At 48.3% G+C, this 134,883-nt stretch overlaps 3 protein-coding genes across 10 annotated transcripts; 2 read left to right on the top strand and 1 right to left on the bottom strand.

The window, feature by feature from the left end:
• The first annotated feature begins 30,432 nt into the window (after positions 1-30,432).
• On the top strand, positions 30,433-34,134 carry LOC132235342 (transcriptional coactivator YAP1-like). The gene is given in 4 exon segments (XM_059697562.1): positions 30,433-30,549; positions 30,551-30,602; positions 30,604-30,891; positions 30,893-34,134. Coding segments are annotated over 4 exon segments (1,473 nt in total). The 5' UTR covers positions 30,433-30,454; the 3' UTR covers positions 31,931-34,134.
• Positions 34,135-40,496: 6,362 nt separating this feature from the next.
• Positions 40,497-85,423, top strand: ZNF395 (zinc finger protein 395). Of its 7 annotated transcripts, none has more exons than XM_059697556.1 (11): positions 40,617-40,756; positions 55,392-55,465; positions 69,123-69,393; positions 71,287-71,519; positions 73,683-73,792; positions 77,558-77,793; positions 78,215-78,315; positions 79,308-79,587; positions 80,899-80,991; positions 81,796-81,899; positions 82,130-85,423. In XM_059697556.1, the coding sequence occupies exons 3-11, from the start codon at positions 69,136-69,138 to the stop codon at positions 82,239-82,241; spliced, it is 1,527 nt and encodes a 508-aa protein (XP_059553539.1). In that variant the 5' UTR covers positions 40,617-40,756; positions 55,392-55,465; positions 69,123-69,135; the 3' UTR covers positions 82,242-85,423. The 7 variants fall into 7 exon arrangements, with proteins under 7 accessions (XP_059553543.1, XP_059553544.1, XP_059553541.1 ...); XM_059697559.1 differs by having other exon boundaries at positions 40,623-40,756; positions 55,392-55,482; positions 69,123-69,369; XM_059697555.1 differs by having other exon boundaries at positions 40,623-40,756; positions 55,392-55,482.
• Positions 85,424-87,374: 1,951 nt separating this feature from the next.
• PNOC (prepronociceptin) lies at positions 87,375-114,613 on the bottom strand. 2 transcript variants are annotated; one of them, XM_059695273.1, is made up of 4 exons: positions 114,518-114,613; positions 103,064-103,213; positions 90,889-91,334; positions 87,375-87,815 (listed from the first exon to the last, which is right to left on the bottom strand). In XM_059695273.1, the coding sequence occupies exons 2-3, from the start codon at positions 103,187-103,189 to the stop codon at positions 90,936-90,938; spliced, it is 525 nt and encodes a 174-aa protein (XP_059551256.1). In that variant the 5' UTR covers positions 103,190-103,213; positions 114,518-114,613; the 3' UTR covers positions 87,375-87,815; positions 90,889-90,935. The 2 variants fall into 2 exon arrangements, with proteins under 2 accessions (XP_059551256.1, XP_059551255.1); XM_059695272.1 differs by having other exon boundaries at positions 90,947-91,334.
• Between the last annotated feature and the right edge of the window lie 20,270 nt (positions 114,614-134,883).

Here is a 134,883-nt window from a genome sequence, read left to right as displayed (position 1 = left end):
CAACGAAAATAATTTTATGGTTGGGTCACAACATGAGGAACTGTATTTAAAGGGCCAGAAGGTTGAGAACCACTGATCTATAATAATGAAAGCCTAAAATGCTAATTAGACCTGATGTCCTTCCAGACGAAGTCATGGTGGGCAGGGGCCAAGGCATAGCGGCTGCGGCAGTGGCTGGGTCCGAGCCCCTCGCACGAATTTCATACATAAGGCCTCTACTCCTATCTAATGAAAGCTAATATGCTAAGTGTCTGACAGTTTGTTCTATTCGACCAGTTGCTATGACATGCACTGACCACCAGGGGGCAGATGCTCTGACTGAAGGTTAGCTTGCTGCTGGGGTCCAGCAGGTCGGGACTGGTCGAGACAGGCCAGACACACCCTAGAGCCCTTCCAAGGTCCCTCCCTGGCCCCAATCGTGCACCAGTGGAGTCCCTTGGCCTGGCTTGCGCCCTCTTGCAATTCGAGACCCCTCAGGGGATGTTGGAGAGCCACAGGCCAGGCCGAGGGACCCCACCAGTGCATGAATCCGTGCACCGGGCCTCTCGTATACTATAATATGGTTTTAAAAGGTGGCCTGAAATAAAAACAAACAAACAAACAAAAAACAAACAGTGGCCTGACATGATGGTAGAGAATGGTGGTTTGGATGCCCAGATGATCAGTGGAGGACATAACATGACTAATTCATGATTGATTCGTTTGTACCACCAGAGGGGAGTTCACACGCACCCCGGGGGTAGAGAAGAAAGCAAACACACCCAGGTGAGACCTTGGGATCGTCCGTTGGGCAAAGCAGGTGCTGTGATTTAGGGTTTCCTCTTCCTGGATCCTGAGCCCTCATTGTTGGCTCCTAGAGACCAGGGGCAGCTGTGTAAGTGGGGGAGAGCTGTAGCTCCAGGATTCTGCACACTAAACCGCTATGGTTGCCTGGCTGGTGTTGTTCAATGGTTGAATGTCAACTTCTGAACCAGGAGGTCATGATTCCATTCCAGGTCAGGGCACATGCCCAGGTTGCGAGCTCGATCCCAGTAGGGGGCATGCAGGAGCAGCTGATCAACGGTTCTCTCTCACCATTGATGTTTCTACATGTCTCTCCCTCTCCCTTCCTCTCTGAAATCAATAAAAAGATATTTTTTAAAAAGTCAATAACCTGCTGTGGTTATTGCAGGAGCCAGTCATGCTGTGGGCAAATGTTTGAACAGGCCAGTCTGGAATAGATGGGTTCTTCTGGAACAAGGACATATCAAGAGAAAGACAGACCTGCCCAGTATACGTGGCTACCTCCTGTCTTAAGCTGTATTTGGATTATCTATTTCTGTGAAGTGACTCCCAAACTTTGTTGCTATGACAACAGTCTGTTCTGCTGGTGAATCTGCAGCTTGGGAGGGCTCTCGGGGAGAGCCTGTCTCCAACCCACACAGCATCCTGTCTCCTCCCCACCGAGGCTGGAAGATCCACTCCAAGACGGGGCAGGGACAGGCCTGGAGAGTTGGTGCTAACGGTCCACGGGGGCTCAGCCAGGGCTGAGGCCAGGCCTCTGCTTCTCCCTCTCTGGGCGGGAATTCTCACAGCAGGGGCGAGGTTCTAAGGGTGAGCAGCTCAAGAGACAACCAGCGGGAATCTGAACCACCTGTTTTGTCCTGGCCTTGGAAGTCTCACCGTGTCACTCGTCATCCCCTGCTGACCACAGAGGCTTGTCCAATTCCAGCAGAGGGGCATCCACTCGGGGGAGTTACAGGTTTTGGTGTGTCTTCTTATAAGAACATGAATCCTATCAGAGTGGGGTTCAGGGCGCCAACCTTATGACCTCATTTAACCTTGATTACTTCCTTAGAGGCTCCGTCTCCAAATAGAGCCACTCTAGGGGTTAAGACTGCAACATAAAAATTAAAGACTTCAACCTATGAATTGTGGCGGGGGAGGGGAGTGTAGACACATAAATATTCAGTCCATGACATCCCTATGGTGATGTGAATTAGACAACAAAGATAAATTTATATTGATATTAATTCAAGAAAACTTTATTGAACATCTACTGTGTGTCAGACTCTCTGCTAGGCTCTGGGGGTATAGGTAGGAGAAAAAACTGTTCCTGCCTTTAATGAGTTTATGAGTATGAGGGAGAGAGAGCAGCCAGGAGATACAGTGACAGCTCCCGGAGGGACAAATCAACCAGCCACTTCACGGGGAGGTGCACAAGCGATGTCCAAGCAGACACCAACACCGAGTGGTATGGAGTAGGGAATAGGAGGTGGAGAGACAAGGGGAGGCATTCTGGGGAGAAGAATAAGATTTGCAAAGACCCAAGGCAAAACTAGGGTGACCATCTAGGGTGACAATGGTTTCCCAGGACTACCCTGGTTTAGCATTCCAAGCCCACATCCAGGAGATGCCTTAGTTAAGTACTGGCATCTGGAGCATAAAGGAGTTGGGCTTGCAGCAGGGTTGGTGCCACAGAAAACTGGGAAAGTAGGCAGGAACCCCAGGAGCCAAGCCAGGCTAAGAGGTGAAGACTTTATCTTGGAGATAGTTGGGCAATCAGTAGGATCTTACATAGGGAAGTGAGTCACTGAGAATTGAATTTAGAAAGATCTCTATCAGCTGGATAATTAAGAAGAGACAGCTAGGAAGCCATTGCAGGTTTTTAGGGAAGAGATGATGGTGACTTTAAGTAAAATCATGGAGGGGGATGGAGCGAACTAGAGGGTTTAGGATATCTTAAGGAGAAGTAACAGAACTTAGAAACAGAGAGGTGGGAGGTGAGAGACAAGGGGAAGTCAAGGTTGACTCCCAGGTTATTATTGGTTTGAGCCACTAGAAAAAAGTCTTGTGAAGCCCCAAATCTCTTCCCCACACCACTCTACATGAGAATGCAGACAAGCAGCTACCGTGCTCCCCATGAAGCTCGTGTTGACCCAAAAATCAGAGTGACTGTGCCCCTGACCCGAAGTCTCAGACATAGCCACGAGACTTAGAGAAACTTCAGGCAAGACGGGAGGCTTGGGGCAAGAAGGGGAGGAAAGTGGGCATTTATTATACTAGATACTCCCTAGACAATTTATGGACTCTCTTATTGGACCTTCCCAAGAATCTTAGGAGGTGGGCAGGTGGGCATTGTCCCCATTTCATAGCTGCAGAATGGGGGGTGACGTCCTGTTCCATAGGTGGCCACGGCTACGAAGCAGCAGAGCTCGACGTGCCTGACGCTAAAGAACTGCTCTTTCCACCATGCTGCTTCCCTACGGAGCATTCGTTTCCACCTGACCGGCTATTTCGTCGCATCCATTGCCCTGCCTGGATTCAGTCTTGCTTCAGTATTTGAGAAGGATGCAGACCCAGGGCAGGACTCGGCCCCTGCAGGGCTCTTAGAGGCCAGCTGAAGGCTGTTTCCAGGAGCAAGGGTTGCAAGAGAGCTTCTTACTCCTTTGTCACTGGCCCCCACACTGATTCTACCTGCAGAAACCCTAGAGCCAGAGACCTTTGTGAGCACCAAGGCCGGGGGACGCTGAGGAGACAGACAGTGTCCCAGTCAACAGCCAGTTTAGGGGAGGAGGGAGTGCTGGGAAAGGAAACTCTGGAGATAGGCAGCTGTGGGAACGATATCCAAGGAAGAAAGGAACGCAGGGTGAGTTCCCAGGGCCTCCCTCCGAAAGAGAGAGGGTGCACATGTGAGCTGGTTGAAACCTTAGAAGGGGCAATGGAGCCCTGACAACTAGACCTGTGTGGTGCCCACATGGAGGCTGCCCAGTGCCAACTCGAGCTTCTTTTTAACCAGCCAGGTTTACAATTTAATGTAAATTTTGACATATCTCCTGTGAAGTCTTAATCCTCTGTATTCACATAGTAATCTACCTATCCAACCATCCACCCATCCATCCACCCATCCACCCATCCACCCATCCATTCATTCATTGTTAACCTCACTGGAGGATATTTTTTTCATTGATTTTTAGAGAGAGTGGGCGGGAGGGAGAGGAGGGGGAGAGAGCGACACTGATGTGAGAGAGACACATGGATTAGCTGCCTCCCACACAGGCCCTGACCAGGGTCAGGGATTGGTACCTGCCCATGACAGGGAATCAAACCTGCGACCCTTCGGTGCACTGGCCAACTCTAAGCACTGAACCACACGGGCAAGGGCATAATCTACCCATTTTACCTAGTGTCTTTTACAATGATTATTTCTTATTCCACCACTCCTTCTAGATTTGGAATTCTTCAACGGGTACCACTTTCACTCTCTTCATATTTTCACATTTTCTTTTATGCCGTAGGCGCATGACTGAAGTTTGACTGTTGTCATTGGCTGGCTTCTTTATTCACTGACACTGGCAGAGGACGGACACAAGAGGGCGCTCCTTTCCTTCTAATCTGAGCTTGGAGAGCTGACCCTTTTCTGCCCATTTTAGGTCTCGCTTAAAAATTCAGGCATGACTGGTGTCGGTGAAAACATTTTTCACTACTATTAGGGAGAGGCTTTGGGGAATTCTGAATATTTATACCTGTGCCCTTAGGGAAATATTTATTCAGCTCGGGTCTTTGGTTCCATTTGAATCAATAAAACAAATATTTGTATAGTCAGTTTTTGACTAACTCAGTCTAAGGAAGAAACGTATTTTTAAAAGTAGCCAACCCCTTTACATCCACTAGGATGACTATGATTGAAAACACAAAGTAGCAAGTGTGGGCAAGGGTGTGGAGAATTGGAACGTTTGTGTATTGCTGGTGGGAATGTGAGATGGCAGCTGCTATAGAAAACTACCATTTCTCAAAAAATTAAACATAGAATTACCATACTCCGGCAATTCCACTTCTGAGTACATACCTAAAATGGTTGAAAGCAAGGACTCAGAGATATCTGTGCAGCATTATTCAAAGTAGCCAGAAGTTGGAAGCAACCCAAACATCCATTGACACAGGGATGAGTAAACAAAATGCAGTAATATGTGTAATGGAATGGTATTCAGCCTCAAAAAGGAAAGGGTTTCTGACACACGGTACAACGTGAAAATGCAGGGTCAATTCCTACATAATACATATGTTATCTATATAATATGTACTAGAGGCCCGATGCACGAAATTCATGCCCCGGCCGGCCCTTGCAGGCCCTCGCAGCCCAGCATCATCCGGAAGGTCATCCAGAGGGTCATTCTGCTGTTCAGTCTAATTAGCATATTAGTGTTTTTTATATCAGAAGATATATATGTACATATCATATGTATATTTCAGAGAGAGAGACATCAATGATGAGAGAGAATCATTGATCGGCTGCCTCCTGCACGTCCTACATTGGGGATCAAGCATGCAACCCGGGCATATGCCCTGACCAGGAATCGAACAGTAACCTCCTGGTTCATAGGTCAACGCTCAACCACCAAGCCATGCCGGCCGGGCAACCACAAAGAGATTTTACCTGACACCTGCTAGAATGGCTACCATCAAAAAGACAATTGAGAACAAGAGTTGGTGAGAATCTGGAGAAAAGCCAACCCTTACACATTGTTGGTGGGAATGTAAATTGGTGCCGCCACTAAGGAAAACACTATGGAGTATCCTCAAAAAATTAAAAGTAGAACTACCACATGATCCAGCAATTCCACTTGTGAGTGTATGTCCAAAAGAAATGAGGAAGGATATAGAAGAGGTAACATACATGCCCATGTTCATTGAAGTATTATTTACAATAGCCAAGATATAGAAACAAATGAAGTGTTTGTTTCAACAGATGGAGGGTAAAGAAGATGTGGTTTCTATATACATGGAGTACCATTCAGCCATGCAAATGAAGGAAATCCTTACATTTGCAACCACATGGCTCTCCCTTGAGGGCTTTATGCTAAGTGATATAAGGCAAAGAAAGACAAATATTGCATGGTATCCCTTATATGTGTGGAATCTTTTTTTGTTTTGTTTTGTTTTAGTCAAACTCATAGAAACAGAGAGTTGAAAAGTGGTTGCCAAGGGCTGGGGTTGGGGGAAATGGGGAGAAGTCGGAAAAAGGGTACAAACTCCCGGCTGTAAAATGGAAAAGGTCTGCGGATCTAATGCATAACATCGCGACTTTCGTTAAACACTGTATGGTTTAATTGAGATTCGCAAAGAGAGTAGAACTGAAATGTTCTCACCAAAACTAAATAAATAAGGAAAGAGTTCTGCACAGAAGATTCCAGGTGTTTCTCGTGCCCTTTGATGTCTGAAGAACACTGCTGTTGAACAACCTGCTCTTTCTTTCCCATGCACTCGCCACTGGACGGGGAGAGGCCATGGCTTTAGGAGTGTTCAGCACGTCCCAGGGAGGGGATTTGGCCCTTTAAGGCTGGGTGGGCTTTGTATGGACAGGCATAAGCCAGGACAAAGTTCCAGAGAGATAGAATGGTTTATGCAAAGAAAAAAAAATGTGAACAGAGATTAGACAACTTTGAAGTCAAGGATTCATGAAGGGGAGTAGAAGAGATAAGGTTGGAAAAACCCTGAATAAGAGGCCAAAGTATTTACTCGGGAGTGCAGTGTTTTCTCTCACTTGCTCATGTTGAAACCCTGATATATTTCACTCCACCGACCAAAAGAGACTTCATTTTTTTAAGAAAGAAAATAGACGATGCAACTGACATGCATGATACACATCACAACTAGCAGCACCCGCCCCGTGAGAAAACCACGCTGCTGAGGTGAATGCGACCTGGCTTTTACCGAATCTCCGTCATTGTTTACTTGCTGCTTGTTCGTGCAGTTGGTCATCTGCTGATGCTAGCAGGTGGAAGTCTGGAGCCTTACCACCGGGGAAAAACAAGTTTGGGGTGGGGGGAACCTTACACGTTGAGGAAATTCTATCCGTTAGCTTTTCTTCTCTCTCCGACTGGGGAAAAGGCCATGGTTATTTGATAGGAGGACAGACCACCTTGGTTCAGCTCATTGAACATCAGACTTCCCAGGCACTATGGATTGAGCCCTGCTTCGGACCGTGGGAAGCAGGGCCCAGAAGGATAACTGTGAGCTCTTCAGCAGATGACTCTGGTAACTGTATACAGGATGGGTTGTGGAAGGCGGCAACCAGAAGACAGGGAGGCCAATTAGTAGATGAAAGCGACCAACAGCAGTCATCCAGACTTCAAATGGAGTAACAGGACCTTACGTTTACACAGTATTTTGTGCTATACAAATCCTTTTCACAGACACTCCTTAAAGCGATTACGTGAGGGAGAAAGTCATAAGAAACACACCACCACGGTGGAAGTTTAATTTGGAAGGTGGCTATGTGGGAGATATTTTAAAAACTAAGCACTGCCGAAACCGGTTTGGCTCGGTGGATGGAGCGTCGGCCTGCGGACTGAGAGGTCCCGGGTTCGATTCCGGTCGGGGGCATGTGCCTGGGTTGCGGGCACATCCCCAGTGGGAGATGTGCAGGGGGCGGCTGATCGATGTTTCTCTCTCATCGATGTTTCTGACTCTCTATCTCTCTCCCTTTCTCTCTGTAAAAAAATCAATAAAATATATTTTAAAAAAAAACTAAGCACTGATAGGACTGTGTGAGTGATCTGGTAGTGGGGAGGCAGGGGTGGAAGGGAAGAGAGAGGAGCCAAAGATGATCCTAATGGTTTTGAACTTGGGTAATTGTGAGGATGCTGCTGTGACTAACACAAACCTAGAGGAGAAGCTCATTTGAATGGGGGGTTGATCATGGTAAATTTTGAAGTAATGTCAAACTGATAGAAAAGTTATACCGAAAGAACAGCACAGAATACCTTCGTACTATTCCCTTTGCCCAGAGACTCATTCAACCGACGCCTGTTATCTCAGTCACATCCTTTAGAGCCGAAGGCTCCACAGGAGATCTCACAACACACCCAGTCCTCACAACTTTCAAATCTTCTTCGATCCAGAGACATTCCTCGATTTCCCTTTCCTCACATGGCCTTGACTTTTTAAAAATTATTATTATTACTACCACTATAGGCTATTTTGTAAACTGTCCCTCAACTTGGGTTTGTCCAATGTTTTTTCATAATTAGACCCAGATTATGCATCTTTTAACTGGACTATCACAGAAGTGACCATGTTCTCATCGTGTCATCCATCCGATGGCACACCTGTCAATTTATGTCATTATCTTGTGTCAATTTATCTCATTACTTTGGTGTTAACTTCCACGATTTGATTAAAATGGTATCTGCCAGCTTTCCCCACGGTAGAGTTACTCCCCTCCCCTCTCTCATGACTAAAATATTTGGAGAGTATATGGAAAGGGTGTTGGCGAGACTGGCTTCACGACAATGTCGCCCGTGTAGGTGTACTGTACTGAGTCCCATGCTTAGAAGGGCCCCAGGTTGCTTTTTGTTTGTTTGTTTTTAACTTCACCCTTTTCCTTTTCAATTTTTTTTTAAAAATATATTTTATTGATTTTTCACAGAGAGGAAGGGAGAGAGATAGAGAGTTAGAAACATCGATGAGAGAGAAACATCGATCAGCTGCCTCCTGCACATCTCCCACCAGGGATGTGCCCGCAACCCAGGTACATGCCCCCGACCGGAATCGAACCTGGGACCCCTCAGTCCGCAGGCTGACGCTCTATCCACTGAGCCAAACCGGTTTTGGCTCCTTTTCAATTTTTATTTTTTTTTATTTGTGAAGAAAGTGTAAGAGAGAGAGAAAGATAGAGGTGAGAGCAACACATCGATTGATTGCCTGCTGCACGAGCACCAATCAGGGCCCAGGCCCGGGAGGAGCCTGCAACAGAAGTACGTGCCCTTGACAGGAATCAAACCCGGGACGCTTTGGTCCGCAGCCTGACACTTCATCCACTGAGCCAAACTGGCTAGGGCAGAAGGGTGCCAGGTTTGGTTTGCTTTTTGCTTAACTCCCACAATGAAGGAAGGAAGAGGGGCAGGAAGGCAGGAAAGAGGGAAAGGACAAGCAGGCAGACATTCCACGCTTGACTTGGCACCTTTGAGTTGCCAGGACGCCTAAGAGTTAGAAAAGCAAAGCCAGGGTTTGGGAGGAAAATCTGGGCTGGGGGTAAAGGCTGGGGTGTGATGTGCACAAAGGGGGTGACTGAAGTGGGGAGGACAATTTCTCCAAGAAAATGAGAAGGGACATGAGAAAGCGGGGACCCTTGGGAAGACACACACATGCGGAGCAGAAAGAGAAAGGGAAGCCGGAGGACTTCAGTGCATCAGAGAGTGAGGGAAATCCGATGGTGCAATGTTACAGAAATCAAAGGAAAAGAGTCAGCCATGTCCATGCGCAAACACCTTAAAAGGAGACGGCTGACCAAGGAAAGATCCCTGGTTCTAACAACTAGCCACTTGAAGAGATTGTTTGTTTGTTCTTTTAGGCATTCAACAAACACGGGGGGGGGGGGGGGCGCAGGAGTTAGGCCCCAGGTTTGAGGATAGAGAAGGGGGCTGGCAAGGTGGGTTTCCTGGGTGTACCACCTAGGTAGGCACACAGGGTCCTGAGCTTAGAAGAGTCCCAGGCTTGGCCTCGTGCTGTCAGATTCTTACTATCTGAGCAAGAGGTCCTGCATTTTCATTCTGCACTGCACCCTGCCCATTCCGTAGCGGGTCCCGGGTGAGGGAGCAACCCTAGGCCAGTCTTTCCTTCGGGAATATGTGTTGGTGAACGTGAGAGGCCCGTATCTTGTCCCAGCGGCAAAGCAGAGTTAAAGTGTGACTTCGCTGTGGGTATGTGTGTTGGCAAACGGCAGAGGGTGGTGGGAGGAGATTACCGAAACCGGTGGAGATTTACAGGAGGGATTCACGAGTTCAAGGCCCCCGGTGAGTCACATTTAGCCTTGGCCTGGAGGAAGGCAGAGGCAGCACGCCAGCCCCAGCCGAGGCAAAGGTGGGGGGACAGGCTGAGGATGTGCACGCGCCAACGTAAAACCTGGTCCGGTGCCTGGAACTGAGCGTGCCTTCAGATCGAAAGGGGCCCCGGAGAGCCGCAGGACCGGGCTCCAGGGCGCGTACGGGGAGAAGCCGGCCACCCCCCCCCCCCCCCCCCCCGCCCACGGCGGCCCACACCGGGGCCAAAGCGCGCGCACAGCTGGGCAGCGTGGTTCCGAGCCTCCGGCCCAGCACGACTGCGGGACAAAGGGGCCGAACGAGCCGCGGGGGAGGCCGTGCGTCTCGGCCGCAGGGCAGGATCGGGTCCCCCTGGCCTCGGATCCGTCCCCTCTGCAGGGCAGGCGGCCCCAGGAGAGGGCCCCCCGCGATCCCCGCCCGCAGGCCGCGCCAGGGGTGGCGCAGGGAGGCCTCCGTGGGCCCGCGCACGTCCGCGCCGCCCTCCGGGCTCCCAGCGCCCGGAGACGGGGAGGAGCCTCGCTGCCTTTCCTCCGCTCCCGCGACTCCGCCGGCGGCATCCAGGCCGTAGGCGCGGGGCCGGTGGAGTGGACAGGGCCAGGGACGCCGGCCGGCCGTGGCGCGTGGCCTCCCGCTCCAGGGCAGGGCAGGGCCGGACCGGGCGGGGCGGGCAGCGCGCCAGGAGGAGGCCGCGAGCCCCAACGGGGCCTTTCCGTGAAGCGGCCGAGCGCTGCAAGGGGGCGTCCCCGGCACAGCTGCTGGGAGGGCGGGCGCCGCAGAACTGCCTCCTCTGCACTTGGCGGGGGTGCGGGGGTGCGGAGGTGGGGGGTGGGGAGGGAGGAGGGCGCAGAAACCAGTCCGAGCCGGACGCCGCCCTCCTCTGCTCGCCTAGGCCTCTCACATCTTCCTTCCAGCAACCTCGTGCTGGGCTACGTGCCTGAAGGCCCTGTGCAGCCTTCAAAACTTTTAAGAGCGGCGCCTGGAGGAAATTAACCCGGATTTGAAGCTTTGAGAAGGAGACTGAGGACGTTGGGGGTCGGTTTCAACCTTCGTCTGCCACCGTAGAATCAAAGTAATAGGTGCTTACTGCATAAACTGTGGCAAATGCAGAAAAGTGTAAATATTTAGACAAAAAGGCACCCCATTCCACTACCCACAAGCAAACACTTCTGCATATTGCAATATTTCTGTTGCTATGTATATTTTTCTTTACACAGGAAAATTCTGTGCACATTATTCAGTATCTTGCTTTTTATGCTTAATGTCTTACAAACATTTCCCGTTTCTTTGAACACATCAAACCTATTTGCAGTGGTTCTATACTAACATTGTATAGCTGGGCCAACGTGTAACCATTTTCATATTTAAAGGTCCAAAGGATACCAATATTGTTAAAGTTCTTAACTGTTCCTATTACAAATTGTTCTTCAGAAGCTCTGAACTGATTTATATGTTTTCAGTCGCGCTGGATAAATGGCCAGAATGTTGATCAGAGATTGACACCGGGCCTTGAATAGGTAACCCCTTCTCTCCTTCTGGACACCAGACCTCTGCTCTGCCTTCCAGGTTTGCAGCTTGATCCCTGGTGGGGGCATGCAGGAGGCAGCTGACCGATATTATGCCCTCGTATCGATGTTTCTCTTCCTCTCCCTTCCTCTCTAAAAACCAATACAAAAATCGTTCACAACCAGCCAACCACAACAAAACCAGTACCACCCAAGTAACTTAAAAATGGAAGAGGATTCAGCCAGAAGTCTCTCTTCTAGGACCTTGTCCTCCCCAGCCACCAGGTGACGCTGATCAGTATGTTCCCTTTGGAGCCTCAGCCTGTACAGATGCAATGGCTCCCATGGGGCCAGGTCAGTCAGACATCAAAGCTTAGGTGTTAAATAATTATTTCGGTTACGAATCCCCTGCAGGCCCTGACCAGACTGCTCAGCTGGTGAGAGCGTTGTCCCAATACTCCGAGGTTGCAGTGCGATCCTTGGTCAGGGTACACACAAGAATCAACCAATGAATGCATAACTAAGTGGAACTACAAATTGATGTTTCTTCCTTTCTCTCTCTCTTTCTAAAATCTATTTTTTAAAAGAATCCCCAGCAGTAACAATCTAAGTGCTCATCAACAGACGAATGGATAAAGAAGATGTGATGCACACATACATGATGGAATATGATCCAACCATGAGAAAGAAGGAAAACCTGCCATCGGTGAAAACATGGATGGACCTTGAGAACATTATGGTGAGTGAGATAAGTCAGAGAAAGATAGTACTGTGTGGTATCACTCATATGTGGAACCTAAGAAAAGCCAGACTCATGATAGCAGAACAGAATAGTGGTTAACAGGGATTTGGGGGGGGTGGGGGTGAGGGAATAGGAGAGATGTTGTTTAAGGGTACAGACTTGCAGCTAGTAGACAAATAAGTCCTGGAATTCTAATGCTTAGTATAGTGATTATAGACAACAATAGTATATTATAGACATCAAACTTGTTAAGAGACTAGATCTTAATTATTCCCACGTTAAAAACAAAGTGATAATTATATGTAGTGAAAGAGGTGCTGGTTAATGCTACAGCGGCAATCCTATTGTAATATACTATATAAATGTATCAAATCAACATGTTGTACACCTTAAATTTATAAGATGTTATATGTCCAATATATTTCAATCTAAGATCCCTTATAACTGGGATCTTAGAGAATAAAATAAATTAGAGAGAGACCAGCTGAGCGTGGCTCAGTGATTGAGCATCGACCTATGAACCAAGAGGTCACGGTTTGATTCCCAGTCAGGGCACATGCTGGGGTTGCGGGCTCGATTCTCAGTAGGGGGCGTGCAGGAGGCAGCTGATCAATGATTCTCTGTCATCATTGATGTTTCTCTCTCTCCCTCTCCCTTCCTCTCTGAAATCAATAAAAATATATTTAAAATAAATAAATAAATTAGAAAAGAAGCAACATTCTGCATACAAATAACCTCACTCTCAGCCCCACCCCACAAAACAATTGAAATCACATGGGCAAGTGCTATAATAAAGGACAATGCAAAATGCCAAGTGTGTGTTGGGGGGAAGCATCCCCTGGAAAACCCAGTGCCTCTGTCAGCCGCAGTCCTGGGAGAATTTACTCCCCAGATCTGAGTGGCTGAGGGGATTCTGAGGGACTTTCTGGGAGCTTGGGCGCTGCACTCTAAGAATAAATAATAGCAGGCACTGTGTTGAGCACTAGCTTGCATGCTCTGAGTGTTAGGTCATAACCACCGTCACTTTACAGATGAGGAAGCTGAAGCTGAGAGTGGTCTGATTCCTTGATATTCTGAAACTAGCAGCACGTGTTGCTTTCTTTCTCTCTTCCTCCTTTGCAACTGTGGCGAGAGTAGATCTGATCTTTTTCTTATATTTTAAACCCCTGTGTACTGTGTCAGTGCAATCATAGCGCAGCACTGATGGGATCAAAACATACGGCAACAGCAGCCACTTTTCATTTGCTTACTTGTTTGGCTGCAAGTTTGCTATCACGTGATTTTACCATATTCTATCCATTAAGGTGGCCTGCTTCCCTAGGCCCATAAATTCACCTCACTCTCGCTACTGCACCTGGAGCCTTCTGTTTTGCCCTTAAGGTTGAAGTCAGTATTCCCCCCTTACCTGGGGGGTGGGGTGGGGTGGATATGTTCCAAGACCCCCCGTGGATGCCAAAACCATGGATGGCACCAAACATTACATATACCGTCCCCTCCCCCCATACATACATAAAGTTTAACTTACAAATTAGGCACAGGAGGGGTTTAACAATAATAACTAATAATAAAACAGCTGTGAATGGCTTTGGGGCCATTATTAAATAAAATAAAGGTTACTTACACACAAGCACTGGGGTACGTCACAGTCAATCTGATAACCAGGACAGCTACTAAGTCACTATTGGGTGGATAGCATATACAGGGCAGATAACACAAAGGGATGATTCATGTCCCAGGTGGATGGAGCGGGACGGTGCGAGATTTCATCACACTACTCAGAGCAGTGCGCAGTTTAAAACTTATGAATTATTTATTTCTGAAACTTTCCATTTAATATTTACAGACGTGGTCGGCTGTGGGTAACTGAAACCACAGAAAGTGAAACCGCGGATAAGGGGGGATTATAGTATATTCACATGCTTTTCTTGCATCACCCATCTGGGGGGTCCCTCAGCCTGGCCTGGGCCCTCTTGCAGTCTGGGAGCCCTTGGGGGTGTCCAACTGCCGGCTTAGGGCCACTCCCCTTAGCTCTGCCGCAGACATCCTTAGTGCTGCCACGGAGCCAGCTGTGAGCCCCGCTTCTGGCTGAGCAGCACTCCCCTGTGGAATGCACTGACCACCAGGGGGTAGCTCCTGTGTTGAGTGTCTCCCCCCCTGGTGGTCAGTGTGCGTCATAGTGACCGGTCGTCCTGCTGTTCAGTTGATTTGCATATTAGCCTTTTATTATATAGGACTAGAGGCCTGGTGCACAAAATTCGTGCATGGGTAGGGTCCCTAGGCCTGGCCAGCGAGTAGGGCCGATTGGGGCCTTGTGGCTGCTGGCCGGGGCCTTCCTTGGTTCTACACCACCCCCTGGTGGTCAGCGCACATCATAGCAAGCTATAGAACTCCCAGTCTCCTGGTCAAACTCCCGCAGGGACGCTTTGCATATTAGCCTTTTATATATATAGATTGTTTGCTTTATATCTTTATGTAAGTTATATATTGTTTTGATTCTGCAATTTGCTTCCCTCCCTTTTAAAAAAGTATTAATGCATACAGAGAGATACAGATATCAAAAGTGTACCGTTTGATGAATTTTCCCAAACTGAACACACCCAGTGACTTGCATTCAAATCAAGAAAAAACATTTCCATCACTCCACAAGCCCCCTTGTATAGAGTTTTTTGTTGTTATTCTTTCTTTCCTCTTTTCATAAATTTGCCTAATGTGAAATGGATTTTTGTTTGATTTAAAGATGGCACATTCCCCAGCTTCCTGGCATGCAGAATGTGTAGAATAGAAAAAACATTATTTTTCTTCCCATTCTTATGAGGCCAATTTAAAATCAAGTGCATTAAAAACATGGGCTTGTTAGGAGAAAACCTGAGGGTAGATTCATATATATTTAAAGCTGGAAGAAGACTTTGGGAAGAGGAGACTATAGGCAAGGTGTATAACCTCTCCGGTAGCAGGTGTAGAACTGGAGCCCTCCCCATCACCCAGCATTCTTTCTTATTAATGTTACGTAAATAGCCACGACCGAGAATGGAGAGGTACCAGGAAGATTTCCCATGGAGAGCGGAGTAATAAAACTGTGAATGAGGGTACAAGTGGTTCCCCTTTTCTGGAGAGAACTCTGCTGCCCTCTGGCTGCTTCCTGAATAGTGTCTGACAGGTTCCTTAGTCCCCTGGTTCCCAAATTGTGTGCTGAGGCACCCCAGGTGCCACAGAAAATGCCCAGGGGCACCTCGGGAGATTTTTGAATTTTGAAGGAAACACAGTGATACTTGACATCTGTGCACACTGCCTGAGCTATTCATGAAAGGAAACCCACAGTTGCAGCATTAGATTGCATCACGTTCCTTTTGATGACATCCTTCCTATCTTCATGGAGTTGGCTTCTTGGTGGATGCTGTGTTAAAAAGAAATTGGTTGGGGAAAAGGAAATGAGTGAGTGTGCAATCTGATTCCGAGGGTTGAGAAGTTGTGCGGTGCCCCACACGTGCACAAATTGCATGAGAAAGTGATTGTAGTCATTTAAGAATAAAAAATATCAGTCTTTTTCAATTTAGGCGTATATTATTTTTGCAAGCAACCACTAAATTGTTAGGACATAAATACTAATTAAATTGTTTGGATCTGACTACTGGATAAATGGACTCTTTAGGTATTTCTTTGGGTCTAGGGTTTCTGTGAAACTTTGCCTTGAGCATAAGGTTAGAGCAGATCAGGTTCTTCAAGTTAATTCAGCATCTTTAGTACCATTTGTTCAACTGGAGGCTGCTGGTAGACCAGAATGACTTCTTTTGAAAATCAGTCTAGAATGATTTTATTTTTAATTTTAAAAAATCTATAATAATAAAAGGATAATATACTAATTAGACCAGACAGCTGAACAACCTTCCAGACATCATTTCAGATGTCCTTCCTGATGAAGCTGCCTTAGTGGGGGCCGAAGCATGGGCAGTTAGGGGTGATCAGGCAGGCAGGTGAATGGTTAGGGGTGATGAGGCAGGCAGTCAGAGTGGTTAGGGGTGATGAGGCAGGCAGGCAGTCAGGCGAGCGGTTAGGAGCCAGCAGTCCCAGGTTTCGAGAGTGATGTCCGACTAATCCTGCAGTCGGACATACCCCAAGGGGTCCTGGATTGTGAGAGGGTGCAGGCTGGGCTGAGGGACTCCCCCTCACCCCCGCCCCCCCGCATGAATTTCGTGTACTGGGCCTCTAGTTTCAAATAAAATCATTGATGTTAGAGAGGAGGAAAGAAGAGAGAGAAAAACATCAATTTGTTGTCCCACTTATTTATTCATTCATTGGGTGATTCTTGTGTATGCCCTGACTGGGGATAGAACCCACAACTGTACTATTGGGCTAATCTTAGAATGATTTTATTTAGATGAGGAAGCTAGTCCAGGGGTGGGCAACCCCTGGCACACATGCCAAACATGGCACCCCAGTAACTTTTGCTGGCACGCGAAACCCTCTCTTATAATCTTCCATTTACAATTTTTTTCTTAATATCGACTTTTTTATTTTTCAGATAAATTCAGTGTAGGTGCATCTTAGATAAATAATTTTACATAACAAGTTATCTTAAAGACCATAGACATGGATTGACGAGAGAGGGGAAGAGCAATTTCTATGCCTCTGCCTTAACTCTCCCTGCCTTCCTAGATCCGACCAGTGTTTTGGTTTCATCCACATATGCTTGTAAATCTTTGTTCTCAGTGATGAATTTTGTTAAGTCTCATAATAGGAGTAGCCTGACGGATGAAAGTGGTAGCTTGTGCATGTCTCTGAAGGTCACAAAATATAAACCTGATGTAAAATCTGTCATCAGTGATGCAGCAGCAAAAGTCCCACTGATAATATCAAACAGAGTCATAAAGTTTTCTGTCGGACTATCAGTGTACATGTATACATTAAAAAATAAATGTATTTTTCATCATCATATGCTGTGTTTTTGTCGCTCGAATGAATTTTATTATTTCTCCAAGGTTCTTCACATACGTACACCTTAAGATATATCAAGTAGGCGTAACATGTTCTCAAAAAATTAGGGTTGGCAAGCAGAATTTTGAATCAGAGATTTTGCTGGTTTTGGCACGCACTCACAAAAAGGTTGCCCACCCCTGAACTAGTCTTAGAAAGTAACTTGATGGAGATTATCCAGCCTGGGCAGATCCAGGTTTTATGGGAGCCTGAAGCTTCTGCAATTGTTGGAGCCCTCTTTAAGAACAATAATACACAATTAGAGATTCAAAACTGGGCTGAGGGCTTGCCAGGAGCCCATACAGGTGAGGGGTTGTGAAGCTTAAGGTTCATTCGCTTCAGGGAAATCCGCCCGCAGGGGCCACCAGCTAGTAAGAGGTGGAAATGGAATTCAGACACAGCTTTGTCTGCCTCTAAAGACACAAAATGGGAATCTCCTTTCCTAAGGACAAGAATAGAAAACCAGGGGTGTGAAAGCACTTCTAGAAATGTGAGCCTCGCTGGGTCATGGGTCCCTCCCTAAGAAGGAATCTGAGAGTGGGAACACAATGCCTGTATCTTCTCATTAGAGTTGTGACAGGTGACTGGAGGTTAGTGCTTTGGCAGCAAAGCTGAGTTTGAATTCTGGCGCCACCTCTGCCTAGCTCCCTGATCCGTGAAAGTTACTGACCATCTCTGGGTGTTACTGGAACAACAGTGTCCACACTCCACATGGCAGTGAGATTAAAAGAGAGATCACAGGTGCAAATGCCGGGTCTACAGCAGGCACAGGCCTCCCTCTCCTTCCTCTGCTCCCACACAGATATCATGGGCACTGAGTCCCACGCAGATATAGACGAACACTGGTAGAGGTTTCCTTCCTGTGGGGGTACGTTAATGAAATGCGCATCTATGGCAAGCAACTGTCTAAAAAAAAAAAATGCAAATCAGGCCAAGTTGGCAGATATTTGCCTGGGATCTTGTCTTGGTTCAGTGCCTAGCTCAGTGTCTGTTTTCAGGGGTTTCCCGTTATCCACAGACTAAGTTGAAAACTCCTTACCCTGGTATTTAAATTTCCCCCCAATCTGACCTCAAATTAACCTTCTAACATTTCCCCCCACGATGATCCAGCCCTACCTCTCTTCTGGCCCGACTGGTTTCCCCACTGACCTTTTAATGTTCGCCAAGGCTTTAGCAGAAAGCCGCGTCCCCTGCCAGGAATTCTTTCTCCATTTCCACAGTCCCTGAGTCCTACCCATCTTTCAGGACCAGTGCAAGCCCCTCTCTGGGCAGAGAGCATTTTCTCAGTGATCCCAGCCCTGGGGGGTTCCCCTGCTCTCAATTCCTACCACTAGTCCCACTTGTACCATGCATCCAGGTCTTACCACACACCGCCTCATTTTGTTTTATGGCTTTTAGGGAGTTTGCTTTTCCTTTCAATTGCATTGTAAGTTCAGTGCGGTGTCATGGAAATAACATCAGACCGTAGGCAGAGACTTGGCTTCTGTTTCTAACTCGCTGTACTACCCAGGCAAATAGTTTCCTTTAACTTAGAAGAGAGGGGCTTGGATATGGAAACTCTAAGATTCCTTTCCTTAAAATTAGGACCTTCTTTCCAAGGCCCAGCTCAGTGACATGCATATATCATTTCTTTTAAAGAACATTAAAAAAAACATTTGCTGATCTCTTATTCCCAAAGCACTGAGCTAGATGCTAATGGGCGCGTAAAGGTAAACAAAAACGCAGGGCTTACTCTCAAGGAACTTGCCAAGGGAAAACTAGATAGCTATACATAATCACTTGTGGGATCTATTGAATGGGGGCAGGAGGTGAGAGGTGAGGAGCTGGTGGAGTATCTCTCTGGCACGCTGTCTGGTGGATGCCCCTGTCACCCCACTCCACCGTTCGGCCCCGTGGCCGACTTCATCCTCTGAGTCCCACCCTTCCTCCTTTCCCAGCACCCCACCACCCACATCTTACAAGGGCAAAACTCAGAACCTCCCAGCCTCCGTCCTCACTACACCATACATCCTCTTCCCCTGGGCTGAGACTTCCGCCCTACTGCTCTCAACTTGGGGGCCCGACTGCTCTCAACTTGGGGACGACCCAGTCAACATGACTGCCCTGCCCTCTGCCCTTCCTTTCACTATCTGCGGGCACCTGAACGCCGTCCTCCAAAGCCCGGCCCGGCCTGGTAGATGAATCTGGCTGAATACATCGTGGGAGGCCTCAGGGAGGAGGGGCAGCACACGCAGTGGCCGGCCCAGAGCGACTGCGTGGAGGGCTTCATTAACATGTCAAGCGCTGCCCTGAACCCCACCCGTGTTCACGCATTTAGTCCTCCCAGCATCTCCAAGAGATGGTGACTATCACGACCCTCCATTTACAGATAAGGGACTGGAGGCAGGGAGCAATCGAAAGGCTCGCCCAAGACAGCCAGCGAGTGCAGATAGGCCTGGCATTCAGTCTGGCTCCACAGCCCCCGCTCCCAACCTCTAGCTGGAGCGGCCTCTTTTCTGTTTGGAAACTGGAAAGCGTTTCTGCCAGCTATGACCTTGAGACGGACGGCAGGTACCGGGCAGGTACCCGTTCCCCGGGGGAGAGGGGGATGTGCACGGCGGCGCGCACAGGACGAGCGAGACCGGAGGTCGGGGTGGCGCCTCTGGCCCCAAAGGCAGGCGCCGGTGCACAGAGAGAAGGGCCCGGCCACAGGAGGTCCGCGCTCCGCTCTTGGCTCTGAGCGAGGAGATCTTTCCACCTTTCTGAACCCCAAGTCTCCCCACCTCTAAAGGAGCAGGTTAGGGGAGCTGGGCCGCGGAGGTCCCCGGGGACCGCCAGCATTCCGGCAGCGGAGAGGTCAGGCAGAGGTGGGAGGGCCGGACAATATGGGTCTGTGTGCGCAGGACGCCCGGGGGCGGGGGCAGGAAGGGGTGTGTTTATGCAGCGGGGGCGGGGGGCCGTGCGGTTCCGTGCAGCGGGGCAGGAAACTTGAGGAAGGAGTCTCAGCCCAGTGGGACTTGGAGGAGTTGGGGGCGAGCCCGCGGCGCGCGGAGGCTGCGTGGGGAGGCGCAGCCACGGTGACTAAGTCATCGGGAGGCCGGGTGCAACGCGCCCGGGCGACGGGCCAGAGCGGGGCCCCTGCCGGGCCGGAGGAGGAGGGAGGGCGGGCAGGCCGGGTGAGCTCCGGGGAGTGGGGAGGCGAGGTCGGGCCCGCCCTCCCCGCCACCGCTGCCGCCGCCGCCAGGCCCAGCCCACAACACGAGTCACGTGTGCTCCGCGAGCCCTCCCTGGGCGCGGGCTCGGGGCGCGCGGGCGGTGGGGAGCGGTGTCCGGAGGGAGAAGGCTCGGTGGGGCGGGCTGGGGAATGGGCACCGGGCCCGCGCAAGGCCGGGGCAGGCGGATGCCTCGAGGGCGACGGCGGGCGGCCGGGCGGCGCGGGGCGGGGCCTGTCGCGAGGGGCGGGGCCTGTTGCTGGGGCTGGCGCAGGAAACGGGGAGGAGAGGCGGGCCTAAGGCTGCCTGTTTGGGCTGCTTGTTTACTCCTGGCGGGGGAGCTTTAACCCGGAGGGCGGGAGGGCGAGAGGGAAAACGCGGAATGGATTCCCGGGCCGCTGCAACGGGAGGGGCGGAGGAGGGGGGAAGGAGGGGACTGCAGCGGGGTGCCAAGGCCGCTGCGTTTCTGGAAGGAGCCAGCTAAAGACGCCCTGGATAGTTGTTTTTGTGGGATGTTTTGTGTGTGTGTTTTTAATTTCCTAGCCTGTTCTAGCGCTCCCTCCTACCCGCTTCCACCCTGTGGGGGCGCGCACGCGCGCGCGCACACACACACACACACACACACATGCACATGCACACGCGTTAGGGTGTGTATGAACGCAAGCCTTTTGGCCTTGACTTAGCCCAAGTGGTTCTCAACCTTCTGGCCCTTTAAATACAGTTCCTCATGTTGTGACCCAACCATAAAATTATTTTCGTTGCTACTTCATAACTGTAATGTTGCTACTGTTATGAATCGTAATGTACATGTCTGATATGCAGGATGGTCTTAGGCGACCCCTGTGAAAGGGTCCTTCGACCGCCAAAGGGGTCGCGACCCACAGGCTGAGAACCGATGATAGCCCTAGAGTGGGCTCCCCAGAGGAGAGGAGAGGCTGGGCATACGTGCTCACAGGGATCCCTGCCTGTGAGGTGGGTGTCTGTGTGCGTGTTGTCCTGCAGTGGGGCTCTGCCACTTTTCTTAATCCAGGAAATGATTCAGTTGCAGTATCGTCATATATTTTGTGTGCCTGCGTGTGGCTGCAGTTACACAAATAAGTTAATTTTAGTCAAGAGGCATTGCAGCTTTGTGAGCTTCATTTTTCTAACTTGTATGGTAGATGGCAAAGCTCTTCCTAAAGTGGAGAGTCTCATAAATGCATTGGCATAAAAATAGAGGACGTGGGCACTGTAGCAATGCCTTCCTCAGCTGAGGCAGTTTTTCATGATCTGAAAAATCATCTGGTATCTAAAAAGATGCAATGTAACATAATTTAATATCGTACTTGTAATGACCATGTAACCATTTTATTCGGGAAGAATTGAGGCTCCAGAAGACACAGGCGGCTTGTCAGAAGTCACATGGCTAGTCAAAGGGCACAGGAACACAAGTGCTTCGAACCCCAAACTGTCCTCTTCTCCCTCCCTCCCGCTGTGCAGTAGACATATGTAATTGTCTCTGTCCATTCATTCCTTTGGGACATCAGTCCTATTCCCTGTGATGTAATAACGATTCAAAATTATAGAATCCCATCCCTCTGGCAACTGTGGTCCAAAAGGGTGAACATTTTGATGAAAAATAACCAATTAAAATCTTTCTCTGGAACTAATAGATGCATATGAGAGAGAAAAATGTGTTTTCTGCTGGTGTTACTGAACTGGGGTGTCATAGTTGGTAGCTGTCAGCAAAGTCTTCCCAAGTATTGAAGAAAGCTCTTTTTGGGGGGTTGTGGGGAGCTCTTTTGAAGTAGAAAAGAATGGGATGCATACGAAGGGGCAAACAGAAATGAGAGGTGTAGAGCACAAACTCTGATATCTTTCTTTAAACCTGAGATCCGACTGTGTCTATGGCCAGTACAAACTCCTCGATTTCCCAGTTAAGTGAGCCAACACATCCATTTTTGTTGCTTAAGCTAGCATGAATTGAGTTCCTGTCACTTGTCTCCAAAGAGAGGTCTGACTAATAAGTTTGGCACCATGCTATTTATTTACCCTTCAGAAAATAATGGAAGTTGGGTGCTGGCCACAACTATCACTTCTTAAGTGTTCTAGTTCCCATGAGTCATACCAAGTGTGAGTTCCACGAATCTGAGTAGACAGAAGAACACATAATTTTTCCTCGATACTATTGTATGATAAACAGGACACAATTCACCAAACCCAAATTAGAAGTTGGATAGATAACATTTCACCCTGGGTTACTGTGATGGTCTGAATCATGGAGAGGATGAGATTGAGGTATTTTTTTTTAAAAAAAAATACATTTTTATTGATTTCAGAGAAGAAGAGAGAGGGAGAGAGAGACAGAAACATCAGTGATGAGAGAGAATCATTGATCATCTGCCCCCTGCACACCCTCCCCGCAATGGGGATCAAGCCCCCAACCCCAGGCATGTACCCTGATTAGTCATTGAACTGTGACCTCCTGGTTCATAGGTTGACACTCTGAGCCACACTGACCTGGCGAGATTGAGGTTTTTGAGATGAGGTTTTTAGTGAAATGGTATGAGAATTCTTTCCGTTGGTTAAAGCTGAAGATTGAGAAGGGGAGTGGTCAGTTTTAAAGAAACAATTAGAAGGACAGGACGTTGAACTGCAAGGAGCAGAGGCATTAGGAGTCACAGAATTTTAGAGATAGAGGGAGTCCCTGACAGATCATTCCTCTTCCTCCTAAACACTTCTGGTGATGGACAGCTAGGTAGGTCAGTGGTCCAAGGAGAAACAGGGAGGGATGATCCTTTACATCCTCTAGCAGCTACCTAAGAATCTAGGGATGAAATTGTAGAGGCCCTGTGTGTGTTCCACGGGAACTCACCAGAAAGACTGGAACTGGTCTGGTACCGTTGTCATGAGAAGAAAAAAATTTTTAATGTATACAATGCCAATCCCTTGCCACTCCCTGACTTCCAGGAGGAGGATCTTGGCTGGCTCAGTCGGCTGCCTGCCAGGTCTTAGACAAAGTTAAGAGACATAGTCAAGAGCAGGCCATATTTTTCCACCTGAGCAAAGAGGAGAGAGGGGAAAGGGGGAGTAAGAAAGCAAGGTTAAGGACAGTGGAAGAGAGAGGAGGAGAAAGGGAAAGAAACAGCTGTTGGTGGGAATTAGGATTTGGGAGACAGAAATATGAAAAGAGGATTTGGAGGAGCTTGATTGTGTGTGGGGTGAGATGTAATTCCTCCTTGGCTTCCTTCTAAAGAGAATGGCATCAAAGACTTACATTATTTTAAAGGCTCTTTTAAAAAATTGATTTTTAGACCCAGCTGGCATGGCTCACTCGTTGAGCATGGATCTATAAACCAGGAAGTCATGATTCAATTCCCGATCAGGGCACATTCCTGGGTTGCAGGCTCCATCCCCCCAGGGGGAGAGGGGGCAGGGAGGAGTGAAGTGTGCAGGAGGCAACAGATCAATGATTCTCTCTCATTGATGTTTCCCTCTCTCTTCCTCTCTGAAATCAGTAAAAATATATCTACACTAATAAAAGAGAAAAATGGTAATTGGAGTACGATGATACCCTTTTCATTGGCTAATCAGGGCTATATGCAAATTAACTGCCAACTAAAATTGGCAGTTAACTGCCAACTAAGATTGGCAGTTAACTGCCAACAAGATGGCGGTTAATTTGCATATGTAGGCACAATGCAGGGAGGCGAAAGGGAAAGCAGAAAGAAGCCCCCTGCCACTGACAGTGATCGGAAACCCAGGGGGGAGCTAAGAGCTGGGGGGCAGGGCAAAGGCGGCCCCGGGGAATCAGGTGCCTTTTCCGCCCTGGCCAGTGATAGCAGGAAGTAGGGGTGGAGCCAGCGATGGGAGCTGGGCACGGTCGAAGCTGGCAGTCCCAGGAGCTAGGGGTCCCTTGCCTGGGCCTAAAGCGGAGCCCACAATCGCGGGGCCGCTGCAGCTGTGGGTCCCCGCTGCCTGGGCCGGACGCCTAGGCCAGAGGTGTCCTGCAGGGGCAGGGGCGGAGCCTGCAACCGCGGGGAGCTGGGGGTCCCCTGCCCAGGCCTGACACCTCTGCTGGAGGCCTCAGGCCTGGTCAAGGGGCCCATTCGGTGATTGGTGATCGGAGGGTGATGAGGGTCAACTCCTCTGGCCGAGGCATCAGGCCTGGGCGGGGGCCAGAGCCAGTGATTGGGGGGAGATGTGGGTCCCCTGTCCAAGCCTGACACCTCTGGCGGAGGCGTGTGATGGGGGTCTACGCTTCTGGCCGAGGCATCAGGCCTGGGCAAGGGGCAGAGCCAGCAATCGGAGAGGTCTGGGGGTCCCCTGCCCAGGCCTAATGCCTGGGCCAGAGGCATCAGGCCTGGGCTGGGGGCAGAACCAGTGATGGGGGGAAATGAGGGTCCCCTGCCCAAGCCTGACACCTCTGTCAGAGGCGTCAGGCCTGGGCAAGGGGCCGATCCTGCCATTGTAGGGTGATGGGGGTTAACGCCTGAGGGCTCCCAGTATGTGAGAGGGGGCAGGCTGGGCTGAAGGACACTCCCCCCCCCCCCCCCACACACACACCCAGTGCACGAATTTCGTGCACCAGGCCCCTAGTTTAAAATAAATAAAAATTGATTTTTAGAAAGAGAGGAAGGGAGAGGGATAGAAAGATAGAAACATGGATGAGAGAGAAACATCATCGATTGGCTGCATCCTGCACGCCCCATTCTGGGAATTGAGCCCACAATCTGGGCATGTGCCCTGACTGAGAATCGAACTCCCATCCCTTGGTTCCTTGGTTGACGTTCAGCCACTGAGCCATACCAGCCAGGCTTAAAGGCTTTTTGTGAATTGAATTTGTTTTTCTCCTGGCTGTGTCACCCAGATTTCACGGGCCTGCCTTCAGCAGTTTGTAACCCCTCTAGCCAACTGAAGGTGCTGTAGCATCTCACCTTCAGCACCTTTCCCCAATACACAGAAGAAATCATAGTGACAACAATAACTTCCGCTTATCAAATGGTGGGTGGGCATGTTGGCCATGGGACCAGTGGATGCTAAAGTACACAGAGCCAGTTTGGCTCTTAGTGTTCCTGTCAAAGAAACCTGGCAGGGTGTTGGCTGACGAATTGTGAAGATTTTCTTTCGGGTGATTAGTTTGACTTAGGAGGGAAGAAGAGAACTATCAGAGGAATAGCAACCTAGAATGGTCTGGGAGTAGAAAGAAATCTGGTTCTAAATACAGATCTCATGCCCACATTTGGGCACGAACTTGACTGAAAACCCAGGGAGTTGCCAGCCATTTCTGCCCACCCTCAGGAATCAACGAAAGCTTCTCGGGGGTGATCTGATAGGCAATCAATTATACTGTCAGATGGGAAAGTTTGGGTTTTGGTGATTCAGCAGTTTATAAGTGAGAAGATGGTGAGATCAGCCATGTTTAGAACAAGTATTGGAAAATCAGAGTGCTCTCAGGTGGAGAATGCAAAAGGGTAATTGAACAGGATTTGATTAATTCACGTGATTTCTACTCCAGTGTATTATAAGGATTATTGAGGCAGTATGTGGCCTAAAGATGGATGAATTGTAGGTTAAGAGAAGAGTATGGTGACTGGATATGTTTTCAAGGTAAGATGATGGGTTTCATGGGCAAGTGCTTGATTGGCTCTCTTCAGAAAACCAGGAACAAGTAAGGTTCATTCTTCTCATCTAAATTAATGTAGGCAGGTCTACGAAAAGAGGAGAAACTTTTTGTCAGTAAATAAGTTAAACTTGCAAAGATCAAATTTGAAGGGGAACCTACATTTCAGACCTTACTGTCTATACCAGCGGTTCTCAACCTATGGGTCGCGACCCCTTTGGTGGTTGAACGACCCTTTCACAGGGGTCGCCTAAGACCATCCTGCATATCAGATATCTACATTACCATTCATAACAGTAGCAACATTACAGTTATGAAGTAGCAACGAAAATAATTGTATGGTTGGGTCACAACATGAAGAACTGTATTTAAAGGGCCAGAAGGTTGAGAACCACTGGAGGGAATTCCATAGTATATGTCAATGATTTTCAGCCTTTTTCATCTCATGGCACATGTAAACTAATTACTAAAGTTCGGAGGCACACCAAAAATATATCTTTGCCGATCTGACCAAAAAAAAAAAAAAAAAAAAAAGGTGTAATTTTGATTCATTTACACTGGATAGCTATTGTTGTGCTGGTTGTTGTCATTTTTTTAAATTTGACAATCTAAGGCAGTGGTTCTCAACCTTCTGGCCCTTTAAATACAGTTCCTCATGTTGTGACCCAACCATAAAATTATTTTCGTTGCTACTTCATAACTGTAATGTTGCTACTGTTATGAATCGTAATGTACATGTCTGATATGCAGGATGGTCTTAGGCGACCCCTGTGAAAGGGTCGTTCAACCACCAAAGGGGTCGCGACCCACAGGTTGAGAACCGCTATTCTAAGGGAAAAGAGGTCAATGCCCCTGACTAAACAGTCAGGTAGTGCATGTTTAAAAAATTCCAGCAGCACACTGGTTGACAATCGCTGGTATATGTCAATCTCCTTGCACCTTTAGTGTCTCATAAACTGGTATTCAGTGTGAAGTTGGTCATCCCACTGGGTAGTGATGGAGGCCAGCCTATGATGGATGTAAGAAAGTGGGCTGCTGTCTGGCACAAGTAGGGAGCAGTACCTGCTATTCAATTCAGAAGAGCCAGGAATTGTCATAAAATGATTGGCAGCATTTAAAATGCTTTTAGAATTAGGCTTTTGTATTTGGGGTTTTGTTTGATTGGTTTATGGGCTTATGAACTTCATTTTTTAAAAATATATTTTTTTTATTGATTTCAGAGAGGAAGGGCAAGGAAGAGAAATAGAAACATCAATGATGAGAGAGAATCATTGATCAGCTGCCTCCTGCACGCCCCCTACTGGGGATCGAGACCACAACCCTTGACCTGGAATCAAACCTGAAACCCTTCAGTCCGCAGGCCAACACTCTATCCACTGAGCCAAACTGGCTAGGGCTGGACTTTATTTTTTAAAAAATTTATCTTTATTGTTGAAAGTATTATAGATGTCCCCTTTGTTTTTTCCCATTGAACCCCTCCTCCCCGCCCCGCCCCCCCCCCCCCCAAGCCTTCGCCACACTATTGTTTGTGTCCATGGGCTGTGCATATATGCATGGAAGTTCCCTGGTTAGTCTCTCCCCTCCACTCCCCACCCCCACCTTCCCTTTGGAAATTCATGTCTCTTCCACCATTCTATGTCTCTGGATCTATTTTGTTCATTGGATTCCACGTATGAATGAGATCCTGTGATACTTACCTTTCTCTAACTGGCTTATTTCACTTAGCATAATACTCTCCAGATCCATCCAAGCTGTTGCAAATGGGAAGAGTTTGTTCTTTTTTACCGCCACATAGTATTCCATTGTGGAAATGTACCACAGCTTTCTTATCCACTCATCTGCTGATGGGCACTTGGGCTTAAAGAAAAATCTTTTCATTTTGTTTGTCAAAAGCCATTCAGCTGATCAACCCCAATGCTGGGCAATGGTTAGTGGGCACATCCCTGGTGTGGCCCTATGGAAGTTGTTAGTAGTTGCCGGTGCTTTACGGCGTTGCCATTCCACGGTATGTGTAGTGGGTGCAGGTCAACCTGTGTCCTTTGTTTCATTTGTCAAGAACTGCAGTATTCTCCCATGACCGTTCCCTCTGTTAGGAGCTCCCATATAGGGGTTAACCAGGGTCTGGGTCATTTTTAAGGATCTGGGTCGTCTGGATTGTGGCAGGCACAGCTGCCTTGGGTACAAGTTTAGTCCTGCAGAAGAATGAGGAAGAATGACAGAATGCTTATGTGGCCTAGCGAACTAAAAGGAATGTGTAGGGGATGAAGTTGAACCGCTGGACAAAAATGAAACTGGTAAGTTCACTGCAGAAAAGGCCAGCAGCCCCTTCTCTGAGGGCTTCAGGGGTGCCACTGGGATGGGAAGGAAAGTAAGAATAGAAGCTGTAAGGGCAAAATCAAGTGACACAAAACACAGGGCAGAGAAGTAATAATTATGTGTTGATTGGAACCCAAGAAACTAAAATAGGGGGTGGTACGGGTGGGCATTCACAAGGTACACTTTTCTGCCAATTTTTGCTTCTTAATGGTTGTTTTTACCTTTGCTTGATCACTCCCCTCTCTCTCTTTAAAAAAATATTTTTATTTATTTTAGAGAGGAAGGAAGAGGGAGAGAGACATAGAAACATCAGTGATGAGAGAGAATCATTGATCAGCTGCTTCCTGCACGCCCCCACACTGGAGATTGAACCATGACCTCCTGGTTCATAGGTCAATGCTCAACCACTGAGCCACGCTGGCCGGCCAGGCTCCTCTTTCTCTCTTGATAGCTCTCAATCTGTTTTCTAGTAACATTTGTCTCTAGTAGGTGAAATGACTTCAGGCTCCCCACACCCATTCTGGGGAGGGAGGGAGGACGGGGCTGGGTAACCCGGCTCTCTCTTTACTTTCATTGTCTAAAGTGTCCTGTCCTGTTCCATCTTATTTAATCATGCTGTTCTCTTAAACAGTTCTGTGTCATCTCCCTTGTGGGCAGGAAAAGCTGGCTGCTTCAACCCATTTTAAGGACTTCTTAAGAGAAGACTATGTTTACAGTGACCATAATGTGGAAACCTAACGCAGAAGGGCTCCCAGCAAGACTGGGAGCTACTCCCATAGCATTTGTTGAGCTGAGCGGAACGGATAATTTTTCCCACGTGGTATTTTCTGTGCCTGGTCTGCTGCAGAGTGAGAGTCATGTCTAGATAGTCTTAAGTCCGTGCAGAAAAATTCCCCTTGGCCTCCATTCCTCTGGTCTCAGTTACTAGCACCTCCCCTGGGGCACCATGGAGGGTGAAGCTGGAGTTGGTCCATCGTCAAATGGTACTGTTCTGGATTTTATCTTCCTGCCTTGCACAGTGAGATAAACATACTTTTAATCCCCATTTTTTATGCACTCACTAGAAAGCAGACAGGGTTGTTCCAGAGTGGATTTCCTGTGTCATAGAAATCACAGATGCATAAAAGGAAAAACCAGATGTGCACAGAGAGCCTGCCTGGGCTTACACATTCTTTCATTCCCAGAGTCACAGGGCTTTATGGTCTATGTTCCCAAAGCCAGCTCATGTTTTCCTCCTTTGGCTATGTACTACTCTCGTTCATACTCAGAGCTTCAAGCTAGGAGGAAGTAGGTACGGATCTGGGTGTTTACGCACCAGGGCCTATCTCTGGATCTCTTCACGCATGTGGGGGCTTGTTTGCTTGCAAGTGTGGCTGTGCAGATCTAAGCAAGCTACTCCAGGGATACCCTTGAGCTTTGAACAACCTACTTGCAACCTATCAATTCTTTTTCATCCAGGAAATGCAAAGTCTACCTTCTCCAGGAAAGCCCTACAGCTTGAGTAGATCAGAAAGAGATGCCATTTGCCCCAGGCATATCTGCAAATTACTCACTCTGAGAATTGCTGAGGCTGGTACCTTCTGGCTGAAAGTACGTAACATTGGTGCTGGATCTATGTTTGCCCACTAGAATACATTTTTTTTTCTCTCAATCAAAAGAAAAAGTCTGCTACACATGCAAAATTAGCAGCACTATCCTTTTCATTGGAAAATCGCTGCCTGTTTGGGGGTTGTGGCGTAGAAGCTGCGTTTAGAACTGTGTATCATGGAGGTTACACAAATCCCTCATCTAAGGGAATGAGAAGCAGAGCAGCAAACAATTAGTCAGCTGGTGTCTTGATGTCCCACTGTAGGACAGCTAAATTCTGGAGGGATTAGTTGGGACAAAAGCAGTGGATAGATAGATACCTAGTTCAGGGGTAATTTTTTGGTAGTCTAACTAGACCCTTGATTCATGATTATTTTTTGAATGCCTACTATATGCTAGAATGCCTACTTCTGTTCTAGAAGCTATAAAAAAATATATAGACAGCAGTAAAAAATATAGACTCACCCTGGCCGGTTTGGCTCAATAGATAGAGCGTTGGCCTGCGGATTGAAGGGGCCTGGGTTCGATTCTGGTCGAGGCACATGCCTGGGTTGTGGACTCGATCCCCAGGAGGGTGTGTGCAGGAGGCAGCCGATCAATGATTCTCTCTCATCATTGATGTTTCTATCTCTCTCCCCCTCTCCCTTCCTCTCTGAAATCAATAAAAAATATATATTAAAAAAACATAGGCCAGACCAGTGGAGCCGGGGTGCGGGGCGCGCGTCGGGGAGGCAGAAACCATGGATCCCGGGCAGCAGCCGCCGCCTCCGTCGGCCCCGCAGGGCCCGGGGCAGCCGCCCGCGCAGCCCCCGCGGGGGCAGGGCCCGTCGTCCGGCCGGGCAGCCGGCACCCCCGGGGTCCCAGGCGGCGCCACAGGCCCCCCCCCCCCCCCCCGGCCGGACACCAGATCGTGCACGTCCGCGGGGACTCGGAGACCGACCTGGAGGCGCTTTTCAATGCCGTCATGAACCCCAAGACGGCCAACGTGCCCCAGACGGTGCCCATGAGGCTCCGGAAGCTGCCGGACTCCTTCTTCAAGCCGCCGGAGCCCAAGTCCCACTCCCGACAGGCCAGTACTGATGCAGGCACTGCAGGAGCCCTGACTCCACAGCACGTTCGAGCTCATTCCTCTCCAGCTTCACTGCAGCTGGGAGCTGTGTCCCCTGGGACACCGACCCCCCACAGGAGTGGTCTCCGGCCCAGCAGCTACCCCCACAGCTCAGCACCTTCGACAGTCTTCTTTTGAAATACCTGACGATGTACCTCTGCCAGCAGGCTGGGAGATGGCCAAGACATCTTCTGGTCAGAGATACTTCTTAAATCACATCGATCAGACAACAACATGGCAGGATCCCAGGAAGGCTATGCTCACCCAGATCAATGTTACAGCCCCCACCAGTCCACCAGTGCAGCAGAATATGATGGACTCGGCCTCAGGTACTCTTCCTGATGGATGGGAACAAGCCATGACTCAGGATGGAGAAATTTACTATATAAACCATAAGAACAAGACCACCTCTTGGCTAGACCCAAGGCTTGACCCTCGTTTTGCCATGAACCAGAGAATTAGCCAAAGTGCTCCAGTGAAACAGCCACCACCGCTGGCTCCCCAGAGCGCTCAAGGAGGAGTCCTGGGTGGCGGCAACTCCAACCAGCAGCAACAGATGCAGCTGCAGCAACTGCAGATGGAGAAAGAGAGACTGCGACTGAAGCAGCAAGAACTGCTTCGGCAGGAATTAGCTCTCCGGAGCCAGTTACCAACACTGGAGCCGGATGGTGGGACTCAGAACCCAGTGTCTTCTCCTGGGATGTCTCAGGAATTGAGAACAATGACGACCAATAGCTCAGATCCCTTTCTGAACAGTGGCACCTATCACTCTCGAGATGAGAGTACAGACAGTGGACTGAGCATGAGCAGCTACAGTGTCCCTCGAACCCCAGATGACTTCTTGAACAGTGTTGATGAAATGGATACAGGTGATACTGTCAACCAAAGCACACTGCCCTCCCAGCAGAATCGTTTTCCAGACTACCTTGAAGCCATTCCTGGGACAAATGTGGACCTTGGAACACTGGAGGGAGATGGAATGAACATAGAAGGAGAGGAATTGATGCCAAGTCTTCAGGAAGCTCTGAGTTCTGACATCCTTAATGACATGGAGTCCGTTTTGGCTGCCACCAAGCTAGATAAAGAAAGCTTCCTTACATGGTTATAGAGCCCTCAGGTAGACTGAATTCTAAATCTGTGAAGGATCTAAGGAGATAAGACACACATACCAGAAATTTCCAAATAAGCCAGTTGCGATCTCCTGGCTAATACAGAAAAAGATGAACAAACGTCCAGCAGGATTCTTTCATCCACTGTTTTGCTCTTCCTTGTCCATTCTGCTGTAACTTTATTGCTGACCTCTTTCATAGTTGGCCCTAAAGAATCAAAAAAAAACCCCACAAAACTTCTTGTTTCTTTTGCTATTATAACTACTGTTTGTTTGGGGGCTGGGGGAAGTGAGCCTCTTTTGATAATGGATGCCATTCCTTTTGCCCAGTTAGATGTTCACCAATTATTTTAACTAAATAGACCTGGAAGTCAGATGCTTCATGTCACCACATTTAGTTTGTTTAAGCAATTATTTCTTCAGCTGCTTTTGGCCAGTGGAAAAACATGACTTACTGTTCTGATAAACCAAATATGCTGTGTCTGATATTAAGTACTTAATGATGATTTGTCGAGATAGCTGAAACCAAGGCTGAAGACTGTTTTACTTTCAGTGGGTTTTGTTTTGTTTTGTTTTTTCCTCCTAGTGCTATATCATTAGTCACATAGTGACTTTGATTTTATTTTAGGAGCTTATAAGGCATGAGACAATTTCCATAAAAATATATTAATTATTGCCACATACTCTAGTATAGGTTTTGATGGGTTTGTATTGTGGGTTTGTTTTGTTTTGGTTGATTGGGTTTTTGTTTTTTTTCTGGAACCGAGGCAAATGACCATAGTAGTGAGTCTGTTTATAGTTGTAGCTGAGATGGTTATTATAGTTTCTTTGGTAAAATCTACATTTCCTGATTTTTTACATTTTTATTTAAATCTTGATTATCTGCTCTCTCCATATATATATATATATATATATATATATATATATATATATATATATACACACACACACACACACACACACACACATACCCTGACACACTTATAATTTCATATGATAGTGTGATAGCAGAATGTATAGGTTTTTTTTTAGGTTTCCCTTTCCAATTTATTTTAAAATGGTAGTTTTGAATATATGCATTTAGAATACATGACTAATGGTTTATATTTCACAGGTAGTTTAAATCTGGTTGAGGCAGTCTACAGATGTTTGAGGAAGTTTCATGTTCTAGAAAGGCTGTTGTTGTGGATAATGCCTTAAGGATAATGCCCTCTGGGCACACAAGAGTATTATCTGATGAATTTGAAAGAAGCAAACAGGAAATGGCTATATTTCCCCCTTGTTACTCCCTTGGACTAATTTTAAGTCTTGATGGGCAATCACTGAGTAGGTTCATAATGTACATGTCAGAAGTAAGTTTTATGTGGTCATGCACCTGCCTGTAGTTTTGGAAGTTTTACCTTCACCTTAGTTTTGGAAATAAATTCTAGTTATTTTAGTTGTCATTTGTTAATGATCATTAACTACATTATTGCCTACAAGACTATTCATATAAGACTTGCTCTTACTTCTATATACTGAGAATTGACCCTGGACAGTATAATGCTGTACGGTCATGTGTTAGCTGGTAAAATGGTCAGATTAATAAATGTATATTGGTAGTTGACTTTAGCAAAGAAATAGTGATAATCATGAGTATACTTTTATTTTTACAGGAAGAGATATTACTAGAGTATGTGTCTACAGGAGTAATAATGGTTTCCAAAGAGTATTTTTTAAAGGAAAAAAATGAGCATGAATCCACTCTTCAGTATAAGCTGTGAAGGAATAGTTGGGTGTGAATTACAGTGGCACCAGCTAGCACCTCTGTGATTAAGGGTCTTTCAGTGTTCCTAGAGTAAGCCCTTATTTTCAAGGGTTTATAACAGGCATAAAATTTCTTTTCCTGGCTAAACCTGTTCTGAAAAGCCTCAGCTTGGGAAGATAGATTTTTTTTCTAATTAACAAAATCTAAGTATTTTGACCCTTCAATTTAGAGAAGTACAAAAGTTGGAAGTAAAGTTTCATATTAAGTATTTTTAGTGCTCAAAAACAATGCAATCTCTGTGTTGTATATAAGGATTAATAGGTCAATCACTCATAATAAATGACTCTAAGGCTTTTTATTAAGAAAACACCAGAGAGATTAAATCTTGAAATAAGTCTGGGGGAAAGTGGCCACTGTGCAGATACATTGATTTTTTTTTTTTAGAGCAATAATGAAATTCTACTTAGAATGCATAATTAAGTATATGGATGATATAGCATGTTGGGTTTTTAATGTGTAGAAAATAAAGCTATTTGGAAGGAGTGCCTACAGTTTGCCAGTAAGCGGCAAGTCAAGATTGTATCTTATATATCAGCAGAGTAGCTCTAGGTAAGGGAGGGGCGGGGAGGGGGTTGTGAGGACTTAGTGGGACTTTGATAGAGAACTTTATAACCTTTTTCTTCAGTAAGGACTTTATCTTGCATCTTAAAGAAAAAAAAATAAAAAATAAAAAAATATAGACTCTGCTATCCTTGAAAGTATAGCCAAGTGGATGGAGACAGGCTGTCAGTGGTAATAAGTGCTATGAAGAAAAATAAAGTAAGGCCACGGGTGGTGTGTTTTAGGTAGGTTAGCGAGAGAATTTCTTTCTTATAAGAATGCCTTTGAGCAGGGGCCTGAATCAAGCAATGGAGCCAATCATATCTGAAGGAAGATCATTCCAGTCCAAAGGATGAGCTTGGAAAGGCTGAGTTGGAAGTTGACCTGAGAACCAGCAAGGGGGGTGGTGTGGCTAGTGCTGGGGGAGCCAGGGAAGAGTGGTGGGCAGTGGGGCCGGAGAGTTGACTGGGGGCAAGACTGTGTAGGGCCTTGTCCGGAGGGAAGTGGGAGGTGATGGAAGGCTTTGAGCAGAACAGTGATCTGATGTGACTTAGGCTTTAAGAGGATCACTCTGGCTGCCATGGTGTTCATAGAGTATAGGAAGGCACCAGACAAAGCAGGCGAACCGATTAGGAACCCATTGCGGAAGTCCAGGTCAGGGAGATGGTGGTCCAGGTGGGGAAGTAGTGCTGGAAAAGGAGGGGCGTAACTGGATTCTGGATATATTTCATAGGTAGAGCCAACAGCACTTTCTGGTGTATTGGGTGTAGAGTATGAGAAAAAGGAGTGGAGGATGACTCCACGTTTTTGTTTGTCAGTCTGTGTGTTTGCTTTTCAAGCAACTAGAAAAAATGGAGTTGGCATTTATTGTGATGGGGAGCAGCAGAGTTTGGAGGGAAATCAAACCCTGGACTTGGCACATTTGAGATCTGATTAGACGCTCAAGTGGAGATGTCAAGTAGGTAATTGTTGACAAGAATCTGGAGTTCAGGAAGCCAGGTTAGGTATAAAATGAGGCTCTGATAGAAGCCGAGGGCTCTGCTCATCCCATTCTAAATAAATGCTTAAAAAGTCTTCACCAGCCCTAACCGGTTTGGCTCAGTGGATAGAGCGTCAGCCTGCGAACTGAAGGGTCCCGGGTTCGATTCCGGCCAAGGGCATGTACCTTGGTTGCGGGCACATCCCCCGTGGGAGGTGTGCAGGAGGCAGCTGATCGATGTTTCTCTCTCATCGATGTTTCTAACTATCCCTCTCCCTTCCTCTCTGTGAAAAATCAATAAAATATATTTTTAAAAAAAGACTTTAAAAAGTCTTCGCCAGCCCTAGAACCCACTGAGCATACAAGACATGCTATGAACTGGAGATTAAATTGCCTGGACCATGGATAGAATAGCTCTAGTCTATCAACTTACAATTTATTATTAACCAATGTTTACCAACTCCATGCCAGGCACTGTGCCAAATGTTGGGAATTCAATGGAGAACAAGACATGCTCCTCGTCTTCATAGACTCTTTAGTCTTGTAGGGGAATGGCGATTTCAGTACAATGCAACGGAGGTAAGTGTAGGGTGCTATTGGACACAAAGGAGAAGCACCTAATCCAGGGGCAGAGAGAGGGCCATCTTAGCTGACGCCTGAAGAATGAGTACGGTAGCCAGGCAAAGAGGTGAGAGAGCCCAAGCCGGTTTGGTTCAGTGGATAGAGCCTCAGCCTGCAGACCAAAGGGTCCCAGGTTTGATTCTGGTCAGGGGCAACACGTACCTTGGTTGCAGGCTCCTCCCCAGCCCTGGTCGGGCGCATGCAGGAGGCAACCAATAGATGTGTTTCTCTCACATTGATGTTTTTCTCTGTCTTTCCCACTCTCTTAAAAAAAAAAAAAATCAATGGAAAAATATCTTCGGGTGAAGATTAACAGGAAAAAAAAGTGAGAGAGAGGGGTGGAGAATGTTCTAGGGAGAGAGCGAGCATGCATCAAACAAAGGAAAAGTCTGTGCAGGCAAAGGACAAAAGTTCCGGTTGGCATGTCTGGAGTGCAGAGTGAACGGGGTAGAGACAGAGGGGCAAGTAGTGACTGGAGGAGTGATCAGGAGCCACACCATGAAGGGTCGTAATGAGCAATGCTGGGACTTGGTTATAAAAGCTCCAGGAAGCCTTTGAGTTGTAAGCAAAGGAGAGGGGCTAGTCACTAGCCGCTAGTGTAAAGAGTGGATTGGAGGGAGGCAAAGCTGGAAGCAGTTGCTGTCAGAGGATTGGAGATGGTGGCAGTCTGACACTCATATGCCCCTATAAATGTGTCCATATAATACAACACAGGGCCTGGGTTTGCTTTGCTTACCCTCAAGCGGATAGGAGATGCTCTCCAAGAAGCTAATTACTTTGATGGAAAAGAGACACAGGATGCCTATATTTTAATAGGGGGCCAGGGTGTGGGAGGAAGCAAGGGAAAGCACAGTTCCAGATGGGACAGCTTCCAAGAAGAGTAACCTCTAGTTATCGGGAGCCAAGATCGGAAATAAACACCTTATAGTCTTTCTAAGCACCTCTTGCTTTGTGCAACGTGTGTGCGGTGCAGTGTGTGGTTAGGACAGGGCCTGGATTCTGTGTGAAGGTGCTAAGCGCTGGGTGTGTATTTGGGAATGGAAGTTTGTGGTGGGAAGTTTGACCTGAGTCTGTGTTAATGTGCAGAACTCTGGAATGCATCCTGTGCAAGTACATACCTGCAGCAAAAAGGCAGATGCGTGCAGTATACGCTGTGAGAGAACACAGGCCTTTTGACGGCCTGCGTCTCAGACAGAACAAGCTATGGGTTCTGTTCCAATCCAGATATTCTTTTGGGTTTTGCACACAGAAGGCACGCACAGATTTGTCGAGTGAATGATTGTTTCACTTTTATTAAGATTCAGTCATTTGTTGGAAATATATAGGTTTGGTTAAAAGTTTGAACTGGACCTTTTAAGAGAAATAAACTCACAGCCAGCCAGGCACCAACATCCATTTACAAAATCTAGCAGTTCAAATCCTGTAATGAAGTTTACAGGCTAGCTCGAGCCCTAGCTCGTGGAAAAAAACTGTCACTGTTTCATTTTATCCCGCAGACATTCACTGAACACCTCAGCCACACAGGCAGTCGTGGACTGCTGCTGGTGGAACGCATTGCCCTCTCCTCTGAGCCACGTTAGCCTGGGCGCTGCAATTAAGCTTAATTACATGCTGTCTTGTATTGTTCCTTAATTGTTGCATGTGCATTAATCCATTTCCTACTAGGTTGTACGTTCCTTGGGGGCAGAGACTATATTATAAACCTCAGGATAGGCGAGGGACTTAGCAGCGAATATACAGAAGTGAGTAAACACACAGTTTGAGGCAAAAGGGAAACAAGCACATTTAGCTGTTTATGAACTGTAGGGATACATAATATATAAGATACCTTAAGGAAAAGGGAGCATACATTGTTGCTAATTATGGAAAATGTTCCTTTAATGATGAAATGTACAATTCCAGTCTGCATTTTCATGTTAAGGGAAGGATTTGTGGCCCTAGCCGGTTTGGCTCAGTGGATAGAATGTCAGCTCACAGACTGAGGGGTCCAGGGTTCAATTCCAGTCAAGGGCATGTACCTCGGTTGCAGGCTGGATTCCCAGACCTGGTCAGGGTGCGTGTGGGAGGCAACCAATGGGTGTCTTTCTCACATTGATGTTTCTCTCTCTCTCCCTTCCTTCTACTCTCTCTTAAAAAAAAAAAAAAGTCAATGGAAAAAATATCCTCAGGTGAGGATTAACAACAACAACAAAAAAGGGAAGGGTTTGTGTATTAACATAATTACCATGATCCTCAAAATGCCTTCTTTTTTTTTTTTAATATTCTTTTCAATGCAAAACAAGAATATTTCCTTGAGGGTGAGAGTTAAGAGGTAGAACCAGTATTTGGTTAATTATTCCATAGCAGAATTATCCTATAACTGGATTTCTCAACAATGGCACTATTGATATTTTAGGTAATCTTTTGTTGTGTGTGTGTGTGTGTGTGTGTGTGTGTGTGTGTGTGGCTGTCCTGTGCGTTGTAGGGTATTAAGGAGCATTGTGAGCCCCTACATATAGATGCTAGTAGCACCCCCCTTTTATAACTATCAGACAGTTTCCTCAAAAAAAAATTAAAAATAGAACTACCGTATGACCCAGCAATTCCACTTCTGGATACATATCCGAAGAAATCCAAACAAGGAATTCGAAAAGATATATGCACTGCTATGTTCATTGCAGCATTATTTACAATAGCCAGGATATGGAAACAACCCAAGTGCCCATCAATAGGCAATTGGATAAAGAAGATGTGGTACATATATACAATGGGATGTAACTTGGCCATGAAAATAATGCCACCTTGCCATTTGTGCTAGCCTAGAGGGTATTACGCTGAGTGAAATGAGTCAGACAGAGAAAGATAAACACCAAAATGATTTGACTTATATGTGGAAACTAAAGAACAAAGTAAACACACCAACAAAACAGAAACAGACTTAGATACAGAAGGTTGCCAGATGGGAGAGGGTTTGGGGGGGCTGAGTGAAAAAAAAATGAAGGGATTAAGAAGTGCAAATTTGTAGTTACAAAATAGTCAAGGGGATGTAAAGTTCAGAATAGGGAATATAGTCAATATTGTAATAACTATGCATGGTGCTAAGTCAGTACTAGAATTATGGGCAGGGTCGCTTCGTAAATTATACAGTTGTCTAATCACTATGCCGTACACCTGAAACTAATTAAAATAATATTGAATGTCAACCGTAATTGAAAAAAAAATTGGATATAAAAGGCAAATTGGATATATACTAGTACAAGTTAAAATATTTTCAAAATAGTGAAAAAAAAAAAGAGTTTCTAGACATTGCCCCCAGTTGAGAACCAATGTCCTATAGGAATTTTGATTCTATTTAGATATTTTTTAACCAATGGTGGGAAATAGGGGGAAGGAAATAATACTTATTGCTTCTTTGTTCCAAGCTAGGAATTATGCCCATGTTTTTAAAAAGTTTTATCTAACAGATGAAGTTGAGGTTCAGCGAGATAAAAGAACCCGCTGAAGACCATAAAGCTTGCTCAGCAGTTAAATCAGGATTGCACGCCAGGCTTGTCTGCTGGCAAAGCCTTCACTCCTTCCCAGCACCCTCCCCACTGCCTCTCTGCAAGAAAGACAGCATGCCTCACACTGAAGGCTAACTGTGCATTCAACAAGTGTGCCCCCCAAATATTTAAAAACTTTTTGGTGAAGGGAAATTATTCCTCTTCTATTCGTTACACTTATTTAAACATGAATATACAGGCCCACACATATAGACACTGGGACCCTTCATTTCGTGGTGCCTCTGGTCTTATCTCTGAAAAACAGAGCAACACAATGGAACAGCTTAATTCTCCTGGTTACAACTTATACAAAAGCCAGAGCGTAACGGTGCCAAAAGCAACCGGTCTTGTTTACATAAGGGCTGAAAGCTAATAGTTAACTTTCTCCCCTTCCAGAAAAAGTAAATAACGCCTCATTTTACAACTACAAACGCGTAAAATCGTGTAAAATGTCATGAAATGGAGAAGGAAACATCAAATCAAAAGAAAAATGGAAAGGTTGATTCCAACGCTCCCGCTCCCGCTCGGGTTCCCGGCGGGTCCGGGCTGCGCAGCCTGGGTGCCTATCTCCCCCGCCCAACTCCCGTCGGTGGCGCCTGGGGCGTTCTGGCTTCTTCTCCCGCCCGGGGCAGCGCGGCTCCTCTCGGAGAAGCCCGTCCCAGAACCAGGCCTGGAAAAACAACAGCAAGAAACTTTGGCTAGATGGGCGGTTCAGTGAAAAAAAAAAAAAATAAGCACCCAGTTTGGTTCAGGGCTGTAGCCGCCAGTTCCGATTTTGTGGTGGGGGTTGGGGGGGGTGGGGGGGTCACAACTCGGTCAGGTTCAATGGCGTACGTGCGCGAGGAGCCGCGGGGTAACTTATTGAGCGCCCACGGTCTGCAAGGGGGTGTGCGCCCAGGCGCGCGGTGGGTGTGTGGGGAGGGCGCGGGCGCGCGGAGCCAGCGAGAGGCGCGCGGGCCGCGTGCGCGCGCGGAGCCTGGGGCTGGGGGCGGGGAAAAAGGGGTGGGGGGTAGGGGGTGGGGTGGGGTGGGGAGGGCGGTGCGGGGGGGGGGGTGTGTCCCCTGGTCTCGCTCATTTACTCGCTGGCGGGCGCGCTCTTCCGCTCCCTTCCCGGGCGGGAATCCGGGCCGGGTTGTCGCCGCGGCCGCGTACGTGAGCGCAGTGTCCCGGAGAGGGAGGGCAGGCCGGCCAGGTGGGCGCGAACGGAGCCTGGGCGGGCGAGAGGGCGGCCGGAGCGGAGCCGGGTCGTGGGCCGCGCCGGTGGGTGTGCAGGGGCGACGGCAGCTGCAGCCCGGAGCCGAGCCGAGCTGTCCACGCCGGAGCTGCCCGGCCCGCGCTAGTGCTGGTGGCGAGGCGAGGTGAGCTGCGCGGGGACCTCGCAGCACTGCAGCCCGGAGACGGGGGCGGCCTGAGAACTTCCCACGCTCCGCACACCCTCGGGGGCCGGGTCGGGGCCCGAGGGCCCGGAGGCCGGAGCGCTGGGGCAGTGGCGGGTCGGGGCGCGGGGACGCTGCGGCAGTGCCCGCGCTGGCTGGGTGGGGGTGGCCGCCCGCTCTCCCGTGTGCCGCCTTGTTTATTTCGCTCGCGGCCGGCGCTCGCCAAGGCACCCCCTCCCCAACTTTGAACGGTTGTCCAGAGTCGCTTCTCCGACGGAGATGGACCTGCCCCCTCCCTGACCCTTTCCGGCTGGGCCGCCAGCCCAGCCCTCCGGCGCCCCGCGCGTTCCTGCCCACTCTACCGAGCGAGCGAGTGCTGGGCTCCGGGACGCGCGGCGCGACACACCCTCTACCTCGGGAGCGGGCCCCCACCCTTTCTGTCCTCTTCTGTCCACCCCCACTTCCTTCCGTGCCGTTTAACTCTGCCTCTTCTCGCTGGTGGCCCCTGACCCTCCTAGGAGCTGGCACTGTGGGCATGTGGGGTGCCCGCTGGGGGCCTGGGTGGGGAGTTGGTCATGTGCAAAAGGCAGCGTTTTCTTCCCTGCCTTGGAGTTCAGGGCGCCGCGCCTTCACTTTAGGATTGGCTCAGAAACCTAGAGAAGCCCACCTGCCGGGCGGTGAGAGGGTGCTGCTGCCGGCCTCTGTGGTTTCTGGCAGCCCCGGCCAATTCCTGGTGTCTTTGGAGCACTTCCACCGGCAGGCATGATGCCAGGCTGCCAGGCGCGAGGGTTGCCTATAGGCCACCACTAAGTTCTTTACACTCCTCTCTCCAGAAAAGTGTATCTGGTCTAGTGTGCCTGCAAGCGGGTGATCAACAGATACTGAAGGCCTTTTTGACACCCTCCTAAGGTGTTGTGTCAACAGAGGTTTGGGTCCCAGGGAACTTGAAACGCAAGGAAACATAGCAATTAAGTTCAACTCTACAGGTACTTTTGAGGAGCTGCTGCTCTCAGCGCCATGCCAGGCTCTCTGGGAGACGATAGGAGGCACACACATCTAAGGCCCTCGAAAGCCTGTTGACCAGGTGGACGTGATTTCTGAGTTCGCGTTCAAGTTAATGTGTTATGGCTGCCAAAACTCTGTAAATGCTGGGGGCAGGGGGCATATCAGAGGAAAGGTTAGAGTTGGGGGGTGGATTTACAGTACTCGGCTCTGAAATGAATTATGCACTGGAGATGACTCACTGGCAAAGGCCCAGAGGCAGGAGGGGAAGAAGTAACAGGTGCAAGGGGTTGCGAAGGGACGGCCAGCAGAGAAGAGGTTCAAACAGGGGTCTCAGTGAGGGAGGATACACATGACACATGAGACTGTGCCTGCTAGGGTTTATAATCCCATGAAGGAGACGGGAAGGCCGGAGCAGGTAAAGTAAACCTCAAGAGAGTGCACAATTACTTTAAAAATGCAATGTATAGAATAGGTGCTGTTGGAGTTCAGAGACGCGAGCTATGGGTGGGAATCGCCAGGTCTCTGTTCCTGGAAGATGAGACCCTCGAGATGGGCCCTGAGGTGCGAACGAACATGGCTTTTCTGAGAGGAGACAAGGAGACCGCCTTGGCCCGGCCAGGGAACATTTCCTGAACAGCAGGAGATGAAGAGGGAGAGGAACAATGGTTGAGATTGTAAAAGTGCTAGAAAGCCAGACTGGGGAATTACCCTTTACCCTGTGTACTGTGGAGATATTCAAGTTTTTGAGCCAGGGAGTGACATAATGAAAGGGTAGCTGGAAAGGTTTTAGTAATATTAGGAGCTGCATCCGTTAGGCAGTCACTGTTGTGGAGTGCCCAGGGTTTGGACTGGGATAACTGGAAACGGAAAAGAGGATGCGTTTTAGAAACAGTAACATTGAAGCAATCTGTTCGACGGGGGCGGGATGAAGGAAAGAGATGAGTGGAAATGAATACCTTGTGGAAATCCATGACATGCCAAGGCCTTGGAGTCGCGATAGTGGGTAACTCGAGAAATCGAGAAGTTGGAAATGTGTGTTTTGGAGAGAGGTAATTGAACTCAGGCTGCAGAGAAGTTTTGTGTTTGCCAAGACATCCAAATATAGGTGTCCTGCAAGTGACTGTGACTCTGAGATTGGGGGGAAACCAGGGTGTATGGTGTGGAAAAGGCTGCCAAGGCTGGGAGAAGGAAGACACCCCAGAGATAAATGGGTTGTCTTCTTGGTCACAGGGAGGGAGTAGAGGATGCTAGTGAGGGTCCAAATTGGAAGACCCTGTTCTGTATTGCCATGCAAGTGACATCTCCTGGTCCTGACCCTGCAGTTGCCAAAACAACTCTGGGACGTTGGGGGTCCAAGGAAGAAGGGGCTGTTTATTCTTCTGACCATGAGGGTGATTGAAGGGGAGTAGAATGGAATTTGCTAAAGACATAAATTGCTGGGTTTTGAAACGAGCTGAACTTGTCCTCCACTGAGAAACTCCGGCTAGTCCTGGTGTCCCTTTCATGGGTGGAGGTGGGAAGCAGCTAGGTGATCTAAAGGAGCGAGGAGGAAATTTTGGGCTTAGGGATACTGCCTTTCCCAGAGCCAGGCCAATCCCAACCTGAACCATTACCAGTTCCCAGGAATCCAGCGACCTGCCTGCTAGAGGTCTTTCCCGAGCTCTGAATTCTGCTTTCTTGTTGCAAGGGTGACTCCGGGTGATTTGCTGAACAAATTCCCCAAGCCTCAACTTGCAACATCTGAGGGCTGGTGAATTTGGAGGATGATTGCAAAAAGTTGCAGAACGAGTGGAGAATGTAATTGCATTTCCTTAGCCTCTCTGTTTCTTTGCGACGTGTAGGATCGGTGATCTAGCAGGGGAAGTGACTTGCATAGGGAGAGGTGTCCATCAGATTTTTTTTTCTTTTTTAAAAAATAATATATTGATCTCAGAGAGGGAGGGAGAGGGAGAGAGAGAAACATCGATGATGAGAGAGAATCATTGATTGGCCGCTTCCTGCATGCCCCACACAGGGGATCGAGCCTGCAACCCAGGCATGTGCCCTTGACTGGAATCGAACCTGGGACCCTTCGGTCCACAGGCTGTTGCTCTATTCACTGAGCCAAACCGGCTAGGGCTATTTTTTGTTTTTCTTTATAGGGAATATATGATGGTAAAAAAAATTGCATGGAGCAGTAGTTGTGCTAATTCACTCTTTATAGAGCAGTGTTTTCTGCTCTCTCATGCCCTAGTCCACTCAGTCATATATGTTAAAATCTAATTCAGGTTCATAAAGTACTACTTTCCTTGGCTTGGTACAGTCTCCTCTGCTACTTTTATTTTCTATTCCATTATTTCTCATTTAAAAATGCTTGTTGTCTCCCACTAAATTGATTGAACTGCTCTGTAATGGCTCCTGCCCCACAGTTTGAAAAACACAGTTACAGAGAATTTTCACCTCCTGTAAGTATTTGTTAAGTGGCTCATGTGCAGAGCTATCCTTATTAGTGCTGTGGGTGGAAGGAAGCAGGAGGAAGAGACAAAGTTGACAGGCTAGTTGGAGTGTTAAGATAGACCTATGATTAGGGATCAGGGCAAAATGATTAAATGCCAAAATGAAAAATAATTACCCAGAGAGTTCAGAGGAAGGGGTGAGCAGCCTGTGCTGGAGTGGCTTGGAAAAACTGTTTGGAATAGGGAAGGAAGTCTGGGGTGAACCTTTTCAGGGGGTCTCATGGGCTGCACAGGTGGGAGGTGTAGCATGGGCAAAGACTTGGAGTTGGGGGTGTACACGGTGTGTGCGAGAGTGATGAGCGGAGCGTAGGCAGAATCAGGTTGGCGAGGGGGGGTTAGGATTAAAACATAGTGTAGGGATTATAAGTAGGTGGCCCGAAGAATATGTTCAGTCTTCAGACGCGTTGTAATTTGGACTACCCAGAGGTTTTTATAAACTTGGGAGCGATCCAGAAAACCTCTGGATTTGGGATTGTCTTAAAGAATCCCATCAGGCAGGCTTCCAGAGCTGAAGAGGCAGCTGCTCCCTGGGTGTGGGAGACGGGTCTGTGGTCTCCAGTTGTCATCGCCCCTCTGCTCCCTGTTGCCTCAGTCCATTCTCTTTACATTCCCTGCTTAGTCCTGCAGGTGTTTGGGTTTGTGACCTGGGTCTTCAAGACGATTCAGGTAGGAGTCTGACCTTACGGAACCTCAGATGTTTGTGTGTAAATGATTTATTTTAGGCAAGTCCACAGCACTTTCTGAGTTGCTATTGGCTGGGACTTGGCAACCTTTTTTTAATTGGTTGGAATGGTACTTATTGGAGGGCTTTGTGACCTATTCTCTATGGTGAGGCACATTTCTAGTGACCCCAACATCTCCCAAGCATCCCCCTTTTCCACTACTGGCGGCCATGGTTAGATCGAGGCTCCTGGCACGTATCCTCTAAGAAGAAGTCGAGGTAATAACTTGGTGAGATGTGAGTCATGACTGCCAAATGCCGTATGACATTAGACTCTCAGGAGCTTTGGTTCTCTGAGTCAATAATAAAGGAACAGCAAGGAGAGGAGCTGTGCCATTTCTTTTGGTACATCCTCTCTCCTAGGACAGTGGTTCTCAACCTTCCGAATGCTGCGACCCTTTAATACAGGTCCTCATGTTATGGTGACCCCCAACCATAAAATTATGTTCGTTGCTACTTCATAACTGTAATGTTGCTACTGTTATGAATCGTCATGTAAATATCTGATATGCAGGATGTATTTTCATTGTTACAAATTGAACATAAAGCATAGTGATTAATCCCAAAAACAATATGTAGTTATATATGTGTTTTCCGATGGTCTTAGGCGACCCCTGTGAAAGGGTCGTTCAACCCCCAAAGGGGTTGGGACCCACAGGTTGAGAACCGCTGTCCTAGGACATCCCCAGGGGGTAGGCCTCCAGGATCCAGAGGTTCATAATGAATATGGTGTTAATGCAAACAATTTCTGGAAAACTAGGCTGCTTTTAGGACCAGCTGAAGTAAGTTCAGGTCTCTGTGGTCCTGAGGCAGTTTGGTTTACCCTGGGAGTCCATAGCCACTTGTTATGCCGCCCCAGGTGAGATACAGGTAAGGGGAACTGAGCAAAAGCCACCTTTTGTTGTTGTTTGTTTTTTACAGGTTGCACAATCTGATTATTTTAAAATACTGCTTTTGTAACCTTAAAAAAAAGTTGAAACGGAAGTGCTTTTTGCTTAAAAATGTGTGGCCTGAGGATGCTAGGATAATCAGGAGTCCGCCGAATGGGATGAAATGAAACCCATTGCCTGTTTTGTATGATGGTTCGGTTACTAGATCAGAGAAATGATGTAGCAGCTTTGGTATACTTTGGCTTTGTAGGAAAATATTTAACAGTTTCTTAAAATATGATGGTAGAATGTGAGCTGGATGGTGTTATTAATTTATTTTGATCGTGTTATTAATAGGCAAAAACAGTTAAATAGTGGCACCGAGTCAGCCTGGAAGGGGGTCTGAAAGCAAGTGCCATAGGATTCTATTATTGGTCTTGAGCTGCTCCCCATTTTTCCAATGCGTGGATGAAGACACAGAGGTGGGAGGGATTGCTTATTTAGTAGTAAGTCCACGTTCAAAATCACCCAGAATGAGGCCCAAATTTAAAAAAGAAATTCAGTAAGAGATACATGAAAAGTCTGATTTAGTTTTTAAAATTTGAATGGTAATGTGTCGAGATGTTCATACGTTCTGGTCAGATAATCCTGGAGATATACCTGAGACCATATCCAAAATGTAGATGCTGTTTTATGCACAGAGATTATTCAGAGTTTTTTTTAAATAAACTATTGTGAAAAATTGGAAATAACCTAAATAGCCAATGGTATGAGTGGGTTGGAAGCAATCTATAAGTGAATGTGTCTTTATAATACAACTAGAGACTCGGCCGGTGCACAAGATTTGTGCACTCGGCGGGGGGGTGGGAGGGTGGGGTGGGGGTCCCTTCAGCCCTCAGGGGATGGGGCTAAGCCATCAGTCGGACATCCTTAGTGCTGCCGTGGAGGTGGGAGAGGCTCCTGCCACCACCGCTGCACTTGCCAGCCGCGAGCCTGGCTTCAGGGCTTCTGGCTGAGCGGCTCTCCCGCTATGGGAGCATACTGACCACCAGGGGGCAGCTCCTGCGTTGAGTATCTTCCCCCTGGTGGTCAGTGCACATCATAGTGACTGGTCATTTCACCATTCGGTCGATTTGCATATTACTTTTTTATTATATGGGATATAATAGGATATTATGGGCATTAAAAATAATGGTTAGGAATAATTTTAAAGTAACATGGACAAGTTTCTGTTAAAACTTAAAGTGCATCTGCACTATGATTTCAAATATTAAAGAAACAAAAGTATATAGAAAATGACTGGGAGGAAATTACTAATTTTAATACTGAAAGAATACTGGTTGCTTCTTGAAGGATCAAGTTGAGTGACACTCTTTCTTTTTTTTTTTTTTTTTTTTCTTAAAATATATTTTATTGATTTTTTACAGAGAGGAAGGGAGAGAGATAGAGAGCTAGAAACATCGATGAGAGAGAAACATCCATCAGCTGCCTCCTGCACATCTCCCACTGGGGATGTGCCCGCAACCCAGGTACATGCCCCTGACCGGAATCGAACCTGGGACCCTTCAGTCCGCAGGCCGACGCTCTATCCACTGAGCCAAACCGGTTTCGGCGACACTCTTTCTTGACATTTAAAATTTATTATTTGTGTTTTTATAATGTATGTGTATCACAGTGGAAGAAACAGTACCATATATATCCCTACTAATAAAAGAGAAAAATGGTAATTGGCGTACGACGATACCCTTTTCATTGGCTAATCAGGGCTATATGCAAATTAACTGCCAACTATGATTGGCAGTTAACTGCCAACAAGATGGCGGTTAATTTGCATATGTAGGCACAATGCAGGGAGGCAAAAGGGAAAGCAGGAAGAAGCCCCCTGCCACTGACAGTGATCAGAAACCCAGGGGGGAGCTAAGAGCTGGGGGGCAGGGCAAAGGCGGACCTGGGGCCGCCTTTGCCCTGCCCCCCAGCCATGATTGGAGAATCAGGCGCCTGTGCCGCCCTGGCCAGTGATAGCAGGAAGTAGGGGTGGAGCCAGCGATGAGAGCTGGGCACGATTGAAGCTGGCAGTCCCGGGAGCTAGGGGTCCCTTGCCTGGGCCTAAAGCGGAGCCCACGATCGCGGGGCCGCTGCAGCTGCGGGTCCCCGCTGCCCGGGCCAGACGCCTAGGCCAGAGGCGTTAGGCCTGGGCAGGGGCGGAGCCTGCAACCGCGGGGAGCTGGGGGTCCCCTGCCCAGGCCTGACACCTCTGCCGGGGGCCTCAGGCCTGGTCAAGGGGCCGATCCGGTGATTGGTCATCGGAGGGTGATGAGGGTCAACTCCTCTGGCCGAGGCATCAGGCCTGGGCGGGGCCTGAGCCGGGGATTGGGGGGATATGATGGTCCCCTTGCCCAGGCCTGAAGCCTGGGTCAGAGGCGTCAGGCTTGGGTGGGGGGTGGAGCAAGCGATCAGAGGGAGATGGGGGTCCCCTGCCCAGGCATGATTCCTGGGCCAGAGGCCTCAGGCCTGGGCGGGGGCCAGAGCCAGTGATCGGGGGGAGATGGGGGTCCCCTGTCCAAGCCTGACACCTCTGGCGGAGGCATCAGGCCTGGGCTGGGGGCAGAACCAGTGATGGGGGGAAATGAGGGTCCCCTGCCCTCTGTCAGAGGCGTCAGGCCTGGGCAAGGGGCCGATCCTGCGATTGGAGGGTGATGGGGGTCAACGCCTGAGGGCTCCCAGTATGTGAGAGGGGGCAGGCTGGGCTGAGGGACACTCCCCGCCCCCCCCCACACACACCCAGTGCACGAATTTCGTGCACCGGGCCCCTAGTTTTATTTAAATACACTTTGCCCTAACTGGTTTGGCTCAGTGGATGGAGCGTCGGCCTGCGGACTCAAGGGTCCCAGGTTCGATTCTGGTCAAGGGCATGTACCTTGGTTGTGGGCACATCCCCAGTAGGGAGTGTGCAGGAAGCAGCTGATCGATGTTTCTCTCTCATCGATGTTTCTAACTCTCTATCCCTCTCCCTTCCTCTCTGTAAAAAATCAATAAAATATATTAAATAAATAAATAAATAAATACACTTTATTTTTTAGAGCAATTTTAGATTCACAGCAAAATTAAAAGGAAGATTTTCCATAAAACCCCCTGCACCCACGCATGTAGAGACAGCTTCCCACATTACCAACATCCCCCACCAGAGTGACATTTGTTACAATCGATGAACCAACATTGACACATCACTATCACTTTACCTCCATAGTTTACATTAGGGTTCACTCTTGGTGTTATATATTCTGAGTTTGGACAAATATCTATATATGTAAAAGCCTAAGCAACCATTACGACCAGAATGACCAGTCAACCAGTCACAATGACGTGCATTGACCACCAGGGGGCAGGCGCTCAATGCAGGAGCTGCCCCCTGGTGGTTAGTGTGCTCCCACAGCCAACCTCCTACGGCGCCTCCCCGGGGCCTTGATGGGGGGGAGGCTGGCCAGCCAACCTCCTGCGGTCCCTCCCTCTGGCCTGCTGGCCCCCTGATAGGCCTCAATCGCCGGCCAGGCCGAGGGATCCCACCCATGCACGAATTTGTGCACCAGGCCTCTAGTATGAAATAAAATGTATCCACCATTTTAGTATCCCACTAGAGGCCCGGTGCACAGATTTGTGTACCGGTGGGGTTCCTTGGCCTGGCCTGCACCCTCTCATAATCTGGGACCCCTCGGGGGATGTCAGATAGCTGTTTTTGGCCCAATCCCCGCAGGCCCGATCCCTGCAGGCCTATCCAGACAGGAGGGAGCCTGATCCCTGCAGGCCCCATCCAGACAGGAGGGAGCCTGATCCTGTGCGTTGAGCGTCTGTCCCCTGGTGGTCAGTGTGCGTCATAGCGACCAGTCAACCGGTCGTTCGGTTGCTTAGGCTTTAATATATATAGATGGAGTGCTTTCACTGCCCTAAAAACCTCTGTGCTCTGCCTGTTCATGCCAACATCACCCCAAACCCCTAGCAACCACTGACCTTTTTTACTGTCTGGACAGTTTTGCTTTTCCACAGTGTTACATAGTTGGGATTACAGAGTATGCAGCCTTTTCAGTTTGGCTTCTTTCACTTAGTAATACGCATTTAAGCTTCCTTCGTTGCTTCTCATGGCTTTTTTAGTGCTGAATAATATTCCGTTGCCTGTATGTACTGCAGTTTATCCTAAATTTACCTACTAAAGGACATCTTGGTTACTTCCAAGTTTTTGCAATTATGAATAAAGCTACTATGAACATCTGGGTGCAGGTTTTTGCGTGGACATAAGTTTCCAAATTTTTGAGTAAATACCAGCAAGTGCTGTTGCTGGATTATATGGTAAGAGTATGTCTAGTTTTATAAGAAACTGCCAAACTGTCTTCCGAAGAGGCTGTACCATTTTGTGTTCCTACCAACAGTGAATGAGAGTTTCTGGTGCTTCACATCCTCACCAGCATTTGGTGGTGTCAGTGTTCTGGATTTTGGTCATCCTAACAGGTGTTTAGTGGTATCTTCTTTTAATTTGCATTTCCCTAATGACATGTGATGACATCTTTTCATGTACTTTTTTTTTTTTTTTTGCCATCTGTAGGTCTTCTTTGGTGAGGTGTCTGTTAAGGTCTTTGGCCAATTTTTTAATCAAGTTGTTTGTTTTCTTATTATCGTTTTAAGAGTTCTTTGTATATTATGGCTAATAGTCCTTCACCAGCTGTATCTTTTGCACATATTTTCTCCTAGTCTGGTTTGTCTTTTCTTTCTCTTGAACACTGCTATTTTAAAAACATTTTGTTGTTCAAGGACAGGATGGGGAAAAGTAGATGGTTCATTCAGTGACATACCTTGAGTACCTACCTGCTTTGTTTTTTTGTTTTTAAATATATTTTTTAAATGACTTCAGAGAGGAAGGGAGTAGGAGAGAGAGAGAGAAACATCAGTGATGAGAGAGAATCACTGATCGGCTGCCTCCTGCACGCCCCACACTGGGGATCAAGCTCGCATTCCAGGCATGTACCTTGACTGAGAATCAAACAGTGACCTCCTGGTTCATAAGTTAATTCTCAACCACTGAGCCACGGCTGCTGGGCTGTCCCTACCTGCTTTGTGTCACACACCGGATGAGGCACTGGAGTCACAAAATAAGACAGTTCTTGACCTGAAATTGATAATCAAATTGAAAGGGGCAGACCCACAGGTGAACAGACAGGCACGGTGTAACCCTGGTAGCACTCCACACATGCTGAGAAGGGGCAGATCATGAGGGGAAAAAGTTTTGAGATAGTTTTATGTTTGTGAGATTAATGTGAGCCCTCAGTGGGAGGAGGCGTTTACAAGTTGAATCCAGTTCTCAACTGGATCAGGAATTCATCCATCCATCCAATCAAGGGATCTAGTTTTAATAACCTCTGCTGGTCATGTGACATTTGGACCCCCTGGGGGCCATGATTTAAAAGAAACACGAACCAGCAAGACTATCCACAGGAAGGCGACCGGGCTGGTGTAGAATCAGGAATGACTGGAGTGTACTCATGGGGTGGGCATGTGATCGAGCTTTCAAGTATTTCCATGGTCATCAAGCATAGGAAAGGGTAGACTTGCTCATGTCTGCTCCTGCTGTTGGAATTTGACCGATGGATAGAACAATGGTTTGATCCTCTATAGCTTCAGATTCCTCATCTGTAGAATGATGACACTGAAGTTGATGAGCTTTAAGGTTCCTTTGAACTCCAACGACTAGGAGTGCCGGGAGCCGGTCCATCCTTGCTGTTTCAAGGGACCTGGCATATATGGCATACGGTTCTTAATATGTTTGCTCACCTTCTTGGCGCTGTGTTTTAACCAAGGTCACCTCTCCGAGAAAGGTTGAATCCCCAGGTAGGGATTTTCCCCTGAAGTTAGGGAGGGAATAAAACCCCTCAACTAAGTGCCAGGCGGGTAATTAATCCCTTTAACTACGAACAATCATGCTTAAACTACATAATCTTTTCTCCCTGGAATGGAGATAAGAAACGCCCTAACCTTTGTAATAGAGATTGATAGGATTGAATCAACTGGTATAAATACAGTTGTAACAAGACAGAAACACTCAGAACTCAGAACACAGAACTAAGGACACAAGGCTTGGAAGACAGGACCAAGAGAGACAGAGCCTAGGCACAGAACCTACACAGAACGTTCTCTAGAGACAGAAGAACTTCGCTGGCGAGAGCATGCCGGAGGATCCTGGAGAGGGACTGGCCTCGGAGCCTAGAGACAGAGCATAGCGGGAGAACATGGCAAGGGATCCTGGACTGAACCTGACTACAGAGATTGGCAGGAGAACCTGACTGGAACCTGGACACTGAACCTGACTGGAGAGCCTGGACAGAACCTGGCTGGAGAACCTAGCGAGGGAACATGGCTACAGAACCTCGCTGGAAATCCGAAGCAGAACCTCTCTGGAGATCCGGGCTAGAGATCCTGGCTAGGTTGCTGATCAACTGAACGCTGTCTCCGTGCCCTTCCTTCTTCGCCGACTCCGTCCACACCTTTGGGGACCCCTGGACCTGCTGGGGTTTGACCCCGGCATAGGAGGGCAGGTTTCAGTTCAATGTGAAACAGCGTTTTCCAGCTGACAGAGCTGCCCAGCAATGGAAATGTTTGCCCATAGAAGAGTGAACTTCTCATTATTGGAGGAATCCAAGTTGGGTTGAATGATATTGAGTAAAAATACTGTAGAAGAGAAGGACACGAATTAGGCCGACCTCCAAAATCCTTTCCAATCTTTAGGGTCAGGTCATTAGGTGATTTGTCACAGCTGAATGGGAATATGGATGAGGGGCTCTAGCTGTAGTTGCATAGTATCTGAGTCAATAGCATCATGTCAGTTCTTTTAAAAATGTTTATAAATGGGTCCCAGCATTCTCGAGAGACCCTTCTACAGTCACTTTCGAGAACTATTCCAAGACGGGGCAGGACTCAGTTTGTGGGCACAGGGCTGCTGAAAATGGAATTTGGTCTTTAGGAAAGCGAAAAGGTTGGGGCTTGGGTAGAAATGGAAAATAATAATAAATAAAATAGATGGATACATTAAAGACTAATATTGTGTGTATCGGCCAGTTCTGGCAGGAAAATGAATGAACCAAGGTGGGGCCCTTCAATTGAATGATGGGTGCTCTGCTTGGCTTTTGGGGACCTGGGAGTGCCCTTGACCATCTCCTTTCAATGTCCAACACCACAGATTTATATCACCAGGCATAGCCCTGTAAATGCCATCCTGATACCTGGGAAGAGACCGAGCCTTAGGATTGCTCTGTAGGTTTAGTGACAAAGAGGAAAAGAGATGGATACATTTAAAGGAACTTTTTGTGTGGGATTTCCCAGTGTGTGTGTGTGTGTGTGTGTGTATGTGCATGTATATACTTTATATCAGACAATAAATTTGTGGTTTAAGCTAAAAATTTTTCATTTTTATTATTTATAGCTTACATGTAGAACATTTGATTAGTTTAATATTGCCTAAAGTTTACTGAAATTTATGGTTGATTTAGAACCCACCCTGATTATTTAACATGTTTAGATTTCCTTCCTTGTATTTTTGGATTACCTTTTTTGCTGGTGCGGGCACTGCCAGGGCAAAATCACATAGCAAATATTTCTTAGAGAGCTCTGCAGAGAGAATAGAGGCTTATCTCAGCTTCGGAGAGCATCACAAGATGATTTCTGTCTCCACGTGATCCAGGCTCACACTTTAGCATTTGAAAAAAAATCAGTATTTGGCAAGAAAGTGCTCTCTGTTCACATGGAGTAAAGTAGTTTTGGGGTGCACAGCTTAGGGAGTGACAGGTTTAGAGGCATATAAAAATACAGGCAGGACTTGGTCATTTAGAACTTAAGTTGGAAACCTGTGCCTTGGTGACAAAGGGCCCAGTTTTCCTTTATCTCAGTATCATTGGGGCCCCACACAGTGTATGGCACATCAGCTCTGCTTGTGGAATTGCTATGAATTGGATCCCTGGGCCACATAGAGTGGATATGGGAAAATCGTACACTACCCTGTGCTTTAAAAATATTTTTTAAAGCAAAATACAATGAGGAATAATAACAGTTCTCAGCCCGTTTTGTCCTTTGAGTATTGGGAAGTCATGAAAACACTTTTCGGAAAAACAACCACACTCGGGCGGCTGTTTTTCAAAGTGCAGGGGGGATGAGAAGCTCCCTCTCCTCTTTCTATTTTTCTTCTGCTGCTGAAAATGAATTGCTCCTGGTGCGCCGTTCTTAAATTCATGTGTCCTCTATCCATTTTAATCTTGTTATCTATTTTTATGGCCACTGTCGCCATGGTGCTCTGTGCTCTTTACATAGCATAACAGGGATTTCAGAAGTCTGATAGGGCAGCTCAAAGTTCTGCTGCAGCTGGCAGAGAAACAGCGTTTCAGTAGCTCTATTTTTTTTTTTTTAAATTGGGGTATAATTTGCATACAGTGGAATGCTCAGATCTTAAGTGTGCTGGTTAATCAGTTTTGACAAATGCATTTCGAGACAGAACATTTTCATCACTCCAGAAATGTTCCTTGTGACTATTTCTAGATTACCCCCCCTCCCCCCACACACACCCCATCAGAAGGACCACAGCTCTGATTTCTATCACCTCAGGTTAGTTTTGCCAATTAGGTTCTTAAGATTCAAATTTTGTTTTTCTGGGGACTTGATACAGAGTGCTTTGAAGAGATGGAGGGAGTGTGTGTGCTTAAAAATCAGTATCCTATGCCCTGGCCGGTTTGCTTAGTGGTTAGAGCATCGGCCTGTGGACCTAACGGCTGTGGGTTCGATCCCCAGCCTTAGGCAGGGTCCATGGGGGAGGCAACCAATCGATATGTCTCTCTCATATAGCTGTTTCTCTCTCCCTCTCCCTCCCCTTCTCCCCCTTCCTCCCTTCCTTCCACTCTTTCTAAAAATCAAGGGGAAAAGTATGTTCCGGTGAGGATTAACAACAAAAACAACAAAAAATCAGTACCCTATATGGTTCGGTAGTCCTGGTGAGTCAGGAATATTTTGGAGCCTGTCTAATGGGGTATTCAAATTTTTCTCAGTGTCCACAGGATCCAGATTAATGTGAGGAACAAGTGTGATTGGGCGAGGGCTGCCATTATTGGCGTGTGTGTGTGAGTGTGTGTGTGTGTGTGTGTGTGTGTGTGTGTGAGTGTGTGTGTGTTTGTTGTGTTGGAGAGCTGGAATCCTCAGCCAGAGAATTGGAATGATTCCTAGGACATCCCCTTGGATTACCCAGAAGCCCCCAACACACTTTCTCCCTTTTCCCTGCCTCTTCCTTGAACTAGCACATAAGTTACAGAGTTGGGCTTGTCATATTGAAACAAGATCCGTGTTGCAAAGCCTGCATGCTTTGCACTGCTGAGCTGTCAGCCTCCTGGGGAAGCATGTGCCCCAGACATATTACTGAAATGTATTGGACAGGGTCAGTTTCTTTTTTTAAAGTTAAATGACATTTTGTTACACAGCGAGTAAATGAACAAACACCTTCTTCACAGGAAAACAAGGCAAACCTTCCGGAGCAAACGGAATCTTCCTTGACAACCACTCCTCATCCAGCCCTTCCCCAGAGGTCAGCCGCTGTTTCAGGTTTGCTGGTATTTTTCAAATGCTTTACATACTTGCAGTTATACCCATGGAGCTTTAAAAAAGAGACGTGCTTTGCACGGCGCGTCCTGTCCCCCCCGCCCCGCCCCGCCCCACAGGGGCACCTCTTGGTGATTGCTTCGGACCCTTAGGTAGGTCTTCTTGATTCTGGGTAACTCCTTTCTTGGAACCAGAAGGCGACACTGTTGTTCAGCCTTCCTCCAACTCAGCGGTTCTCAACCTTCCTGGCGCCGCGACCCTTTAGTACAGCTCCTCATGTGGTGACCCCCAACCATAAAATTATTTTCGTGGCTACTTCATAACTGTCATTTTGCTTCTGTTATGAATCGTCATGTAAATATCTGATATGCAGGATGTATTTTCATTGTTACAAATTGAACATAATTAAAGCATAGTGATTAATCACAAAAACAATATGTAATTATGTATGTGTTTTCCGATGGTCTTAGGCGACCCCGTGAAAGGGTCGTCAAAGGGGTCGCAACCCACAGGTTGAGAACCGCTGCTCTAACTGGTGGACATGTAAGGTTATGTCTAAATCCTCTGCTGTTACAAATGTTACAGTCAACTTGGCTGCACTTGCCTCTTGGGAACACAGGTGAGTGTTTCTCTTGAGTAGACACCGAGAAAGGGGAGTTGCTGTGTCGTAGGGCACTTGAATTTTAAATCCTAATGAAGACAGACGCATGGCAAGGTGAGTGCCTCGCTTAGACTTCATGTAGGCCAGGCCACACTGGAAGCATGCTCAGAATGAAGCAATTGTTTCCTAAGGCTAGTGCAGGATTTAGCGTGTGCTAGGTGTGTGCCCTCCCCCCCAGGAGTTAGCACTGGTGGCCTAGAAGGGTTGGGCCCCATAGTTACTTCTGTCTGGTCCCTCGGAGGACTTTGGCCTGCATGTTGGTTGTGGTTGCGTGCAGAGGGATTGCAGGGTGGACGGGCAGCCCGTTGTGGACTGCGTGGTAAATTCTAAGCCCAGTTCACTCCCTAGCCGGAGACCTTCAACACATCTGCGTTCCCTCTCTGTGCCGCTGTAGAATTCGGGGTGCCTTACCCTTCAGTGCTCAAGCCCAGGGCGAGGTGTTGGGGAGCATTTTAGTGTTCTTAGAAATAAAAAAAAAATCTAAAACACTGTCGAATACTTGAACAGTTTCATTTGATGGGCAGATGGATAGCGTGTGTCTCTGGATTTACACTTCTTGGCATCATCTCTAGATCTCTGAGAACTCCTGGAAAACATAAAAATGCTTCGTATCAGGCCAAACACACGCCAAGGGAGGGCTTGGCTGTGCCCCTCTTGAAGGGCACGCGCTGCTGCCCCCGGTCACCGAGCCGGCGAGAGGCAGAACCCTCGTGCAGCCTTCGTGACTTCCCGTGCATTCCGTCTTCAGATCCCTCACACAGCTGCGAATGACGATAGTTCTGGATCTGACCCCTGGGGAACCCCAGCGTTGCATTCAAGCAATTGCCCAAACCCAGGCATGCGTTTATATTGCCTGCTTCTGGGGTACGGAGGCGAGAGTCTCCTCTTCTGGTCTCCCGAGGGTGTGAGCAGGCGCTCCCTCCTCTGTCATTTCAGGATTTGGTGACGGAGTTAGCGCCCCACCTTATCTCTCCCATTTGCTAGATTCTCACAGGACTCTGCTGGCCTGGATCTCTCTGGCGGCTCTGGCATGCCCTCCCCCTCCCACAGCCCATTTCGGTGACTGTTCTGTTTTTACAACTTACTTTTATGGTTTGGGCAGGCGTCCGGTGCTCCCAGGGTGGAGAGTGCTCTGATTTTACCGGGGTGGGCGGCAGTGTGCTGCTTTTCGTTTTCAGTACTTTTGCAGTGGTGCCGGACACAGTGATTGTCTGTTTGTTGGTTTTGGCCCCTGTGGCCAGATAGGATGGATAGGATGGCAGTCTGATCTACGGTGGCGTAGAGGTCCCTTTCCTGGATTCTGACCGTTGCCACAGAGCTCTTCGTGATTTCGATTTTTTTTTTTCCTTAAATGTATTGCACTGCCCTTGTCAGTGTTAAATTTTACTGGCTGGTTTCCCCTCCACTTACACAGAGTCTCCCCTGTAGTCATTCCTTAGGTTTGGCTCATCACTATGCAGAGTTTGGTGCCTTTTTTCTTGGTTTGTCTTTGGCTGACATTTATCGCGCGCTCTGTGCCCGGCACGGTGCCTAGTACCCGAGGGGCACTTTTTCATTCTTCCCCGGGGTCCTCTCTCCGAGGAGTCGACTCGCTAGGAAGAGGAGCTTGGTGGCTCTTACAAACCAAGGCACGGTTACAGGGAATCGCACGGCCTGGCGACACCCTCACGTTACCCGGTGGAGCAGGAGCTGCTGTCTTTCCCATTGTAGAGGCGGGGAAACTGAGGCACAGGGAGGTGAAGCAGTTGGCCCAAGGTCACATGATTGGGAAGTCAGGGCTCCTTGGCCGCCCTGAGATATTTGGGAAAGTGTGAGGTAAGAATAACCGTAGCCCTGCTCCTGGGGGAGCCCCCCGCTTGGTGCTTGGCTGTTGGATGCCCGTTTCATTTCCTTTCCGTGCCCAAACCACCACCGCCACATTGACCTCCGCGTGACTCACGTTTCTACTAACAAGGAGCCTTTAAGAGGTCATCAGTCTAGCTTCTTAGTTGATGCATCCATAATTTTCCTGTAGAATATAGAAGAAAGAGCATCATCTTTTGGAATCAGCCATATTTAAGCTCACTTCTGTCACTTTCTAGCTGTGTGGCCCTGGGAACATGACTCAGCCCCCCTAGGTCTCAGTTTCCTCATCTGCAAAATGAAGATGATGATGCTACTGTGAGGGATGACGTAGGATAAAAGTCTGAAATGCTTCGCCAGTGACTGGCACGTGCGTCTTTGATAAGCGGCAGGTGCTAGGACATCCCCAAAGGAACCAGGTCTCTGGGAGGCTGGGGATTGCATCGTCTCCTTGTCCGCTCGCTCTGTGGCCGTTCTAATGAGCAGTTAGATGTGGTTGTGTTGCTTGAGAACATGCCACTGCCTTTGTCCTCAGAAGATTCCAGTCTCCTGCTGGCCCTGAACTGTGTGCGTGCAGCCCGCCTGCCGGCCTGATGTGGGTGAGAGTCATGCGGAGCCACCTCCTCGACCGTCCTCGTGGCAGGCAGGGACTCACCAGCGCTGGGCAGCCATGGCCTGTGCGTCTTGGCCTATGAGCGCCTGTGTCATCCCTCCCATCTCTCAGACCGCAGGAGCGAGAGCCGTGGTCTCTGTGACGGAGCCACCGTTATTCTGTCACTTTGGCTTAGAACAGCCTCACCAGTGAGCGCGCTGATCAGAGCTGCCACCCTGGCCACTTAAGGAGAAACATCCGAGAGTGGACACCCCGATATCTTGAGCTCAGACAGGAGCAGCGTCTCGGTCAGTCTGTGTCCCCACCCCCGTTCCATCTTTGAACGCATCCTCGTCCCCACAATGACTGGGGCGCGGAGGTTCTCTAAGTGGCCTCCACAGAAGGGCACCTCCTTCGTGGGCTGTGCCTTAGGCGAGGCCCCCTCCCCGCTCCACGGGGCTCATTTTTCACTGTGTCTGTAAAAGACCTTCCTTTATGGGGTCTATAGTCTCTCTACTTTGGCTGATTTTGTCTCTTCTGGGGGAAATGTGTCTGCCTCCCTGCTCCTCCCAGTCACCCAGCAGATTTTTAAAAAATTCCTAACACATTTCCACTCGGTTAGCGTACGTCAGGCACTTCACACTTTCACATGCACATGGATCTAACTGGACGAGCTGAATCCTGAAAACCATCTTTCTGTGAGGCCCCGCTGTCCGATTGCTGGATGTTTGCATTTTCCTGAAGGAAGCGGATTCTGATTCATTCGTCTAATGCGAAAGCGCAAACATCTGGATGTCGCTCTGGAGGATAGTAAGTGCTTTTATCAGCAACTGCTGGAGGTAGGACCCAGGTGGGAGCTCAGTGAGGCCTGAGGCTCTTTAAGGGTCTGAGGCTTAGGCTTCTAAACTCTTCCGTTCCAGTTCATCAGCAGAGCCTGCCATGTGGGCTGAGTATCAGCAGATTTTTTAAAACGCCAGTGTTTGTGTTCCCTGGTGCTCTTTCTGGTGAGTTGGTGCAAAATTGTTTCCTGTGTGGGTCTGTACCGGTGTGGCCCGGGGCTGGATCCGGGACACCTGGAACCAGCACACCTGGAACAGCACACCCGGAACCAGGACCCGAGTCTGTAGCAGCACGAGAGGTCGGTCACAGAGGCTGGCCAGGCTCCGCCTCAGAGAGGTTTGACAACCCTGGGCAGGGCACCCAGGCTGAGATTTGGGCTCAGGAGAGAAGAACAGGATTGGGACGTGTCTGCTGGGGATGAAATGAGGAGCTAGGGCAGTGATGGCGAACCTTTTGAGCTCGGCGTGTCAGCATTTTGAAAAACCCTAACTTAACTCTGGTGCCGTGTCAGATACAGAAATTTTTTGATATTTGCAACCATAGTAAAACTAAGACTTATATTTTTGATATTTATTTTCTATATTTAAATGCCATTTAACAAAGAAAAATCAACCCAAAAAATGAGTTCGCGTGTCACCTCTGACATGCGTGTCATAGGTTCGCCGTCACTGAGCTAGGTCATGTGGGAGATGGGCGGCAGGTCCTGGCTCTGGGCTTGGTGTTGCACACACTCAGCCCTGAACCCCCGGGATTGGTTCGTCGTGGCCAGCAGGCCCCTCAATGGAATGCGTTGAGTTTCTCAGTTCCCTTATCTTGCTGCAAATCAGTTTTGCTGTGATTTTAATTAATGAGTGGCTCACCCATGGTAAACATCTTGGTTTCCTTTAGAATCAGTTGTTGTATTACTGGTTCTGGTCACATGTCCTTTACAACCTCAATTCCCAGGCGCCAGCCTGACAGTGGCTACCAAGCAGCCAGAGTGGCCCGTAGTGTGACTTAGCTCCCCAGATCTCCACCTAAGACAGGCGGGCGGGGCAGGGACACAGCGTGCTTTCCTTCCAAATGCTGGGCACTCTTCTCATTTTTCCCAGGTGGGGGTGGGACGTGGAGGCTCTGGGAGGGTGGCTGACTGTTGGGGTCACACAGGGGGAGGTGCCTGGCTGCTCTGTTCCTTCCCTGGAGATGCTCCCTCAGGGGGTCTGGGCTTCACTTCTCCCGCACAGGCTGGGGGTCATTCTGAGGGGCCGGTTTTAGTACTTTAGTGCCTTCCAGCCTCTCTTTCCTCTCAGCCCCGGCGCACCTGAGGGGTGAGAGGCATTCCCTTTGGTCCTGGGGAGAATGGTCCGATTGTAGGAGACGTCTCAGACCAGGTGCCGTCTTCCTTGAGTACCTGCCGCTCTGTGTCTCTGTCTTTTCATTACCTCTTGACTCCAGGAGATGGTGACGGAGTGAGGAGTGGCCCCCCACACCCCCATGGTAACGGAAAACGTGTACAGTTAATCGGGGAGTGGGAATAAAGGGGAAAGGTGGGTTAAACGTTGATCAGCAAAAGCCTGGTGACTTCCCTTCTGGCCAGGCAGATCTCCTCCCATTGTCCCACCCACCATCCTGGTCTTGGAACAAATTCTGGTTCCCAGCTCTTCTTTCAGGTTTTCAAATGTCATCCCAGCTACACATGCTTCTTATCTTGTGCCTGATGATTTCCAAGATTACAGCTTATTTACTATCCACTTACATGTGGGACGGAGGCTCCCGGGCGAGGCTCCCGGGCGAGGCTGGGATTCCTGAGGGGTCTCTGGGCACCTCTGGGCCCTTCCCTTACCTGCTTGTGTTTGCTGGCCAGCTGTCTCTCGTTGACCGATCTTTTCTGCACGAGTGTGGTTTCTCATTTTTACTTTTGGATCTCGCCCTCGTGGCCTGTCTCTCAGACCAGGTGACCTCTTTCTGGAGTACCTGCCGCTCTGTGTCGCTGTCTTGTTATTACCTGTTGACTCCAGCCAGGCAAGTCACCAGGTGGTTCTCACCCCTCCCCACCCCCATCCGCCCCTTACAAGCCCCACTGTCTGTTTATTCAGTGCCATCGGGGAATGCCATTATTCACGCAAAGGACTGTTGAGTTCCAAATACTTTCTCTATTTTAACCACTTAAATGAGAGGAGTGTAGGAAGCCAAGCCTGCATTTCTCTGCCTTCTCAAAGGAGTGAGAACATGGGAAGCCTTTTCCTTGTGTCTTAAGATTGGCCCCTTGGGCATCGTGGCCACAAAGTCTTCCCTTTTTGGCACGTGTGCCACTCAGGGCCTTAGGCTAATGGGCTCCTGGATTATTAGGCTTTTATTATTATCATCATTATTATTTTAAATATATTATTATTAGGCTTTTATTATTATCATCATTATTATTTTAAATATATTTTTATTGATTTCAGAGAGGAAGGGAGAAGGAGAGAGAGATAGAAACATCAGTGGTGAGAGAATCATGGATCGGCTGCCTCCTGCACGCCCCACACTGGGATTGAGCCCGAAACCCGGGCATGTGCCCTGACTGGGAATCGAATTGTGACCTCCTGGTTGATAGGTTGACGCTCAACCACTCAGCCACGGCAGATTGCTTGGCTTTTAAAATTCTCCTCTCCACGTTTTATATTTTTAGGAGAGTTCTTTGTTGCCAGCGTTTGCTTTGCTTTCCTATCACTACCTCGAGGAAACATTTCTTCCTTGCAGCGTTGTGAAGGTCAGATAAGGCAATGCCAAGGTGTCAGGGCCGTGCCTCCGGAGCCCTGGACCCTGCACCCCGGTCCGGAGCCCCTGCCCTGCTGCTGGGCCTCCACTTGTGGGGAAGAGGGAACAGGCCCAGGGAGCAGCCAGGAGAGCGGCCAGGGCCAGTGCTTGCCAGCTTCAGCAAACAGGTGACCTCCTCGAGAAACACCGGTTTTCTGAGCTGTAACATGGAGATTATACTGTCCGTCCACATTTTCTTGAGTTGCTGAGAGGTCAGGGCAAACAGGAAAGGTCCCCAATGTGTGCATTATAATGGGTGTAAACCCCAGTGCCATTCAAGCATTTACTCATGGGAGGTTTGAGTTAATGCGAGGGTCTCTTCTAAGCTTATGCTGAAAACTGCTCGAGAAAATTGTTAATTCTTTGAGGCTTGTGTTCCCAGAGATACTCAGCTCCTGGCTCCCTCCTTGCTGCAGCCTCTGGGTAAAATGCCGAGTCAGCAGTCGTCCGCCCCCTTCCCCGCCCCTCTCCCTCCCTTCTGGAACGCTCACATAGTTTTAGCACAGTGTAAATCAGGTTTGACCACCATGCACGCACGTACCCACACGTACACAGGGCATATGCACTCCCCCTCCCCCGGTGCATGTACAGAGCAGTGCCGGAAACCCCTCGGCCTCCCACAACACACGCCTGTGAGCTTGGTGTTGCCTGTGCCTGCTTCCTTATTTAGGATTCCCAACTTGCTGTTAAGGCACCACTCCCGTCTCAGTACTGGGTTGAAACACTAAAACTCTCCCCTTGCTTTTGATACCTGTCTTCATTTTAGGGCAAGCAGCGAGGATGACTTCTTAGAGCTCATTCTTTTTTGAATCTGGGGCTCTCTGGAATATCAGCTCCTTCACATCATACATCTGATGAGATGAGCAAGATGTGGCCTCTGCCCTCAACGGGCTTGCAGTGAGGAAGAGACAGTTTCCTAAGCCCCAGCGATGCACCGAGCCCTGTGCTAAGAATAGTCGTATGTAGTGCAGACGCGTGTATGCATGACAGAGCGCGGAACAGAGAGCCGCGCGTGGCCCTGGTGGTTTGGAAGCCGATGGGGAGCGAGGTGTGAAGGAAGGGGAAGTGTGCTGGTTCCTGGGCAGAGCTGTGAAACACACGCTCGTCCTGCCGGCAGTGCAAACAGAGCGGCCTCTGTCACTTGATTGAAGACTGTTGGGTGGTCGAACCCACAAAAGTAGTTGTTGATCGGGGTCGTTCATTATTTGCTGGAGAAAATTCGGTGTCACCAATCGATGACCTATTTCTATAGCCCATCTGCCGGAACAGGAAAATAGCACTGCTCTTCGGGCCCCTTATTTCTTCCTTCCATGATCCTGTCCCATCTGTTCCTCGCAGCAACGGGAAGGCTGGGTGCTCACTTAGAATCCCAGCCCGTGAATGGGAGGGGGGCAACCTGTGAGATCCCCGTCCATCCTGACACAGCCTATCACTTTAATTTTATGGGTAGTCTGAACTCTTACACATTGACCAGTGTAATCCAGTTTTTAAAAGCCTTCAGAAAAAGACAAGAATTTAAATGCTCTGAAAATCCAAATGGTTGTTCTCTGAATAGCTGATTTAGAAATGTTGGTATTGAATCAATCACTAACATGCTCAGTGCTGTGTACCTGACTCTAAAATGCACACCACACATTTTAGAAATGGTGTGGCTCAGTGGTTGCGCATCGACCTATGAACCAGGAGGTTACAGTTCGATTCCCGTTCAGGGCACATGCCCGGGTTGTGGGTTCAATCCCCAGTGTGAGGCATGCAGGAGGTAGCCGATCAATGGTTGTCTTCCATCATTGATGTTTCTATCTCTCTCTCCCTTTCTCTCCGAAACTAATAAAAATGTATTTCAAAAAATAAAAATGGTATAACAGGGACTGTTACATAACTTGAGAGATATAAAAGTTTTGGCTCATACCCTTGGCTACTCTTGGAGGGTTTTCTAGCCAAAGCCAGGCTGGGCAGAGCGTCCTCTGGGAAGAAAAGGTCAGTATATGCTCAGTGAAGTGAGTATTTTTTCACTTTTTCTGGAGAAGGCAGTCCAGGGAAAAAAAAGACTTGAGAACCACCAGGCGGCATTTGGGTGGTGATGCCGGGGTATGACACCTTGCTTCTGCCAAGTTCAGACGGTGACCTGCACTCTTAGAGGCCCTTAGACATATCTGCATATGTTGTAAATACGCTGCACATGCACTTGCATCTCTCAGAGATGGCCCCTGGCTAAGAGGTGCTGGAAAATATTTGGGAATCCTGATCTCCATTGAGTTGTGTTGTAAAAGAAGAGATGTTTATTGCTACATTTTAACCTTTGAATGAGCTTAGATTACAGGGGTGGGCAAACTTTTTGACTCAAGGGCCACAATGGGTTCTTAAACTGGACCGGAAGGCCGGAACAAAAGCATGGATGGAGTGTTTGTGTGAATATAAATTCAAAGTAAACATCATTACATAAAAGGGTACGGTCTTTTTTTTTTTTAGTTTTATTCATTTCAAACGGGCCGGATCCGGCCCGCGGGCTGTAGTTTGCCCACGGCTGACTTAGAACATCACACTGGAAAAAGTTTTTAGTTAAAACTTTACAAATTTTCTTTAAAAATATATATTTATTGGTTTCATAAATGGAATCAGGCAGAGGGAGATAGAAACATCAATGATGAGAGAGAATCAATGCCTACTGCACGCCGCCTACTGAGGATGGAGCCCACAACCCGGGCATGTGCCTTGTCTGGGAGTTGAATCATGACCTGTTACTTCATAGGTCGAAGCTCAACCCCTGAGCTACACCGGCTGGGCAAAACTTGACAGATTTTAAAGGAAAAACTGAGCACCTCTCTGATAAAAGTTTAAGGATCGGATGCAAAATATTAGCCAAAGAACTAAATACTCCAACTGGCATTCTGTGCAATGATTACCCAGTGGAGATCATGAATTAGAAAGCGGAGGTTCAGTATAGAACCTGAAACTTGGCAACGGGTTGCTGTCCCTCACCTTGATTCATAAATTAATGGTTCATTCGAGAGCTTGCAGGATTTAGCCAACGAGTCTTACTCCAAACTTAACTCTCCGTAACTAAAAAAGAAAAACCCAAATTATTAGTGATGTAATGAATCATTTTGACTTATGACCTGTGTCCTAGAAGTGCCACTGGGCGATGTCATGGCTTGCTGCAGTGTCCCTAGGTAGGAGAGAACAACCATTGTGGGGGAGAGGCCCGAGACATGTGGTTGTCCGGCAACAGTTACATGTCAAATAGCAATTTGCAACTCAGAACCACAGGGAAGGCTTGTTTTCCTCTCCTGTCTGTTCCAGTGATTTAACTGAGAGCAGATGTCCTCATTTAAGGGCCACTGGCACATCAGAGTCTGTTTCCTGAGCCTGGAAAGGGGCTAACCCCTTTTGGACATTGACCAAAATATGTATTCTAGTTAGCTCACCCCTCCTATTTGTGACAACGGAAGGGGTGAGAAGCACAGAGGCCCCAGGATCCCCTTAAGACTGTACACCAGCGGGACGTCCTTTTTAGCACCAGTTTGTTCCAATCAAGGAATTCCGTACGTCAGGAATGTAACATCAGAAAGTGAGATTTGGCTACGTGTCGAAACATTGGTATTGTTATCCTTTAAAGCAGTGGTTCTCAACCTTCCTGATGCCGCGACCCTTTAATACAGTTGCTCATGTTGTGGTGACCCCCAACCATAAAATTATTTTCGTTGCTACTTCATAACTGTAATGTTGCTACTGTTATGAATCGTAATGTAAATATCTGATACGCAGGATATATTTAGGCGGCCCCTGTGAAAGGGTCGTTCGACCCCCAAAGGGGTTGCGACCCACAGGTTGAGAACCGCTGCTTTAAAGGATGTTTCTTGATTTCTCTTGGCTGTACCAGATCACATGGCAAATTAGGGCATGGCTGGTTTGTATGGACCTTGGATTACTCCCGAGAAAGAAACCCATAGGGGACTGAATAGAAGCAGCGATCAGGGAAGAGAGGTTTGAAGAAGTCTCCAGATAGACGTGTGCTAGGAGGGAAGGTGGGACCCTTAATCCCAGGTATAAAGTAACAGGTGAGCCTGAAAAGTCACTCGAAGGTCCAGGGTTAACCTGGCTCCTCCACCCTGCTGCCCAGCTGACCTCCGTAGGTGCTCTCATCCACTTCTGAGCCGTCGAAGGGCTCTGTTATCTGTAGAGCTACGCCCATAATATAGAGAGTGTGCTGAGAAATACAGGAGAGGCAGTGAATCCCACTTGGCGATGCTGCCCAGCCTACGTTTAGTCTAGATTTGTATTTTTCACGTTCATGCTGCCAGTCACTCGTGTAAACCTGGCTAAAATCTTTTGAGACCGATTGCGTAATTTCTCTGCTCCCTCTCAGAGGGCAGTATGTGTATAAAGGTCTCCCCAAACCACTAAATGATTAACAGTGACTTGGACTGCTTAACAAGGTCAGACGAAAGCATTGACCTCTGTTTTGTAGGTAAGAGGCTAAGACGCCAGTGAAGAGATTTCTCAAGGAAAGAAATTGTACAAAGAAACTGAAGTAGAGACTTGCAGGATCAGAGGTTTTTTTTTTTCCTTCTTTTCTTTTTTTCTATTAAGGGTCACTGACAAAGGCGGGGAAAATACATGTAGGTAAAAAGCAACTTAATGGAGTGTTTTATTTTGAGAAATCCCACACCTCCTGGGATAATGGCAGGATTATGACCTTTGACCCCAGGTAGCATGGGTACAGCACCCCTCAAACCTCCCCAACCCCCTTCTGCTGGCTCCTAGTTGTGTAGCCTCAGCACTCTAAGCTATCTATTGCTCAGTCTCCCCATCAGAAATAAAAGGCCATTATGTTTATCTCAGATTGTTCTGAGGATTAAATTAGATACAATTTGTGAAAGCTAGTGCCTAGGAGGCACTCGACAAAGGCAGTTTCTCTTCCTTCTTTCTCTTCTGCTTTTAAAAATTAAGATGTGGGCATATGATCAACGAATAAAATAAAGCACATTTCAGTGGAATTTGGAGAAAGGCCAGAGAAGAGAGCAAACAGACGCGGGAACCAACCAGAAGCGGGCAGGTTCACCAGCTCGGCAAATCCCGCAGGCTGTGGAAGGTGTCAGTTCACAAACCAAATAAAGTATTTTTTACATGAACAAAAAAGAAAAGAAGGCTGATAAAAACATCGTCAGTCTGTTAGCCGAATATTTCAGGCTCCATCTGGAGACTGGAAGCCCAGGAATTTTGGAAATAGGACTTTTTCTTAATTTTCAGAGGTAGAAACCTCAAACTTCCTGTTGTGGAAAGTGGGGGCGGCTACTGGTTTTTTGGTCTAGAAAAGGTTGTTTCTTTTCTCTGGATGGATGCTGCCCTCTGATGTCTCTCAGCGGTACTGCGGCCTCACCTCTAGCTGTTGGTCCACGGAATTAAATGGAGAGTCAGAGGTTCTTTTTTTCTTTTTCTTTTTTAAATATATTTTATTGATTTTTTACAGAGAGGAAGGGAGAGGGATAGAGAGTTAGAAACATCGATCAGCTGCCTCCTGCACACTCCCTACTAAGGATATGCCCGCAACCAAGGTACATGCCCTTGACCGGAATCAAACCTGGGACCTTTCAGTCTGCAGGCTGATGCTCTATCCACTGAACCAAACCAGTTAGGACGAGTTAGAGATTCTTGTTTCTGGCTTGAGGCTTCAAGGATGAAGGGAGGTGAGTGGGTTGTAAAAACCGAGTTAGTTGGATGTACATTTTTTTGGCCAAAAATTTACTTCTCACATTCTTCTCCCTTTTCATTATAATAAAGCTTTCTGCCATAGTGTTGTTACCGGCTGTGAAGTCCCCAGACAGCTGAACCGGAGCTCCTTAGGGTGCTGGGACTCTGACCTTGTTCTTACCTCTTCTCTCCTTTCTGGGGAATTCCTGGTGGAGATACTATGCTCTCTGCTTCTAGCCCTAGAAGCTCTGAGTCAAAGACTTGTAAAACCCCCTTTTCTGTCACACTTAGCAGGTTGCGAAGAGCTTCTACAGCAGGGATGGGGAACCCTTCTTCTGCCAAGGGCCACTTGGATATTTATAACATCATTCTAGGGCAGTGGTTGGCAAACTGCGGCTCGCGAGCCACATGCGGCTCTTTGGCCCCTTGAGTGTGGCTCTTCCACAGAATACCGACTTCTGCGCATGGGCCATAAGTTTTAATCTCACTGTACATGCGTGCCCGCACGTGGTATTTTGTGGAAGAGCCACACTCAAGGGGCCAAAGAGCTGCATGTGGCTCGCGAGCCGCAGTTTGCCGACCACTGGGTATACCATCTAGGTTTGTATAAGTGCACACTGATGTTTGCAGAACGTATCCTCGTCGTTAAGCGGTATGTGACTGTATCAGATATCAGAACCTCACCTGGTGTGTGTGTGTGTGTGCTGAGGCTGAGCTCAGGATGCTGCCTGTGGGCAGAGCAGGTCAAACACCACAACACTGGCTACAGCCCCCAGGTATCATAATAAAGGGCTTGTTAAATTAACAGCGATGCATCTGCCTAGGAAGATACTCTGTGGTTTCTAAAAGGGTTTTTATCAGATAACATTGACTGATGCAGTTAAATCTATACAAGCTACTAAGTGAAAATGTAGTTTACCAAGCCATGGTCCCGTTTTTGTAGAAGTAAAAGCACGGAATGCTATATAGCGAAAGCAGGTGTCTCTGGGAGGCAGCTTCTTGAGTGTGTGTGTGTGTATGTTTGTGTGTGTGCGCGCACACACTTATAGTATTTTCTAAATGTCCTACGAGAAATGGGTATTCTGTAAAAAGAAAAATACTGTAAAAGTTACCATCAAACGTTTCATCCATTTTAATAGGCACTGACACTGCTGCTCTGTGTAGGGAGGGCGCGGACTGAAGCTTCCTGATTCCTCCAGGTGATGGCTAAACGGTTCTGTGTCCCCTCTGCCTCCCCAGGAAAGAGAGCAGCATGGCCAGTGTGCTGTCCCGGCGCCTCGGAAAACGGTCCCTCCTGGGAGCCCGGGTGTTGGGGCCGCCCGGGGCTGCCCCACCTTCGGAGCCGCAGGCGGAGCTGCTGGAGGGGGCGGCTGCCCAGCCCTTCTTCACCTCCAAGGACACGTCCTGTCAGGAGCAGCCCAAGGAAGTCCTCAAGGCTCCCAGCACCTCAGGCCTCCAGCAGATGGCCTTTCAACCTGGGCAAAAGGTAGGATGGTGCCTGAGTGGACAGGTGCCCGGCCTCCTCAGGCTTGTGGCCAGCAGGCCAGTGGTGCCCCGAGTGACAGGTGGGAACTCCCTGGGCATCGTTCTGCGTGCGTACGGACCTTTAGCTTGCCGCCCTGTGGGCCTGTGGGCAGCAGGCTTCTCGAGAGAATGAGCCGTCAGCAGCGGACCCAGGACTGCTCCCTGACTGACAGTGCTGCCTGGAGAAAAGGCTGGCGAGACCTGACACCTGATTTTCTGGGCTTAGACCTACTCAAAACCTCAGTTTCAAGCATGGCCAGAGCCCAGTTTTTCTTAACTTGTCTTGGTTTGCAACTTAACAAAACAAAGGGAAGAATCTCAGGCTTATGACAGATAAGGTTGTGTCTTCGAATTACTTTTAGAAGTTTTTAAGAGAGGAAGGTGTTCGTTTAGTCAGAATACTATTTGGTCTTTCTTTTCCAGTGTTTCTCCCCTTGTGTCAGGGCCTGTACCTGGTAGTATCACTAGATCCAGGTGCGTGGGCTTCTCTTTCATTGCCTTCTCCAGGGCCCATAAGTCGACTCTACCTCTTGTCTCCCTGCTGAGGCTTCTGTTTCCCACAGCTCGCTTCCCCAACTGCTCGGCAGCCCTGAGAGAAGACAGGCTACCTCTCCATCCCTACCATCCTGTCCCTAGGTAGACTAGAAGCCCCTGAAGGGCAAAATGCAAGGCGAGTAATTCAAGGCAATAGTTGTGAACCAGCAGATCTATAGGACTTTGGAGGCAATGCAGGGCAAGCATTCCGGAGGATGGGCACGGATTCCAAATTCATTTGATTGGAATTTAACTCATTGGAGAATTTAACTCATTTACATTTAAAGTAATGATGGGTAGGTAAGGACTTACCGTTGTTACTTTCTTTATTATATTCTGACTGTTTTGTAGTTCCTTTGTTCTTTCTTCCTCTTTTGCTGTCTTCCTCTGTGGTTTGTTGATTTTTTTTCAGAGTCATGCTTTGATTCTTTTTAATTTTTTGTGTATCATCTAGAGCAGCAGTTGCCAACCTTTCAGACCTCACGGGCCAGTGGTCCGTGTACCACCGGTTGGCGACTGCTGAACTAGAGGTTTTTTTTCTGGTTGCCACAAGGCTTACAGAAAACTGTTTTTTTTAAGATGATAACTTAAGTTTCAATGAATACAGATTGTAAGTTCAGAAGAAAAAAATCTCAGAAACTGACATGTTCACTTTCTCCATATAGAGCAGTTGTTGTCAACCTTTTTTTGGCCATGCCCCACCTAAGCACCTGTAAACCCCCCCCCCCCCCCTGTGACATATAATTCTTATTATTCAAATAGTGAACTATTCACCTGGAGGAAGCCTAAAAGGCCATTAACTTGGTCTAAACAAGCTTCCAAAGAACATGACATCCATGAAAGAGAAAAATGAAAGAACAAAAGGACAGTTGAAGTACCGAGGAAGAAATCACTAAGATATTGTTAAAAAAATAATAATAATATGAAGTGATATGATAAAATAGCAAATAAAGTTTCAAAACATATAATAGAGAACTGCAATGCATAAATAGGTCACAATATATATTTATATGATGTATATGAGGCCCCTAGAACCCTAAGACATGCAAAAAATTCACTGTTAATGACTCATTCTCGAATGGCCCCCCTTAAAAATCAAGTTGCTCCCCCTGTGGGGCGTGTGCCCCACGTTGGGAACCGCTGGGGTAGAAAGTTTATAAGGATCTGCTTTGGGAAGAACCAGTCCACTGGGGGCTCAGGTGGGAAGCAATACCTGGCAGCGTCTTGCTTAAATTACAGCCGAGTCGGGGACTTTGGTTGGTGTCAGGCGGATCCCAGGACTTGGGGCCTGTGGGGTAAGAACTATTAAGTGCTGACCCCGGTTGCTGCTTTTCTCTCCCACCAGGTGTATGTGTGGCACGGGGGGCAGGAGTGCACGGGACTGGTGGAGCAGCACAGTTGGGCAGAGGACAAGGTGACGGTCTGGCTGCTGGACCAGAAGTTACAGATCTGCTGCAAAGCGGAGGAGGTGTGGCTGGCCGAGCTGCAGGGCCCCGTTCCCCAGGGGCCACTTCCGGAGCAGGGAGCCCAGGCGCAAGCCTACAGGCCTGTCTCCAGGAACATTGACGTCCCCAAAAGGTTTGTGGGGGAGAACCGTGGCTCTGAAAATCATGTGGATGGGGAGGAATGGGGTTGTGGCATGTTTTGTGATGGGGGAGGAATGTGCAAGTCCTAGGTGTCCAGTTGTCAAGATATTGGACAAATGGGACGCAGAGAGAAGAGACGGCATCCCTTAGAAAAACCTGGAATGGTACCTGTTCTGCTATGCTTTTGGTTTGACTAAGGCCGTGGTCGGCAAACTGCGGCTCGCGAGCCACATGCGGCTCTTTGGCCCCTTGAGTGTGGCTCTTCCTAAGCCTTAGGAGTGCCCTAATTAAGTTAATAACAACGTACCTACCTATAGAGTTTAAGTTTAAAAAATTTGGCTCTCAAAAGAAATTTCAATCGTTGTACTGCTGATATGTGGCTCTGCTGACTAATGAGTTTGCCGACCACTGGACTAAGGGGTGGTTTTCCTCTCTTCATACTTAGATTCAAATTAGGTCTTAGTTTTTCACGATGAGAGACAGAAAAACGGCTTAGATCAGGAATCGGTGAACTTGTTCTGAGTGGGCCAGACAGTAAGTAGGGTAGGCTTTGTGGGCCACGTGGCCCCTGTCCGGAGACTCCGCTCTGCTGTGGTCGTGTGAGGGCAGCCACAGATAGGGAAACACACAGGCACGGCTGCACGCCAATAAAACTTTACTTGTGGACACTCAGATTTCGATTTTATCTAGTTTCCATGTGTCACATGTCAAGAAATAATACTCTTCTTTTGATTTATAAAACCATTAAAAAATTATAAAACCATTCTTAGCTTGGGAGCCATACAGAAGCAGGCGACAGGCCACATTTGATCCACAGCCCATAGATTGCTGACCCCTCGCTTAGACATTCAAAACCATTGATTTAAAAAAAAAATTTATTTTTCAATTACAGTATATGTTCAGTATTATTTTGTATTAGTTTCAGGTGTTCAACATAGTTCAAAACCACTAATGTTGAATGCAGTCTGTATGAATGTATATCTGGCTTTAGAATTTTATGATACCATTTTCCCCTGAGGGGGAATATATGTATAAATACCTCTCTCCTAGTTTCTGTTACATACTCTTTGTACATTGATCTTTTAAAATTAAAAAAGAAAGTCTGCCAGTGGAGATTGTCTTATATCCAGGATGTGCACACAGTTACGCCTCATTGCACCTCTTTCTGTGCTTGTCTATGGGCAATACTGCCATTGACAGTACACCCAGAGTATTGAGACCAGACCAGAGCAACAATATTTGTGATTGTGAATTCAGAGGAATGTTGGCAAAGAACTTGTTTTTCTACTGATGGAAATAAAAATACAAAGATCACGTATAACAAAGGGATGCTGATATGTTTAACATATTACTGGCCTTCGTTTAACTACTTCAAACCCAGTCACACATTTTGGTGGCTCTGCATTGTAAAGAAGGGATTATTACAGTCCTTTGAAATAGATGAGCTACCTACAAATGTATTTCAGACTAACTTTTCATGCCTTAGCATTAACTTATAGACAGCTCTAAATTTACTTCCACGTGATGTAACTTTATATGGATTTTTTTTTTAAAAAAATCGCATGTAAAATTTTATAGACCTCTGCTGTATAAAGCATTGAGATTTACTTTAGTGCTTCTGGTTCACTCGCTCATTGCTTATGTTCTAGGTTCTGTTGACATTCAGAAGCTAACAGAATTCCTCATCATTTTTCTTGGGGGAGGGGAAAGGGATTGGTTAGTGTAATTGTTTCCTCTTAAATTTAAGATGGGGAAAGAGAGGTAATTTTAGTGCTTTCGAATTCTAGTGGGCATTCTCTTTGTCCATGCTCTCTTTCATTGCTTTGACTCTCCTTCCTTCCCCCGAAAATACAGTTCTCTACTTTAAGCTGCGGAGTTAGTAAGGAAGTGAATCCAGGGGAGAGCATGGAGTTGCCTCCGGGTGTCAGCAGTGGGATGGGGACCGACCCCCTTAGAATGGGGTTGACTGATACTATAAACGTAATCCAGAATGAGCGTTTTCCATGAAGAATGAGGGGAGACCTTCGTGCTTTATTTAACGTACACGCTGGCTGATTGGAGTGGGGATGAGGAGGGGACAGCCCAGATAGGTAATATAATCACGTGGCCAGCAGTGCCAGCATGTAACCTCTGGCCCTCACCTGCTTGAATCCAGGAAGTCCGAGGCGGTGGAAATGGACGAGATGATGGCGGCCATGGTGCTGACGTCCCTGTCCTGCAGCCCGGTCGTGCAGAGTCCTCCTGGGGCCGAGGCCAACTTCTCTGGTGAGGAAGGGAGTCCGCGTGGGTTCTGGGTGTGGCAGAGACTCGTCACTCACATCCTCTGCTCTGAGCAGCTAATTGCCAAAGGACTGGCCTGGCATCAGGATTCCGGAGTCCCTTCTTTCTTATGTCCCAGACTGGCTGAGTGACACTGAGTTGGATGCTTCCGTTCTTTTTCCTCAGTTTCCTCCTCTGGGGAGAAGTTTCCTGGTGCATTGTGAAGATGATTGAGCACGGGGCTGAGCCACACTGGCCACTTGAGTAAGTTCTTCTATGGGAGTAAGTGAGTGAGGCACTTTGGTGGGGGCCTGAACCAGGCCCATAGAGGAATATTTGCTTCACAAAGGCAGGAACTTTCTAAAGGGTCCCCTAGTGGCCTCAGAAGATTCACGCCCCTGTTCCAAGTGCCTAAGTCAGCCTTGTAAATCAGCGTGGGCCTACCGGCCAAGGACCTAGAATAAACAAGCCGAAGTCTAAAGTAAATCTGATTGCTTCATGCAAAGCGATGGAAGGACTTCACAGCAAATTGACAGATTAAAGGGAAATTCTTCTGGTGCGACCCCCAAAATACACCATCAGTAATATGGGGGAGGAAGAAGGGTTGCTGGATATTAGTAGTTTGGCAAGACTGGTGGTGAACCTGAATGTTTCATTTGGAAAGTCGCTATGGGGCTGGCCTGACTTACTCCCAGGGAATAACTTCTTCATTGGTGAGATCTAACTGAAAATACAGAGTCAGCAGGAAAGTGGCCTTTACAAGTATCCCTCCTAAGTCATCTTTCTAGATACAAAGTCAATTCAAAGGAGAGATGAAGCAAATCTACTTCCTTCACCCAAAGCCCGTCATCAGTGACGACTTTGCTAGTTAGTTGTTGTGTCTGATCCCACCTGTGGTGAAGCCTGGCGTGCGTTGTGCATCTGCTCCGTTAGCACCGAGAGCGACACAAGCACAACGGGGAGGTAGGAGTCAGTTTTAAGTTCTCAGGAAATTCTACGAGTTTAGAAGATCCAGGAGGTTGGTCAATAGGAGGAGGATCCAGAAAAGTATCAGAAAGGGAAGGAAAATCATTGACTTCAATTCCCATCAGGTTTTGTGTAAATATGTGTGTGTAGAATACATACATAATAATCACACATACACACACACACTCACACGCACCCAACACCAAGACATATACATCTAACATAATATGCCACGATCCAGACATCTGAAGTCCCTTTTGGACACAAAATGTAGTAGTTTATTAAAGATGTTTTTCCATTGTATGTCTGGTCTTATGACTGAAATCAGTGGAAATATAAGGCTTCCTTGGCAGTGAATGATATTGAAGTATTCTGCCGCAAGGTGGGGTCTACACAATCACCCACACCTTGCTGTAACCATGTATACTGTTTGCACAGAAACCACTCTTCCCTTTGGTGTCTGTGTTGTTAGGGTGGTCCTGCGCACACGTGTGTCGAGATCGGAGGGGATTATAAATATTTCTTAGAGGTTCGCTGTATGCTCTCATTGCTGTGTTCTTGCAGAGGAGCACTTGGTTTTCATGCATAGACGAGCTAGCACCTCCCCTAGAAAATCGCACAATCGAAGGTAGGGTAATTTATGTTCATCTTACAACGTATAGATTAATTTGTGAAATTAACCTTTTGCTTTTTTAAATATTTTTCTTCCTCCGTGTGCCAATCTGCCAGTTCCAGCGTTTGAGCCATTTGCATGGCTCCCTGTGGAAGGCTGCTGTGTTGTAGGGTTTCCCTGTGTTTGACCTGCTCTTCTCCAGAGTCCTGATTGTGTTAGAGGTAGCATTCTGCTTCTTCGCCCTTCTCTCCTTGAGTGGGGGGGTGGGGGCCCTGAGTTCTTCCCCGAAGGGCTCCCCTATTTTGGAAGCCCCATGTATCTATGTCAGAAACTCTTGGCTTCCAGGGAGTCATAGCTTTGAGACATAACAGTTGATACTTAGGGAGGGAAGAGCTCATAGCATCCCATGCTGTGTGGGTGGACTTCTGCTGGCAGGTGTGACTTAATGAAGGAGAGCCTGCATGGGCAACATGCAGCAGGAATGCTGGGTGTCTACTCCAGGTATCTGGCTCAGTTGGGAATATGGAGCAGGATGAGAGAAAAGCAGTCGGATTTGTATCCTGGCTACAAAGGACGTGTCTGTCGACCTCAGAACCCAGGTTACGGAGGAGGCTCCGTGGAAAGCCTGCCCGTGGTGGGAGTTGGGGTGGTTGGGGACATGGGCACCACACTGTTTCCCTCTTTTGCTATTTCCATGTCTGAGAATGTCAGATTCTCCTGTCCTATCAAGGAATCGGGACTTATGGCCTGGGCGATGGAAGAGTCTGGGCTGGGCCTGAAGTAGCCCTAAGACAGGCAGTTTAAAAACCGGAAGTGTCACGTCTCACGGTGATCTTCCTCCTCCTCGGACGCACTGCTGGGAGCAGGCGGCAGGTTCAGGGCCTGCTGGCCTCACCCAGGCATCTGTCATTGGTCTGAATTACTCTCAGGACTTATCTTCTCTAAACTCGTTACTGGTGGGTAAAAGCAGCCACCTGGGCTGCCGCCACATGTCCCTGTAGAGCTGGCTGCATGGTTTCTTCCCACAGGCAGATTTTGATGGACTTGCCTGGGTTTAAGTGATCAATAGGGATTTTTCAAGAAAGCCTGGTCAACCAGCTCTTAGCTTGGCCTCTCCATCCTACTCCGTTGTGGGGAAGGCACTCAGTGATCTCCGGCACGTGTCTGTGCACCTTCTCACCCACTCTTTTAGGCCTAGAGGCAGTAGAATCTTTCCCCTCCCCTTCCCCCTGCCATTCATTCATTCATTCATTCATTCATTTATTTATTCATTCATTCATTCATTCATTTTATTTTATTTATTTATTTATTTATTTATTTATTTATTTTAGTTAATTATTAATTTCCAAGAGGAAGGAAGAGAGACAGAGAGAGAAACATCAATGATGAGAGGAAATCATTGATTGGCTGCCTCCTGCAAGTCCCACACTGGGTATCGAGCTTGCAACCTGGGTATGTGCCCTAACTGGGAATCGAACTGTGACCTTCTGGTTCATAGGTTGATAATCAACCAGGGAGTCATGCCGGCTAGGCCCCCTGCCTTTTAAAAAAACATATAAAGTGAGAAACACATTAAACACACACACATACATTTTTCTTTTATTTCAGAGAGGAAGGGAAAGGGAGAGAGAGATAGAAACATCAATGATGACAGAGAATGAATCACTGGTCGGCTACCTCCTACATACCCCCCACTGGGGATTGAGCCCACAACTCGGGTATGTGCCCTGACCAGGAATTGAACCATGACCTCCAGGTTCCTAGATCGATGCTCAACCACTGAGCCACACCAGGCGGGCAGTGAGAAACACATTTTAATTCGGTTCTCTTTCTGTTAATAATATACAAGTTGAAGTTTCAGTGTGTGCTTGTCGGTCAGTGGTTATCAGCGTGGCCGTGGCAGGAGATGGCCACTGGAGCCGAGCAGGATGGCCCAGGGGCATTGCTGCGATGAGGTGCAATGTCTCCTCATTTTTACTGACGCTCAGAAAGGGGAGGTTTGGGTTTTCCCCCCTGACGTGGCACAGCCAGGCAGAGCCAGAGCCAGGAATTGGACTCAGGACCCAGGCTCCAGTCGGGAACGTCGTGGCCTCTGACCTGGGCTGTCCGTGTGGAATCGGTGCAGACAGGGCCGTGCCAGAAGCGCTGTCTGGGGACGGGCCCATGAGCGTCCTCTCTCTTCCCTCCGCCAGCTTCCCGTGCGGCCTGCGACCCGTGGAAGGAGAGCGGCGACGTGTCCGACAGCGGCAGCAGCACCACCAGCGGGCACTGGAGTGCGAGCAGTGGCGTTTCCACCCCCTCGCCCCCCCACCCCCAGGCCAGCCCCAAGTATCTGGGGGACGCCTTTGGTTCTCCCCAAACCGATGCTGGATTTGAAACTGATCCGGACGCTTTCCTGTTGGATGAACCAGCTCCACGTAAAAGAAAGGTACGCGGTGATGTGAGCGTGAGCTCGGGCCGGCGAGGCTGACCTCCACGTGGGGCCACGGGTCCCAGGCGTTCTCAGGCTCCATCCCACTTTCGTTTTCCTCTGCTGCTGCTGTTCCCTATTGACATTCCCAGGAGCTCTCTTCGATGCCGGTTCCTTTCCGCCTCTGCGCCGGTCCCCGACTTTCTGCTGCTCTCCTGAGGCCTTGGTGGGGTCTGACCCACAGCACCAAGCCTTGCTGCCGGCCGCCAGGCCCGGCTCCTGGGCCGCTGCACTTTGCCCCTGCCTGTCAGTCCCTTTGGCCCCAGCGAGCCTTTTGTTAGGTTTTGCTTGCAGGAGGCGGACATCCCCAGGAGGTGAGGATGGGAAGGGGATGAAGGAGAGAACCGTGTCCCAATGACCCTGTCTTCCTTTCCCCCAGAACTCGGTGAAGGTGATGTACAAGTGCCTGTGGCCAAACTGCGGCAAAGTCCTGCGCTCCATCGTGGGCATCAAGCGCCACGTGAAGGCCCTCCACCTGGGGTAGGTGTGGGGCCCAGGGCCTGTTTGCCTCGGGTAGCATTCAGGTCTCCTCCACCCTGCTGATGCCTGGGCACCCGCAGCCCAGAATGCGTCCAAGGAAATGACTTGCGGAGAGCGCCACCTGGTGCCCGCCCCTGTGCCCAGCGGAGTAGCCTGTTGGAGAGAGTTCCTTGCTGGGAAGGAAGGACCCTCCTCTCCTGTCCCAGTGAATGGCGATCTATCTCAGCGGTTCTCAACCTGTGGGTCGTGACCCCTTTGGGCGTCGAACGACCCTTTCACAGGGGTTGCCTAAGACCATCGGAAAACACATATACAATTACATATTGTTTTTGTGATTAATCACTATGCTTTAATGATGTTCAATTTGTAACAATGAAATTGGGGGTCACCACAACATGAGAAACTGTGTTAAAGGGTCGCGGCATTGGAAGGTTGAGAACCGCTGGTCTGTCTGTTCATGGGGAGGGAGCACCATCCGTCTGTGGATGTGTCATCTTGCCTCACTGTAGGATGCGAGCTGTTAGGATTCTGGGTAGAAACAGGGTGATTTGGGAGATCGCGTGGCGAGGCCTGCCCCTGCTTTCCCTTGGGGACCTGGGGCTCCGTCGATACGGCCGCCCCCGAGTCAGGGTGCTCTTGGCTGAGGGACTGGATCACATCCCTTTCCCTGGAGGAGAGACTGTGACAGCAACGAGGTGGGCCCGACAGGACCCGTGGCAGGGCCCGGGGTCAGACGACTCCTGCGGGAGGAGAGGTTCGTACACCCTGGGGGAGAGGAGCAGCCTCAGGTGCAGGAGGAACAGTCCCAGTGATGTGCAAGCGCGTCCTCCCCTGTGATGTGAGTTGGGAACAGGCTCCTGTGTGGCCTCTTGGGCGCCTTCCCTGACTCGCTGGGTGGCCCTGAGCAGACACCCCCTCTTGCGCCTCAGTTTCCCCTGTGTTTGAACTGAGGCAGCTTGTCCCTGACCTCCGCCGTGTCCCCGCCCCCGCAGGGACTCTGTGGACTCCGACCAGTTCAAGCGGGAGGAGGATTTCTACTACACGGAAGTGCAGATGAAGGAGGAAGCTGCTGCTGCTGGCACCCCCTCCGCCGACTCAGCCCCCACCCCCGGTGTGACCAGCCCGCCCCTTGCCATTCTTCCACCGCCTCCTCCCAAAGGCCAGCCCTCGGGCCCAGAGCACCCTGGCCTGGAATCCTACCTGCCCTCCGGTGCTCTCAGCAAGTCAGCTCCCAGCTCTTTCTGGCACATTCAGGCTGACCATGCATACCAGGTATGGCTGGGCACACTGGGAGCTTAGCCTTGCGACCGTGAGGATGTTCCGTGTCTGACCTGTCACCCACCAGCCTGATCACAGGCCACTGACCACCCCGATCGGAGGCTGAGTCCTATAGCTAAATGGGTTGCCTCTAACTTCTACAAAGAAGGAAAGGAAAATAAGTCACATTTGATAAATGAGGGGGGTTCCCGAGTTCTTCCTCGGTGGCTGTCACGAGTGATTACTAGAAATCTGGTTGAACCCGCAAGCACCCAGGTTGATGGATGTGGACAGGGGAGATGTCACGCCGCTGGTTATAAAGGCGCATAGAGTCGTGTAATTGCGCTTCCCAGAGCAAATCCCTAGTCCCTAGAATTGTGTTACATTAACAAACAATCCAGCACCTATTTTTAAAAACCCTACTATGTGTCTAGCAGTGGGGTAAGCTTTCCAGACAGAATAAGACATTGTACTGACCTTGAGAAATGCACGGTTTAGCTGGAGAGAGAAATGCATATGTAACTATGATTAATTATAATTGTCCATGTACCTTCCTGGAGGCACAAGACATTGTTGTGGGTGCAGGAAGGACCAAGCTAGGATGCCCATGTGGTTGGGAAAGTTGTCACGGAGGGGGGGTCATTTAGGATGGTCTTCACTGTGCGCATAGTAGGTATTCAGTAAATGCACAGCTTACCTTGTGCCAGTTTTTCTTTTAACGCTTTCGTGCCCACAGCTTGATTTTATCAGACTCCAGGCTGATTGGCAGGTTAGTAATTAGATAGCAGTGCTTTCAGTCAGAAAAACCTTTACAAAATGAGCCAGGTTTCCTCATTAGAATGAGTGGTCACTTAGCTATTTCATGTTTGACCAACTTTCAGGCGGTCCTTCAGGCACCTGGCTGCCGCTGGAGACTGTGGCTGGTGTTTTGATAGACAAACCTAAACCCGTTCATCCAGGAGAGTGTTGCTAATTCCACGTGGTTGCTGGGGACGCCCTACCCTTACTGCAGCAATCGCTCCCTGCTCAGGAGGCGTTGGGCCGTCTTTGGGGAACTGCCTATAGCGTGTTCTTGGTGGGTGATGATGACATAATGCGGCTAGCGTGTGCACCCGCTCTGAGAGGGGTTCCTAAAAACGATTGGCGCCCAGGACTAAGGAGACAACGTCAGAGAGTTGGGAACTCTGCTGGTTCTCTTGGGAAGGGCATTCTGGCGGATCCCAGGGTTTCCCACTAGAGACCTTCTGCTGTGCATCCTGATGTCACAGGAGGGTGGGTGGAGTCAGAGAGCCAGGACCTGGGCTGACTCTGTCTTGTCTCCCGCAGGCCCTGCCGTCCTTTCAGATCCCCGTCTCACCGCACATCTACACCAGTATCAGCTGGGCCGCCGCCCCCTCCACGGCCTCCTCCCTCACTCCGGTGAGTGTGCCGGTCTCCGAGTCCCAGGGCTCTGCCACACAGACCCAGTGCTGGGGCTATCTCCTCGCACTGCTCAGCAGCACCCACACTTCGTGAAGATCTCCCCCCCCGGCCTGGCACTCTCCAGGAGGTCCCAGCCCCCCTTAGTAGGTGGAAGGAGGGTGCCTGCAGAGAAGAAACCAGGTCATGCAAGTGTATTGCCAAGAAAATCACGAGGCGAGGCCAGGGTCAGTGCCCTGGTAGGCCCGAGTGTCTGTGGTGCTTGTTAAGAAGGGAGAGAATGTGGGAAACCTGGAGGGGAGGAGGGTGGAGGGCAAGCAAGAAGGTGGGAGCTGGTGGGGGCTGTGTAGGCCGGATCAGAAATCTCGCGGCCACCATGGACCACTGCTCAGGTGGCTTGCCTCTGAACTAAAATGCACTGGAAGCCACTTGCACCGCCCACCGTGGGTTCTAGTCTTACACGTCTCCAGTGGAAGGGATCACACACTGGGAAGCCTGGGTGCCTGAACGTGGCGTTGAGACAGTGCCATCCCTTCTTTGCTGTCGCCTGTGGTGACTGCCTCTAAGTCTTGAGGGAGCAGCCCCTGAAGTGGCCAGGTCAGCTCCCCTGCCCGTGGCCCCTACTCTCTCATGAGCGTCACTGAGAGGCTTGCCCCTCACTCTCCCGCTCCCCTCACCTGGCCCCTGTTCACCTCCGTCTGAAATGTCCTTCCGGAAAAGGCATGCTGGCCCTCCTGGCACAAGGAGGGGCCCCGTGGGCGTGGCTGCCTGCCCTGTGCTTATGGCCACTCTCTCTGTGCCCAGGTCCGGAGCAGGTCTCTAAGCTTCAGCGAGCCCCAGCAGCCACCACCTGCCATGAAATCTCACCTGATTGTCACGTCTCCACCCCGGGCCCAGAGCAGCACCAGGTAAGGCCTCTGCTTCCAGTGCCTCCTCCTGGCTTTCGTCCCCACTGTCTCCACTGCGAGCGTGGGCTCTGAGTCCACTGACCCTGGCTTCAGGGTCAGTCCTGGGAGCCAGGCGGGGCGCGGCGAGCCCGGCTGGAGGACACACCGCCTGTTTGCTCAGCCTCATGCCTGGCCACTCTCCGGGGCTAACCACCAGCTGGTGACGTGCCCTCATTACTCTCCCTTGGCAGGAAGGCCCGCGGGGAGGCTAAGAAGTGCCGCAAAGTGTACGGCATTGAGCACCGGGACCAGTGGTGCACAGCCTGCCGCTGGAAGAAGGCCTGCCAGCGCTTCCTGGACTGAACCGGCCGGCCGGCTCCCCCTCGCTGCTCCCGGCCCCACGGCAGCCAGATGACAAAAGGCGGACCCGTGAGCCCTCAGCAGACACCTACCGATAAAGAGTGGACACTGGGAGTGTGGGCTCTCTTGGCTAAGGTTTAATACTTAAACCCCTTTTCCCTCCCTTGTGGGCACATTTTATTTTTTAAAAAGAGAATCGAACCTATTTTTTCCCCCCTCAAGGAGGAGAGAGCCAAAACTGACCAAGGGTATTCTGCAGCGAACTAGAGACCAAAGAATGAATGGGCCTCCCTTCCCCACATCCCCTCTCGCCAGGGGATTAGTGTGTAAGCATCAAAAGAAGGAACCGCTCATTCTGTTTCCTGCTGAGTTGGTGAATTCTTTGCTTTCTCAACTCACCCAGAAAGGACTGTGAGCAAGATGAATTTACTTTTCTAAAAAAACAAAAAACAGTTTCTGGCTGATGACTCAGAGAGCAGGACCTGCCATTGGAGTGGGAAGAGTGGGGGGTATCTGGGTGGTTTTTTGGTTTTTTTTGCAGCAAGTCCTTCTCCACCTGAACCCTGGAGAATGGAGAGCTTGTCTCACCAAGCAGCTTCCATGGAAGTAAAAGGACAACCTTCTGGTGACAACTCTCTGAATCTGGGTCCCCTCAGACGCTGGGTGGCGTCCCAACACATACTGTGCGGCTGCTTCTCAAAGCCCAGACTCAGCGTTTTTTAAAGACTGTCCCCAAATAGCTGAGCCAAAAGGCTGATCAGAATTCACTTTTTGACATGTGGCGGTCAAACACTACCTTGATATTCTTTCCTCTTTCCTTGAGGAAAAGCAAGAGGGTTTCCGTATCTGTGAAAGCTCTCTGCTAAAACACTTTTTTTTCTTTTATGGTGTATTCAGAAGCCTTTATCTGATTAAAGTTCCCCTTTATTTGGGTGGTAGGTTCCTCTCTGCCTCTGCTTTCACCAGGGATTTCCCCATTTCCCTCCCGAGGCTACAGGCAGGGCTGGTGGGGAAGGAGAGAGAAGAGCATAGGTAGGTAGGTGAGTGGCAGCTTGCCCACCGATGGAGAAGCAGTTGGCAGGTCTCTCATTGTTTGATGGCTCAGCTGCCCCTTTGGGAGCAATCTCATCCCTCCCTCAGGTGACAAGTGGGATAGGACACAAGGCAGGAGGCTTCTGGATTTGTTACCCTGGTTGGCCCAGCCCGGTGATGAGGAGGAAACGTTATCTTAGTGTGGTGTGACCTTCCCAGGTACCTGCTAGCACCTTCTCAGGATGGAGAAGGTAGAGAGAGTGCTGAGGAAATGGAGTGAGGAGGGGATGCCTTCCCAGCTCCTGTCGAGTTAGCCCGGGGTGTTTCTGGAGCCCTCAGCAATTGAGGGGAGCCTGTACCGCATTGCTCAGGAGGTTAAGGGAAGGCCCCTGTTGGTTTCAGAGCCTCGCCTTCCTTCCTAGGAACTGTGGCCGTTCCCTGGGGCCTGCTTGACCAGCTGCCTTGGACCCATGTCCTAGATGTCAGGGGCTCAGGGAACCCCACCAAGCCACTCTGGGGACAGAGCAGCACCCCCCCCCCCCAGGGGGCTGTCATTGAGCCCAGGAGGAAACCTGCCCCAGGGGGAATACCTGCCGGGGGAGGCAGGTGGAGTGTGAGGACACCTGCCCACCTGAGAACAGGGTGTGGCTTGTGAAGGGTGATGGGGACCCGGGTTTGGTGACAGAGGGAAAGACAGTTATGCACAGGTGTCTTGGGTGGTGATGGGGTATATTTTTGTAACTTCGTGAAAAAAGGTATGTGGAATCTCTTCCTTGGTAAAGCTCAAAGCCAGGCCAGCCGGAGGTGGCCCAGGGCTCTCCTTCCTGTCCCTTCAGCCTCCCCGAGAATGAAAAGCTCGTCCTGATTCTACTCACCTCCCACGCTGTCCGTTTTCAGGGCTTCTCGGGGAGGGGAGGGGAGGGAAGGGGAGGGCGTGTGTGAGGCGCGGGATGCTGCCCAGCAGTATCTTCCCTTCCCTCCCCTTCCCTTCTTAATCCCATCTTTAGAAAAGCTGTTCTCATTTCCCCCCTCGGTTTGGATTGTGCAGATATAACTGGATATAAAGGTTTTCTCTAAGGGAGGTAGGCTTTTCATGTCTTTGGTACCCAGGGCAGAGAAGGAAGAGAGAAGGAAGAAGTTGACGAAACCATTGAAAAACAGAGGTGGTTTTATTGTTTATTTTATCTTTTGGTGTTTTGTTTTGGTGCAGCTTTCCCTGTCCGCATTTGCTCCTGTCTTATTTCGGGTGGTGGCGGCCCCCTCTGGCCTCCCTTTTCCCGCACCTCAACCTCGTGGCTGTTGTGTTGGTTCTTGACATGTGGTCTGTCCTTGGGGTTACCCCGTTTGTTTCTTCTCGGAGGGTGGGGTGGTTTGTGAACCGATCCAGCGATCGTGCCTGTTTTTTTTTTTCATCTCTGTGTCTCTCTCCCTAACTTCCCGGCCCAGCTGGGCAGCAGAATCTGAGAGAAGGTAAGATGCCACAGGTGCACATTGGAAACTAACAGGACTGATCGTCAAATGCAGTTATTTTTGGGAAACTTTATTTCACTGGCATTACCCTTATTCAAAATATTTCTTGGAATTACCTTGGGAGTCTGGTGCCTACGGTGACCAGCCTTAATGATACGAAACCTGCCCTCAGGCTTCCTCAGTGCAGAGAGAGTCCCGAATGTCGGTGGCTAAGTGGGGTCACGGGTGCAAAGCACAAGGACTGACTAGTGAGTCCAGTAATTGGACTCAATTATGTGATGTTGGAGCTGGCTGGGGAAGCAGTTCTGCAGTTTTAGAGAGCATTTTGAGCAATGTCCACATGGCGATGGTACACCTATGGCTTCTGTCCTTGGAGGACATTATTAATTTGGAGGTGGATACTCTGATTTGTTTGAAGAAATCTGTCCTGTTATTTTCTGCTCCTCCCAGGTTCTGACTTTACCAGGGGCAAAAAAAAAAAAAAGAGAGAGAGAGGGAGAGGGAGGGAGATAAATCCCATTTGTGAATTTGTCTTATTGGCGCCTTTTCCCCCAGCTGTCTTCCAAGTATTATTTTTACTGTTAAAAAAGTTTTTTGTTTTTTTTTAAATGTGAAATGTAATGTTTTTACAGCAACAATATGAAATATATTTTATAAGGAATAAAATGGTACATAAAATGGTACATTGTCTGATTGAATGTTGTGCCTGAACCTCCCCTCCCTCCCCACCCCCCTCCACTCACCCCTTCCCCGCAAAGGATAGATAGCATGTCAGTCATCAGTCACCCTACGGGCAGAGCACGCACATTGATTTGCTTAGAATAACAGTAGGTACCATGATCAGGGACCAGGCCAAGAGTTATGGGCCACCTCAGTAACCCGATGAAGGGGTTACTATTATTATCCCCATTTTACAGATGAAGGGAGTGAGGTTAAATAACCCTCCCAAGGTCACACACTGGGAAACCATGGCACTAGGATTGCAATCCAGGCAGTATGAGTATTTTCTTGGTTGCTTATATTGGCCGTGGGAAGCATGTTCTTGGCCATGTTCCCGAGTCTGTTGGGGAGTTGGCAAGTGACTTAGGAGAAGATAAGTTACACGCTACTTACGGGACGAGTTCTGACCTAGGGAGCAACCTGGGCCACTCCCTGAATTCCTCGGTCCCATGTACTGTGATGGCCCAAATGGCCAGTTAGAGCTGGAGGGTGCTGGGAGCAGAAGCAACATGGGACCATGCGGAGTGGGTTCCGAGGACCCCCGAGCAGGGCCTGACGGCGAGGGTGATGGCGCTGTGAGAGGGCCCGGGAGCTTGGTCACGGTTGGTCAAGCCCAGAAGCCCCTGGAGCCGGTGCGGTGCGGGAGGTTGTCCTTTGGCCTTTCTTCCTGACTTGAGGTAGGACGGAGGGCTTCCTCCTCCTCCTTCCCTCTGTCCCTGTGCACCCCATCTCTCTAAGGAAGCCCTATAGAATCTGCTGCTTCGGTGCTGGTGGCCCCGCCCCCGCTTCTGGTCACTGCCTCGGAGGTGGACGTCCTCCGTTTGCAGCCCTGGGCCCTCGCAGGCTGACCTGATGGCTGCGTCTGTGGACCCCTCACTGTCTGGCTTCTGGTTGTCTGACCCACAGGAGGCCCCGGGCTGGAGTCGGAGGGGCTGAGGAGAGAGGAGTTGCCTCTCTGGGCCCTGCCTGCGCTGCGCTCAGTGGGTTCGGTGACTCCCCCTCACCCAGGCCCTCCACCCCCTCAGCAGAGCGCCCTACCCTCCCTGACGCTGTAGATGTTGGACTCCTCAGTCACGCTGCCGGGGTGCACCAGGTGTTCCTTGGCTGGACTCTGATAGTCACACACCTGAACATGTTTCGGGTTAAATGGAGAAAAAAGGACAAACGGAAGGTTTGTCCAGGCTCTGCCCCTCGCCGCACATCCCAGCCCAGTCGTCCCAACCCAGCAGGACCTGCCTCTCCTGCAGCTTGTTAAAAATGCCGGTTTCTGCCCTAACGGTTGGTTAGAGCAGCGGTCGCCAACCTTTCGGACCTCACGGACCACCAGAGCATCGTCCCGATAGGCCACGGTGCTGGGTTCACTCCCCGTGCAGGGCTCATACAAGAACCAACCAATGAGTGCACGAGTAAGTGGAAGGACAAATTAATTTCTCCCGCCCCCCTCTCTCTCTCTCCCTAAATTTAAAAGTAAAAAAGTTTTAATGCAAATTTCTACTTATCCCTGCTATGTAGAGTCCATGTGTGGTAATTTATTTCTTGAGGCTAAATTACATCTTCACTTATGGTTCTCTTACATTTCAAGTGCTTGAGTCAGAAACGGGGTGGGGGTGAAGGGTGAGGTGGGGGTGGAGGGTGGGGTGGGACCCAACAACTTGCCCGTTGGTGATGTTGCCGTGCGCAGGGAGTTTCTGAGAACCTAGGCCCCTCTGTCCCGCCCGTCCATCCGCCCCGCTGCATGTGGGACACAGCACAGTCGCGGGTCTGTGCTCGCGTCTCTTGCCTGTCATACTTGACATAAAGCAGAGCCACATACTTGTTGCCTCTGCCTCCCGAGAGAGGCAGCTCTGACGGTGCGCTTGGAGTCTGCGCTTCTCGGCGACGTCACTTAAAAACAGCCGGCCAATCTATCGATCATTTGCTCAGTAGAAGTTTAATGGAGAAATAATCTGTTTAAAACAATCCGTCAAAAAGAACAGCTCTTTTACAAACAAGTGATGGCAGTGACAAGTCAAAACCCCAGGCTTGATGTCCTGTTCCATCAACCCACCCCTAGAAGAGGGAGGAGGTGGGTGAGAAGGAAAGACGGGACCATTTACATGTCAGCTGGAGGAATTACAAAAATACACTCTGATGTAGCGACTGGGTTGTCATGAAACATGCTGTGGGCGGGGCGGGGGAGGGGGAAGGGAAGACAGCCAGACGGGGAGGCGCTGCGCCCTGGAGAAGGGGGGGGGGGGGCGCGCGGGGAGACCTGGAGGCGAAGGCCGGCTCAGTGCCGCGGGAAGGGAGGAATCCGGATGCCCAGCCGGCAGGTCTGGGCCTGGCGACATGCTGTTTTGGGGATCACCCGGACACCTGGGGAGACAGAAATGATTATCATGACAAACCAGACAGTTCTACTGACCCTTCAATCCTATACACCCTAGTGACTGAGCGATGGAAAGGAGGCAGAGAAAAGCTACCAACCAACCAAACAGTCCCTCGAGCAGCAACTCCTTTACACCTGCTTTCCCTGGCTCTAATATATATGATACCTACAGACCTATTATATAGCAGACCATCACACTATAGTCTATTGGCACGACTAGCAGCATAAAGGAGAGGCCTGTGGGCTGGTATTTGAAAGGCACAGGGTAGGTGCCCGGCCTGGAGACCGTTCTCTTATCCCTGGTATGTGGAGTCCATGTAGAGTCATTTATTTCTTGAATTCCACCCTCACGTGTGGTTGTCTTACATTGCAAGTGCTCTTTCCGCCTGATTTCACTAATTCCTCATCATGAATGAATGTGCTCACTCTCCACTGCCTATGAGGGTCAAGGCTCCGACGGTACAGGGACAGGGAAGGGACGGAAGATCCCCGGACCAGGTGTGGCCTTCTCATCATTCTCCTAGGTCCTGCACGCAATGTCCCTCCTTCCTAACACATTGCTACACTTTCTGATCAGGGTTCCTTAGCCCATTCCAGTGTGAGACAGGCCCGCTTCCTCCAACCTTATCAGAACAGATTGGCACTGGGTGTCACAGAAGCATAGCTTAGCACTGGCAACTGGAATCCCCCAAGCTGGAGAAATCTCAGGCGAGGGAAGGGCTGGTTAGGGTGTAAGGGAATAAAGGCAAGCTCGTAAACACACATCCATCTTGGAACTCAGCAACCATGAATGTGTGGAAAAGAAATAGAGAGGTGGCTCTAGAAGGAGAGAGCGAGCCATCGACAGAACCCAAATGAGCCGGTGGATGTCTAGCGTTTCCATCAGGAAGTTTACATCGTGAGCAGAGCAGCAGACAGAAGCTAGTCACCAGTTTTGTCTCAGTGCCGCTCAGTTGGAAGCTTAATAGAAAATGAGAAAAACCAATGGCCTGAATAGGAGCTCAAATAGTGTGTGTGGTTTTTTTTTTAAATACATTGATTCCTGCAAATGTGGAAAAAATAAATTGACTCCTGATTTTAAACTGTCTTTCGGTAAAGAAAATGATTGTACTTCAGAATCAGACAGAAGTTTCAGTTCCCTAAGAGCCACTTTATAGAAGAATGTCTACGATTTGAGAGAATTCAACCCGTGCTACTTCTGAAAGATGTATTTATTGTTAAGCACTGTGCAGATATGGCTTAGGAAGAAATAGAATGCTTGTTCAGGACCCGAGAGTATGGCTTCAAAAACAGCGCAGGTTCATCCAGGGCCTTCGCAGATTATTCATTCTGCTAAAATAAACACAGCGGCCTCTCACACCCGAAGGCACATGCCCATGTTTGGCCAGGGACCTCTTGCAGACAAGCTGGCCTACCTGCAAAGAGCCACGTGGGCTGCCTCCCTGCTGAGGTGTGAGTGCCGGAGATGAACATGTATTAATATGCTTTGAAGAAGGATGATGAACAATCTGGCTACCTTTGCGGTATGGGACACAAACTAAAACCCACATGCAGGCATTTTTTTTGTTGTTGTTGCCTCGGAGGGAAAAGCCCCACGAGGATCATGTTTTGGAAATGTTTTTGACCAACTGATTAGCTCGTTCTGTCAGGGCAAGTTTCCAGACTATTTAAGAAGAGGTGCGAGGCTCTGCAGATCATCTTTTTAAAAATAAATATATGTTTTTTATTTATTTCAGAGAGGAAAGGAGAGGGGGAGAGAGAGAGAAACATCAGTGATGAGAAAGAATCACTAATTGGCTGCCTCCTGCACGCCCCGCCCTGGGGATTGAGCCACAACCAGGGCATATGGCCTGACCAGGAATCAAACTGTGACATCCTGGCTCATAGGTCAATGCTCAACCACTGAGCCACGCCAGCTGGCCCCTGCAGATAATATTATGCCCATATGTGAATTAAGGCACATAGGCTTGATGGGTTTTCTTAGATTTTCAGGAAATTCCATTGTGCTAGCTCTCTGTGCCATTCAACATTATAGATAGTAGATGGGATGGGGAAAGTTGAATTGGTAATGAGGCAATAGATCAGGGTCTCTGATGTTTATTATCTGATATGTATTATAGGTACATGTAATGTTTATTATCTGATATGTATTATAGGTACATGTAATGTTTATTACCTGATATGTATTATAGGTACATGTAATGTTTATTATCTGATATGTATTATAGGTACATGTAGAAGCATGGTCATCGGGGTAAGAACAGACCAGAAGGGAGGAAGGAATAAGGGCAGGCACACAAACCAAAACAAACCGAAAATGGCCCTGGGAAGAAGGAAAAAGTGAGGAAAGATGATCCCTTAGTCCCGACTCTAAAAGCGACTGGGTCAGTTTGGCCAGCTTCTCAAAGCTCAGCGACGATGCCATCAACCACAAGGAGTGAGTCCATCTGGCCAGCCCACCAGGTGGTAGGATGGACACACGGCAAGTGGAAGAAAGAAGAGCAGAAAGCGTAGCTCCTGGCCCTAACAACAACTCCTACACTGGGAGACTGGGAAAGTTTCACGGCTTCCGTGGAATCCAGTCGTCTAGAGATATACAGGGAGACAAGGGGGATAGCTAAGCTGTTTTTGAAGGTGAAATAGCAATATCACAGCCACAGAAATAAGACTCTTTGCTAACGGCTAAGGGCAGGTCTAGCTACTGGTTCTTAGAGATAAAGTCTCTGAGAAAAGGTGAGCTGAATGGTTGCCGTGGCAACCGAATAGGAGAATTGGTCCCCTTATCTGTCCCCATAGTAACTAAGCTCCTGGAGAGTTATAGAGAAATTAGTTATCTTAACCTACTACTATTATCCCCATGGTAACTAGTCTCTCAATGGCAGTGGTCAACCTTAAGAAGCAATCCTAAAAAAAAAAAATCTTTGCTCCTGAAAAAAAAGGGTGGGCAGGAAGCAGGGGGGTGAACACCTTTGGGTGTGGGGGTGTGTGCTTGGGGGCTAATGCGCTAAGACGGGTATATGAGGTTTCTTCTTGCCCCCAGCTCATTCCTGCCCAACTCACTCATGGGTTGAAGTGGACGGTGCAGCTGGGAGGGGCTCCCCTTCCGGCTACACATTACCATTCCGGTTCAGGGTGCGCCGGCGCTGGCTGGACTGCAGGCTCAGGACCAGGTACTGCCTCATGAACTCACTGAACCGCTTCTGGTTGGCCAACTTCCGGGCCGACTTCCGGGCCCCAGTGAAGCCCCCAAACCTCTTCTGCAGCTGCTTCTGCTCCCCTCCAGCCTCATCCGTGCCAGGCTCTGTCTCTTTCTGTGTTTCAACAAGGCTCCTGACACGGGGCATTCGCTTCAGATGCATCTCGGAGGCTCCTGGCTGGTAAAGAGCAGCTGCCAAGTGCTCTGGGTCAGCAGGGCTGAGCTGCCAGGGGCCCCTGGCAATGATCTTGGTGCATGGGGTCCAGAGAGGGCTGGGCAAGACCTTCCCTTCACACTCGAGGATGCACACCTGCAAAGACAGAGGTGGGAGGAAGGGAGAAGGACAGAGGGATAGCTATTAATCCAAGGCAATGAGGGGATAAAGTCCCTTCATCTTCTATACCTGTACCAATGCAAGTACTTCAAAGCATTTCTTTCTTTTTGAAAAAAATATATTTTATTGATTTTTTACAGGGAGGAAGGGAGAGGGATAGAGAGCTAGAAACATCGATGAGAGAGAAACACCGATCAGCTGCCTCCTGCACACCCCCAACTGGGGATGTGGCCTCAACCAAGGTACATGCCCTTGACCGGAATCGAACCTGGGACCTTTGAGTTCGCAGGCCGACGCTCTATCCACTGAGCCAAACCGGTCAGGGCAGCATTTCTTTCTTAAGTACTGTGCAACTGTTCTACATGTAATTGTTTAGGTTCATCGAATTTCAAAGTTGAAAAGAGACAGAAAACTCCCTGGCCCAGCTCCATCATTTCGCGGATGAAGAAACTTGGGGCTCAGAGATGTGACATTTACTTATCCCAGGTGACACAGCAAGTTAACACAGAACACATGCACTCAACTGTACCCTGTTATAGACTTAGTTGGGTGTTTGGAGTCAAACACAGCTCATGAGGGTCACCCATAAAGAAGACTTTTATTTTGTTCTTTTATCAGACTTGGAGGTCAGACTGGCTTAGGAAATTGAGGATGCCAAAGCATGTAGTTAAATCTGCATGGTTATTTTAGGGTCACCAGGAAAAGATCAATCCTGGTATTAATTTTTCACACACACCCCCGCCCCCACACACTATTCATCACTATCGGTGCTTCATTTATAGAAGATGAAGGTCAAGGCTCTTCGGGGTGTAGGCAGGTTGGGCAATCCGGTTCCAGGTAGGGAAGAAGGATCGTCAGGTACAGCCCAGTAGACCCGCCAGGCTCCTGGAAGCTTCTGCTGTGGCTCTGCCTCTCCAGGCATCTCCCGCTTCTCATTGGAATCAGCGGCCTAACCATGACGTTGTCCTGACGGGTCCCGGCCTTCGCCCTAGTCTTCTACATTTCTGTCTCTGACTGGATCTCTGAGAAGCCTCTGTCTCCAACTTTTCTTCTAATTTGCTGTTTTGGCATCACCCCCAATTGTCCTCTCTGTGTTTCTGGCCTTAGCCAGATGAAAATCCCACTTGACCCTGACCTTGCCATCATGATCAGCAGGAAGCTGCAGTCTTTCATCAAACCTTGGAGCTCTTGCCTGGCTTGTAGAGCACGAAGAGCTACTGCTCTGGGCAGGGGCGGGACATCAGAATACTGATGGGGAAGAGGGACCATCAGATACAATTCAGCTGGCCTGTGCGTGTCCTATAGTCCCGACCTGGGGAGCAAAAATACTCACTCAGCTGTTCAGAGGGTCACGGATGCCTCTGTGGGTGAGATTTACGAGCCGATGTCTAACCAAGGAATGAGATGTGCAGGCAGCTTAGATCCCACACCCCTCAGGCTAAATCCTAAAAGCCTCTTCAATCCTACTTCTCCTGCAAGGTTTTGCCGATCCTGACCCTCACCTCCTTTGGTCACTGCTCGGTCTATCAGTCTGTTGGTGTTTCTCTGAATGGCACCTTATTCCCTAGTTCTGTGGTTGGCAAACTGCAGCTCGCGAGCCACATGCGGCTCTTTGGCCCCTTGAGTGTGGCTCTTCCACAAAATACCACAAAATACCACGTGCGGGCGCGCACGTACAGTGCGATTGAAACTTCGTGGCCCATGCGCAGAAGTCGGTATTTTGTGGAAGAGCTACACTCCAGGGGCCAAAGAGCCGCATGTGGCTCGTGAGCTGCAGTTTGCTGAGCCGCAGTTTGCCGACCACTGTCCTAGTTGACTCAGGGCATATCTTCAGTGTCTCCCTTCTCACAAACCTCATTGCACCTCCAACCAGTATATAAGTTTGCCCTCCTTCCCGCGCCTTCTTCCCAAGGACCTCTTAGGGTGCAGTGGCTTCCTCCTTGAGCTCTCCATCTAGGATTTTGCCTGCTCGGATCCATTTTCTATCCTTGGCAGAATAGTCTTCTTGAAGAATAGATCAAATCACATCATTACCTGCCCATAACTGTCCAGTGTTTTGTCTTTGTCCATAAACATAACTTCAAACTCCGAGCTGAGCATTCAAGCTCCTTCACCATCTAGTCCTAGCCCACCTTCCAGTCTTAGTTTTGATTCCTCCTCGCCTCTCCTGCCCCTTCAGGCATAGGGGGCTTTCCCCAGGGCCTCGAACATGCGCAAGCCTCCACCACACCTGTTCTCAATCTGTTCCCTTTGATGGGATGATCTCCTTCCACCCCGCTTTGGGGTCAGCCAGGCTCCTGTCCCCTAGGACACCTTCTTCTGGCTCCCTGGCCAGAATGGTCACCTCCTACCTCTGTGCTCCCACGGAACTTTGTATGGCTCTTGTGGAAATGTGACTGTTTAATATTATTGTAACACCTTACAAGGCAGAATATGGCAGGTTAGGGACCATCTCTCACTCATGTTTACGTCCTTTACAGGAACCTCCCGCCCCCCCCCCCCCCCCAGCAAATAGCAGGGCTTCACTAGCAGTGGTTCTCAACCTTCCTAATGCCACGACCCTTTAATACAGTTCCTCATGTTGTGGTGACCCCCAACCATAAAATTATTTTCGTTGCTACTTCATCACTCTAATTTTGCTACTGTTATGAATTGTAATGTAAATATCTGATATGCAGGATGTATTTAGGCGACCCCTGTGAAAGGGTCGTTTGACCCCCAAAGGGGTCATGACCCACAGGTTGAGAACCGCTGCACTAGAGGTTTGTTGCCCTGAGCTGAATGAATCAAGAAGCCACTTCATGTTTAACTAAACATGAAAAAAAAAAAACACAAACAAAAACCTATATATTTTTTTTTTTTAAGAAAAGACAAGAAAGAGAGTCACTGGAAGGCCAGGAGTTGCAGCTGATCTCAGCCAGAACTCAAATGCCCCCGGCATTTCCTGCACGCTTCTGATACAGTATTTGTTGCTCTGTCACAACTCTTTGTTTCCCTGATTACTTGCCTGTCCCATGAGATCAGGTTCCTAACCCTTTTTTGGGTCATGGATGCTTTTGAGATTCTGATGAAAGCCTGGACCCACCCTTTCATCATATAAAATGCACGCTCATGCCCGGCCGGCGTGGCTCAGTGGTTGAGTGTCGACTTACGAGCCAGGAGGTCACAGTTTGATTCCCGGTCAGGGCACATGCCTGGGTTGCAGGCTCGAACCCCAGTGGGGGAGGGGGGTGTGCAGGAGGCAGCCAATGAATGATTCTCTCTCATCATTGATGTTTCTATCTCTCCCTCTCCATTTCTCTCTGAAATCAATAAACATATATTAAAAAGTGCACACTCATGTCAAGTTTGCATGCAGTTATAGAAGGCTCATAGATCTAAAGCCGATCCATGGACCGTCATCCATCGACTCCAGACTAGGGACCTCTTCACCGGGCTGCCAGCTGTGCTGTAGGGAGAGTCTGTAAGGATTTGGGTATCTAACACCTGGGATACAAAGTGGAGTCCCTTGTGAGCCTGAAAAGTGGAGAGAGTAAACAGGAGAAAGGAAGGAGTGTGCAGCTGAAGTCACCTCATGGACACACTGGGAAGCGGGCCCAGCTCAGCGCAGCATTGCTTAGAAAGCTGTCTCAGGAGGAACCTCCAGCTGTACCTGGCCCAATGGACCCCACCCCTGGGTGTGAGTCTAAATCATCGACAGAACTTAAAAAAGCACACGGAATTTCAAAAGCCAGTTAACTCCCCGAAGAATAGAACCTGGGCTTGAGTTTATTTTTACAAAGCTCAGGTAATTCTGACATTTGCCCAGGTTTGGAAACCCCCGAGGTAGTCCATGTTCACATGTGACAGTAAGATTCAGTAACATGTCCAAAAATGACACTGTGAGAAAACAGTATCTCCAGAACAAGATCACAAACGTCTGGACTCCCACCTCAGGACATCTTGGAAGAAAACTGGGTAGAATCTAATTTGTAACACGTTCTTTCAGACCATAATGCTCTTGGGAAATTACTCTACAGCAGTGGGTCTCCCCTGGAGGAGATTTTGCCTCCCTTCCCCCGCCCCAGGAACATTTGGCAATGTCTGGAGATATTTTGGGCTGTCACACGGTGGGAGGGGGGTGGGGGTGGGGACGACACTATTGCTATCTGTGGGTAGAGTCCAGGGGTGCTGCTAAACTCTCTACAATGCACAGGGCAGCCCCTCCCCCGCAACAAATAATTATCTAGCCTAACCTGTCCTCAGTGGCGAGTCTGAGAAACCAGATTTTGCAGAGTCAAGAGGAAAGCAGGAAAACATGGGGGGGGGGGGGCAGCACGTGGAAAGCCAAGAGGAGTGTAGAATTTTGGACACCTGGCCCAATCCGCCTAGAATAGTAGCCCCAAATGCTTGTTGAACTGTTCTATACCTTCAGGTTACAGGAACAGGTGGACGTTGTTAAATCTAAAGGCTATGAGATCTTCTGCAAGTCCCTGGGGTCTCTAGGCCCAGATGGTAACGAGATTGTGTGTCAATCAGAGAAAATGAAATTCTATGATCGAACCAGATGCATAGCCCCGTGCGAAGACGCGTCATACTGTTAGACGAATTAGGTGCTCGCGAGATCATCTGAACTCGTGATTTCGGAGAAGGTTTTGGGCAAATGTGAGGAATCCAAATTCACAGCAGCATTTGTAGCACCAGATGGGCATCGGCGCTTAATGCCGAACCGTCTGGTCTGAGGGAGCCACCAGCCTCTTTCCAGAGATGTGTTAATAGCCTATTAAGCGAGCTGGACACATTGTCCCAGCCCACACGGAGGGCATGGCTATATTAAGCCAGAGTGCGGGTGAGCATCTGGAGAGTCTCAGATAGATGCCAAATGGATCTGCAAAGCTGGGCTTGTGGGAAACTGAGCACAGGGCCGTTAGGATGTCTGGGATCACAGACTAGGGAACAGGCTCCGGAGCCCATTAGAAGGAAAAGAAGCAGCTCCTTCAGGGTGTCAGACTCTCGCCATTAAAGAATCAAACCACTTCTGACCAAGAGACCTCTGGGGGCTGTTTGCTTTAGGACAGTGGTTCTCAACCTTGGCTGCACATTAGAATCACTTGGGAATCTTTTTAAAATCCTGATTTCTGGGCCCCGTCCTCCGGAAATTCTGTTTCTTTGTTACTAATGTTGTGGCCCCACCCCATAACAAAGAAACAGAATTTCCGGAGGAGGAGGCCCAGAAATCAGGATTTTAAAAAGATTCCCAGGTGATTCTAATGTGCAGCCAAGGTTGAGAACCAGTGCTTTAGGAGGTTCTGCTGGAATACCTGAGGGCTGACTCCAGTAGGCCAGCAATGAACAGTGCAAAAGGAAAGCTTATGAGAGACTCCTGGTAAGCCAGCGTAAGCAAAACAGGGAGACAGACAGTTCAACAGCAGTTTGTAGCCACCTAGTAAATGCTGTCTTCCCTAAGCCAGGGGCACTTAAGAGTACATGGTTTGCACTTCTCCCCAACCAGAGGCTAAATAGGTTAAATCACCTGCTCTGGGAAGACAGATAACTGAAATCCAATGAGTGCCATTTGCCAACCACCCCCAAGGACAGATGAAGACAATAAACCTCATTTTGGTACATCAGCATACAGCTGATGAATGTTTTACTGAGGCCCTCCCCTAAAACTTCCCCTTAACACTCAGCCTTTAAAAACCCTCAAAACACAGGTCCAACTCTTCCCTCCCAGGAGCAAGCCACGCCTCTCACGCACTTCTTCCCCACAGGCGTGCATCTCCTAAACTCTAAGGCAGTGGTTCTCAACCTTCCTAACGCCGCGACCCTTTCATACAGTTCCTCATGTTGTGGTGACCCCCAACCATAAAATTGTTTTCGTTGCCACTTCATAACTGTAATGTTGCTACTGCTATGAATCGTAATGTAAATATCTGATCTGCAGGATGTATTTTCATTGTTACCAATTGAACATAATTAAAGCATAGTGATTCATCACAAAAACAATATGTAGTTATATATGTGTTTTCTGATGGTCTTAGGCGACCCCAGTGAAAGGGTCATTCGACCCACAGGTTGGCGACCCACAGGTTGAGAACCGCTGCTCTAAGGGACCCCAGGAGGCTTGCAACCAGGGCAGCAGTGGGCAGTGGCAGCTCACCCTGGGCAAACCCCCTGAACCTGTCCCTAAGGCCCCCTTTTCTCTGACTTCTGAGTGAGACAAAGCAGACCAGCCTATGGTCATTTCCCCAGCCCCTCCTGTCTCCCTGTCCCCAGCTTTATCAAAAGTCCTCTAAACATCACCTGGACTCCTGCTGTGAAATTTTTCCTTCAGGAAGTCAAGAACCCATACACTACTGGGCGGCCCTAGGCAGACCCGCTCAGGGCCAGGCCCCCTTTCTGGTAACCTGACGACAAATCAACTACTAAGGGCTTTCACGTAACGAAGATGGGAAGCACGAAAAGAAGGCAGCTTCTTTTGTTAGAGTTTTAGGAAGTTTTAAATAAATTACCTTCTTCCTTGTCTCTAAAACATGCCGTTTTTTCTCCTTGAGCTGATATGGCAAAGCACCATTCACAACCCAGGACATGGCACTGGGTTTTGTATGGGAGTCATTGACGGACCAAAATGACAGCCTGAGAAAAAGCCAGCCGTACTTGGACCATGGACTTGGAGTGAGAAGTAAAGGAATTCCTGATAAAGCCAGGGGTCCAAAAGGTTCCGGGGATAGCTCAGAACGTGGCGGCGGGGCTGGGGAATGACCCTTGCTGAGAGAGCTGAGTCCCTCCGCCCCATTATTCACAGAGTGGACATACTCAGGAGCTGCCAGATTTGAAAACGAGATGTAGTTGCCTATATTCTAGACATTTCATAAAACTTAGAAGAAAAAAAAATGTTAAAAATAAATACAAACTAGAAACCAAACACCCCGGCAGCCAGTTCCTCTGGGGGTCAGCAGGCCCTGCGAAGGGTTTACCCCTCACGGTAAGGCTGGAACCGGCCATGTTCTAACTTGTTTGGAAGAAGTGACTCTGCCACACCGCACACTGGGCCGCGTGTGGGAAGGCCCAGGACCATCAGCAGAGGAAGCTCACAGCTTATGGTGAGAGACAGACACAAGGAGCTGTCAGAGCACCGAGGAGGGCGGGGCTGGCTCTTCTGGGAGCAGGTGGAGAAGCAGCAAAGCGTCCTCAGGAGAGATGAGACTTAACCAGGGTTTGGAAGTACAAGAGGAGGGAGAGGCGCGTGCAAGTTGGGAGGGCAAGTTCTTGGAGTTCTGGGCCAGCCACGAAAGGAGGCGGGATTTCCGGGAAGTGTGGGACGTGATTGGAGCCCAGCAGAGACCAGGTGTGGGGTGTACCTTGGGGAGTTCCCTGGGGCCTGGGGAGAGCTGGAGGCCTGGATTGGGGTGGGGGGATGGCATCTCAGAGGGAGCGAGTACATGGAGGCGAGAAGCAGGGAATCTCTGCAGTCACTACGCTTAGGGGGTGAGGAGAGGAACAGGAGCCCAGCGGAGGCAGAGAAACAACAGTCCCAAGCAGGGAAGAGTGCCAGGTAAGCTCATCAAGGGGGGAGCCTGTCTGTCGGCCTGGGGTTGGGTGCTTAGGAGCTGCTGCTGACCCTGAGAGCAGCTGAGTGTGACACAGCGGCAAAGGGGGGACAAAGTCGCAATCTTTTAGAACAATGACAGCAAAGGAAATGAAAGAGCAGGCGGGAGAGGGTTAAAAGGAACGTTCAGTAGGGACATCAGTGGTACCATGGAAGGCAGAAGGCGGAAGTGAAGGAGCACAGATGGGAGGCAGGTGGGGAGAATGAAGGCTGATCCTGAGGTGGCGGTAAGGAGATTGGAGAGAATGTGTACTTGCTGGTCACTGTCTTCTTGTACAGGTCAACCCAAGGTCATGGTGTCCAAGGGGGTGGGAAGGCACACCAGTGTTTCACAATCAGGTGTGACATTTTTTTACAAGGAGGTCATGTAATCTGTGAATGATTTTCCTTGTAAAAAAGACATTAGATAAAAAAAAGCTGTGGTACATTTATACGATGGAATGCTATGCAGCTGTAAAAAAGAAGGATCTCTTACCCTTTGAGACAGCATGGAGGGACCTGGAGAGTATTATGTTAAGTGAAATAAGGCAGTCAGAGAAAGTCAAGTATCACATGATCTCACTGATATGTGGGATCTGATGAACAAAATAAACCAATGAACAGAATAGATCCAGAGACATAGAAATGTGGAACAGACTGACGAATCTCAGAGGGAAGGCAGGGGTGGATAGGTGGGGGGAGATTAACCAGGGAATTTATATGCATACTAGAGGACTGGTGCATGACATTCATGCACTGGGTGGGGGTGGGGGGTGGTCCCTCAGCTTGACCTGTGCCCTCTCACAGTCCAGGACCTCTAGGGGGGATGTCCAACTGCTAGCTTAGGCCCACTCCCGCCACTTCTGCTGTGCTTACCAGCCGTGAGCCCAGCTTCTGGCTGAGCAGTGCTCCCCCTATGGGAGTGCACTGACCACCAGGGGGCAGGTCCTGCATTGAGCGTCTGCCCCCTAGTGGTCAGTACATGTCATAGCAACTGGTCATTCCTCTGTTTGGTCGATTTGCATATTAGGGTTTTATTATATAGGATATGCATAGCTCATGGACACAGATAATAGTGTGGTGAAGGCCTGAGAGGGGTGGGGGCAAGATTGAGGAGGTCAATGGGGAAAAAAAGGACATCTATAATACTTCAACAACAAAAATACATTAGAGCAGACTCAGGGTTATCCTTACAGTTAAGTTCCAAATACTTTCTTTTATTATAAAATACACATAACACCAACTTTACCATTTTAACCATTTTTAAGTGTACTCTCAGTGGTATTAAGTACACTCTCAATGTTGTGCCATTGTCACCACCATCCATCTCTAGGACTTTTCTATCTTCCCAACGTGAAACTCCATGCCCATCAAACCCCTACTCCCCATTCCTCCAGGCCCCAGCAATCACCTTTCTACTTTTTGTTTCCATGAATTTGACCACTGACTACTATAAGTAGAATCATACAGTATTTGTCCTTTTGTCCTGTGAAAATCATTCACAAATTACACGATCTCCTTATAAAAAATGTCACACCTGCTTGTGAAACACTGATGTGCCTTCCCACCCCCTTGGACACCGTGGCCTTGGGTGGACCTGTCCTTTTGTGTCTGGCTCTTTTCTTAGCATGCTCTGAAACTTAGCATAAGGTCTTCAAGTTTCATCCACGTTGTCACACGTGTCAGAATGTCTTTTTTAAGGCAGAGTAATATTCCATTGTCTGTGCATACACATTTTCTCGATCTGTTCATTGTTGATGGACACTTGGTTGGTTTCCACCTTTTGGAGACTGTGAATAATGCTGCTGTGGACATGGTTGTACAAATATCTTTTGAGTCCTAGTGCTTTTCTGAGTGGGAAATAAAGGGTTGCACTTAAAGCTAGTGATTCAGGAATTGTGCATAACCTTCAGTCTGGTCTAGGCTGCAAGCAGAGAACCCTAGCAGTGTGGCAATTATGAGATTATTGCTTCATCAACTCCTTCACTGGTTTACATGCAAACTAGTTGTCTACTCTGTTTACTAAGACCAAGGGAAAGAGATTTTGGATGAACTTTTAAACCTCTGTGGGCTGCACAGAAAATACATGAGGGCCTTCTGTGCTCTAGACCCATGGTCGGCAAACCACGGCTCGTGAGCCACATGCAGCTCTTTAGCCCCTTCATTGTGGCTCTTCCACAAAATACCACATGCAGGCGCGCATGTACAGTGCGATTGAAACTTTGTGGCCCATGCGCAGAAGTCGGTATTTTGTGGAAGAGCCACACTGAAGGGGCCAAAGAGCCGCATGTGGCTCGTGAGCCACGGTTTGCTGAGCCGCAGTTTGCCGACCACTGCTCTCGACAAACTCAGCTTTTCTCAGTTCCTTAAAGGCCACGCCCCTCCCTCATATAGGATTTGCAAATGCCCCCCTCCTCCACCCTCCCCACTTGCCCCCATGCCTCCCTTTACTATTTGGGTCCCACTCCCTGCCTCTTCACTCCCACTCATCTTTTTAAAAAAAAACACATTTTTATTGATTTCAGAGAGGAAGGGAGAGGGAGAGAAACATCCGTGATGAGAGAGAATCATTGATCATGCCTCCTGCACGCCCCGCACTGGGGATCGAGCCCGCAACCTGGGCGTGTGTCCTGACCGGGAATCGAACCGTGACCTTCTGGTGCATCGGTCGATGCCCAGCCACTGAACCATGCTGGCTGGGCTCTCTCCCACTCATCTTTAGGTCTCCTTAGAGATTCAGTTCCTCCACAGGCCCTCTCTGCCGCTCTAGGCTAGGTTGGGGCCCACGGCTCTGTGTTTCCCCAGCACCAGTAATTATTCTCTCTCGGAGGGACTGTGGGTTCTTCTCCCACTGGTTGCAAGGCCCATCCATCTGCTCACCTTTGGATCCCTTGTCCCAGTCAGAAAAACCATGACGGATGAATGAGAGGGGCGGATACACTTCGAAAGGGTTATTGGGTAATACTTTTCGTGATGCAGTAGTTATTACTGCTCAGAAAACAGGCTTGAGAACCACAGGGTGGGAAGAGCTTGGCATTTAGGCCTGTTGGGCCGTGTCTGCTCACCGCTGGTGCCTTGGCCCAGCTCGAATACGTGGTTTCTATGTTTGTACACTCGCCCTAAGGGACATAGCTACTTTTGGTTGTTTTAAAGGTCGAGGAGTTTGAAACATGGCATCTTTTGAAAGGAGTTTATTTAACTACAAAGAATAAAAGATAATGGAATTACATTGGATTTAATAGGAGAGGAATAACTATTTAGGTAAAAACAAAAGCAGTGGAGCCTTGGTCCATATTGCTCAGTAGTTAGAGCGTCGGCCATCACACTGAAGGGCTATGGGTTCTATTCCTAGTCAAGGCCACATACCTGGGTTGCAGGTTCCTCACCAGCACTGGTTGGGGTTCGTGCGAGGGGCAATCAATCAAAGTGTCTCTCTCACATCAGTGTTTCTCTCTCTCTTTCTCCCTCCCCCCCCCCCGTACCACCCTCCACTCTCTCTAAAAATCAATGGGAAAAATATCCTCGGGTGAGGATTAACAACAACAATAAAAAAGGCAAAGGAGAAAGCAGCTTATTTAATAAAAAGAAATTTTATGTCAGATTTGCACTTCAAATGCAAAATTTAAAATAGAGCATTTTAGGTGATTATTTGTAGAATTATCTGTTATATTAACAATGGAGGTCAGCAAGCATGTTTAACTCAGGGCGGGGGGAGGGGATGCTTAAGTTCTACTGTATTCACAGAGAGAAATAATGTTTAGTAACTCGGGAAAATTATCCTGGTATAATATGGCAAGAGAAAACACTAGGATTCTTTCTCTGACTGGTGGGATTAAATGTGATTTCAATTCTCTTTTTTAAAACTTCTCTAATTTGCCCATCTCTCTAACATGAGCATGCACTATTTTAATGATGGAACAAAATGTCAGTGTGGGCAGGCCTTTATTTGAATGTGGTAAAGTGAACATAAATATGTTACAGATGTATGCATTTGGGTTTGCCCTGGGAAGATGCTCACATCTGTTTCTGTTCCCCTACAACCACGTGACACGGGGCAAGTCACGTGACCCCGGGGCGAGGCCTCAGTTTCTCCTTCAGGGTCAGCTCCGGAGGAGCTGGGGAGGAGGAGACAGCCTACCTCGAGGTCGAAGCTGTCGAGAGCTGGGCGGAGCGTCTCTCTGCAGGTCAGACAGTCCTGCTGACAGCTGCTGGACACGCTGGAGAAGAGGCTGAGCAGCAGGAGGTCACAAAGCAGGGTTTTCATGGTGCAGGAGCGGGAGGCAAGATGCTGAAACACAGGGGAGGGTGGGCGGCAATTAGAACAGCCTCCGGTGGAGACCCTCCCACAGGGGATGCAGGAAGGACACTCTTCAGAAGGGACAGTGCCGGCTGAGGTCCACCTCCCAGGAGGCGGGGGGTCGTCACGGGCACAGGGGTCTGCTCCTGTCGGCCAGGCCAGATGCTTATGCAGGGGCCAGCGCCAGGGCTCCCGGGAGAGTCCTGCCACCCAGCTGGCCTCAACACCCACGGGCACTTTCAGGGAGCTGAAGGCCTCACTTTGCAACTGAGTGTGTGACCTTGAGACAACCTCTCCCAGCCTCAGTGTTCATAGCTTTACAAGGGGGAGATAGTCATGTGCCACATAATGACGTCCGGTCAACAACGGACCGCAGATATGACGGTGGTCTATAGGATGATAATGGCGCTGAAAAATTCCCATCACCTAGCGACATGGTAGCCATGGTAATGTCACAGTACACCCTATGTTATTCCTGCTGGCCTAAACAAACCTGAGCTGCCAGTCATATAAAAGAGCAGCATGTCCAATTATGTACGGTACATAATACTGATAATGATAATAAACGACTATGTTACAGATTCATGTATTTACTGTATAATACTTTTCATCATTATTGTGGAGTGTGCTCTTTCTACTTGTAAAAATAAGTTTGCTGTAGAACCGTATGCCGTGCTACCCAGGAGCAGCCTCGCACATTTTGTGTTCACCGCATCTCATGGTTGCATCATTTTCTCCTAAGTTTGATTTAATCTCATGTGTTGTACAGTGACATACTGTACAGGCTTATAGTCTAGGAGCAGTAGGCTGTACCACAGAGCCTGGGTGTGTAGTGGGCTATATACCATCTAGGTTTGTGTGAGTGCACTCTATGTGTTCACACAACCATGACATCGCTGAATGAGGCATTTCTCACACCGCATTCCTGTCGTTCTGTGGTGCATGATGGTAGCCGTACCTGCCTTGTCACAGGGCTGAAGCGAAGGTAAGATGAGAAACGGTAAGGGACGTTTTGTGAAGTGTTGTGCAAGAGTGTGATGTGTAAAATATGAGATTCACGAGTGACTCATGTACTTCATCTCACGCCCCCCAGCCTTCCTCGCCTCGGCCAGGAGTGCCCTACATCCCAGAATTCGCTCTCTCAGGAGGCTGCAGGTTCCCTGTCGGTTTCTCCTGCTAGCGGTGAGTTAACACCCTGAGCACAGGGCCAACATGTTCGTTCACCTTGCTATCCCATGCAAAGCACAGGGTCAGGCACGTGGAGTTATTTATTTTTTTTAAAAAAGAACAAATAGCCTGTCTGGTGTGGCTCAGTGGTGGAGCTTTGACCAAGGAACCAAGAGGTCACTGGTTCGATTCCCTCAGGGCACAAACCTGGATTGTGGGCTCGATCCCCAGTGGGGGCAGGCAGGAGGCAGCCTATCGATGATGTTTCTCATTGATGTTTCTATCTCTCTATTCCTCTCCCTGCTTCTCTCTCTCTCTCTCTCTCTCTCTCTCAAACTCAATAAAAACCATATCAATAAAAAATGAACAAATAAATTATTATAAGGTAATAGCTTCAAGCATTGTCAGATCAGAAGTTTATATTCTTTATGTAGGATTGCCTGAAAGATGTTCCGTTTTCCCTTTTCCTCTTTGAATTGATCCTGTGATGAAGCCTCCTGAATCAGAAAGCTATTTCCTTGAACTGAATCACACTGGGTCCCTATAGAACCATCTTCACTTGGAGGATTCAATGGAAAGGGGAACAAGCGGACTTTCTGGAAATGTTGCGAGTGTTCTTGATTGAGGTGTAGGCCACGGGGGTGTATACATTTGCCAAAACTCATTGAATTTAAATTCAATTCTGTGCACTTCACTGTGTATAAATTCTACCTTAATAAAGAGTTCAGTGCAGAAAAACAAAAACAATTGCCTTTATTGCTTTTTCATCAGACGACACTGAGACTATGTACAAATGCAGTCAGTCTGCAGACCAGCAGGACCAAGGTCACCTGGGATCTTGTTAGAAACACAAAATTTCAGGCCCCACCCCAGAACCACTGAATCTGGACCTGTGTTCTCAGGTGACTCATACACACACTAGTGTAGGGTATGGATGTGAAATGGAGCGAGTCAACAGGAGGAGGGATCCTGGAGTTGAAGCCACATTGGGGGACCACCCCAACTCCTCTTGTGTATCACCCACACATCTCATACCAAGAGGATGTCAACTGAAAGATGCTCAATCAATGGCTAAGTCAAAGAGTTGACATCTGAGAGGGGTTTTGAATGATGAGTAGGTTTGCCAAAGAAGAGGGCATCTGAGGGGCACAGGAAACAGTGTTTTCACAGGCAGAGAGGAGCCGTGCACACAGCCTGTGAGGGGACGGTGAACAGGCTGTGCATGGGGCCACCTGCCCACATGGGGAAGCACCTGCTGAGAGACAAGCTCCGTCTGATAGAATAGGGTCTTCTTTGTTAGCCTAAAGGGTTTGAACTTTACCCTGCAGGTGGGGGGGGGGATGCCCTGGATTAGTGAACAAGGAGCACACTCATCTGTACCAATGAATACATGTCCAATGCAGTTTTCCTTCTCTATCCTGAGGGTGCGTACCTTAGTTGGGATTCGTTGCCTTGGTTATTGTGGTAGCCTCCTAAGTTGTCTGCCTAATGACCTGACCTCCCACCAAACCATCTTCAAATCCAACGACTTTGCACTTAAGATAATTCTCTAACTCCCGCTGGGACTTAGCACGACTCCTGTTACTCACCCTGCGTCTCCTCTATCGTCCTGGTGAGTCACCTGTAATTCCCGACTCTATCGGGTACTTAATGGCTTTGTGTCTTGGCACTTTCTCTTCCCAGAACACATGTCTCCAACTCATACTTCATACTCAGCTTCAGAGTCATCCCCTTTGGGAAGCCACCTCCACCCCCTGGTCTCAGCTACGTGCATCTCTGCTTCTGTAGCATCGAGATGCAGCACATCACAGTGGGAAGCGAGGGAACCTCAGGGGCCCTATGTCGCAGCGTGGTTATGACCGGCATGTTCCCATCAGCTCATGGCTGCAGACCGTAACAATGGGACAACATAGCATCTGTCTCACATGACAACTAACGGGTTAATGTTTGTAAGCAGTTAACATAGCACCTGGCACATACATACTATATAAAAGCCTAGAAAACAAAGGGCTCAGCACACAGCCTTCCCTCGATAATGCTCTCCTCGTCTCTCGCAGGGCACTTACCACATTCTCCTGTGAGCTTGGGCATCTGTGTGTATTTCTCCCCCTGACCCGTGACTTCCTGAAGGGCAAGGGTCATATTCCAGGGTTCTCTGTTTCCAGCACTCAGGGTCAGGGACTTAGGAGGTGCTCAAAAAAGCCTGACAAATGACAGTAGAACAGGGGTCCTCAAACTACGGCCCACGGGCCACATGCAAATACAAATATTGTAGTTGTTCCCCGTTTTGTTTTTTTACTTCAAAATAAGATATGTGCAGTGTGCATAGGAATTTGTTCATAGTTTTTTTTTTTTAACTATAGTCCGGCCCTCCAACGGTCTGAGGGACAGTGAACTGGCCCCCTGTTTAAAAAGTTTGAGGACCCCTGCAATAGAGTGTCTCAGGAGCCCTCTTCCTTCTCCTTAGCAAAGGTAGAGTTGGGGTTGCCTAGAAACCTGCCTCATTGGGGGCCCAGGGTGCTGACGGCCCAGGGGCCACTTCTGCAGCTGTGTCACTGACAGTGTCTATTAGCTACTTGTTCAGATTGAGGAGTGGGAGCCAGTTTCGCTCCAGGGCGATGCAGCATGCCACCCTGAGCTGAGAAGCCCATGCACGTTTTGCTGGTGGACTGGTTACACATGGCCACGAGGCAGGGCTGGGATAGTGCTATATGCAAAGTTTGTATGGGTCACGTAGGTGTTGGTAGACAAGCTATGAAAGCCCATCACCACTTACAGGTTCTTTTGAAGAGCTTTCAAAACTCAAGAGTCTCTTGAGTTCTACATAGCCACCGCCGAAGCCAATATATTAAACTAAGGGCTGCGTTCATAGGTCTTTGTTTAATTCGAGAATTGCCTTTACGTTTCTTATTCTACTAAATTTCCGTCTTTCTAATCGGGAGATATTTTTGTGGACTCTGTCCAGAATGGCATGGCTGTGCTCTCTGCGGCCACATGATGGCAGCACCTGTATGCCACCAAAGAAAGGGAGGCTGGGAGAAAAGGGACTGACTGCTTCCTTTCGTTCTTAATACAAAACTGCAATACACGTCTGCATGGGCTGAGCTGATGAGTTGTGACAGATGTTAATAAAATGCTCTCCAGCTGAGGTTTTTCAAAAAACAGCATTAACTGCGACAACTTGCCCATCCAGGAACTGTCTGATGGCTTGACTGATATGTGTTACCTCCAATGCTGGGTAAATGGGCGTCAGGGTGAGGGGCAGAAAGAAGATGAGCTCCGGGGACATGTAGCATGTGTGCCGCGTGGTAGCCTTCCTGCGTGTACAAGGTGGGCCTTCTGTAGTTTGGCGCTTGAGTAACCTTGTGAAATCTACGTGGCCTTAGCCTGGCCCTCCCTGCTCGTCCCACCTCCCTAATCCCCCTCTGTGTCCCACCCCTCACTTAAAAAATATTTTTTTTATTGATTTCAGAGAGGAAGGGAGAGGGAGAGAAAGAGAGATAGAAATATCAGTTGATGAGAGAGAATCGTTGATCAGCTGCCTCCTGCACGCCCCACACTGGGGGACTGAGCCCGCAACCCAGGCAAGTGACTCCACTTATTATTTAAAAATCATCCATACTCAGTGCTGTTCATTCAAAAGCAAATCCTTAAAATGAGAATGAGCACAATCCTATCTCCCAGGTGGTTTGTGATATTTAAATGAGATTGATACACGCAAAAACTCAAAATATATGTAATTATCCTTAGAAAAGGGGCGACGTTTTGTACTTTTTGGTACTTCTCACAACACCTAGTATAAGTGTATTCTAGGTTAAGTTAGATTTTGAACTTTATTGAAAATTCATAGAAGCTTTTCATTCTTAAGAAGGTTTGTGCTTTTTTTGTGTGTAGCTCTGTAAATAGGTTAATGACAATTGAATGAAGGCATGTAATTAGTTAATTCATGAGTGATATTTATGTTTAATCTTTACCCTTTGTAACTGTGACTTTGGGCAAGTTTTTTCTCCGCTGAGGGTTTCGGTCTTCTGCAAAAGAGGGGTGACAACAGGTTTTTATATTTGTTCTTGTTTTATTGGACAATAGTAACCATCAGCAAAAAATGTTCCCTAATTATGTTTGAATTTTACTTGGCTAGTATTTCACTCAGTAAACCAAGCCCAGACTACACTTCCACGTGGTGATACTATTATAGCTAGAGATCTGGACATCTCATATTGAATAAAGAAATGTTTAATCACCATTCAGCTCGGTAATGACACCTCATAAATTTAATTGTGCTTCACTGTTTATGAAGATAAAATACCCCTGTGTTTTAGACTTAATCTATTTGCATGTAATCTTGCTTCCAAGGACAATATAATTAGTTGCTTATCTGTTTGGAGAATTATGTATGAAGCTTTAGCCGAAGATAAAAGTGAATTAAGTCTTGTGTTATGACCTATGAGCAAGGCTGTAATTTGGGTGCTTTTAGAGGAAAAGGGAAGAGGGGCAGTTTTCCTGCTGGAAGCATATACGTCCCCATCCTCCTCATCAGCCTCACGGGTAGGTAGCTTTTCTGCAGGTTACAGAAGATTTTAATATTCATATGCAGCCCTATGAGCTAGGGTGAACATTACCTCCCTTTTTGAGATGAACATAGGTTGATAGAGGTTAAGCAACTTGCCTAAGAGCATCTAGTTTATATAATGGCAGATCCAGGATTTAAACTCCGGTGTTTTGACACTAAATGGTGGGCTCTGGGAAGCCACAGTGTCCACACGCTGGTTCTGCTTTGGAAAGGTTGGCAAATTCTGGTGGAATCTTATTGGGTGGTCTCTATTTATATATTTAACTAGAGGCCCGGTGCACGAAATTTGTGCAGGGGGGGAGGGTGTACCTCAGCCCAGCCTGCACCCTCTCCAATCCAGGACCCCTTGGAGGATGTCTGACTGCCAGTTTAGGCCCGATCCTGGCAGTCAGACATCCCTCTCACAATCCTGGACTGCTGGCTCCTAATCGCTCACCTGCCTGTCTGCCTGGTCGCTCCTTACTGCCTCTGTGTGCCAGCCTAATCGCTCCCAACTCCCCCCCACTGCCGGCCTCATTGCCCCCAACTGCCCCCCTCTGATGTCCTGGTCACCCCTAACTGCCCCCCCTGCCGGCCTCATTGCCCCCAACTGCCCCCCTCTGATGTCCTGGTCACCCCTAACTGCCCCCCCTGCCAGCCTGGTCGCCCCATGCAGCCTGCTTGTTCAGTCATTTGGTCGTCCCTCACTAACCCCCCCCCCCCCCCCCCCCCGCTGGCTTGGTCGTAGGCAGCCATCTAGTGAGGACATGAGGGTCAATTTGCATATTACCTCTTTATACTATAGGATAGTAATCACATTATAATTATATTCAGAATACTGTGTGCCAGACCCTGTGCTAGTAGCTTATAAGCATCGGTGCCATGGGGTGAGGGCCATTGTCCCCATTGTACCATTGAGAAGACCGAGGCTTGAGGAGGAGGAATAAGACCACCGGGTTCCCAAGCGCATGCTCTCACCAGTCCTCTCGTGATCTCTGTGGCCATCTCTCTGCCTTCGTGGAGCTGAATTCATGCTGAGCACCTCCCTTTGCCCTGAACTCTGGGCTCCCCCTCTTTGTTGTTGCTTCTGCCCAGTTCACAGAGGAATTGCTCATTGCCCACCAGCGCAGGGGTTTGTCTCCCACACGCCCCATTTCTATGACCCATTGCAGACGGGCCGCCCACACGCCGATGTTCACCGGCTATTGCCGAGGGAGGCCCTTTCGTTTCTTTTCCTCCTCTGACTGATACGCTTACGTTCAAAATGGTCCCTTTTCTGCTCTAAAATCCCCACGTGGGAAGAGGGGATGGGCAGAGAGGAGATGGAGGGCAAAGCGAGTCCCCCACCCTACGCAGACCAAGTGCGCCCTGTGCTGGTGAGCCAGGACCGGGCAGGAGCCCTGTGTGTGGAAACCAGAGTCCTGGGTTCAAGCGCTGACTCTGTCAATAACAGTGGGATCTTGAGCAAGACCCTTTCTCTGGGCCTCAGTTTCCCCTTCTCTAAAAGAGACAGTTGGATTAGATGGTTAATATTTTTGATTTTCTAAGTGGGCAGATATTTGTGCTCTCTCGCTGAGGGGGAGCAAGAAGGAAGGATATAGAAGGAAGACATTAAGGGCTTCATGAGAAAGCAGCTTCTAGGCAGCCCAGCCTGGGGCTCAGGGGAGGGTCTGGAGGGGTCACCAGGCACCGTCTCCATCAGGGCTGCTACATCACTGAGCAGCTATCACTCTTAACATTGATCTTCCTGAGTCTGGCCCACAGTTCCACACATACTGTCGAAATAATTAAAATAAAAATGTAAAAGTATATTTATTTTTTTTAAAAAGAAGTATATTTTTATTAATTTCAGAGAGGGAGAGGGAGAGAGAGAGAGAGAGAGAGAGAGAGAGAGAGAGAGAGAAACATCAATGATGAGAGAGAATCATTGATTGGCTGCCTCTTGCATGTCCCCCACCAGGGATCGAGCCCACAACCTGGGCATGTGCCCTTGACCAGAATCAAACCTGGGACCCTTTAGTCCGCAGGCCAACGCTCTATCCACTGAGCCAAACCAGCTAGGGCAAAGTATATTTACTTTTATACTGAAATCACTCAATGTTATTTTAAAGTAGATTAGAAAACAGAGGTAAGCAAAAGAGCAATGGTTCTAGATCAATAATCTTCAAGCTTCTTTAACTTTATGCCACCAGCAATCAGGTTTTGAGCATGCTTTCCCAATTTATTTATTCACATGCATTATAAGTGCAAATGATGAAAGATAGCACCATAAAAAAGAAGGCCTTCGTGTCCTGAAGCCCAGCGGAGTGCCGGGCACTGCTCACATCTGGCGACATTGACTGTGGGGTCTGGGAAAGCTGGCGGGTCTGTTTTGCGGGCACTGGGAGGCTCCCGCCGGGAACACCACACGCATTTCTCGGCTGGATGAGTGCAGAGTGGGGGGTGGGGAGAGCACAGGGCCCTGTGCGAAGCGGGGAGGTGGGCTCTGAGCTCTGGTGGGGCGGCAGAGCCCCGGCTGGGTGGTGACTCAGTGACATTGTCACCGAGACCCGGGACTCCTGGGAGGCCATCTCTCCCCTTCACCTGCCAAGCCAGGCCCTCAGAGCGGGCGAGATACTGTGTTTCTGCAATGCTGCGGCCGCTGCGGCCACTGCCAGTGTTGGAAAAAGCCCAGGATCATGGAAAGCCAAGACCCATTGTGATCGTGGCTTATCTAGGGAGATGCCCAGAACAGCGGCCTGGCCCCCAAGTTGGTGTGCCCCAGGTCTCACAGCTAGTTTGTGGTTAGCAGGAACCCTTCATGCCAGATCGTGGGGGCACCTATAGGCATTTAAATAAAAGTGTTTAGGAAACCCAGTTTGCCGAATGAGTTAGTTCCCAGTAATTCAAGCCAGTGCGGCTGTCGTCATGATGATTCAGGAGAGGGGCCCTCCCCTCCCTAGGATACCTGATGAGCAGCCCCGCCCAGGTCCAGAGCTGGTCGGTTTCAAAGGTTCCTTCTCTGGCTTTGGGAGCTGTTGGGCTCTAGTGACGTTCACTGAACCACGCTGATAGAAGGGTGGAGCTCTCACCCTAAGGCTCACATCCCTATCGTGTGTGTGTGTGTGTGTGTGTGTGTGTGTCCATGTGTTTATGTGCGTCCATGTGTGTCTTAGCACAAAATAAGCATGTTTATTTATTTATTCATAAAATATACTTCTATTGATTTCAGAAAGGAAGGGAGAGGGAGAGAGAAACATCAATGATGAGAGAGAATCATTGATCAGCTGCCTCCTACACACACCAACCTGGGGATCGAGCCTGCAACCCGGGCATGTGCCCTGACTGGGAATTGAACAGTGACCTCCTCGTTCCTAGGTTGACACTCCACCACTGAGCCACACCGGCCGGGCACAATAAGTGTGTTTAAGTCACTGCCTGGTGCATAGTAGGTTTCAATAAATGTCGTTCCTTTGCCCTTCCTTTGTGCCTTTGTCCTGGCTGCCGCCTTTCTCTCCAAATCCCTAGACAGACCCATTCACATCCTTCGCTGCCTTGCTCGCATCCCTGCAGTCGCCGGGTCAAACACTCCTTCCCGGGAATCCCTCCAACACTTCTGTCTGGACCTCGCAGTTTAGGACTTAATTACAGCTGGCCTGGCATTGTCTGCTAACTGTTTCCCTGTGTCGGTGCTGCCCCACCCCGTCGCCATTGGTCTGTAAGCGCCCCTGGCCCGAAGCGAAGCGGGAGATGCGCTGGACCTAGGAGGGCCGAGCTCAGCCCTCTGTCTGCCGCGTCCTGCACAAATGGTTTAACCTCTCAGCTTCAGTTTCCCCCTGCACCACGGAGATAATGACAGCATCTCCCAGGGCTGTTGCCGGGGATAATGGGTGTGAACGTGTTGATGGAAATCACTGTACAAATGTACACGGCTGTTATCATCACCTCTGCTGAATCCGGCCGAGGCCCCGCGCACCTCCCCTGCCTGGTGGAGTGGAGAAGATAAATATCTGATTGATGGAATACAGAATAGCTTCGTGACAGCTCCTGTTACAGGCTCCAGCGAGCACGGGTTTGAGCCTCATCTTGCAATTACTCCCTTCATTGACAATGCAAATTCCCCTCCCTGGGGACCAGAGTACCCTCAGCCTCCAGCTGATAAAGCCCGGGCTGCTGCCCCTCGGACAGAGCTGCACCCCCAAAACGACCCCAGGCTGCACCCCGGCGCCCTCGACGGGCAGCACGCGGGCCAGTGGAAGCTGCTTTGACCAAGGTGGAGGTTAGGGACGGGCATTCCGGGGACCCTACCCTGCAGAAGACCCGGCAAGCACACAGGATCACCGGTCCCTTTTCTGTGAAAGGTATCGCAGCATCCGTGGAAGCGCACGCACAGCATGTCTCCCTGCCACCCTTTCCACACGCGGGGAAGGAGTGCGCGCAGCCGCCCGCAGGCGGGGGACAGAGCCGCGGGCTCGTGGGGAGGCTTTGATAAGGAGCCAGGCGCCTCCTTTCCCCCTCCGTGTGGAGAACTCTGGTGTCGGCTCGATGGCGAATGCCACGCACAGCTCGTCTTTTGTTAGTCTCGGGAACAACGTTATGGGTTATAATTGGGGCAATTATGGGCTGCTCGAGGAAGCGAAACACAGATGTTTAAGCCCAGGATCGGGGTATGCAAGTCCACAGCAGCTTGCTTTAAATAGACCATTTCCCAAAGCATCCTGCCTGACTTGAAATCCCCCCAGAACTTGCCCATGTTCAGAAGGAGAGGGGGGAGGAGAGGATGGGTGATGGAGGGAGGGGAGAGACACGCAGGGAGAGAGACGCACAAAGAGAGAAGGAGAAAGAAAAGGAGGCACAGAGTGAGCAGAGTTTGGGTGACTTCTGCACATCCTCTCCCACAAGACCCGCCCGGCAGAGACCTGTGGTGGGAGATGGGCAGGAGGAGAAAGAGGCAAAGAAAGAGAAGAGACCCCAGAAGGACTCAGGGTCCGGGAGACCAAGGTCATCCCGGCAGAAATCGACGTGGAATTCACACAGAGCGAGCGCGACCAGCCGTGTACTACGGGTCCGCACAAAGCTCCGACTTCCCACGTCATTACTCACAATTCCTATTCAGTGCATATGGGAGAAGGGTTCCCTCAGGGCTGAAACCCCAAATCCAAACCCACCAGCCTGAACACACTGTGAGGGAAGGGAAGAAAGGAAGTCAGCTGCACAGAGAAATCACTCGGGATGGGGGGGCTTCCCAGGGCTGCCCTGAAAGCCAGCCCCCCCCCCCCCCCGCAAGCCTGCCCCTCCTGTAACCTCACTTCCACAGTCCCCTTTCCTCGACAGATAGGAACGACAAAGTAGGGGCCACGTCTGCTAAATCAAAACTTTTCCTCATCTCTAAGTTCGGCTCTTTCTTCAGCATCTGTGTTTAGGATAAAAACCTCAAGGCTCCCCCCCACCCCCTCCATCCGAGCATTGAAAATAAAGCGAATGAAGAAATCATCTCGCCGGGGGACAGCAGCATCCACCCTGGACAAAGGAGGGCTTTCCCCCAAGGCTCCCAGCGCCCTGGCTTGTGGCTCGGGCTGGGGTGCGCATGCATTGCCTACCTGAGAGCTGTCAGCAGCCCGGCTCCCTCGGATGTGAGGCTCGGTTCCGCCGTCTCAACCACACCAGCATATATATCCTCCTCTCCTCCTCCCCCCCATGCACAGCCCTCCCCTTCCCTGCCCACCTCGATGACACATACGCACGCTGACCCCCTGAAGCAAGTGAACAGCAGAACCTACACTCCCTCCTGGCTGGTCCCCGCCCCGCGGGCTCTGTGCGCAGACCTGTGACATCCCAACCTCCCCATCAGCCCATTCATCCTCCAGCCCGCTTCACCTGGACCCGGCTCAGCCAGGATCCCACAGCTGCCTCCCTGGCTTCCAGAGGCGCTGTGAGGACTGACAGTCTTTTTCTGGTGAGCGAGTCAGAAAGAAAGGCTCCTGGTGACAGTGACGAGGCAGACCCCCGTCCTCCAGTCTCCTTGAGCAACCTTTTTGCCTAAGGAGTAAAGAATAAGCGGGCAGAAGGAGGGGAAGCTGCCACTGGCTCCGAGAAGCCCAGAGCTGAGCTGAGCCCCCTCCTCCTGTCACGGCCCCACGGGCAGCAGCTATGCCGCCCTAGGGAGTGGCTCCACCTGCCAGGGGCCAGGCCAGGAGGCATTTCACAGGTGCCCACCGCATGGCACAGGGTAAAACACGGAGACCTTTGAGACTAAAGTGTCTGCAATTCTGGCTCTGCTATCAGAGCACTTACTGCTCTCTGAGCACGTCAGGCCCTCTGCCTGGAAAATGGGTATAACACCTTCTGGGTTGGTTGTGAGTAGAAAAACACATAAGACCTTTATTTTATTTTATTTTTAAATATATTTGTATTGATTTCAGAGAGGAAGGGAGAAGGAAAGAGATAAAAACATCAATGATGAGAGAGACTCACTGAAAGCTGCCTCCTGCACGACCCCCCACTGGGGATCAAGTCCACAACCCAGGCATGTGCCCTTGACTAGAATTGAATCTGGGACCCTTCAGTCCATAGGCTAACGCTCTATCCACTGAGCCAAACCAGCCGGGCCATAAGACATTTAATAATTGTGAATTCTACATCCCCTCCACCCTTTTCACATTAAATAATGCCAACGGGATCTAAAAAGCCCCTGTCAACATCCAGTGTCGCAACAGAATGCTTTTTTTTTTTTAAATGTTTTAATTGATTGTAGAGAGAGGAAGGAAGAGGGAGAGAGAGAGGGAAACATCGATGTGAGAAACATTGATTGGCTGCCTCCCACATGCACCCCACCTGGGGATCAAGCCTGCAGCCTGGGCATGTGCCCTGACCGGGAACTGAACCAGTGACCTTCCAGTGCAGGGGATGACACTCAACCAACTGAGCCACACCAACGAGGGCAACAGAATGCTTTTCAAGCTGCGGTTGTACTTCTGGGTGTCACCCCAAGTGCCTTGGAGTCGGGAGGTGTTGAAGGGGCTCCCCCGACTCCTTTTCTCACCTGCAGGGAGGTAGCTCACAGGCAGCCCAGGCAGGGAGCCTTTAGATTCTGCAGCGTCCTTAGGGAGCACCCCCGCTCCCTGCCCTAGGGTGGGCGAATCGCACCAGAACCTCCTCCTTGGCTTTCCCAAGCTCTGAAAACATTCCAGAATCCCTGTGTTGGAGTCGATGTTATCCAAGGGGCTCAGGTACCTTCTCATGTGACAAGTCAGGCTCGCCCATCACCCCGAGGCTGGGTGGAGAAGGATGAAAGGAAGTATGGGCTCTGGCTGCTAAGAGGTCTGTCTGAGGTTTCTTTTTGGGGTGGTGGAAATATTCTGGAATGAGTGCTGACGATTGCACCACGGTGAATCTACTGAAAACTATTCAGTTGTATGCTTAAGGATGGCGAATTTTATGTTACGTGAACGATATCTCACTAAAAAAGAGGAAGAAGGAAAGCAAGCAAGCGCTTGCCCCAGGCCAGTGGTCGGCAAACTCATTCGTCAACGGAGCCAAATATCAGCAGTACAACGATGGAAATTTCTTTTGAGAGCCACATTTTTTAAACTTAAACTATACAGGTAGGTACATTGTTATTAACTTAATTAGGGTACTCCTAAGGCTTAGGAAGAGCCACACTCAAGGGGCCAAAGAGCCGCATGTGGCTCACCAGCCGCAGTTTGCCGACCACGGCCCTAGGTGAAGAGCAACACATTCTAACAGTCAAATCTCCCTTCCATCAATATTCATAGCAAAAGGGCCCAGGAGACGAGCGTACTGTGATTTTCCTCTTAGATCTCTGTTGCCGGAACCTTACCCTTTGTTACTACAGGTCAAAGCCACCACTATGTGCTCTGAGAGGTCAGCGTGACCTGTGGCCAGTTTTGCATCCTGAGATGTGTGTACTGGGGTCCCCGGTCTGGAGCTTGACTGAACACATGCCACGGCAGATGTTGCTGGTTGTCTACCCAGTACCCACACCCATGTTCTTCCTGACTAAACAGTACCCTTGATTTTATGCTAGGTGGCAATCTGTTCTGCTAAAAGGCCACACTGTCCGGCCTTGCTTGCAGCTAAGGATAGCCAATGAGAATCAAACTGCTAATCATTGTATGGGGATTCCAGGAACGCTGTTTAAAGGGGGCCAGGTTAGCTTGGCCAGTGTGGTTCAGTGGTTAAGCATTGACCTATGAACCAGGAGGTCACGGGTCAATTCCCAGTCAGGGCACATGCCCAGGTTGTGGGCTCGATCCCAGGGATGGGGCGTGCAGGAGGCAGCCAATCAATGATTCCCTCTCATCATTGATGTTTCTATCTCTCTCTCCCTCTCCCTTCCTCTCTGAAATCAATAAAAATATCTTTAAAAAATTAAAGGGGGCCAGTTTAGCTAGAAGAATCCTCTTCTTTGCCCTCTTTCCTGCCTGCCTGGAACATAGTTGTGATGGCTGGAGCTCTTGCAGCCATCTTGGATCTTGAGGCAACTTTGAGGATAAAAACCATGGACTACAGATGATGGAGCATAAAGATAGAAGGATTCTGGGTCTCTGATGACGATGAAGCTGCCATACCAATTATGGATTTCCAAACAGCAACTTTTTTTTTTTTTTAAAAAGAGAAAACACTCAAATATGTATTTCAAATATAAGTCAGGGTTCAGTTAGCTGTTGCTGCATAACAAGACACACCAAAGTCAGAGGTTTAAACAACAGCTTATTTATTTGGCTGGCGATACTGCAAATTAGCCATGTAGGATGGGGTCAGCAAGGTGGTTCTTCTGCAGTCAGCTTCAGGTTGGCTTCAAGAGGGTGGCTGGCTGTCAGCTGGGAGCAACTTGGTGTGTCTTGTCCTTCATGTGCCTCTCATATCCTTTCAGCAGGCTGGTCGGGCATGAGCTCATAGGAAGGCTGAGCTGCAAGCACAAGCAAGTACAGCCAAGCGAGGCAACGAACGGAAGCATGCAGAGTCCTCGGGAGCCTAAGCTCGGAGCTGCCACTCCACTGCTTTTGCTGCAGTAAGTAGCTAAAGGCAGTCATAAGGCCAGTCTAGAGCCAGGCTGGGTGGAGACTACAAAGTCACAGGACAGGGGGAGTAGCTAGACAGGCTGTTCACTGGAGCTATTGGTCGATCACTTTAATCTACCATGCTCCCTTCCACGCAGTGGAGAATCCCCTGGCGTGACATGCCTTTCTTTGAGCGCCTAGGCGTTCACTTCCCGGGTGTTCGGTACCCAAGGGCTTTTCTCCCCTTGCAGTTGAGGGAAAGAACAAGCAAAAGTGGAAACCACTTAACTTCTCTGAACTTTTCCCCTCATTTAGCAAATCGAAGCGTTGAACCCAATGACCTGGAAGGTCTCTTTGGGTTGCACGAGGCTGCATATTGTGGTAGGCTGTCTCCTACGATGCAGGGAGGAGAAGGCAGGAGGGAGTTTACAGCCCTGTTGTGTTGGGTACAAAAGCCTTGCCCCTGGGAAAAGCAAGAGAGGACTAGAAAAGATACAGACTGTGTGGTGCTCACAACACTCAAAGCCTTTGTCCTCGGTGCCTTGCTGCTGAATCACGGCATCTAAAAGGCCATGGCCTCCCTCCGGTGGGGCAACGTGTCACGGAGCAGCAAGCTGCCCTGTTCTACTGACGGGCAGCGTGCACTTATTAAAGTCGTAGGATAGGAAAGGGCACGCAGCCTTCTTTCAAGGCACTATGAGGCGGTGGAAATTCACTTCTGTCATGCCAGCTTGCCATCCTCTTTTTTTAAAAAAATATGTTTTAATTGATTTTTTTTTAGAAGGGGGAGGAAGGGAGAGGGAAAGAGAGAGAAACATTTCCTGCACACCCCCTACTGGGGATGGAGCCCACAACCTGGACATGCGCCCTGACGGGGAAGCAAACCAGGGACCTCTGGGTGCATGGGATGACGCCCAACCCACTGAACCACACTGGCTAGGGCAGTGCTATCCTCTTGCAATAGAGAGGCCCAAGCCAGAATGGCGGCAAGAATTAGACTCCATTCAGTTCTGACAGGTACTCTTAGAAGCTCTTAAAACAACTGCTGGAAAATGTCAGTAGAGAGAGTGCAGGGAGAAGAAGGCAGCCATGGCTGGGCTCCCATGTTGGACTTCGGGGACCTCCACCCACCCAGCAATTTTCCCCTCTCAAAGGGGAGAGGGTATTTGGCTGTTTGGAATTGGCTGATTAATTACAGCACCTACAGTCAATTGGTCTCCTTAGTAACCACACTAGCAGGGTCCCAGCAGCTGGAAAAGCTGCTTTTTATTTTCAAAGAGGGCAAACCCTCTTCACATTTTAAAACACCTTTAATCAGAATGCAGATGGGTTTTTAAAACAGAGAGATACCCAAGTTTCTCCACAACTACTTTGCTTCTAAAATCTGAATGGGCTTTTGGGATATTGAGGGAAAGTTGAATTTATTAATCAGTAAGAGCTGGTTTGTTTTTTAAAATTGATTTTAGAGAGAAGAGAGAGAGAAAGAGAGAGAGAGAGAGAGAGAGAGAGAGAGAGAGAGAGAGAGACATCAATTTGTTGTTTCAGTTATTTACGGTTGATTCTTGTGTGTGCCCTGACCGGGGATGGAACCTGCAGTTTTGGCATATCAGGACAACACTCTAACCAGCTGAGCTGTCCAGCCAGGGTAAAGCTAGGTTTTAAGTCAGTGGTTCTCAACCTTGGCTGCACATTAGAATCATATCAGATATTTACATGACGATTCACAACAGTAGCAACATGACAGTGATGAAGTAGCAACGGAAATAATTTTATGGTTGGGGGTCACCACATGAGGAAGATGATGTGCGAACAAGAGGGAATTGGGTTTACGTGTCCTTGCCCTCAAGAAGGAGCCTGGGGACAAGACATACCCAGGAGTGGCGGCCAGGACAGCACAGAATAGAGTGGCGCGGGCCATTCGAGAATTAGAAAACACACAATAGCGTGCTAATTGAAGGTCAGACCGGAAGTGAAAGAGATGTTTGAATCCGAGGGAGAGATGATGTTTACCTTGCTTGTTGAACAAAATGTTAAGATGCTAAGGATCAATTGCAGGCTCTGAGTGGGCAGAGAAGTGACAGCCTCGATACATAAGAATAAACCATCAGTAACTGAAACAACAAATCGATGTTTCTCTTTCTTAGTCTCCCCCTGCCTCTCTCTAAAATTAACAACAACAACAACAACAAGAAAACACGGGCGGGAGAACCAAGATGGCGGCATAGGTTAACGCCGGAGTTTGCTGCTTTGAACAACTACTTCAAAAGTGAAACCAAAAAACGGAAGGGACATCACCCAGAACCACAGGAACGCTGGCTGAGTGGAAGTCCTACAACTAGGAGGAAAGAGAAACCCACACGGACACTCAGAGGAGGCGCAGTGCTGAAGTCAAATTCTGAGGTGCGGAGTGCGCGGAGCAGGCTGGCGGCGGAGGGCGCGGTTGTTGTTTTCAATCGGGAGGGAGTCGCAGACTCTGAGCTCCAGATCCGGGCGAGTCTTTAGGGACCCAGACTCAAACGGGAGAAGCGGGACTGTCTGGCTTCGGTCAGAGCGAGTGCAGCTTTCTCTCCGAGCTTTGCAGCGGGTGCTGGGACTCAGAGAGGCAGAGCCCCTTGGGACAGGACTGAGAGCCGCCATAACTGCTCTCTCTGGCCCACCCTGTTGATCCTGTGCGACCTGCCCCGCCCAAGCCCTGCACAGAGGCATTTGCTGGATAGCCTCAGGCAAAGGCTAGATTAGCACCTCCCTAGAGGACAGAAGTTCTCTCACTGCTGACACAGCTGATTCTCATAGCCACCTGGCCTGGAGGTCAAACCCTCCCTGGAATTAGCTACAACAATCAAGATTTATCTATAAGACTGCGAACAAAGACCACTAGGGGGTGCACCAAGGAAGCATAACAAAATGCGGAGACAAAGAAACAGGACAAAATTGTCAATGGAAGAAATAGAGTTCAGAACCACACTTTTAAGGTCTCTCAAGAACTGTTTAGAAGCTGCCGATAAACTTAATGAGATCTACACGAAAACTAATAAGACCCTCGATCTTATATTGGGGAACCAACTAGAAATTAAGCACACACAGACTGAAATAACGAATATTATACAGACGCCCGACAGCAGACCAGAGGAGCGCAAGAATCAAGTCAATGATTTGAAATGCGAGGAAGCAAAAAACATCCAACCGGAAAAGCAAAATGAAAAAAGAATCCAAAAATGCGAGGATAGTGTAAGGAGCCTCTGGGACAGCTTCAAGCGTACCAACATCAGAATTATAGGGGTGCCAGAAGATGAGAGAGAGCAAGATATTGAAAACCTATTTGCAGAAATAATGACAGAAAACTTCCCCCACCTGGTGAAAGAAATGGACTTACAGGTCCAAGAAGCGCGGAGAACCCCAAACAAAAGGAATCCAAAGAGGACCACACCAAGACACATCATAATTAAAATGCCAAGAGCAAAAGATAAAGAGAGAATCTTAAAAACAGCAAGAGAAAGAAACTCAGTTACCTACAAGGGAATACCCATACGACTGTCAGCTGATTTCTCAACAGAAACTTTGCAGGCCAGAAGGGAGTGGCAAGAAATATTCAAAGTGATGAATACCAAGAACCTACAACCAAGATTACTTTATCCAGCAAAGCTATCATTCAGAATTGAAGGTCAGATAAAGAGCTTCACACATAAGGAAAAGCTAAAGGAGTTCATCACCACCAAACCAGGATTATATGAAATGCTGAAAGGTATCCTTTAAGAAGAGGAAGAGGAAGAAAAAGGTAAAGATACAAATTATGAACAACAAATATGCATCTATCAACAAGTGAATCTAAGAATCAAGTGAATAAATAATCTGATGAACAGAATGAACTGTTGATTATAATAGAATCAGGGACATAGAAAGGGAATGGACTGACTATTCTTGGGGGGGAAAGGGGTGTGGGAGATGTGGGAAGAGACTGGACAAAAATCGTGCACCTATGGATGAGGACAGTGGGTGGGGAGTGAGGGCGGAGGGTGGGGCGGGAACTGGGAGGAGGGGAGTTATGGGGGGGAAAAAAAAGGAACAAATGTAATAATCTGAACAATAAAGATTTAATTAAAAAAAAAAAAAAAAAAAAAAGAAAACACGGGCGGAGACTGTAAGGATTGGGGGTGTGCTCGTCTGCTGGGGACCGCTGTAGGAAAGTCCCACAGACGGGAGGGCTTCAACAACGGACATTTATTTTCTCGCAACCTGGAGGCTGGAAGTCTGAGACCAAGGTGTGGCAGGATTGGGTTCTCCTGAGGCCTGTCCTTGGCCGGTAGGTGGCCATCTTCTCCCTGTGTCCTCACCTGGCCTTCCCACTGTGTGTGTCTGGGTCCTGATCTCCTCTTCTTATAAGGACTCTGGTTGTATTGGTTTAAGGCAGTGGTTCTCATCCTTCCGGCCCTTTAAATACAGTTCCTCATGTTGTGACCCAACCATAAAATTATTTTCATTGCTACTTCCTCACTGTAATGTTGCTACTGTTATGAATTGTCATGTAAATATCTGATATGCAGGATGGTCTTAGGCGACCCCTGTGAAAGGGTCGTTTGACTGCTGAAGGGGTCGCGACCCACAGGTTGAGAACCTCTAGATTAAGGCCAATCCTGGTGACTGTATGTAACCTTAATCACCCCTTTTAAGGCCCTGTCTTCAAATACAATCATAGTCTGAGGTTCTGGGGTTTAGGACTTAAACATACAAACATTTTTTTAGGGGGGAAAGGAGGGAGGTGGCATAATTCAGCCTATAAGAAGAGGACAGGGATACTGTGCCCATCAGATAATGGGGGTACAGCTGCAGAAAGGGAACTATGGCAATATGCACAGTGGCTTGCTTCCACCCTCTGGCTCCCACACCAGGCAGTGGTTTCCCCAGACACCAAGCTGACAATGTATGTCCTGCTTTGCCACATCGTAGTGTCCCTGCAGCACCCATGCAGTCCTCGTACTGTGTCTCAAGAGCCCTGTGCCTGGCTAATGTGGCTCAGTGGTTAAACCTATGAACCAGAAGGTCATGGTTCCATTCCCAGTCAGGGCACCTGTCCGAGTTGCAGGCTTGATTCCCAGTAGGGGGCGTTTGGGAGGCAGCCAATCAATGATTCTCTCTCATCATTGATGTTTCTATCTCTCTCTCCCTTTCCCTTCCTCTCTGAAATCAGTAAACATGTTTTTTATCCACTCATCTCCTGATGGGCACTTAGGCTATTTCCAAATCTTAGCTATGGTAAATGGTGCTGCTATGAACATAGGGGTGCATATGTCCTTTCTGATTGGTGTTTCTAGTTTCTTGGGATATATTCCTAGAAGTGGGATGACTGGGTCAAATGGGCGTTCCATTTTAAGTTTTTTGAGGAAACTCCATGCTGTTCTCCACATTGGCTGCACCAGTCTGCATTCCCAGCAGCAGTGCACGAGGGTTCCTTTTTCTCCGCACCCTTGCCAGCAATAAAATATAAAATATATATCTATATTTTTAAAAAGAGCCCCATCGCCATTCGGAGCTGTATCTTGCACTGGCGTGGTGAAGAGCAGGGACCTTGCAGAAAGGCCCGGCTGAGAAGAAGGAGGCGTCCAGCCGCTGCAGACACTTCAGGGCGTGGCACTCGGAGAAGTGTTGTGGGATGGTGCCGCTTTTCTCGGCAGGGTCAATACCTTAATGCCAGGGGTTGGCGCCGATATCCTTACGTTCCACAACTTCTCACAACTGAACGTATGTCCCATGTGGCGGATGCAAACCCCGGCTCAGCTTGTCCCTCTGTTAGATTAGGTACAGGTTTGTGTGTGAACTCATTTCCTCTCACAACTCTACACATGGGGAGGGGGTCCTAGGCCCCCCTCCAGCCCAAATCTCCCCCTTGGACTCTTGTGCCATATTTCCAGGGCCTTTAGGAGGGTCTCACTCAGATGTCCCCTCGATGCCCCAGGACAGTGTCCTACCCCTTTTAACTAGCCCCTGTCCAAACTTCCAGTGTCATCAATCGCGTTCTCACAGCCACTCAGTTTTATAACCCGAGCCATCTTCCGTCTCGTCCGTTCCCTACCCTACATAGTCGGGACGTACACTCGCCTCATCTTTATTGCCATTTGTCAGCGTTCCCAGACTGCTCCCTCTCTTCTCTTCAAGCTATCCTATACACCGCAGCTTGCCTAGTCATTTTTAAAAAACATGTTTTTATTGATTTTAGAGAGAGAGGAAGGGAGAGGGAGAGAGAGAAACATCAATGTGAGAAAGAAACATCCATTGACTGCCTCCTGGGGAGGGAATCGAACCAGCGACCTCTTGGTGCAACTAACTGAGCTACACTAGCCAGGGCCCTAGTCTTTTTTAATGGCCTTCCCATTTTGCTTCAATAATTCACTCCACAATTCGAATTTCAAGGCAAAGAATGGTATAGTTGGAAGGTACCAGGGCACACTGCACAGCCCATTGGATTGGAGCTCTAAAGACCTTGAGTCCCTGATCTGCCATGTGACTTTGACCAAATTACTGCTGCTTCCAAAACCTGTGCTCTTATTCTTTTAGATGGGCGTAGCAATACCGATCAATGCCGTTGTGAAATTTGTTCAATAATGTAAATGAAGGAGCTTTGAAAACTCTAAGGTACCACGCAGATACAATATATCATGATCGTCCCTCTAGGCCATCTCAAGTACAACTACCTCTTATAACTAATTTAAAGTCGGCCTTTTCCTTTCCTGAACTTGTAGCACTTTTCTGGACAATCGCCTGTGCAGTTTGCATTGCATGGTGTGCCCCCTGCTGGTCGCTGCCAGTTTCACACCTCGCTTGTCCCCGCGGACTGTAAACCACCTCGGGGAAGCAACTTACATTCTCTTCCATTTCCCTCCAACGGAGCACAGTGCCAAGCGCACTAACGTCAACCAAACCCATGCACATTGATTGACCATTAAATGATTGTTGCTATGCACAAGGCACATATTAATAGGCAAGAGATTCAATGAAATATAACAATCCCTTGCACTCCAAGAGCTCACAGTCTGGCTTGGAAGATGAACTGCAGGAACTAAGATATATAAAGCAGTTGCTGTGTTAGCAAAAGATACAACGGCATTTAAAGGTGATGGACAGCCAGGCCAGTGTGGCTCAGTGGTTGAGCGTCGACCTATGAAACAGGAGGTTATGGTTTGATTCTGGTCAGAACACATGTCTGGGTTGTGGGCTCGATTTCCAGTGGGGGGCATGCAGGAGGCAGCCCATCACTGATTCTCTCTCATCATTGATGTCTCTCTCTCTCTCTCCCCCCTTCCTCTCTGAAATCAATAAAAAGATATTTTAAAAATATTTAAAGGTGACGGATCCCCTTGGGGATGGGATGGTAGGAAAGGATTGGTGGACAGGGAAGATTTGACCTGGGTCATGAAGAATGGGTGAGATCACACCCTAGCCAGTTTGGCTCAGTGGATATAGTGTCGGCCTGCAGACTGAAGGGTCCCGGATTCGAGGTCAAGGGCATGTACCTCGGTTGCAGGCTCCCAGCCCTGGTCAGGGTGCATACGAGAGGCAATCAATTGATGTGTCTCTCTCATATCAATGTTTCTTTCTCTCTATCTCTCCCCCTCCCTTCCACTCTCTCTAAAAAATCAATGGAAAAATATCCTCAGGTGAGGATTAAAAAAAAAAGAATGGGTGAGATCTGAATAAGTGGAGATGAGGGGAGGAGAGAGCCAGTGAACAGGCCAGGTGAGAAGGGAGCCATAAGAAAAGGTGCTGGATGTGCAGGCTGGGTGAGACTGGAGAAAGCCTGGAATGGTGACCTCAATCATTTGTACTCCACCTTGGCAACTGGGAGACACTGAAAGTTTTGCAGAGTGAGTGAGCTGCTCACGGCTGTCTTTTGGGGGTGTTAAACGAGGGCTGACACTAAATAGTTCTTGATTGGAGAAGGCAGGGGAGGGACCGTGTAGGTGTTCCTCTGGCTGGTTCTGTGTGGATTGCAGCCTCAAAATCCTGCCAGAAATAGACATACCAATAGTCAAGCAACTGCACCAAAAGCTTTCTGTTTTTCTCAGCAAATAGTGTCACGTGAAAATCTCCAAATCTCTTGACATTTCCTGTTTCTGTATCAACTCACATCTCTCCTTCACCACCACCATCAGGGGCCTGACAGCCAGACACAGGCTGAGCCTGCCCAGCGGGGAAGGGCCCCTTACTCCTCCCTCTCCCCAAACCGTTGCTGGCTCCAAGCTCATAGAATGCCACTTCACGTAATCGCGTTGTTGACGCAAGATGACTACCTCCAAAGCGATTTCGTGGTTCCGGAAGATAGATTTTTTTTTTTTTTAGAAAGAAAACTATTTTTGTTCTTTGCAAAAAAAGAAAAAAAAATTGATCTCTCCAAGTCCAATTTTTCTGCATCAGTTAAAAGACAATTATAAGGAACCTTGTTGTGACCTTCTCCCTCCCACCCACCCTCTCTCCACCCTGGTCTCTGCCGGCCACACACGCACATGGCTGGCACTTGCAGCTCTGTCCACCGTCAAGATCAAAGCGCTTTTACGGAGCACCTGTACGTGAGCTGGCGTCACCATTAGAATTACTTGCAAAATGTATCTTGCTGAATCACAGGAGCACAGTGCCTAAAAAAAAAATTAAAAAAAACCCCAACCCACATGGTCGGTCCAGATAATGGAGTCCTTTCTCTGAGGGCGAGGTAGGCGATTAACCTTTTGGGTCACGTTCACAAAACGGAATGCAGACGCCAAGAGAGGATCTTTTTCTGAGACAACTGGTGCTTGCCACAACTTGGCTCTGCCTTTTTCGGCCGCTTTGCCCACCGATGTGGAGCGTTCCCCAGGCCTGGCCCAGGAGCTCAGGCTCCCAGCCTAATGACAGATACGCCTAAATGGGAGAGGGACTCCCTCCCGGGGCAGCACATCTGGACTCCAGGCTGCCATGCGGCCTCCACGGGGCTGCATTTTGGACCTGAATGATTTTTTTTTATCGAACCATTAATAGTGAATTTTCTGCTTGGATTCCCTGCTGCTTGGAGACAAAAGGCACCAGAGGGCTCTGAGTCAGGGCTCAGGGTTGGGGTGGAAACATTCTGATTTGCATGTAATAGCTTCCTGCCTGTGCCTGGTCTGAACACAGACCATCCATCTCCTCCGCATCAACACAACATATTCTTGTTCATTCATTCAACAAACAGGGACTGAGGGCATTCTGGGGGCCAGACACTGCGCTAGGGCTGGGCACACAGGCGAGGGTGGGGAGAGATCCCATCGGCAGCACACCAGAGTCCTCGAAGCTGGAAAAATGCATTTAGAATGAACATGAACAGTCCATGTCCCAAATATGCATGGATTCCAGAGGGTTTAAAATTAATGAGCAATCGATTCAGAAGAGAGAAGTAAAAGGCCAGATGATTACAACTGGGTGAAATAATATGGATTAATGGGAATAAAGAAAATCATTGACATGGTGGTTTTTCCTTCTTTTCACAAAATTTTACTTCATGTTGTTATAATAATATTTATTTAGTGAAATAGAAAAATCTTAAGGTTGGATAAGAGGACCCTCAAGCTTATTTAGAGTCTTTGTAAGCAATATAAAATTCTCTCATATGGAAATATTTGCTAAATGAATAAATGTTTCATTAAACAAGCAATTATCCCAATAATTTCCAGGGATGGAAAGACCTGTTATGGAACAGGAAATGGTATTTTCCACCAAATTGAAATAGGCTTTTTTTTTTCCTACATAAGCAGTGCGTGCTCATTATAACAAAAATTTATTTAGACTACACAAAAAAAGTAGAGACCCACAGAAACATCTAGCCACTGAACTTTGACAAAGGAGCAAAGGAACACAATGGATAATCTTTTCAATAAATTGTGTTGGAACAGCTGAACATCCACATGCAAAAAAATGAACCTAGACACAGACCTTGTGCCCCTCACAAAAATTAACTCGGGATCCATCATGGACCTAAATGTAAAATATGAAACTATAAAACTCCAAGAAGATAACATAAGAGAAAATTTAGATGTCCTTGAGTGTGGAGATGACGTTTTAGATACGACACCAAAGGAATGAGTCATGAAAGAAAGAATTGATAAGCTGGGTTTCATTAAAATTAAAAGCTTCTTTTCTGCAAAAGGCAATGTCAAGAGAATGAGAAAACAAGCCACAGACTGGAAGAAAATATGTGCAAAAGCCACACCAGATAAAAGACTCTTATCTATGATATACAAAGAAATCTTTAAATGCAACCATAAGAAATCCAACAACCTGATGAAAAAATGGGCCAAAGACTTTAATAGACACCTAACCAAAGAAGATATACTGATGGCAGAAGAGTACATTAAAAGGTGCGTGACTTCATATGTCATCAAGGAAATGCAAATTAGAACAGCAATGTGGTAACTACTATACACCTGACAACACCAAATGCTGGCAAGAATGTGGAACATCAGGAATTCCCATTCATTGCTGGCGGGAATACAAAATGGTACAGCCCTTTTGGAAGACAGTTTGTTGGTTTCTTACAAAACTAAACATACTCTTACTGTATTATTCAGCAATCAGGCTTCTTAGTATTTACCCAAAGAAATGGAAAACTTATGTCTATGCAAAAATCTGCATACAGATATTTATAGCAGCTTTTATTCATTATTGCCCAAGTCTGAAGCAACCAAGATATCCTTCTTAGATGAATAGATAAACGGGCAGAGGTATATGCAGACAATGGGATCTTACTCAGCAATAAAAAGAAATGAGCTATCAAGCCATGAAAACACACGGAGAAGACTTAAATGCCTATTCCTAAGTGACAGAAGCCAATCTGAAAAGGCTGTGTACCAAATGAGTCCAACTATATGACATTCTAGAAAAGGCAAAACTATGGAGACAGTAAAAAGATCAGTGATTGCCAGGGGTTGGAGAGGAGGAGGGATGAATAGGCAGAGCACAGAGACTTTAGGACAATGAAAATACCCTGTATGATATTATAAGGATGGATACAGGTCACTGTACATTTGCCCAAACCCACGGAATGTCCACCACCAAGAGTGAACCCTAATGTAAACTATGGACTTTGGGTGATTATGATGTGTTCATGTGGGCTCCTCAGTTGTAACAGATGTACCACTCTGGTAGGGGATGTCGATAATGTTGGAGGCTATGCAAGTGTGTGTGTGTGTGTGTGTGTGTAGGAAATCTCTGTACCTTCCTCTTAATTTTGCCACGAACCTAAAACTGCTCTAAAAAATAACATCCTTATAAAAATTTATCTCTAATTCTATCTCAGAGATCAATCCTATTAGCATTTATTTGGTTGCATAGATCACCAAACTTTTCTTTATGCATATACCTTTAAAACTCTACCACCATGTACATAGTAGCATTATTCACAACAGCCAAAAGGCAGAACCAACCAAGTGTCCATCAACAATGAATAGATAAACAATGAATGTGCATGAATCCATGCACTGGGTCTCCAGTGTGTTATAAACACTTATTGTAATTATTCTTTTTTATACTCAAATTGCCCCAAATTTGGCCAGTGGGAATCCTTCGAGTTGGCTCCTGTGTCCTGAACTGACGCCATTAGTCTTTGAATGTTTTGTGTTTTCCGGCACAACATGTTCTAGAATGTTCTTGCACTTCCTTGCCCCAGAAAGGGAGATTTTGGAATCAATCAAAAGAGTGCATCTGAGTGGCTTCACATGAATCTGTTATTCCTCACCCTCCACTTCAGTAGCTATGAAAGAGGGTGGGGTAAATAAAGAAGGAGGGCCCATAGAACAAACCTCCCCCCCCCCCTCTCTCTCTCTGTATGCGGCAAGGGGAGGGTTTAATACTGGAAGGTTTAACAGTCTAGGACACCAAGCCTGCAGAGGACCAAGTGCCTAGTCCAAGCCTTCCCTATGTTACCTTTTGGATATCTCCATCCCATCTTTCCACTTCAAACCTTCCCCTGATGTGCCTTTGCGCCTAGTTTGAAAATGCTGGTGGGGGCACAACAGTTTTGTTATTTTATTTGAGCCCCTCACCTCCCTAGAGATCCAATATTCAGACAAACTCTCATACACTCAGGTAATATTTTCTGATTTCCCACTATGTACCAGGATAGTTGATTTCACAGACATTATCTCGTTTAGGCTTCAAATCAACCATGCAACGTAGATGCCATTATTCTCATTTTACAAATGAGGAAAGGAATGCCAAGTTAAGTAACATGCTCAAGGCCACATGCTAGTAAGTGGCGGAGTCCACACGTCAGCCAGTTCTTCAGACCCCAAATGTGGCACTTTCTCCTTGTTCCTTATAGTCCTTTATGTGAAAATAACCCGGTATCCTGGTATACAGGTATCCTGATATAGTCAACCAAGTATGTCCTGAGTACCTACTATGTGTTTACCATTGTTTCAGGCATGTTCAAAGAGTCATCATTTATTAAGCACCGACTGTGTGTAGAGTGTTAAATTCATTAATGTAGCAAATGAATGGAAGATATGATTCCCATTGTTCAGGACTTTATCCTCTCACTTGGGAATGAGGGGAAACACATACATAAGCATATATATATATATGCACATGCAGACATACACACACATGCAAAGAAGTACAGTAGGTGCAGGTTAGCTTGAAGAATGTAAAAAAAAGTGTCATAAAATGCCGGGGTCCAACCCCAGCAGGTCCAGGGGTTCCCAAAGGCGTAGACGGAGTCGGCGAAGAAGGAAGGGCACGGAGACAGCGTTCAGTTGATCAGCAGCCTAGCCAGGATCTCCAGCCAAGTTCTGGTCTGGATCTCCAGAGAGGTTCTGCTTCGGATCTCCAGTGAGGTTCTGTCTGAGATCTCCAGCCAGGTTCGGTCACCAGGTTCTAGTCAGGTTCTCTTGCCAATTTCTGTAATCAGGTTCAGTCCAGGATCTTTTGCCATGTTCTGTCTCTAGGTTCTGAGGCCAGTTTCTGTCCAGGATCTTTTGCCATGTTCTCTCCAGCGAAGTTCTTCTGTCTCTAGGCTCCGTGTAGGTTCTGTCTTCTTGATTCTGTTCTAAGTTCTGTGTCTTGCTGTCTTGTTACATCTGTATTTATACCAGTTGATTCAATCCTATCAATCTCTATTACAAAGGTTAGGGCGTTTCTTATCTCCATTCCAGGGAGTAAAGATTATGTAGCTTAAGCATGATTGTTTGTAGTGATTAACTACCCGCCTGCCACTTAGTTAAGGAGTTTCATCCCCTCCCTGACTTCAGGGAAAAATTCCTACCTGGGGAAACAACCTTTCTCGGAGAGGTGACCTTGGTTAAAACACAGCGCCAAGAAGGTGAGAAAACATATTAAGAACCGTATGCCATATATGCCAGGTCCCTTGAAACAGCAAGCATGGACCGGCTCCCGGCAATAAAATATCTAATAGTTTCTGTAACAACTGTAATATATTATTTCAACTGCTTTGAAGAACTTTGTGAATAAAGTATTGATCCAGGAGCCAAAAGACATTCATAATTAGATAATTTTTAAAATATATATTTTTATTGATTTCAGAGAGAAAGAGAGAGGGAGAGAGAGAGAGATAAATATCAATGATGAGAGAATCATTGATTGGCTGCCTCCTGCACCCCCCTCCCCCCAAGCCCAGAGTCCTGGCATGTGCCCTGATCAGGAATCGAGCCATGACTTCCTGGTTCATAGGTTGATGCTCAACCACTGAGCCACACTAGCTGGGCCATAATTAAATACTTTTAAATTAAGTATCTACTGTATACCAGCTATATTATATATGGTATATGATTTCATCCTCATAACACTCTGTTATGAATTGAGTTGTGTCCTCTCAAAATTCATACACTGAAGCCCTAACTTTCAACATGACTGTGTTTGGAGATAGGGCCTTTAGAGAGGTAATTAAGGTTAAATGAAGTCATAAGGGTGGGATCCTAATCCAAAATGACTGGAGTCTTCATAAGAAGAGGAAAAGACACCAGGCATGTGTGCCTTCAGAGGAAAGGCCATGTGGAGGACACATGGTGGCCATCTGCAAGGCAATGAGAGGCCTCGGGGAAAATCTACCCTGCCACCACCTTGATCTTGGAGTTCCAGCTTCCAGATCTGTGAGAAAATGAATTTCTGTTGTGTAAGCCACCAAGCCTGTGGCATTTTGTTATGTCAGCTCTAGCATAGTAATACACAGCTGTTCTGGAAGGAAATAAGACCTCTACTTCTCACATAAAGAGAACAAGGTTCAGAGAGGCAAAGAAAGGTTTCCCAAGTCCCTGCAGATATGCAGTGGTGCTACCAGAGTTCAAATCCAGGGCAGTCTCACACTGAAGCTATGACTACTTTTCACTGCCCTCTCATTTGACCGAGTTCTGGCATGGCCACAACTGAAATAAGTGGCGGAAAGGCAAGGAAGACGTGTCTAACTCACTCACTGTTGTGTCCGCATGACCTGCTACAGTACCAGTCACAGCGCGCAACTGTTTGCTGACTGAATATCATTGCCCTTTAGGGCAATGTATGAGCTTTGTGATTGGTTTAGATAAGAAATTAAGCAAATATAGAAACCACAACAAACCATTGTTATGGTGGAGGTCTTTGTTTGCTTGTTTTTTTGTTAATTCTCACCTGAGGATATTTTCCCATTGATTTTATTTATGTATTTATTTTAAATATATGCATTTATTTTAAATATATTTTTATTGATTTCAGAGAGGAAGGGAGAAGGAGAGAAACATCAATGATGAGAGAGAATCAGAATTATGTATGTATGTATGTATGTATGTATGTATTTTAAATACTAGAGGCCCAGTGCACGGATTCATGCACATTGAAAGGAAATTAATTAGAAGGTGGCCGGTGGGGTGGGACTGGGTGAGATGGGCTGGACACGCCCTGGAACCAAACTCGCGAGGTCCCTCCCTGGCTGGCCACACCTGGGGCAGTGCCAGGGCCTAAAGGGTGTCTGCAGAGTGAGTGGGGTCCCTCCGGGAGGTGGGGTCCCTCAGCCTGGCCTGCGGGGATTGGGCCAAAACCAGCACTCTGACATCCCCCAAGGGGTCCCAGATTGTGTTGAGCATTTGCCCCCTGGTGGTCAGTATGCATCATAGCTACTGGTCAGACAGCCGGGTTGTCGGATGGTCGCTTAGCCTTTTATATATAGATAGATAGATATTTTAATTGATTTTTAGAGAGAGTTGAAGGGAGGGGGCGAGACAGAGAGAGAAACAGATGTGATGAGAGACACATCAACTGGTTGCCTCACCCACATACACTGACAGGGCAGGGGATCAAGCTTGCAACCAAGGTACTTGCCCTTGACTGGAATCAAATCTGGGACCCTTCAGTCTGCGGGCTGAAGCTCTAGCCACTGAGCAAACCGGCTAGGGCATGGTGGAGGTTTTTGGAACAGTGATTCTGGGGAGGGGAAGGTCAGGGTGAACTGGAACAGGAGGCAAGGTTCCAGAAGGTAGACAGAACTCCAGCTGGACCTGAACTCTCAGGCACCAGGAAAAATAGTCACAATCCGCATCAAATGACTTATTTATTTTTTTAAATTTGAAGTCATTCTACGAATACTTACTTTACAGACATGAAAATAGAGCGGTAGTGAAAAACAACTTTATTAGAAATTTTAATACAAATCCAAACATAGCAAACCTCTTTGCATCAAATAAATTTGGAGGCACGAACATCATCAAAAATGAAACAATGCTATCACTTGTCCTCTTAGCAAAATTGGTTCACACGCTTGTCACAAAATATTGTGTGAGAAAGTATTTCCTTTGCCTGGTTAACTGGGTGGAAATACTGTATTCTCTTTTTGTCCTTAAAAATATATTGTTCACAAAATGATTCTTACGTTTGAGAAAAATCATTAGGATACTGTCACTTGAGGACTTGCAAGTCTTAGATTTCATTAAATGATAAATTTTACAATCATTATTAGCATCTAGAGTGCAGCTGTCTTATCTAACTTCACTTCATCTTCTGGTTTATCTAATAATTTGAAATATCTTCCTTGGTCCATTTTTTTTCTTTGCCTTTAAGAGTAGAAAATGAAAAAATATGAATTGTCATTTGTACTCAATGAATGCTAGAAGCAGGCTAGAAAGATGGTGTTTACCGCCTTCTTTTGTACTTTCTTGAAAGATGATATATTTCTTTGGCAATAAGAAAACGGAAGGACGATGAATTCTTCACTACTGCATCATCTTTCTAGACAATTCCATCATTCTTCCTTCTTAAAATGATTTTTATCTTGTATTAGCATAGTTGAGAACAATTGGTGAGTAATGATGAAGAACAATGATTAACAATAATTCCCAGGTACTGGAATAGTAACATGTTTGAAGATATAGAAAAAAATCAGATCATTAAGATCCTACTTTGTATCTTAGACACATCTCATTTAGATGAAAGGGTCTACAGGGTAATTGCAATGGAGAATAAGTTTTATATAATTACAAATATGTAAATTTTATTTCAGTTCTTTGGAAGACCTCTAAGAAAGAAGAAAGCCATAAAATAGCTAGAACTGAAAGAAGAAACGCAAAAGGGGACTTGGAAAGTGGGTAAGGATGGACAGGCACTCCAGCTGTGGGTAGGGTTGGCAAAGATACAACATAGAGGGCAACATAGCCCTGTGTGTATGGGAGTCAGTAGATTAGAGTGATCACAGCTGGTGTGTTGTTGGGACATAGGGGCACCAGGCCGGAGGTCTGATGATGGCCACACCCATTTGAGCGATGTGGATGGTATTCTGCAAGGCAAGGCACAGTCAGCCTGAAAGGTTATCAATAGAGGCGGCATGATGCATGCAAATATTTTCTGGCTGTTTTCTGCTGTGATTTATGATTCCCAAGAAAAAAAATTAGCTTTTAACACATAATAAAAGTCTTACATAAAATCTTAACATTCAGTTCAGGACATTATGCATTCATTTTTAAGTA

Source organism: Myotis daubentonii, chromosome 5 (genome assembly GCF_963259705.1).
Source record: "Myotis daubentonii chromosome 5, mMyoDau2.1, whole genome shotgun sequence".
Lineage (NCBI taxonomy): Eukaryota > Metazoa > Chordata > Mammalia > Chiroptera > Vespertilionidae > Myotis > Myotis daubentonii.
The sequence above is the reverse complement of the archived record's forward strand: the minus strand, read 5'-3'. Positions and strand labels throughout refer to the sequence as shown.

Coding starts and splice junctions, on each gene's coding strand:
- ZNF395 (XM_059697560.1), top strand. CDS start 69,136: ATGGCCAGTGTGCTGTCCCGGCGCCTCGGAAAACGGTCCCTCCTGGGA. Junction 73,793..77,557: donor GGCCGAGGCCAACTTCTCTG/GTGAGGAAGGGA, acceptor TCCCTCCGCCAG/CTTCCCGTGCGGCCTGCGAC. Junction 80,992..81,795: donor CGGCCTCCTCCCTCACTCCG/GTGAGTGTGCCG, acceptor CTCTGTGCCCAG/GTCCGGAGCAGGTCTCTAAG.
- PNOC (XM_059695272.1), bottom strand. CDS start 103,189: ATGAAAACCCTGCTTTGTGACCTCCTGCTGCTCAGCCTCTTCTCCAGC. Junction 91,335..103,063: donor TCGACAGCTTCGACCTCGAG/GTAGGCTGTCTC, acceptor CTGTCTTTGCAG/GTGTGCATCCTCGAGTGTGA. Junction 87,816..90,946: donor GCGCACCCTGAACCGGAATG/GTAATGTGTAGC, acceptor CTGTCTCCCCAG/GTGTCCGGGTGATCCCCAAA.